Raw genomic sequence first — 141448 nt, 5'->3', positions numbered from 1 at the left:
AAAAAGAAACCTGATTACAATTTTTCCTATCGTTAAGTATTCACAAATGGAAAAAGGATTTACAACTCCAAGAGGGAGGACTGGACTCAACCAATATGAATTTTAAAGAAGAAGACACCAAAGATACAAGATCAAAAACTTAAAAGATTTTAAATCTTTTCCACCTCTGAAAGTGTCCAAGACTAGGAAATAATCTGTGAGGGAAACTAAAGAAAGGATTTCTGCACTCGTGGTTCTTTTAGCTTAAATCAAATTCTAGGAAAGGTGGATTGGGAACAGATAATGAAGGATCGTTAAAGACAATGCGTTTTATCCTGTAGTCCAGCGGTTCTCAACGGGACTGGGAGTGATTTCGACCCCCAGGGGACACTTGACAGTGTTTAGAGACAGTTTGGCTGTTCCGACGTGGGGGCAGGGGTGCTGCTACTGGCATCTAGTGGGCATTTTGTGATGCTGCTAAATATCCCACCACGCACGGGACAGTCCCTCACAACAAATAATTATACGGCCCAAAATGTGAATAGTGCAGAGGTGGAGAAACCCTGTAGCAACCTATTTGGGGGCGGAAATGCGGGAGTTGGAGACTCAGGGAAAGAACTTGCTTTATACTTTAGGGAGCGGTATCTAGCGCTGACACGTGGTCCATGAACAAGGAAGGGATGTTCAGGTCTTCTCCCACGCTTACGAGCTCGGCTGTCTGAGGGAAGCAGACACGTGCTTTAACACCATACTCATTTCACACCTCCCACATCCGTCAATATCCCTCCTATTTCCTGAGTTGGAAGTAGGACACAGCAGAAGTGGGGTTCTCTTTAAGGTTCCTTTGTCGTGGTTAGTGAGAAAGAGGCAAACCAACCCCAAACCAACCCATGGAACAACTCAGCAGGTGTGGCGCTTCCACAACTTCAAAGGCAGGTTGGGGGACGTAGCCTAAGCCCCAGCTGGGACGCCTTACTCTACACACACCGTTCCCCCGGGCCTCAGCTCGCCCACGGCGGCGCCCTCTGGGGGGCCGTCCTTCGCATTTTTAAAGGCCCCTGACCCCGGACTCCCCCGATGCCTCACCCTGTCCTCTAACCCCAGGGCCACTCAGCCACCCATTCACCTCCAGTTCTCATGCCCTTTCCGGGCCTTCTTTCCGCAAGCCTTTCGGGGTGAAGTCCTCAGCTCACCTTCTCCCTAACCAGCCCCTTGATTCTGCAATTCAAAGCCCCTTTTCCCTAACACACTCCCCTGTGTAACTCGGCCTACAGCCATCCTGCTCTCCCCGCGGCCGGGGCCTGCGCTCGGCCTCAGCTGAGCGGCAAACCCGCGCCGCCACCCCTCCTCGCCGCCACCCCCGCCCCCCCGGCCCGAGGGCTCTCCACACTGCCTGCTGGGCGTCCTGCCCCAAACCATTTAAAACGTGTTACATGAACCCACATCCTACATCAAACATAGTTCATAACTACACGGGTTCCGTTACAGTCGACAGGCTACATTTTGGTTGATTTATTAATTTCGGTTTGCAATCGTTTCTCCCTCTTCGGGGTCAAAACATTACTCCAGGCCTCCAAAACGTTCGTGGGCCGGCATCAGCGTCTAAGGGCAGGGAAGAGATCCCCCCCCCCCCCCCCCGCCCCGCCCCGGGCCTCGCTCCCCGCCCCGCGGCGCCCGCCCTCGCTCGCTCCCCGCCACCAGCGCCCCGCCGGCGGCCTCGTCCCGCCAGGCTCCGCTCCCCTGGGGCCGGCCTAGCCCGCCGCGCCGCCCCGCTCGCCTGGACCTCCGGCTAGCTCCAGGCGCGCCGACAGTCGGGCCTCGGGCTCTCCCGGCCGCCCCGCCCGGCCCGGCCTCCTCAGAGCGGCCCGGCGCGCACGGCTCTACCCTCGGCTCTTCGCTCCTCCCCGCTCGCAGGCCCCGCCCCGCCCCCCGGGCCCCACGGAGTTCCCGGGCGCGCGCACAACTCCTCTCCCGGCTCTTCGCCCACTTCACTCGCAGGCCCCGCCCCGCCCCCTCCCGGCCTCCTCAGAGTCCCGGTGTCGGCTCTTCGCCCCGCCCCGCCCCGCCCCCGTGCTCCCCTTCAGTTCGCGGGCCGAGGGGCGCAGCCCCGCCCAGGCGCCCTTCGACGGGCTAGTTCCTTAGCACGCGCTGCCTCCTCCCCCAGGCGGTCGATCCTGGGGCCTGCAAGACCCATGGGACCCGCCCTCGTGCGAGTGCGTACGCTCAGCCCCCGCTCCCGGATCCGAGCCCTCAGGTCGCCCGCCCCCGGCCCGACCCCGCCTCCAGGCCCAGCCCCGCCTCTCATGCCGGGTCCCGCGCACGCGCGTCGCTCCTGCCCAGCCTTCCCCCCGCCCCCGCCGCCCCGCGGTCCCACGGCGCCAGGTCGCCCCCAGCCCCCTCCCTCCTCCCACCCTCTCTCCGTCCCACCCTCCGCAGCTTTGTGCCCGGGGCGCCCAGCCGTTTCCCCCTCAGCCGCGCCGCGGGAGGAGGGAGCCGCCGCGGAGGAGCTGCCGCTCGCTGCCCCGGGCAGAGACACAGGTAGGTGGCGGCCGCGGGCTGAGCCGCTCGCGGAGCCCGGGGCTCGAGTGGGGGCGGGGCGGGGTGTGGGGGAGGGGACGGCCGGGAGGGACAGGCGGGGTGTGGCCGGCTGAGAGGTGCGAGGATGAGGATGTTGCGGTTTGGGAGGTGGGTGTAAGGGTGGGGGCGGGGTGCTGGGCGTGTGAGACTGGGGGTCGGGACCGGGGCGCGAGCAGGGAGCAGGCTTAGCTTGGGCGGACTTGGGGAGGGGCGTGCGTGGGAATTCAGAGGGAGACGGAGAATTGCGGTCCTGGGGCGGGGAGAAGGGATCTTGGATCGGAATAGAAGGGGTGGGGTCTTGGGGTAGGGAAGAAAGAAGTTGGGGTTGTGGATTGTGAAGTCGGGCATGGCGAGGGGTGAAGGAAGGGGGTTTTGAAGGTTGAGGACAGAAAACAAGGAAAGAGATGGAGAGACGGGGGTCCTAGGAGAGGGAATCCCGGAGAGTAGGAGGAAGGGAAGAGTACCCGGTGAAGGACGGGGAAGGGGGCGTCGGGGGTGGGGGTGGAACGGCGTGGGGAAGGAAGGGAGGCAGGTGGGGGTGCGGTTGGGTCTGGGGGACAGGCAGCCGCATTTCAGGGTCTGGAAGGGTTGGAAGGGCAGGAGGTTTGAGAGGAGGGGCCAGGGGAGCTGGAAGTGGGGGAAGGGAGGAGCGTAGGATTTTTGGAGTGGGGACTGGATTTCCTGTGAGGCTCTAGAGTTAGCAGGTAGGAAAACTAGAAGGGTGTCAAGATGTAGGAGAGAGTGGCACGTTCCTGGAGGGAAGTAGGGACTGCTAGGCGTGACCCTTTGGACCTTGGGGGAGGAAGGGGTATGGGTGGAAGGCAGGTAGGAAAGTGCAAGTTATAGGAAAAAAGCAGTACTGAGAGGAGTTGAAAATGGAGTGCTGGTGGCGGCGCAGAGCAGTGAATGGAAGATTATTAGTTGGTTATTGGTGGTTTGGAGCTAGCTTCTGTTCGGGTTTTTATGTTAGAAATTTTCTCAAGAATACTGCATTTCCGGATAAACCAGGGGTGTCTGCAGCCTTGGGGTGAAGGCCGTGGGTTGCAGATGTTTTCCTGGTGTGTGGATGTGGGTGATTTCTACCCTAGCAGAGGGGAGGGGAGAGGCCTCAGTGTAGCTCTGTCCTGGCTCTGTGCCCACCAGCTCTTTCCTCACATGTCTACTATTTTTTATCTCCTCTCTGTCTCCCCCCAGCTTGAGCCGGTGAATACCAGAGGAATCAAACAGGTGGGTGAGATTAATTTTTAACTTTTTCTTTTGTGATTAAGGCTGATGTCATATTTTTATTCTTGAGAGACCGCATCATGCAGTGGAAAGAGTTTAAGCTTTGGAGTAATACAGCCTTGAGATTGAATTCTGGCTCTGCCACTTAGTAGCTCTGTTCCTTAAGTAAGTTACTTTACTTCTCTGAGCCTCTTCACCTGTTAAATGGCAGTCCCAGCCTCATAGGATTGTTGGGGATACATGAGATCGTTTTACATGGTACCCAGCACAATGCTTGGCAACTGGTGGCTGCTTAATAAATGGTAGCTGTCACACCCGCTCTTATTAGCATCGTAATCATTGATTGCTATGATTTATTATTCTGGGATTGTTAACTTTCTTTACCCTAAAGTTTTCTTATCTTTCTTTTCAAATTAGATAGCCATAGACTCAGCTCACAATTTTAATCCTGTTCCCTCTCTCCCTCCCTCCTCCTCCTTTCCTCCTCTCCTCCCCCAGTCCACTTGACTGGGATAGTCATGCTTTTTGCTTGGTAAACTGGCTTCAAGGTCGAAAAAGCTGTTATATCTAGTTATCAATTATTTTATCCTGCCTCTTATTCAAAATGACATGCTTCATGGAAACTTTGACTCATTTGTGGTGACCAACTACTAGAACATGCACTATTCTAGTATTTTTCTGTGATGTATGAATTACAAAACTGCCTATCTTTAGGGGGCTGGGAGACTCTCAGAGTGCCCCTGTTACTCTCTTGATCTAATAGAAAATATAGCTAATGCAGAGCTACACTGCACGTTGTTATTCTTGCAGATACTAATTAGTTTTCCAGTTTGTATGGGGTTTTACCATGGTTTGGGACAGGCCTGGTCTCCTGAAGTGGCCCATTTCTAATAAACCCCACTGTACATCAGCCAGTTACAAGCAAAGCCTAGTACAGAAGCTTTGTTTGGAATTCTCTCGTCTTTATGCTTCTTAACCTTGAAAAGTTTAAACATTAATTTACTTGTTAGACCATTTTATAGTACGTCCCAAACTCTCAGGAAACTCCTTTTTGGGAGAATGTAAGATTCACAAATTTGGTAGAAATCAAAGGTCACCAGGATTCCCTGAACCACGGTCACTTCCTCAAGAACCGTAGTTGAAGAACAGAGGCTTGGGGCATCTGGACAGATGATGTGGATTTACTCTTCAGGAAAGACCTGATTTTTTTCGTCATTTAGAAAGAGAACTAGCATTCGATGAGTAATTTAAAGATAAAATACAGCCAGAACTGTGACTTTTTTGACAATGATCCATGGAAGCAGAAGCTGCCAAGATTTGGGGCAGCTTGACGTAGCATCCTTACTCTGGTCCCAGTCTGCTTGTGCCCTCTGCTGGATGGAATCAGACTTTTCTGCTTTTCACCCAAAGTGGTCGTCCATTCATCCGTTTGTCCATTTTACCCCAAAGTTTGTGGAAGGCACTATTGGGGCTGAGGGTTAGGGGTAATTCAGATGGGCAGACCATGTTTCATTGTCGGGAAGCCTGTAGTGTGTTGATCCATTATTATGTGTTATTTTCCATAGAAGTTGCCTTTCTTCTATTAAAATCAAGTCATTCCTCTTTAGGGCCCTGCCTGGTGTCTACTTTCTGCTCTACAGGTAGAGTAGGGCTCTGAACATCCAATCACAGGTCTAAAGACCGAGGAGATCTGCTTTATCTCTTCATCAGGATTAAATCTGTGAGGTTGAAGGGGCCAGATGCTTGCTTCTCCTGGAAGAATAGTTTAGAGTAAGCGAGGCATCTCCTTAGCAGCAGGCACTGAATACTGGCAAGGCTATGCTCTGGGTTATAAGAGCTGGCACTGTGACAGGAATTTTTTTTTCCAGTTTTTAGATTTTTTTTTTTCGCCTGGTAGTACCAGTAACAATATACTCCTATCATCTGCTTTGCTTCTACCACCTGCAGAAGGGTCTGGCAAGTGGGGGAGGAGCCTGCAGCTGTTGCTTGGAAGAGGAGCTGGCTCCTAGCAACAGTAGCAGCAGGCCCTGCAGCTCAGAGCACTGTCCCTTTGAGGTCTCACCCTTCCTCTCCTTCGGTTCAGCAAATGTCTGTTGAGGGCTTACTCAGTACTAGGGGCTGTGTTGGACCTGGGAAAGAGAGACGAAGCAATTAAGTGCCTTGCCTTCAAAGAGCTCCCAGCTCTGGGAACGTGAGCAAGTGAGCAGACATAGTATGCGGTGCTAAGTGCTATGTAGGAGACACTGGTTCTCTGGGAGAACCAGATAGGCATGCGCTGGTGGCTCGTGCGGGCCTTAGGGAAGGTTTCCCAGGAGAGGGATAGTGGTTGAGCTGAGTGCTGATGAGTAGGAATTAGCTAAGTCAGGGAAGCAGAGAAGGATGTTCCAGCCGAAGGGAGCAGAATGGGTGAGGGCCAAGTAGGACAAGAGAGCACAGCCAACTTACCTGGCTGGTATGGCATGGCCAGAGAGCAGGGCATAGGAGATAAGCAGGAAAGGTGAGGCTCTCAGGCTAGGCAGGGCCCTCCTTTCTGATGTGCTTTTACACACATAATTATTCTCAGGGAAAACATGGATGGTACTGATGTCGCAAACAGAATCAGGTCTGATCTCCAGAGACTCAGCATTTTTCATCACTGACTTGATTTGCTGACACTTTTAAGTGGCATCAGAGCTACATCCTAGTCCTGCATTAACGCAGAAGAAGCTGGGTTAGTTCACTCTGAAAGTCAATCAGTTTTTTAGAGAGAATAGCAGCTTTTTGACCTATGTTATCTTGAAGTTTACCTCTCTTTTCCCTTTAAATTATTGTAGAATTGATAATCAGATACTTTCATTTTATTTAATTTCATAAGTAATTTGAAATATTCATTTCAATTTCTCATATATTTTGAAATCTCACAGTTGCTCAGAAAACAAGTAGTTATTCCAGTTAGTGCGTGGGCAAAAAATGTCGCCCACACCATTGTATAAATGCCCAGCTGTTTTTGATATTTTGTCTTACCTTACAAGTGCCCTAATAGTGCTTTAATAGATGTGATGCTTCCAAGGGTTAGAATAGCTTTTATTTTGCTCTTGTGGTGGAGGTATTTATTTGTAGATCCAAAAAACCCTGTTGCTCGTGGTCTCTGTAAGGTTTAGAAAATGAATTAACTTTAATTCCACAAATAGTCAGGGACTGTTACATGCCAGAGCACTTTTTAGGGAGTCTAGATGAGTTAAACATGGTCCCTCTTCTCGAGCTCAAACCAGCAGAGCACAAGTCCAGAGATAAATCAGTAGTAGAACAGTGAGCCAGGTACAACAAAGAAGGGTGTGGAAGATGCCAAGAAAGTTGTTAATTTCTGTTCTTTGTTCTGTGCAGAAGTATGTATAAAAAACAGAAATAGTAAATTCCATGTGTACTATTTGTAACTTGTGAATCAATAAAAATTCTGCACTTTTAATGGCTGCATAATATTCCACGGCATGGGCATATCATAATTTATTTAATACACTCCTGTTGGACATTTAGGTTGTTTCCAGTTGTTTTGCAAACATCAACTGTGCGGCTGTGACTTTCCTTGTAGGTGACTCTTTGGCCGCTTCTGTGATAACTTTTTCAGGGCAAGTTTTAGAAATGAGATTTGAGCTGGATTTTGAAAGGTGAGTAGGAGTTTACCAGGTAGACAAGAGAAAAGGAAGGGTCGGCAAGGGCATTCCAGGTAGAGGCAGTAGAAGCAACCTGCAGTGCTAAAATTCACAGGCAACTTGTAAGATTTGTTTCCCCAAACTAGCCATAGGCCTGCCTGGTAGGCTCATAAAGCTCTGGGCATAGCAAGATGAAGTTACGTGTTACGAATGGCATTTTAATTGGATTTGCTTTCCTTGTGCCTTACTTTTACAGTCACACCCAAGGCAATGTCTTGCTACCTCAACTCAGAAAACCACCTGGACCCAGGGCCCATCTATGTGCGAGAAAATGGGCAGCTACACATGGTCAATCTGGCCTTGGATGGCGTCAGGAGTAGCCTGCAGAAGCCAAGGCCTTTCAGACTGTTTCCCAAAGGCTTTTCTGTGGAGCTTTGCATGAACAGGGAAGATGATACTGCCCAGAAAGAGAAGACTGATCATTTCATCTTCACATACACCCGGGAGGGGAATCTTCGGTACTCTGCCAAATCCCTCTTCAGCCTTGTCCTAGGCTTCATCTCCGACAATGTTGATCACATTGATTCCCTTATTGGCTTTCCTGAGCAGATTGCTGAAAAGCTGTTCTCTGCTGCTGAAGCCAGACAGAAATTCACAGAACCAGGTGCGGGGCTGAGGGCTTTGCAGAAATTCACTGAGGCCTATGGAAGTCTGGTGCTCTGCTCCCTGTGTTTGCGAAACAGGTGGGTGTTCAGGTTAGGATATTGAGTATTGTATTGGGTGTGTTAATACTGTCGAGCTCTGGGGCTTAGCAGCTTGGGGGTTTCCCCCATGAAATAGAACTTCCAAACACAAATTGGTGGGCCGTTTTGAGAACAATCACTGTCTTTCTAACCCCCTCACCGTCCCAGACAACACTTAGCTTTATTTTGAAAACACTTTACCAGGATTAGTTGATTGCCATAGTTCCTCCATTAGGTAGAAAGTACTCTTCTGCCAACTTTCCTGGTAAGAGAAAATAGAAGAAACAAGATGTGATCTGCCAGATCTCTCTAGGTATGCTCTTGGGGATGTGAAGATTAGTAACCAGAGTTCTGGGCCCTGTTCCAGTTTTTAGACCGCTAGATATTGAGCATTAGATAAAAAGCAACTTTAAAAGAATGAGTAATTAAAATTGTACGTGTCTTAAAGTTGGGAAATTTTCAAATAAGTTCCCCAAACCAACACCAAGGTCTGTTTGTTTTCCAAGAGAGCAGATGTTTTCTCTTAGGACTTGACTTTGCTCAGACTTTTATTGATTTAAAGTTTTTGTTCTGCCAAGATGTAAAGTGACTTTCAAAGCATCTACTAATTAAGAAAATGGACATGGAAAGAATTCAAACATAAACACAAAAAGATATAAAGTGAAACATAAGCCTTCCTCCCATCTCATCTCCTATTTCCTCTCCTCAGGGGCAACTGCTGTTATCAGTTTCTTCTATATCATTCCAGAGGTGTTCTGTGCATATACATGCGTGTATAGCTCTCCCCTTCATTACAGGAATGGAAGCACACTGCTTACATTGTTATGCACCTTGCTTGCTTCACATATTTTGAAAAGTATTTACCATGAATACCTGTCGAATTTTAAAGTAACTGTGTGGTATACCCCTATGTGAACTTTTTTGTAGTTAGAAAATGTGAAAGGTAGCTTACTATTAAGATGCATAATCACTATGACCATTAAAACAAGGCTAAACAGAGTGTGTGAGAAAAGAGGAGAAAGTCTTACCAAAAAGCATAAGCTAAGCTCTTATGCTTAAAAAAATAAAGAGGCAGTCTTTATTTAATCAGCTCATAGAATTAGTGGTTTTACCCCAGGCCAAATATTGTTCTTTATAAAGACAAGACATAAACGCATGCAGACAAGAATAGAACCGGGGACTCAGGAGCTGAGCAGGCACCTTGTGGAAGCTCTCTCTGTGCTGTGGTCTCAGGCATAGCTGGGCCTGGGGCTGCTGTCAGTGGAAAAGAAAAAAATTACCTGTCTAAATGAAAAAGCCAAGCAATATTCCATTGTAGTTCATACATTGAAAATAATTTTATGCCTTCGCTTTTTGTTCCAAGTTATTTATGTTCATTGGAGAAATATTAGAAAAATGAAAAATAGAATTATGGTATGTACCTTGTTTTAGAATTATTTTATAAATGCAGTACATACTATTTTGGAGATACATAAAACTGTAATATTAAATTCATAATCCCGCCATTCATGGTTACATTTTCAAACATCTTGTTTTTCTTTTTTTGAGGAAGATTAGCCCTGAGCTAACTACTGCCAATCCTCCTCTTTTTGCTGAGGAAAACTGGCCCTGAGCTAACATCCAGGCCCATCTTCCTCTACTTTATACATGGGACGCCTACCACAGCATGGCTTTTGCCAAGCGGTGCCATGTCCACACCCGGGATCCCAACCAGCAAACCCTGGGCTGCCGAGAAGTGGAACGTGCGAACTTAACCACTGTGCCACTGGGCCAGCCCCCTCAAATATATATCTTTATACATTTGGGAGTATACTCTATCTACGACTTGTATTCTCTTTTTTCCCCCCACCTAAGCATTATAAGTTAAGTATTTCTCATGGTAGTGAAAATCCTTTTATCCATTTGTGATGTCTCCATACTGTTCCAGTGGTCAGATTGGATGAGAATAGCACTTTCATTCATGTTTGATGAGCACATAAATTACTGTAGCATTTCTGGAAAGCTACTTGGCAGTATGCATCTGGAGCCTTAAAAACATCCGTACCAGTTGTTTGCCCTTTAATTCCATTGACTAAGAATCTATTCTAATTTCTAATGTAATAATCAGTTACAGGAACAAATATTTTTACATAAGCCTGTTCATTATAGTACCATTTGTAATAGTGAAAACTTGAAAGCTGAATATCCAACAATAGGAAATTAGTTAAGCAAATTATGGTACATTCATATGATGAAATATTATATAACTATTAACATAATATTCAAAGATCATTTAAAATCATGTGGAGAAATGTTTGTTGTATAAAAAGTGCAAGAAGAATTAAGGTTACATATACTATATGATCCTAATTTTGCTTTAAAAATGGCAGTTTTTATATGTATTGAGTATATAGAAAGAAAAAAAGAAACCCATGGAAATGTAGTCTAGATAGTGAAATTGAAATTGGTTTTAATTTTTTTAATGTCCATATTTTCTTAATTTTTTCTCCAGGGAACATGTATTACTTTTATAATCGGAAAAATATAAGGAACTTTTTAATGTACTCTTTTGGCTAATATTTTATTGCAACAGTTCCAAACTTTACTGTCTGAATTTATTCAGATACAAGAGTAAGATTTTCAATTATAATCAAAAACTTCCCTTCTCCTTTTGAATCCCCAAAGGAAAATAGGAAGGGGTAGGAGATTTGGGTTTGCATTTGCAATCCAGGCTTGAAGCTGCAGCAGCAAAGGTTTTACCAGCACAGAAGGGTTCAGGTTGGAGGGAAAGAGCTTGAGAAAATAATTGACAATAAGATAATTGGGTAGGTGCAGGCATTGATGTCTTGAGGTTGGGTCACAAAGCTTTCCGCCAGAAGCAGAAGCCAGTCTCTTTGTTGACTGGGTTCCAGCCCTACAAAACTCTTCCCTGTGTTGAAACCCCAGTGACTTTCAATCCTATTGGTGGTCTCAGGGAGGCAAGTATGTTTTCCTTAAAATATCACGCTGTGTGACTGAAGTAATTACAATAGTTACCGTTTAGTGAGGGCCTATAAAATGCCATGTGCTTTTGGAATATTGTTTCTCATTTTCTTAATCCTGAAAAGTAATCGTCAGCCCCATTTTCCAGCTGGAGAAATTGAGGCTCAGAGAAGTTAAGTAGCTTTCTCACAATCACACAAGTAATTAAGGTTGTTAGAATCCAAACTCAGGCCTGTCTGACACTAAAATATATCTCTGCTCTTTCTGTTGCTTCTCTGCTACGTGGTTCTGAACTCTACGGGGCAAATTGGAAGACTTGTGTGAGCAGGACTCTAGAGCTTTGATTATGTCCTAGAGAAGCATCTAAGAGTGTCTGTGGCTTTGTGTGTTTGTTTCTCAGTCTTCATTTTTGTAGTGTTTGTTAATCATGTTATACATTGTTATGTACTTGACAGCTAACCTTTGTTTCAGAATTACTAAAAGTCTGTTGGTTAATTGATCAAAGGATGTGTGTTTTCCTTTCTCTGATTGCCAGTAATCCCCCAAATCTCCATTAACCCACTGCAGCTCTGTGATTGGAAGATGGAAGCCGGCAGCAATTAAAATAGTCTGAGTAAATAAGGCTCGTTTGTGTACCCAGCTGAGCTTGGTCACCAGGCAGCTTAGAGGGGGTATCAGTGCCCCAGGCCATCTGTACCTAGCAGTCAGGCCAGCGATCTGCTTCAGTACATCTTATTTTGGTTGGAAGTAGGAAGAGAAGAGATTTAACTCCCCTCTTGCTCTCAGATTATTGCGTCCTGTTTTTGGTAATTATGATCCTGTTGACAGAAGAGAGATGTGAACGCTTTTAAGTGTAACCCCACTGATTCTAGCGTACTATCTTGCGGTGGAAACTTCTGGAAATCCGTGAGGAAAGTGGATGAGAAAGGCATGCTCTTGCTACAAGTCAGTTTCCCTGTTCTCTTAGGATCCTCTCCTCTTGTTTCCTGTCACACCTAATCCCTCTTCGTTTTTTCTCACTTACGTCATCTGAAATAGATGAACAACCAACTAGAAAGCAGGGCGGAGCTGGTAGCCTGGGCTGTGGAATGCCTTTTTAATCTCCTTTTCCTCTCCGGAGGCCTCCCTGATGTTTCCTGATAACAGTTTGGCGAGGTGCTCCAGTGTAATTGTGCTTGTTCACAGGTTTATCTTACCCATCTGGATTACAAGGAGTCCTTGTGGTAGGAGGGCTGCCCATACTTCGAGAGTAAAGTTAGCAGGATAACAGAGGCACAGTGGAGTGGGCAGCCACTCAAGCTTGTGTTTGAGTAGAAAAGATAAAAAGTCATCTGCTGATATCTCTTGGTATGTTCTTGGGGATGTCAAGATTAGAACCCAGAGTTCTTGGCCCTGTTGCAGTTGTTAGACCACTAGATACTGAGCATTAGGTAAAAAGCAACCTTAAAGAATAATTGAGTATCCTGAGGTTTGGAAATTCTCGAATAAGGTCCCAACACCAGCACCAAGTTCTGTCATGTAAGATGATTATTCCACCGTCAGGTAAAAAAACTTTCAAGGCATTTACTAATTAAAGAATTCAACCTGTGCCCACATGGTAATCAGTGAGTCTGCTTATTACCTAGTACCTTGTCCTGATGGAATGTTGACTGTGGCACAAAGCCACAAGTGATGATGTTATAAAAGAAGGAAGAGAAAAGCTGTTGACTGCTCTCCCCACCCCACAGATATCTGGTGATTTCAGAAAAACTTGAGGAGATTAAATCTTTCCGGGAGCTGACCTGTCTGGATCTTTCCTGTTGCAAGCTTGGAGATGAGCACGAACTTCTAGAGCATCTCACCAATGAGGCCCTGTCTAGGTACTGCCTTGCCACCACTTGTAGATGAAATGTTTTGCTATTTTTTTAAAGGATGATCCAATGGGATCATCTTGAAGAATGCTAATTACTTCCCAATCCTGTGTTTATTTGCTAATTTTTTTTTTCCTAAAACATTTTCAGTCTCCACTTACATGGTACAAACAATATAGATTGGACAACTCTTAGGAAAATAAGTCAGTTGGTTCATTTTTCTGAATAACCTTTATTTCAACATGTAGTACTGGAAGCTACCTGGGTTGAAAAATGATTTTGTCCTTTATTTGTCCAGTCCTAGTTGATGCTGACAAGAGGTGAAAAGTTGTACAATTTTCTACAATCATTATCATATTCTAACTATCAGTGAACTAAAAAGTGAACTATTAAAGGCAGTCAAGTAAGTCCGTTTCTAGAACTATAATTTAAAGAAATTGTCCAGTTCATATCATTTGCAAATAGTCTGACTGGTCTCAGGTTACTCAGTCTGGCCAGCAGAGAGGAGGTCAGATGGATTCCGTTGTGGTTTCATAAACACCCAGAAGGATAGCAGCATTACAAACCTGAGTCCAACCCACTACCTGGGGCCTGCCTTAGTGACACCTACCCACGGCTCCGTCCAAAAGTGTTTCTGTGTGAGATTAGTAAAGGTTCACATTTCTTGTTGTCTTTGGGACAGTGAAGAACATTCTACACCAATTTCAGGTTAGCTGGATGGATTGGGTTATGAAGATACCTACAAACCCAATCTAAAAATCTAGATTTATAAAGCTAGTTAAAATTAAAGGATTGGTTGCTGTGCAAAAAGAATTCTCATAGGAGTTCTTTAGCAGACTTGCCTGACATAGTTGGTGTTTTGGGTTTTCAACAGGATTCGTTAGGAATGCACCTTTTGTGTTAAGCAAAGTATATTTGTCCCCTTCCTGATGTCCCTGTTTAGCTCATTTGCCCATATGCCATTAGTGCCCTCTGCCATCTGAGATTAGTACTACATGACACTTTGATCGCTAAGTTAACCCTCGCTTAGTAACTGAAGTAGCACCGAAAGATCTTTGTCTGTTAAATGCATTGGGTGTGAAATCGCAAGAAGTCGAGGACATTTTGTATTTTTTAATGAAATTTATGAAAGCATGTTCTCATACCTAGGCTGTCTCAAACCCTCTTTAAGTAATTTATTTATGGACTTTGTTTCCCTAGCGTAACTCAACTCCACCTGAAGGATAATTGTTTATCTGATGCCGGGGTGCGGAAAATGACAGCACCAGTTCGAGTGATGAAAAGAGGCCTTGAAAATCTAACATTATTAGACTTATCTTGTAAGTTTTATTAGAAATTATAGATTATTAATGTTGGAAGAATGGCCTTAGAAATCATTTAGTTCTTCATGTTAGAGGTGATAAAATTGAGGGGACTTTCCCAGGTGTCACAGCAAGTTAACAGAGCAGGACCCTAGGCAGAGGCTCTGACTCCTGGCCAGATACCTTTCCTGGCTTGCTGCCACCTCTTTAGGGGAGGAAAAGCCCTGACTGATTCATCCATGCCTCTCACTACGTGCACGTGGGGCAGCCTTTCATCATATTCCTAGCATATATAAAGGACATGTGGCTCATCTTTTCTTTCTTCACATTGCTGATCCATAGTGTCTGTCAGCTAGGTCTTTTTTTTATCAGTATTTGCTTGATGAAAATCTGAATGAATCCACAGTTCTGATAACTTACTCAGAATTAACCAGATATTGACTCCAATGGTAGAAAGCTGATAGAAATCATTTATGATTTAACTGAGCATCCATTGAGTATGTGGCAGGATGGTATAGTGTCAAAAGAATAGAAGGAGCAGGGTTTGCGGTCAGGGTAACACTCCTTGCAGTGTTACTTTTGTTAGCAGTTGTCTGCCCTTGGGTAAGTTATTTAACCTCTCTGAACCTTGGTTCTGGTTTCTGTAAAATGAAGATAATAATGAATGTCCTCCCTCCCTCCTAGGGAAGTGTATTCGTTCAACAAATATTTTTTGAGCGTGTACAATGTGCCAGGCACTGGGCCCATGACCTTGAGGCCTCAGTGCTACATGTAGTATTCTCTGATGTGAGAAGGCAGTACACAAGAAAGGATTCTGAAAACAATGCAAGTTAGTAAGAGTAGTAATAGTCTCTGTATCTAAGTACCTTTGAAAATCTTTTTAAAATAAATCTTTTTACTTTGGAGGTGAAATGGCTGTGAACAAAGTCTAATGTACCATTTTAATACGTTTTTATATGCTGTTTTCATGTGGTTCCAGATTAAACCCTACCTGGTTCATTTATTTTTCTGCTAACCCTCAGCTCCTAGAAAGTTAGAGCTATAAAGGATCTTAAGGATTATTTAGCGTGGCTCCTACATATTACAGATAGGCTAAAGATAAGATCTGTGTATTTAGTTTACTCTAAGTTTGCTCACTCAATATTTTATACTTTATCATTGTTCAGCTTTTTTTCTGACCTTGTTGTTGGCATTTTAGCAATAGTTATACTGTAACAGAATACTACCCATGTTTTTGACATCTAGGTAACCCTGAGATCACAGATGCAGGAATTGGATACCTCTTCTCTTTTAGAAAACTAAACTGCTTAGATATCTCTGGGACGGGGATCAAGGTAAGACTTGTGCTCCCTTCTCGTATTTTTCCACACTCACAGTTTGATATTTTGCTTCTGCTAATTGGTGTTTAGAAAGGGCCAGTATTTCTAGTAGTGATCCTTTGCTACTGAAAGCAAGTCAGGATTGACCTGAGGTGTGTGTTGCTGTTCTGTTTTCCCTTCGCCAGGACATCACAGCCATCAAACACAAGCTCCAGACCCACATCGGCCTTGTTCACTCCAAAGTGCCCTTGAAGGAATTCGATCACAGTAACTGCAAGACGGAGGGCTGGGCCGACCAGGTGATGCAGATTTCTCTCCCCTACAGTTAATGTAGTTTTCATTTTAATTCCAAGTGTCTTATTCAACACTTTGAACAAACGTTAACCCTTTTGGTATTCCTTGGCTGAATTGTCATCATCATGTCAAATCAGAGACACTGATGGCCTTTAACTGACCCAGCTACTTGAGGAAAGGTGTTAGATGCCTCTCCTTAAATCTCATGCTTCTGGCACTAGATTCTGCTTCATCTTTATTGGACGTAGGAGAAAATTCCGTCTTATAAATGACTCAGAAAATAAGTGAATTCTGGCTTGCTATGCAGAAAAGCAGTATGACCCACCTTCAGAAGGACAGATTCTCTTAGCAATGTGTATATACTAGAAAGAGAATAAGCCACACTGATAAGGATTCATATCTGGCTCTTCTCCCTTTTTGGGCAAATTTCTTACCACTCAGAGCCTTAGTGAGGTAAATGTCTTTTTCGCCTTTTTCTGACTGAGCCTTCCCATTTTTAGTTTCTTAGCTGACCTTTGCTTTGCCTCTCGTCTTCTTGATGGTCTTTCCCAATGTAGTAGAGTACAGACTTAATTAGGAAGTCACAGGGTGACCAAGGAGCGTAGCAGCCATAGCTGCCAGCTTACCTGTGGCTGGTCCTTTCTCCTTCAGACACTTTAACCCAAGGTCTGTTGGCGGAAGCCTAGAGGCCCCCCGCAGACTGTTTTGTTCCGGATCCCTCCTCGACTCAAGCTATAATGCCCGATGGTGGACCTGTCCAACCGCCTGGTTGTAGCATCACCTCCCTGTAGAGAAGCAAGGAGGGGGCAAGTGAGTCTGTGTTTCAGAAGCACTTTGAAGTTGGTCCAGAAAAATGCCTCCTGGAGTAATCACCACAGTGCATTGCCAGGCACAGTTGGTAGACCTGGGTGAAGGCTAGATGTATCCAGTGGACTTGAGGCGGGTGTGGGATGGTCGTAACAAAGGCTTGATGTAGTTTGGTAGCAGGTGACGTGGTAGAAAGAGCACAGGCTATGCCGTCGGAGAGCTGGGTGTGGGATCCTGGCTTGATAACGCCATAGCTGTACAACTTGAGGCAACTTTGAGTCTCTGTTTCTTCACCTGTGAAATGCAGCAACTGAGACCGCTCTAGCAGAGCTTGGTAAGGGGGAAGGAGATACCTGGCAGCCGGGCCTGGAGGGAGCTCATTGGGCCAGGGCAGCTTCATGCCATGCGCCGCGCGTGGGCCCCTGCGGCTCGGCAGCAGAGCTTCCTCCATGTCTTGTTGCTCCCTTATTGGAGTTGTTTCAGGCTGACTCCATTCCCCTCCTGCCTCACTCTCAGCAGGTAACACAGAAAAATGAAGCCATCTGACAGGAGTCCCCTTACTGCCTTATCTCTGTCTCCAAATTTCTCTGTTTGTTCAGCCATATTCTACCTCCCGCCTCTGTAGAGGCACAGATGTGCCACCTTATTCCAGTGATAAGCCCTTTAGAGTTGTTTTTGTTTTTTGTTTTCACTTCTATTCCCTAAGATCTCCGGCTTCCTCTGTGATGTTTTACTAGTAATTGTTTCCTTCTACTGCCTCACTGCATCTGCATTCTCACCTTGGGCTGCCTGTTTGCCTTCTGTGTATAAACATACTCGAGCTACCCTTGTTCTAACATGTGCCTCGCCCCCAGCACAGCGGTGGCTCGTTGCTATTTTTGTCTCCTCCCACCTCCTTGCTGCCTTCTCAGTTCTAAGTCCCTCGTAACCTAGTTCTGGCCCCGCTGCTCTCCTGCAGGTGTTCTCTGGAAGGCGGCACGTGCTCTCCTCCCTCACCTGCCGGGCTTCTCTGCAGTGCTGATGGAAACATGCGTGCCTTGTGCTTTTTCTCTCTTGGCCTTTCCCCGGCTCTCCCCTAACTTTCTCACTCCTCCCTCTACCTCTTGCTGAGTCCTCAATTCCTCCTGTCCTCCTCTGTCTCCACGCATTCTCCTTGTGATCTTAATTGTTCTCAGAGCCTTAGCTGTCCCTGCAGAGATGACATTATCTTCTCTCACACACTAACCTCTTCCTAAGGATCGTCCATAAATCTCCACCTGTCACCTCAGATCCAGCTTTTCCAGAACCAGACTTGTTTTCTTCTTCCTCTTCCCTGAACAGCTGGTCCTGTTGATGTTCTTATTTCTGTTAGTGGAAGCACCATTTTCCCCATTGCCCACTGACTGGCCAGATTCAGCTGTTCCTCATGGTGTTCTCTTAGCTCTGTCCCCATTTTCCATAATCAGGAAAGTATCATAGAAGGGGCGACAACTAATACTGATTGAGCGGTTTGTGTGTGCCAGACATGATGCTAAGCCCCGTATGTGTGTTATCTCATTTAATCCTAACAACTGCCTGATGGGGTATGTATTGTTACTAATCCGTATTTTACAGGTGAAGAAATTGAGACTCAAAAATTAAATCACTTGCCAAGAGTCCCCTGGTTAGTAAGTAGTGGAGCTGACTCCGGGACTGTGTTCTTAAGCTGTTGGACGGCCTCTGTGCCCTGAAAATGTTTCCTTGATTCTTTATGATCATTTCATTGCATACCGTAGTGAGAAATATTAAAGTTCTTGTTACTCATGGGAAATGTGAAATAATCATTTACTTTATTTTATTTATGCATGGTTTATATTCAGCCAAATTTCCAAAAGGATTTGTGGTAGCTTATAATAAAAATACATTTGTGACAGTTTTAAAAATGGAAACTGACTGTGAAGTGTGAGAATATGGAAACAGCGTTTTACACACACACGAGTTTGAGTTACAATTGGTATATTTTAAGGCATGAAAGTGACTCTGGGAATGCGTGAAAAGTATTATGACGAAGGTTTTAAACTTTAGTATTTAGTTTAAGGATATGCAATTTATTTCTAGCTTGGAATAGAGATGAAAATAGACAGGGCATTACTATAGATTTTTCCTGAGTCATACGAACATACATATCCAACATGTGTGTTTTCTGACCAACTCCTTTATTAAAACAGAACGTCCAGAGTTGACTTAGTTCTTATTCTTATCACCACTCATCTCAAGTAGGATTGCCACAGGGGTTTGTGTCTATGGAAAGGGAGCAAGGGGAACAAGGAAGGCTTGAGATTCAAAGCTTGAGATTTTGTTCGGATTCAAATCTTTCCAAATACATTTTAGATTGTTCTGCAGTGGGAGCGTGTGACTTCAGAAGCTGTGAAGCTACAAGAAACCTCGGAGCCTCGAGCGGCAGCTCAGCGCTTCTGTGAGACTTTCCCTTTCTTTTGGAGTTTTTTGCCTTTGAGTTATTTTTCACCCTTAAAGCAGTAAGCCTGTTTTCACTCAGTGGGAAAATAAGTTATGATAGAATTGACTTCATTAGATCAGCAAGAGTTGTATTCTCTCAACATAGGTTCCAATGTAAATTTACACAGCTTTGAGCACCTGTACCAGGAAAATAGCTTATTAAGTGGTGTAGGTATTTATTTATTTATATCCCATCTTGTTCCAAAAAAGATTTGTGGTGGCACAAAAGTAGATAGAGTACAGAGATTAAAAAGGAATTAAGTGTATCCAAAAGGTGGAAGCAACCCAGTGTCCATTGGCAGGTGAATGGATAAACAAAGTGTAGTATTTACATACCGTGGAATATTATTCAGCCTTAAAAAGGAAGGAGATTTTGATACATGCTATAACATGGATGAAGCTTGAAGATAATGATGCTAAGTGAAAAGCCAGTCAAAAAGGGATAAATATTGTATGATTCTTCTTATACATATTATACATATAGGAATCTCTTATACGAGGTTCCTAGAATAGTTAAGTTCATAGAGAGACAGTGGAATGGTGGTTGCCTGCGACTCGGGGGAGGGGTAACAGAGGGTTAGTGTTCAATGGGTACAGAATTTCAGTTTTGCAAGATGAAAACGTTTTGGAGGTGGATGGTGGCAGTGTTTGCACAACAGTGTGAATGTACTTAATGCCACAGAATTGTACACTTAAAAATGGTTAAAATGGTAAATTTATGTTATAGATATTTTACAGTAATTTTTAAAAAGAGTTAAGTGATGAAATTGGAGTGAGGGAAAAATAAAGGTAACAAAGTAAGAAGAATCCAGGGCGTATCAAAAAATACAGAAAAAGGTTGTAACATTTGCTAGAGTTGTGCCACAAATTTGGCTCTTAGAAGGCAGTCCGGTCCAGATTTTGAATAGTAGTAGGTAACATTTTTTGAGCTTTTACTGCGTGCCAAGCATTGTGCTAAGCACTTTTTACACATTATTTCATTTATCTTCACATCACCCTTATGAAACAGGTTTTATATCTTTATAAAGATGAGAAAAGTGAATTTCGAGATGAGTCACTTGCCCAAGGTCACTTCCCCAGGAAGTGGCAGAGTACCTGCCTTCAGCCTGTGCTCGTGCCTGTGCCACTGTTACTTGACTGGGCACTTGGAAGGGAATAAAATTAGTCCAACGCCACTTGTTGGGGCCTTTGTTGTTTCCTTGGATCATCTTCTGGGCTTAAGCGGGCATTATCAGGCCAGTGGTAAACTCATCGCCCTTCCCTCCTGTCGCTCTTATAGATGGGAAGCGGGCTCGAACAGAAGCCCCAGGGAAGTGTCCGCTGGCAGATACCCACATGAACTCTTCTGAGAAACTCCAGTTCTATAAAGAGAAAGCTGCAGACTGCCATGGGCCATTGTTGAAATGTGAAGCTGTCTTAAGCCAGGAGTCAAAGAAGAGCAAGAAGAGAGCTTTTGAGGAGCCAGAGAAGGAACAAAGTAACTCTTCACAGTCTTCAAAGCAGAAATATGTGTGTCTTGCTGTGGAAGACTGGGACTTGTTAAATTCTTATTGATTGGCAGATAGAAATTGACCTTTCCCCCCCAGCTCTAATGTATGAGGAGAGGGGGCTGATGACATTTTCCTTTTTGTTTGAATTTACCTATGGCATTAGCATAGCAAGCAGATATTTCTACTTTTGTGGTGGGGGAGGGGAGTACTATGGAAGTATGTAATTTCTAATGTATATTTTCAATACATAGTAATTTTTCAAATAAACGTTTTGCTGTCCATAAATTCTGCTTGTGAAATATAGACTGGAGCAACTAGAGATAAGACTTTGGGGATGGAACGCCGTGTGAACTAAAAAGGCAGCTTCACGTGATTTGTTACTACCCCAATTTGACCTAGCCCATAGGATATATATACACACACACACACACGTGCTCCCATTATTGAATGCCTCCTATGTGCCATGCCCTGTCCTCTCAGTAACCATGGAAGATAGATATTAGCCCCAGTTTAAAGTTAAGAAAACTCAGCCTCCAGGTAAGTGAGTCGTTCTGGGTCACAGAGCTTGAAGTGACAGCACTAGAACTTGTCCTCCTTTTGCTCTAACTCTGAAGCCTACTCTGTTACCTCGCCTCCTTAAATGCTAGTTAGCATTTATTAAAATCCCAGCTATTCAGTCTGTGAAGTAAACTGCCAGGAATCTTCACGAGAGTCCTGCAAAGTGAGGATTGTCACCTCTATTTGATGGATGAGGAACCTGAGACCAATAACTTGCCTTGGACCAGTGTTTCTTGAGCTTTATTGTGCATGCAAATCACCTGAAGATCTTGTTGAAATGCAGATTCTAATTCAGTAGGTTTGGAGTGGGAACGGAGATTGAGCATTTTTAACAAGTTTGCAGAGCATGCCAGTGCTTTAATTTGTGGACTATACTTTGAGTAGCAAGGCTCTAGATCTTCACTGTCCAATATGGTAGCCCCTGGTCACATGTGGCCATTGAATGCTTGAAATGTGGCTGGTGCAAATTGAGATGTGCTGTAAATCACTGGATATCAGATAGACCAAAGTACGAAAATATGAATGAAAAGTATCTTCAGTTTTTAAGTATTGATTATGTGTTAAAATGGTATTTTTGATGTTAAAAATACTGATTTCATCTGTTTTTATTTTTCTCATGTGGCTACTAGAAAATGTACGTGGCTTGCATGTGATTTGTGTTATATCTCTATTGAACAGTGCTGCTCTAGACCTCACTCCATTCTTAAAAGGTGAGCTTAAAGCAAGACTTACTGGCAAATAGAAGGAAGGAACAGAAGACCTCAAGGAATTAAGAACGTTGGCTTGACATTTGGAAATGCTCTGGAGTTTAACCAGGATTTTAATAAAGGTAGATCATGCATCTGATACATGTTGTATTTGCTATTTAGAGCTAGACAAGGTGCCACTTCTGGAAAGCTGGCCTGTTGCCCAAGATCGTATCAAACACTCTGATTTTTGAAATTGATAAAATGAGAAAGGCAGATTCCTTGTAGATTGTTTTTCTTTGTAGAAGTAGAGTTGAGTTATAAAATGTCATTTGGATGGATAGTAGCACACCTTGCCGAATTCCTGGTGCAAATAAAGAGTCAGCCTTGCTTGTCAAACTTAGCATATATCATTAGTCAAACTTGAATCTAATTTGATCAGCTCCCTCCAAGAACACCCCCTTGTTGCTGTGTTGCAATGCTTTGTCAGAAAGTGGCATCTGGAATTACTTTTCAAACATCCCACCTGTTTTTATCATCTTGGAGGACAAATCCTTCAGAGCAACTTCTGATCACTTTTTTTTTTTTTTAAAGATTTTATTTTTCCTTCCCCCCCAAAGCCCCCTGGTACATAGTTGTGTATTTTTACCTGTGGGTCCTTCTAGTTGTGGCATGTGGGATGCCGCCTCAGCATGGCCTGATGAGCGGTGCCATGTCTGCACCCAGGATTCGAACTGGCAAAACCCTGGGCCACTGAAGCAGAGCGCACGAACCTAACCACTAAGCCGGCCCCTGATCACTTCTTTTTTATAAACACAGTGTACTAAATGCTAAGATTTCATTTTCTTGAATCCTTTTTTTCTTTCAAGGATCACATTTTTCTCTGCTGGTGATTCTTTTAAAGAAATATTTCTTGTTTCATCTGAACAGTTCATTGTAGTCATTCAAATGGAGTTGTGATAGTCCAGGCTTTGTTTTAATGATTGTGATGAAGGTCAGGAATTTATGACTAACATAAAGTAGATGGGGTAGTTTGTGTGTGTGTTTAACTTACATGTGAGAATTAGCTGTTTTTAGAGTTTCTTGTTTCTTAGAATTCACTTGCTGACTCATTAGGAACTTTGGACAAGTAAATCAATTCTGCTAATCCTCAATTTACCTTTTTAAAACTAGGTGTCCTACCTACATAATGCTTGCAAGAATGAATAAATCAATATTCTCCAAAGTAGGATCTGTGGACCCTTGCCCCAGAGCATCCTGGAGTATTTGTTAAAATGAAAACTCCTGGACCCTACCTATCTTTACTGAATCAGAATCTTTTGGTTTGTTAGAATTACGTAAGAATCTGACATTAGGCTAAGTTTCTTCTCATGCATTCATTAAAAAAATTCTGAGCTATTCATTTGAGAAGATTTAACATGTTCCAGGTGCTGGGGCCTCAGCAGTGAACAAGACAAAAGAGAGTGTTTACTTTTAGGGAGCTTACATCCAAGTGGGACGTTCATGTGGGGTGAGTCACACAAGAAGTGAGTAAATAAGACGGTCAGTCAACAAAGTGCACATAGTGATAAGTACTTTAAAGAAAGTAGAACAGGGTAATGGGTTATTGGGGGATGGGGATGGGGAGAATTAATTCAGATATTTAATTTATTGAGGGGTTTCCAGAAGGCCTCTCTCAGGAAGTGATGTTTGAGCTGAGAAGTATGGTAAGAAGGAGCTAATGATGCAAACATCTGGGTGCAGAGGGTCTCAGGGAAGGTTGAACAAGTGCAAAAACTTGAGCTGCAGATGCTTGGCACATTCAAGAGACAAAAGGAAAAAGCGAAGGCCAGGTGGCTAGTGCATAGTGAAGAAGGGGTGAAAGGTGAGTTTAGGGAGAGAAATGGCAGACCATCTAGGCCTTGTGGTTTATGGAATTTGAGTTTTGCTTCAGTGTAACAGGAAGCCACTGATAAGTACAAATCACATGTGATCTGATTTATATTTTGAAGAATGAACCCTTATTGCTTGATGGGCCCAATGTGTGGAGCATGGATCATAGGGCAACAGTGGAGCAGGGGGTCCAATCGGGACCATTAGAGAAGTCCAGGTGAAAGATGATGGCAGCTAGGACCAGACCATAGCAGTGACGATGGGAAGAGGTTGGATTCAGGGGCTGTTTTGGACGTAGAGCTGATAGGTCATGTTAATGCATTTGTTGTCCGGGAGTAAAGGAGCAGAGGAGTAAGGTCAAAGATGACTCCTTCATAAAGTTTTGCCTGAGCAACTGAGTGGATAATGGTGTCATTGACTACCATGGGAAAATGCAGGAGAGGAACAGGTTTGGGGCAGAAGGGAAAATCAGAATGTTCTGTTTTAGGTAAATTTGAGATGCCTAATGAGGTGCACAAGTAAGCAATTGGATATATGAGTCTGGAGCTCAAGGGAGTGGTCAGGAGTGAAGATATAAATATAGTTGGGCTTCAGCAATAGAGAGGTGATCTTTGGAGCCCTTGGCTGCATGAGATACGTAGGGAGAGTGTAGATAGGAAAAGAGTGCCTGAGACTGGGCCTGGGGCCTTGCCACTCTTCAAATCAAGCAGAAGAGGAGTGGGTGTTGAATTAGGAGATAAAGCAAGGAGGGTGTGTAATGTGAGCCTAGCAGTGAAGATGTTTTGACAAGGGGGGGTGGTGAATTGTGTTAATGTTTCTGAGAGGTCATGTTGGATGAGGACAGATAATTTGGCAAGTTGGAGATTGTGGTCTCGGTTGGGTTGTGGGGATAGGTAAATGTCAAAAACCCAACTGGAATAGATTAAGGAGAACAGGATGTGAGGAAGTGAAGACAAGAACTACAGAAAAAAATTCAAGAAGTTTCACTGTGTAAGGGAGTGTAAATTCCAAAATCTGATGGTAACTAGAGTCTTGGGGTCAAAGGAGTGTTTTCTTTCATAATTTTTATTCAAACATATTTAAAAAAAAGAGAACAAACCCCATGTACCCATTACCCAGTGTGGTAGGCTGAATAACGGCCCCCCAAAGAGGTCCAGATCAGAGCTCCTAGAACCTGTGAACACGTTACCTTACATGGTAACAGAGACTTTGCGGGTGTGATTAAATTAAAGATCTTGAGATAGAGAGATTATCCTGAATCATCCAGATGGTCCCAGTGTAATCACAAGGGTCCTTCTAAGAGGGAGGCAGGAGGATCAGTCAATAGCAGGAGACGTGACGATGGACACAAGAGGTTGGAGTGATGCCTTGAAGGGGAGATGAGCCAAGGAATACAGGTGGCCTCCAGATGCTGAAAGTGGCAAGGAAATGGATGGTCCCCTGAAGACCCCAGACAGAAGAGAAATACAGGAGAATGAGAAAGCATGGGGAGTGTTAAAGCAGTTAGCTTTCCCAGCCATGGAGGTGCTTGTGACATTTGGCTTCTTGACGAGTCTTGCAGAGTCAGCTTGCAGATTTTTTTCTGGTCTTGAGATTCTGCCTACTGCCTTTTTAAGTGTTAAATTTAACTTTGAACCTCTGGAGTCCTGTAAATAAACAAAATACCATGTCAGAGAGAACGTCTTTCCAGAAGGCCTTGCTCTGTTTCTAGTCCTTCTAGTCCTTGAAGGTCTTTTTGTATCTTTGGTCTGGGAATAACCCGAAAGCTTAGCTTTGAAGTAGATTTGTAAGAGAATATTCTGGCAACAATAAATGCTGCATGACTTCTGGCAAGTAAAGAGCAGTGACCCAGCTTTTCTGGCCACCTTTAACTATCTTTGCTATCTTTACTTTCTGGAATTTATCCTAAACGCCAAGTTCTTAATGCACCAGGTGTTGAGCCCTGGCCATACTTGGCCTCTCTCAATTGGAGAAGAGAAGTTATATTCTGAAATTCCTAGATTGGCCTGATCAGGCCGATTTGACGTCCTGCTGTCGTGGTTTTACTCTGAGTTTCTGTAGCAAAATTTTCCCTTCTGCTTCAGCCTCTCACTCCTGGCAACTTCCTCTACCAACTCTCAAGAATGGTTCTTTGGGCCCTGAAGGATCAGCTCTAAAGTAGGCGTCAGAAAAGCCAGGCTCTAGGCCAGGTCCTGTCACTTATCAGCAAATCTCTTCCTCTCTCTGGGCCTTGATATCCTCATCTGTGAAAAGAATGCTATAGTCCCCCTTTGTCTGCGGTTTCACTTTCCACAGTTTCAGAAAACATTAAATGGAAAATTCCAGAAATAAACAATTCGTAAGTTTTAAATTGTGCATCATTCTGCACATCATGTGAGTAGCATGATGAAACCTTGTGCCAGCCCGGGCCATGAATCATCCCTTTGTTCATGCTACCCCTTGGTCACTTAGCAGCCCTCTCGGTTATCAGGTCAACTGTCGAGCTATCACAGTGCTTGTGTTCAGGTAACCCTTATTTTACTGAATAATGGCCCCAAAGTGCAAGAGTAGTGACACTGGCAGTTCAGATATGCCAAAGAGAAGTTATTGTTGTTCATCTCTAACTGTGCCTAATTCATAAATTGACTTTATCATAAATATGGACGTATAGGAAAAACATAGTATGTATTGGGGTTGGTATTATCTGCAGTCTTGGGCATCCGCTGGGGGTCTTGGAATGTATCTCCCAGGAGTAAGGGGGGATTGCTGTACAGTAACAAACTTGCTTGGTAGGATTGTTGTAGGAATTAAATGATAGAATGCGAGTGAAGTTCTTTAAACTAGAGTCTAATCCAGCTGTTCTCTGATTACGGTCATTGATTTCTTTGTAGAATCCTCAAACATTATCATGGCTCTTCATTTCATAGGTGGGGAAGCTGAGCCTCAGAGAGAAAGACTTTATTCTTTATGATGGTTAATTTTGTGTGTCATGTTGGCTAGGGTGTGGTGCCCAGACGTGTGGTCAAACACCATCTGAGTGTCACTGTGAGAGTATTTTATAGGCATAACTAACATTTAAGCCAGTAGGTTTTGAATAAAACAGATTACTTTCCAGAATGTGGATAAGCCTCAGCCAATCAGTTGTAGGCCCGAGAGAAAAGACTGAGAGCCCTAGAATAAATCTCTCTCTCTCAGCACATATGTATACACACCTACTGCACATGCGCACGCACACACACTCACACGCTCCCTATTGGTTCTCTTTCTCTGGAGAACCCTTATACGTTCTTCCTTTCACTCATGTGGTAAACAATTATTGGGCAACCCCTGTGGGCTCTGCTAGAGCAGATAAGACAGGAAGCGAGTGTCATCGTTTACGCATGCGAGGCTCTCTGGAGGTCGGGGTGGCTGGAGCCAATGGGAGTTGGAGAGAGTTGAGCGCTGAAGCTAGAGCAGTCAGCAGGGACCACTTTAGGAGAAGGCCTTTACCCTGAAAATCAGGGAGCCATGCAAGGGGTTAAAGCAGGGGTGGCAGAGATCTGACACCTCTGGCTACTAGGTGGAAGCTGACTGGAGGGGAAGCCCCGTGAGGAGCCAGGGGAGGCCTGAGGTAAGGCTGATGGCTGCCGCCGAGGGGGTGGCAGTGAGATGTAATCATTCAGTATGTGTGTGTTGAGCATCCGTTATGAGCCGGGTACTCTGCTCGGTGATGGGGATCCGTATGAACAGCAGACACTGTGCTGTGGGGCTCGGTGGTGGAACTGAGAGGACTGGTGTTGACCTATGGTAGCGGGAGTGTCAAAGATAACTTTACGGTTTCTAGCCCAAAGTAAGTAACCACTGAGATGAGAGCACTAAAGAAGGAACAAGTTTGGGGTCAGATGAGTTCAGTTTGGAGTTTGTAGAGTTTGGGGTGCCTGTGGGACAACCAAATGAAAATGCCCAGGAGACTATTGATCTGTTAGTCTGAGAGGCAACAGAGCTATAGGCCTGGGAGAAAGACTGGGAAGAAGCTGGGGATGGGAATGAAATCATGCAGGAAGAACAGGCTTCAGGTTAAGGACCTGGAATTGTATACAAAATGTTGTGTTTGGATAAATGTGGGTTTTTCCCCCACTCCATGCACTGTGGAGTAGATCCGCAGCCATTGCCAATTCTCAAAGGGGAGAAGATACACCCTCCCCCCTAAATTATGAACCACTGAGGTAAAATGGAATAAGCAGATGGCTAAAACTGGAGCCCTAGGGAATGGAAACATTTAAAAGGAAGCAGAGAAGAGGCAACTGAGAAGAAATGGTCAAAGAAGGGGGAAACCAGAAGAGTGCACCACTGCTGAAACCAAGAGAGAGGAATGTTCCAGCCGTACCCCCTGGTGCAAAGAGGGCAAGGAGGACAGACAGATACAAGCAATTTGATCTGGAGTTGAGAAAGTAGCCAGAGGAGAGCCTGATGTAGAAGCAGGCGGTTTTAATTAGAATGACCTAGACACAACCCATGTTTATATGATAGAAGGAACGCACCAGCAGAGAAGGACAGGCATCTATGGCCACCATGGCTCCAGGCTGCATCAGTCCTTACCCTTCAGGAAAGAAGTGGCCATGGGCAGTTTGCCACTGTTTCACATGGACCAGGAGGAAGCGAAGTGACAGGTGAGTGGAGGCAGCCTGTGCAGCTCTGTGTGTGGGCTTGTTCAGGAGACCAGAAGCCTTCAGCCCAGGGGGAACAGCCAGTGATCTGGGGGTTGTGCAGCTTGAGAGGCCTCACAGGGAGATGCTTAACTGTTTTCAGAGGAAGAACTTTCCTGTGGTAGAGGGAACAGGTATGTTTTCTGAATCCAGAACCAATTAAAGAGAGAGAGACTTGATTCAGTAGCAGAAGGAAATTTCTAAATTCACGGCTACTAGGAGAGGTAGCAAGCTCCTCATCTTCAGAAGTGTGCAAACAGAAGCTGGGTGATTATTTGGCAAAGCTGGTACATAGACCATCCAAACATCAGGTGTGGGGTGGATTAGGTGACTTTTAAAGTCCCTTCCAGGCTTAGGAATCCCTAACATTTATCAGGTTTTTCTGGTCATCTCAAAGGATTTTGTGAAATGATCAAAAAGACTCTTTTGATTTATTTTATTAAAAAAAAGATCATGCCACATAATGCTTATGAGGTTGGGGCTAGAAAGGGATAGTATAGAGTATAGCTTAACAAGATAGCACATATAGCAAGCATTGTAGCTCTTGGGAGGGAAATCACCAGCTTAAGATTTGGATCAGTGGTTCCCAGAAGTTCCCAAGGGTCATTTGGGAGCCTGTAAGGAAAAGTGCAGATAACCTCCACTCCTTCTGATTCTGATGCTGGAGAGTTGGTTGGCCACAGGAACCTGCATTTTAATCAAATAACACCCCACCTCACCCTAGCCCCGACCTGAGAATCTGATGTGGCAGATCTCAGGACTCCTTTTTGAGAAACTGAATGAAGGTGGTGGAATGAGGATAACAAGGATCTTCCACCCGGAAATCTCAGTGTGCTTTGCAGAGTGGAAACTAGACTTGGCAGTGCAGGGGCTTGCTGGGAAAGTCAGGGTGTAATCTCAGATCGACTCTCAGGTCCAGTTTTTCCCTACAGCACTGAGCAGGCTAAATGGAAAATTTTTCAAGCCTTAATCTCATTCACTCCCACCACTCCCATTTGGGGAGAACAGGAGGCTTGAGTCGCTGCCTCAGTCTCCTAGCTTATAAAACAAAATAATGATGGTTGGACCCTGTCTTCTTGATGAATGAAGTGGAACAAATCTGCAGGTGTAGACCCCAGGCCTGGGTGGGTCTGGAAAACTCTGGCAACTCTGCCTTGCTCAAAGGAATTGGAAAGTAGCCAAGATGGAAAAATGGGACCAGCTTTGCCTTCATGCCTGGAACAATGACAAAAACAGGAGGAATAGATGAAGCAACAGTTTTAAAACACTGGACATCAGGCAGTGACGGACAGTGACCCCTGAGAGACAGGAAACAAACAAGGTGAGCCTTGCGACTGCTCCAGTGACTGCCTGGAGAGAGTTTCCAGGCTGCAGCACAGAGCAGGGGCATCCAGGCAGAGCCGAGGAGATGGAGCTTAGAGACTGGGGAAAAGAAGGCAGCTAGAGTTCACAGGACAGAGCAGTGGAGAGGAGAAAGCTGCAGATGCAGAGCACACTGAGATATGTGGAGTGCCCCTTGAATATTTTGCAGAATGCTGATCAGCATGTGCCTGTGAGGAAACTACCCCAGGCCAGGAAAGAACCATCAAAAAGGATTAGAGGAAACAGCACTTGATGGCCACACAGGGTCGGGAATAGTAGAAACCTTATCCATGGGTATTAAGTATGTCATTCAGAAAAGTCTCACCTCAGTAGCGGGGAATGATCAATCCTAGAAAATAATTAGCATAGACTAAACAAGGCTCTGGTCCTGCCCAATAAATCTTAAAACCAAGACCTTAAATGATCAAACTGTTAAAAGTAACTTAACCACATCCCAGAACAAAGCTCAAGAATATTTATAAGAAATCAAAAATATCCAGCACCCAGGAAATTAAAATTAAATGTCTAGCATCCAATAAAAAATTACCAGATATAGTCTAGAAATAAACCCTCAATGTATAGTCAATTGATTTTTGACAAGGGTGCCAAAATAATTCAATGGGGAAAGAATACTCTTTTCTGCAAATGATGCCAGGCAATTAGATATCCACAAGCAAAAGAATAAAGTTAGACCCTTTCCTCATAGCATATACAAAATTTAACTAAAAATGATCACAGACCTAAATGTAAGGGCTAAAACTATAAAACTCTTAGAAGAAACATTGGCACACATCTTCCTGACCTTGAGTTAGGCAAGGCCTTCTTGGATATGACCCTAAAAGCACAGTCAACCAAAAAAAAATATGTTAAATTTCATCAAAAATAAAATTTTTGGGCTGGCCCGGTGGCACAGCGGTTAAGTTCACATGCTCCGCTTCAGCAGCCTGGGGTTCGCTGGTTCAGATCCCGGGTGTGGACATGGCACCGTTTAGCAAGCCATGCTGTGGTAGGTGTCCCACATATAAAGTAGAGGAAGATGGGCATGGATGTTAGCTCAGGGGCAGTCTTCCTCATCAAAAAGAGGTGGATTGGTGGCAGTTGTTAGCTCAGGGATAATCTTCCTCAAAAAAATAAAGGAAAGAAAAGAAGATCTTTTATGCTTTAGTGGACACCATCAAGAAAATGGAAAGACAACCTACAGAATGGGAGAAAATATTTGCAAGTTATTTATTTGATAAGGGTCTTGTATCCAGAATATATAAAGAACCCTTACAATTCAACAATAAAAAGATAAATTACTCAAAGGGGCAAAGGGTCTGAGTAGACTTTTCTCCAAACAAGATATACAAATGGCGAGTAGGCACATGAAAAGGTGCTCAACATCATTAGCTATCAGGGAAATGTAAATCAAAACCACAATAAGATGCCACTTCATACCCACTAGGATGGCTGTAGTAGAAAAGAGACAATCAGGGCTGGCCCCGTGGCCGAGTGGTTAAGTTTGCGTGTTCTGCTGCAGGCGGCCCAGTGTTTTGTTGGTTCGAATCCTGGGCGCGGACATGGCACTGCTCATCAGACCACGCTGAGGCAGCGTCCCACATGCCACAACTAGAAGGACCCACAACGAAGAACATACAACTATGTACGGGGGTCTTTGGGGCAAAAAAGGAAAAAAATAAAATCTTTAAAAAAAAAGAAAAGAGACAATCGTAAGTGTTGAGGAAGTGGAGAAATTGGACCCTTATACATACACTACTGGTGGGAATGTAAAACAGTACAGCCACTGTGAAAAACAGTCTGGCAGTTTCTCAGAAGGTTTAATGTATGATCCAGCAGTCCCACTACTAGAGAAATTGAAATGTTCATCCACACAAAAGCATGTGCCTGAATGTTCACAGCAGCATTATCCATAATAGCCAAAAAAGTAGAAACACCCCAAACGTCCATCAGCTGAGGAACTAATAAACAAAATATGGTATTCCATACAATGGAATATTATTCAGCAACAAAAAAGAATGGAGTAGTGATATGTCCCACAATATAGATGAGCCTTGAAAACATGTATGTGAAAGAAGCCAGTCACAAAAGGCCACGCGTTGGCTAAGTCCATTTATATGAATTGTCCAGAATAGGCAAATCTATAGACAAAATAGATTAGTGGTTGCCTAGGTATGGGGGTTTGGGAGAAATGGGGACTGACTGCTAATGGGTATGAGGTTTCTCTTTGGGGTGATGAAAATGTTTTAAAATGATTATGATGGTGGTTGCAAAACCCTAAGAATATACTAAAAACTATTAAACTGTGCATTTTAAATGGGTGAATTGTATGGTATGTACGTACCTCAATAAAGCTGTTATATGAAAATAAAATTACCAAGCATGAAAAGCAAGAAATATAATTCATAATGAAGAGAAAATTCAATCTATCTAAATCTAGCCAGAACTGACAGATATTAGAATCATCAGAGAAGGACATTAAAAGTTATAATTGAGGGGCCAGCCCAGTGGCATGGTGGTTAAGTTTGCACACTCCACTTTGGTGGCCTGGGGTTTGTGGGTTCAGATCCTGGGTGCAGACTTACACACAGCTCATCAAGTCATGCTGTGGTGGCATCCCACATACAAAATAGAGGAAGATTGGCACAGATGTTAGCTCAGGGACAATCTTCTTCACCAAAAAAAAAAAGTTATAATTGAGTTCCATGTGTTGAAAGAGTTAAGTAGGGACATGGAGGATAGAAAAAAGACCCAAATCAACCTCCTAGGGGTGAAAACAACATTGTCTAAGATGAAAAATGCATTGGTGGAATTAATGGCAGATTAAATATTGCAGAAGAAAAAATTAGTGAATTTGAAGACATAGCAATAGAAACTGTCTAAAGCAAAATACAGAGAGGAAAACAACATTTTTTTTTAAATGAGGAGAGCAGCTTCAAGCGGCCTACTATGTGTGTAATTGGAGACCCAGAAGGAGAAGAGAGAGAAGGAGGGACAGAAAAAGTATTTAAAGAAATAATGGTAAACTTTTTTGCAGATTTGATGAAAAGAGATCCAAGAAGCCCGATGAACAATAAGCACAAGAAACGTGAAGAAAACCACACCAAGCAACACGTCCTAATCCAATTGTTCAAAAGCAGTGATAAAGAAAATCTTAGAAGCAGTCGGAGAAAAAAGGCACCTCACATACAGAGGAACAAAGATAAAGCCAACAGTAGATTTCTCATTGGAAACAATGCAAACAGTGGAATATCCTCTTTAAAGCACTGGCAGAATTTACCCCCAGCAGATCTACGGTGCAAGAAATGTCGAAGGAGTCCTTCAGGCAGAAGGAAGATGATACCAGGTGGAAATATGGATCTACACACAAAAAATAGCACTGGAAATAACTACATGGTGAAATATATAACATCTCTATTATTTAAATCTCTTTAAGGGTAATTGCCTGTTTAAGTGAGAATAACAGCGATGGATTATAAAATGTACAACAACAATTGCACACAAAGGTCAGGTGGGGAGAAATGCAAGTATACTATTGTTGGTTCTTACGTTCTATGTGAAATGGTATAAAATCACTTGAAGGTAGACTGTGCTGATTAAAAATGTGTACTATAAACTCTGAAGCATCACTAAAATAACAAAACAGAGAGTTTTAATTTATAAGCCGACAAAGGAGAGAAAATGGAATCATAAAAATATTTAATTAACCCAAAAGAAATCAGAAAAAAAAGAACAAAGAACAAATGGGGCAAATAGAAAACAAACAGCAAGGTAACTTAAACCATATCAACAATCACATTAAATGTAAATGGTCTAAATATCCCAATTAAAAGGCAGAGGAAATTGAGAGGTTAGATAAAAAGCAAGACTCAACTACATGCTGACTAAAAGAAACACACTTTAAATATAGACACAAATAGGCTCAAAGTCAAAGGATGGAAAAATGTACCATGCTGACTGGTACAACTGGTGTGGCTAAATTAGCATCAGACAAATAGATTTCAGAGCAAAGAATATTACCAGGGATAAAGAAGATCAATTCCTAATGATAAATGGGTAACTTCATCAAGACGATATAACAATCCTAAATGTGTATACACCTAATAAGAGAGCTTCAAAATGCATGAACCAAAAAGTAATAGACCTGCAAGGAAAAATAGACAAATCCGTGATTCTAACCAGAGATTTCAATACCCTCCTCTCAATAATTGTCAGAAAAAGTAGAGAGAAAAACCAGCAGGATATGCTAGACTTGAAGAACACTATCACCCAACTAGACCTGATTTATAAAATCCCACAGCAGCAGAAAGCACATTCTTTCAAGTGTACGCAGAAAATGGTGTCTTTCTAGGAAGACCAACAAAGAAAAAAAGAGAGAAGATGTCAGTAAAATTGACAAACCTCTAGCTAAACTGATGAGGAAAAAGGAGTGGAGGCACAAATTACTAATATCAGGAATGAGACAAATGGCATTACTACAGATTCTACAGATGTTAAAAGAGTAATAGGGAATATTGCAAACAACTTTATGCCAATAAATTTGACAAGTTTGAAGAAATGGATAAATTCCTTGAAAGACATTACCAAAGCTGACTCAAAAAGAACTAGATATTCTGATTATTCTTGTGTGTATTAAAGAAGTTGAATTTGTGGTTTAAAACCTTCCCACCAAGAAAATTCCAAGAACCAGTGGCTCCACCAGTGAATTTTATCAAACATTTAAGGAAATAACACCAAGTCTATACAAACTGTTCCAGAAAACTGAAGAGGAGGGAACACTTCCCAACCCATTCTATGAGGCCCACGTTACCCTCATACCAAAACTTGACGGACATTCCTTTGTCAAGAAAAGAAAAATATGGGCCAATATCCATCATGCATTTGAAAAGTGGTTCATGTAATTCCTTGCATCATTTACAAAAACTAACTCAAAATACATCATAGATCTAATTATAAAACCCAAAACCATAAACCTTCTAGAAGAACATATAGGATAGAATCTTTGTGACCTTGAGTTAAGCCATAATTTCTTAAATACAACGCAAAAAGCATAATCCATAACAGGAGAAATTTGATAAATTGGACTTCATCAAAATAAAAAACTTCTGTTCTTTGAAAGATGCTTAAAAGAATGAAAAGGGGCCGACCCGGTGGCACAGCAGTTGAGTTTGCACGTTCCACTTCGGCAGCCTGGAGTTTGGATCCTGGGTACGGACGTGGCACCGCTTGTCAAGCCATGCTGCGGCAGGTTTCCCACATATAAAGTAGAGGAAGATGGGCACAGATGTTAGCTCAGGGCCAATCTTCCTCAGCAAAAAAAGAGGAGGATTGGTGGCAGATATTATTTCAGGGCTAATCTTCCTCAAAAAATAAAAGAAAAAAAAAAGAGAGAAGCCACAGACTGGGAGAAATATTTGCAAATGGTACATCTGATAAAGGATGTTGTCAGAGTATATAACAACTCTCCAAACCCAATAATGAAAAAACAAGCAATCTAATAAAATGGGTAAAAGATTTAACAAACCCTTTACCAAGGAAGATATGTGAATGCAAATAAGCACATGAAAAGATGCTCAGCATCCTTAGTCATTAGGGAAATGCAAAGTGAAATCACAATGAGCTGCTATCACACACCTATTAGAAAAGCTAACACTAAGTGTTAGCTTGGTGTTGACCAAGTGTTGGTGAGGATACAGAGCAACTGAACTCTCCTACTCCGATGGTGGGAATGTGGAATGATACAGCCACTTCAGAAAACAGGCGATTTCACTTAAACATGCACTGACTATATCCAGTCATTCCACTCCTAGGTATTTCCCCAAGATAAATGAAGGCACGTGTCCATATAAAGACTTGTACATAAATCATCATAGCAGATTTGCTTGTAATAGCCCAAACTGGTAATAATCCCAAATCCATTAACAAATAAATGGATAATTGAAGGGTGTACCTCCAGCCTGGAATGCACAAACCATGTGGAATACTGCTCAACAGCAAAAAAGGATGAGCATTGGGCGTGCTGCCCCATGGAGAAGTCTCGTATTAGTCATTCAGAGTGAAGACAGCCAGACAGACAAAGAACATACACTACAGGATTCCAGTTTTATAACATTCTGGAAAAGTGCCAACTAACCTGTCCGGACAGAGAACCCATCCTCAGTTGCCTGAGTGTGGGAGTGAGGGTTGGGGAGCGTGAGGGTAAAGATTACAGACGGGCACAAGGACACTTGAGGGTGATGGATACGCTCACTATCTTAATTGAGATAGTTTGTGGGTGTATACATATGTCAAAACTTAGGAAAGTGTACATTTTAAATATGCGAAACTTATTATATTTCAATTACGCTGCAATAAAGCTGTTTAAACAAACTCATTGAACTGTATGCTTAAGATCTATGCATTTCGTTGCATGTAAATTATACCTCAATAAATATATGTATATTTTATAGGACTCAGAGAAATCGCTTCTACCTTGGCCTGGAGTTGCTGGGTGGCCCTCAGAATCCCAGCGACAGCCAGCAGTTTGGGCTGGTCCCTTCCCTCTCTGGACTTGTCACTTGTCAGCAGCCTGGCTGGGCTGAGCTCCTCACCTGCTCTGACATCTGCGGTTCCATGAGTCTAAGGATGAACAGAGAGGGCCAGCAAACAGTGACGGCAGAGGGTTAAGCAGGTCAGATTTCCAGTCCAAACCCTGGGGCGAAGCCTGAGCCACTTTAAATCCCCTTCATCTGTCCCTGTGTGTTTGCACAGTAAAGAACCTGTCATACTTAGAGTACCGACGGAGCCGGAGCCAGGGAGCTGGGAGATGCAAATATTGACGCTGGCCCCTGGGTCCTCGCTGCAGGCCGTGGCATGAAATCTCCCGCTCTGCTGATGTGAAGCGGGGGAGGGGCCCGGCTGGCCACCCGGGCTCTGCGTCTCTTTGGACCGGCTTAAGGAGTGCTGTTTGGGCGGTTGCTATGGCATCCGCTTCTTTCTGAAAGGAAGAACCCATAACCAAGACAAGAACAAACACTGTCCTCCTGCCAGCCCAGCCACCTCCTCCCGATTACAGCCTGCCGCCCCCGGGCCTGTGCTCCAGCTTTCTCTTCTGGGAGTCCTGGCTGAGAAAGAGTGAGACGTCATGGAGGGACTATGGAGGGCTCTGCATTTGGGCCTCTCAAGGATCGATCCTGGATCCGCCCTTCAAAAGCTTGATCTCAGGGAAGCAACTTCCTGTCTCTCTGTCTCTGTGAAGTGCACGTAACCAAACTGGGTAGGACTGGGCGCGAGGATTAGAGAAAATGAGATGCAAGAGACAAGACATACACCAGTTTGTGACGGTGCTTGGCATGTACCGAAGGCTCACTGAGTATTGCCTGTGAATGTTCGCCAAGGCCCTACACCATGCGTGGCACCCCCCTTTCTTCTGCTGGAAGCTTCACTGTTTCCAAATGGCGTTCTCAGTCCGGATCTCACTTTTTCCTCTCACGCCTGCAAAATAGTCTGGCCACGACGCCCTTATTCTTGATGTACAGAGGAGAGCCTTCTGTGCAGCCCCTCAGAAGGAGGAAGCCAATGTGTTCCTCCTGCTAAAACCTCTGCCAGCACCCTGCAGCGTCAGAATCCAGTTCGCTCCCTGCCACCCAGAATCCACGCTGGGGCTCACACTCCAGCCCCAGGGACGGCTCTGCGCCCCTGCAGCTCTTCAGCCTGGACGGCCCTGTCCTGCTTCCCACCTGCTCCTTCGTGGCCCTGCTCACGCGTCACCGCCGCTGGAAGCTTCCTAGATGTCCTGAAACGTTGCATAGAACAGCGAACTACCCTGGCTGAGTGCCCCCCACCAGTCACGTGCCCGTCAGCGAGCTGCCTGGCCTCTCTGAGCCTGGTGCAAAAACAACAACCCCCTCAGAGCATTGTTTTGAGAATAAGAGGGAAAGCTCTCACCTTGCGCAGTGCCTGGTTGGTAGTAAGCGCTCGACAAGTGCTGACTGTGTGCACGCAGACATCTGGCCTTTAGTCCTTGCCCAGCGCCTGACACGCTGGGGGGACTTGGACAAGTCTGTCTCAGCCTCGTTTCTCCATCCTGTAAAATGAAGCGTCTTAACCCCCAGGGGCCCGCAGACGGGCTTGTTGGGAGGGAGTGTAAAATTGTGTGCAGCCCATGGTGCTGGTGCCTGTGGGTGTTTTTCTGAGAAGAGCCGCAGGCCACGGAAGGAGTGCAGACCGGATGCCGCCGAGGTCGGCCCGCCTCTCTTGCACAGGGCCCAGCCGCAGCACCAGCTCCTGGCCGGGACTGGCCGCCCTCCTGCCCAGCTGACTGCCGGGAGCAAACACAGGCTCGTGTTCCCAGGCCTCTCCCTTGCGACACTGTTTGCAACAAGCGATGCTCAGGAAGTCAGGAACATGTTGGCAATTGAGTGCTGGAACAGCCTCTAGACCTTTTCTTTTTCCTCAGGGACCAGTTCAACCCTCTCTTCCCCTGGAGACTGGTGTCCTGTTGGAGAAGGCATGGCCCATGGCGGGAGGCCCCTTCCTCTATCTTCCTCTTCTCCTCCCCCACCCCATCCCCATAGGGCCCTGTGGCCTGTGTGTTCCATCCGTAAGTCCCCTGGATCATCTCCTCTTCTCTGCCCACCTCGTCCAAGCCCGGGCATCTCTTTCTTTTTTGGCAAAGTTTAAAATCTATTTTTTTATTGTGGTCATAATAGCTGGTCACATAGTGAGATTTCAGTTGTACATTATTATTTGTCGTACACCATATAAATGTGCTCCTTCACCTCTTGTACCCACCCTCCCTGCTCTTCCCCCAGTAACCGCTAACTTGTTTTCTTTATCCATAAGTTTGTTTATATTCCACATATGAGTGAAATCCTATGGTGTTTGTCTTTCTCTGTCTGGCTTATTTCCCTTAATGTGATGCCCTCAAGGTCCATCCATGTGGTTGCAAATGGGACGATTTCATCTTTTTTATGGCTGAGTAGTATTCCGTTGTATGTATATACCATTCCTTTATCCATTCATCAGTCGATGGGCACATGGGTCACTTCCATGTCTTGGCTATTGTGAATAATGCTGCAATGAACATAGGGGTGCATAGGTCTCTTTGAATTGTTGATTTCAGGTTCTTTGGGTAAATACCCAGTAGTGGGATAGCCGGGTCATATGGTATTTCTATTTTTAATTTTTTGAGAAATCTCCATACTGTTTTCCACAGTGGCTGCACCAGTTTGCATTCCCACCAGCAGTGCATGAGGGTTCCCTTTTCTCCACAACCTCTCCAACATTTGTTGCTTTTTGTCTTGGTGATTATAGCCATTCTAATGGGTGTAAGGTGATATCTAAGTGCAGTTTTGATTTGCATTTCCCTGATGATTAGTGATGTTGAGCATCTTTTCATGTGCCTATTGGCCACCTGTATATCTTCTTTGGAAAAATGTCTGCTCATATCTTCTGCCCACTCTTTGAGTGGGTTGTTTGTTTTTTTTTGTAGTTCATTTGTGTAAGTTCTTTATATATTGTGAAGATTAACCCCTTATCGGATATACAATTTGCAAGTATTTTCTCCCAGTTGGTAGGTTGTTTTTTCATTTTGATCTTGGTTTCCTTTGCCTCCCAGAAGCTCTTTAGTCTGATGAAGTCCTACTTGTTTATTTTTCTTTTGTTTCACTTGCCTGAGAAGACCTGGTATTCGAAAAGATCCTTTTAAGTTGGATGTCAAAGAGTGTACTGCCTATATTCTCTTCCAGAAATTTTATGGTTTCAGGACTTTCCTTCAAGTCTTTGGTCCATTTTGAATCTATTTTTGTTCATGGGGAAAGAAAATAGTCTACTTTCATTCTTCCACAGGTGGCTGTCCAGTTTTCCCAGCACCATTTATTGAAGAGCCTTTCCTTTCTCCATGATATGTTCTTGGCCCCTTTGTCAAAGATTAGCTGACCATAGATGTGTGGTTTCATTTCTGGGCTTTCAATTCCGTTCTATTCATCTGTGTCTGTTTTTGTACCAGTGCCATGCTGTTTTGCTCACTATGGCTTTGTAGTGCATTTTGAAGTCAGGGATTGTGATGCCTCCAGGTGTGTTCTTTCTCAGGATTGCTTTAGCAATTCGGGGTCTTTGGTTGCCCCATGTGAATTTTAAGATTCTTTGTTCTATTTCTGTGAAGAATGTCATTGGGATTCTGACTGGGATGGCATTGAATCTGTAGATTGCTTTAGGCAGTATGGACATTTTACCTTTGTTTATTCTTCCAATCCCTGTGCATGGAATGTCTTTCCATTTCTTTATGTCATTATCAATTTCTTTCAGTAGTGTCTTACAGTTTTCCTTGTATAGGTCTTTCACCTCCTTAGTCAAATTTATTCCTAGATATTTTATTCTTTTTGTTGTGATTGTAAATGGGATTGTATTCTTGAGTTCTTGTTGTGTTAGTTTGTTATTAGAGTATAGAAATGCCACTGATTTTTTTTTTTTTTCCTTTTCATCAGGGTGGAGTGGGGCCACTAGTTAGTTCTTTATTTATTTTTTTATTTTTTTATTTTTTATTAATGTTATGATAGATTACAACCTTGTGAGATTTCAGTTGTACATTTTTGTTAGTCATGTTGTGGGTACACCACTTCCCCCTTTGTGCCCTCCCCCGACCCCTCCTTTTCCCTGGTAACCACCGATCTGATCTCCTTATCAATATACTAACTTCCACCCGTGAGTGGAGTCATAAAGAGTTCGTCTTTCTCTGACTGGCTTATTTCGCTTTACATAATACCCTCGAGGAATGCCACTGATTTTTGTATGTTGACCTTGTATCCTGCAACTTTGCTGTAGTTGTTGATTATTTCTAATAGTTTTCCTATGGATTCTTTAGGGTTTTCTATATATAAAATCATGTCATCTGCAAACAGTGAGAGTTTCACTTCTTCACTGCCTATTTGGATTCCTTTTATTTCGTTTTCTTGCCAACTTGCTCCGGCCAAAACCTCCAGTACTATGTGAATAAGAGTGGTGAGAGTGGGCATCCTTGTTTTGTTCCTGTTCTCAGAGGGATGCCTTTCAGTTTTTCCCCATTAAGTATGATGTCGGCTGTGGGTTTGTCATATATGGCCTTTATCACATTGAGGTACTCTCCTTCTATACCCATTTTATTGAGAGTTTTTTTTTTTTATCATAAATGGATGTTGTATCTTGTCAAATGCTTTCTCTGCATCTATGGAGATTATCATGTGGTTTTTGTTCCTCATTTTGTTAATGTGGTGCATCACGTTGATTGATTTGCAGATGTTAAACTATCCCTGTGTCCCTAGTATGAACCCCACTTGATTATGGTGTATGATCCTTTTAATGTATTGCTGTATTTGGTTTGTCAAAATTTTGTTGAGGATTTTTGCATCTATGTCATCAGTGATATTGGCCTGTAGTTTTCCTTCTTTGTGTTGTCCTTGTCAGGCTTTGGTATCAGGGTGATGTTGGCCTCGTAGAATGTGTTAGGAATATTTCCGTCTTCCTCAATTTTTTGGAATAGTTTGAGAAGAATAGGTAATAAATCATCTTTGAATGTTTGGTAGAATTCTCCTGAGGAGCCGTCCGGTCCTGGACTTTTATTTTGGGGGAGGTTTTTGATTGCTGTTTCAATCTCTTTCCTTGTGATTGGTCTATTCAGATTCTCTATTTCTTCTTGATTCAGTTTTGGGAGCTTGTAAGAGTCTAAGAATTTATCCATTTCTTCTAGATTGTCCAGTTTGTTGGCATATAGTTTTTCATAATGTTCTCTTATAATCTTTTGTATTTCTGTCGTATCTGTTGTAATTTCTGCTCTTTCATTTCTAATTTTATTTATTTGAGCCTTCTCTCTTTTTTTCTTAGTGAGTCTACTAAGGGTTTGTCAATTTTGTTTATCTTCTCAAAGAACCAGCTCCTTGTTTTAGTGATCCTTTCTACAGTCTTTTTTGTTTCAATTTCATTTATTTCTGTGTTAATTTATATTATTTCCCTGCTTCAGCTGAGTTTGGGCTTTGTTTGTTCTTCTTTTTCCAATTCTGTTAGGTGTAGTTTAGGATTGTTTATTTGAGCTTTTTCTTGTTTGTTGACGTGGGCCTGTGTTGCTATAAATTGCCCTCTTGGGACTGCTTTTGCTGGATCCCATATGAGTTGCTATGGTGTGTTTTCGTTCTCATTTGTCTCCAAGTATTTTCTGATTTCTCCTTGTATTTCTTCAAGAACCTGTTGGTTGTTCATGTAGCATGTTGTTTAGTCTCCACAGTTTTGTTCCTTTCCCTGTTTTTTTCTTGTAGTTGATTTCTAGTTTCATGGCATTATGGTCAGAGAAGATAGTAAATATGATTTCAATCTTCTTAAATTTATTGAGGTTTGCCTTGTTTCCCAACATATGGTTTATCCTTGAGAATGTTCCATGTGCACTTGAGAAGAATGTATACTCTACTTTTTGAGATAGAGTACTCTCTGTATATCTATTAAGTTCATCTTGTCTAGTTTTTCATTTAATCCCACTGTATCCTGTTGACTTTTTGTCTGGATGATCTATCCATTGAAGTAAGTGGGGTGTGAGGTCCCCTACTATTATTGTGCTGTTGGTAATATCTCCTTTTAGGTTTGTTAATAGTTGCTTTATGTACTTTGGTGCTCCTGTTTTGGGTGCGTATATCTTTATGTGTTATGTCTTCTTGGTGAAGAGACCCTTTTATCATTATATACTGCCCCTATGTCTCTCTTTACCTGTTTTATCCTGAAGTCTATTTTGTCTCATATAAGTATGGCAATATCTGCTTTCTTTTGTTTGCCATTAGCTTGGAGTATTGTCTTCCATCCCTTCATTCTGAGCCTATGTTTGTCTTTAGAGCTGAGATGTGTTTCCTGCAGGCAGCATATTGTTGGGTCTTGTTCTTTAATCCATCCTGCCACTCTGTGTCTCTTGATTAGAGAATTCAGTCCATTTACATTTAGAGTGATTATTGATATATAAGCACTTAATACTGCCATCTTTTGTTTTTTTTTTTTTGAGGAAGATTAGCCCTGAGCTAACTGCTGCCAATCCTCCTCTTTTTGCTGAGGAAGACTGGCCCTTAGCTAACATCCTTGCCCATCTTCCTCTGCTTCATATGTGGGACGCCTATCATAGCATGGCTTGCCAAGTGGCGCCATGTCCGCACCCAGGATCCGAAGTGGTGAACCCTGGGCTGCCAAAGCAGAACGTGCGCACTTAACCACTGCGCCACTGGGCAGGCCCCATAATACTGCCATCTTATTGCACGTTTTCTGGTTTTTCTGCATATGCGTTGTTTCTTGTCCCATGTATATCGGGCTACTGATTTGATTAGGTAGTTTTCTATGTTGGTTTTCTTCATTTTCTCCTTGTTTATCGTATATGTCTCTGTTCTAATTGTTTGTTTAGTGGTTACCATTAGGTTCGTATAAAAAGTCTTGCAGGTGAGACAGTCCATTTTCTGATTGCCTCTTATTTCCTTAGACTATACTGATTCCATCCCTTTCCTCTTCCCCTTCTAAGTTATTTTTGTCATATCTCATTCCACCTTGTGTTGTGCATTTGTGGTTAAGGTGTTGATATAATTTTTATTTTGGAGTTATCCTTTTCTTTATCCTTGATGTAAGAGTTAAGTGTTTGCCAACTGATCTTATAGAGAGCTGCCAATTTCTGATTGGTGCAGACTTGTTCATCTCCTTGCTCAGGGCTTTGTAGCCCCTTTCCTGCTGTGTTTTTTTTTTCCTTGCAGGTATGAGGGCCTTCTTGAGGATTTCTTGTAGGGGGGTGGGTCTTTTGGCAATGAACTCCCTTAGCTTTTGTTTATCTGGGAAAGTTTTTATTTCTCTGTTGTATCTGAAGGAGATTTTCACTGGATAGAATATTCTTGGCTGAAAGTTTTTGTCTTTCAGGATTTTGAATATACCCTTCCACTCTCTCCTAGCTTGTAAGGGTTTCTACTGAGGAATCTACTGAAAGGCTGATAGGGGTTCCTTTGTAAGTTATTTTCTTCTGCCTTGCTGCCCTTAATATTTTTCCTTTGTCATTGACTTTTGTCTGCTTTACTAATATATGCCTTGCAGTGGGTCTTTTTACATTAACATAGTTGGGAGTTCTGATAGCCTGTTTCACGTGGATTTCCATCTTCTTCCACAGGTTTGAGAAATTCTCTGCTATTATTTCTTTGAACAAGCTTTCTGCTCCATTCACCTTCTCTTCCCCCTCTGTAATACCTATATGTTGCATTTCCTAATTGAGTCAGACATTTCTCTGAGAGTCTCTTCATTTCTTTTTAGTCTTAGTTCTCTCTTCTCCCTCTGAAGCATTTCTATAGTATTGTCTTCAAAATTGCTAATTCGATCTTCCATATTGTCAGTTTTGTTGTTTAGGGAGTCCAGATTTTTAAAAATCTCATCCATTGTGTTTTTTATCTCCAACAATTCTGATTGGTTCTTCTTTAAAGTTTCAATCTCTTTTGTAATGAAGCTCCTGAATTCATTAATTTGCCTTCCTGTGTTTTCTTGTAACTCATTGAGTTTTTTTATGATAGCTATTTTGAATTCTTTGTCATTTTGAATTTTGACATTTTGACAAAAGACATTTTGAATGTCTTTGTCAGGTTATAGATTTCTGTGTCGGTTTCTGGGTACTTGTCATTTTCCTTTTGGTCTGGAGATTTAATATACTTTCTCATACTCCTTGATGGTGTGGATTTTTGCCTCTGTGTGGTGTTATTATCTTGTCGCTGCTGCCACGTACCTTCAGTGGATGGGGCTCAGGCACTGTGAATTCTGGGTCCAGCACGATCAGGTGCTCCCCAGCTCTGGCCACTATCTGCTTTTCTCACTGTGCAATGCTCTGGCCAATGGCAGATTTGAAGCACTGGGCGGGGGGGGAGAGGTACTCTCCTTCCCCTAGCCTCAGCTTCTCTCTCCATGTGGTGCTCCCCATGATTGTGTGGCTGGAGCACAGGGCTGGAGCACCAGGTGGGAAGAGGTCACCTCTCCCCAACTGTGCACCCCCCCCCCCAGCTGGCCCCTCTCTCACTGTGGTGCTTTCCTGGTGAACGTGGGGCTGGAGCATGGGGCTGGAGTGCTAGGCAGGGATGGGGCACCTTTCCCCAGCTGTGCACCTCCCCCAGCTGGCGCCCCCCTCACGGCACCATGCTCCTGGTGAACATGGGGCTGGAGTGCAGGGCTGGAGTGCCAGGTGGGACTTGGGTGCCTCTCCCCAGCTGTGCACCTCCCCCAGCTGGCCATCTCTCTCGCTGTGCTGCTCTCCCACCTGGCATCTCTTTCTTGGACTGTGGTGATTAATGGTTACTGTAGCTCCAGATCATGTCCTTGCTTATCATGCCTTGATGACACGACTGTCCTTAGGATGAAGTGTGACACACCATGCCGTCCAGGACAGCATCCCTGCTCACCTCCTCACCTCCTCCTGCCTCCTGAGCCCCACTCATGCTTTGGCCACTCTGGCCTGCTGGGCATTCCCTCGCTGAGCCGTCCCCTGTCATATCCCCATGCCTTTGTTCACGTGGCCCAGGAGCTGGGCATGCCCTTCTGGAAACTCTCCTGCCCTCCAGGATGGCACCCAAATGCCCTCATCTGGGAAGGAGGCTCCTCTGATCAGTCATCAGAACTGCGGATGCCCCCAGTGCGCCTGCAGTGCCTCACTCATTGCTGCAGTTGGAGACAGGCTCAGCCAACGACGCTGGAGCCCAGAGCTGACTGTCCCTCTGTTAGGACCCCAGAGGCACCCTGTCCCAGGAGCTCGTCCTCAGGTCACCAGGGCCAGAGATGTGATCGTGTCCTGCCTCCAAAGGCCCCTCCCTGGTGCCCTCAGCACAGCATTTTCTGCAGTCCCAGCCATCCCTCCATGGTGGAGGTGCCTCCTCATGAGACCCTGTGTCCCTTGTCCACTGGGATACAGGTTCTCCACTTCCCAGTGCCCAGTGCCTGGCTTGGTCCAGAGCAGGTGTGCAGACTGCGTAGTGAGCGAATGGATGAATGCAGCAAGGAGCGAACCAGGGCGAACCGGTCCTCAGGCGCCCATTTTCAGTTCAAACCTCATGCAGACTGACACATAAAACCAATTTTATTAATTTCCAGCAAGAGTATGTCTGTCTTCCTCAACAGGAACCTTCTTTTTGGCCAGAGACCAGGGCTCTCTTTCAGAATAAAGGGAGGGCCACTCTCTGACTCTCATGCTACCTTTTTAAATACCCGACAGAGACTCTGCCCAGCCAAGTCATAACCACTCTGGTAGCAGGAAAGGCTGTGGGGCTGGGACACCGTCGGCTGTGTTTGAGTTCCTGTTCCAGCCCTGACTTTGCCGTATGATGCTGGGCAAGTCATTTCTCCCTGGGCCTCAGTTTCCTCATCTGTCTAATGGATATATCCATCCTTGCCCGACTGGGAAGGGATGCAGAGAAAGAGCTAATTCACTCGGCTCCAGGAGCAAATACATCCCTGTTTCAAGAACCCTGGGCTGTTTGGCTGGGCAGCTGGTCGTGGGTGGAGAGTGGGGGGTGGAGGGTGGGGAATGGACGGACAGAGGGATTCTCATTCTCCAACCTTCTATTCCACAGCTCAGAGCCTCTGGGGATGGCTCCCCACTGGGAGGGTGACAAATACCCATCTCAGGCACGTGTCATGTGACCACTCGGAGGGGCCTGCTAGGATCATGGAGTTGAGAAAAATCTAAGGCCGTGTCTAATGTCTGTCTTAAGGGCCAGAGGGCCAGGAAGCGGCATACACTTCACATGTGTGCCAGCCATAAGGGCTCCTTCTCAGAGTGGCGTTTGAGCCCCAGACTCATCTTTTCTCCAAGGGGTGATGAGGTCAGGATCTGCAAGCCTGTCTTGGGGCAGAGGAGCAGGTTTCCTGGGTGTGGCCCCAGAAACAGGACTGAAATCACGGAAGCAGATTCCCCTCATCTTTGTTAGGAGCTGCCTAACATTGTAGTGAGCTCCCTGTCGCTGGAAGCATTCAAGCAGAGGCTGAACAACTTGAAAGCAGGAGAGGCAATTCCTATTCAGAGATGGCGGTGCGTAGATCCCACTAGATGATCTCGAGGGCAGCTTCCAGCCCTCGTGTCCTTGGACTCGGTGGCCATGTGAAGGGTTCTCAGTGCCATTCCAACCAGCCTCCCGCTCTGGCCTGCGTGGCCCCCTCAGGGTCCAGGACAGGAGTACTCGTCGGACCAGTCAGAGCAGTGCTGCACGTGGTCCCGGCAGAGGCTCCTCGGGATGCAGCCGCAGAACCTGAAGACGGTCGAGGGGCAGCGCCACCACCCAGGGCCACAGGGCGGGCACACTGCGGGGAAAAGAGCCGGCAGAAGAACAGCTGCTGCGCCCCGGACTGCCGTGCACCAGGGCACTCCCTAGCCCTGAAGCCTGCTGTGGCTGCCCACAGCCCCACTCCATCTGACATGGGTTGACTGTATTCCTTATTTCCCTGAGGGAGAGACAATCTAGACTCCCCAACTCACAGGCTGTGTGACCTCAAGCAAGCCTCTCACCCTATCTGAGCCTCAGTTTCCTCATCTCCTCAAGGCTGTTATTAAGGAAGATAGGCCAAGTGCCAGGCACACGATCCATGGTCTAATATTAGTGGGAGCTCATCGGCTCCCCAGTCCATCCTCCCTCCCTCAGCTGGACTCAGCCGCATCAGGGTCCCAAGGGGGCCTCATGGACTTCCCTCCTTCCCCCTGTGCCCTGGGCCTCCAGTGGTCTCCCCTGCACACCTGCATGTGGGTGTGGAAACCCTGCCATTCTCTGAGGCCTGCTTGAGCACTGCCTCTTCTGCAAGTCTCCTGGATTCTTACTCCCCCTCCCAAAGAACAAAACCTCTCCAGGTCCCCAGCACTTCCTTTTGGCATCAGCATGAAGTGGGTCCTGGGGGTGGGACGCACGTTTGACTCCTGACTGTCCCCCAGCAGAACCTGGCACCAGGCCCAGCCCCTAACAGTGCTCAACATGTTTGTTGATTGAACACTCGTGAAGAGATTGAAAGGACTGTCTGGGGCAGTGAAAGAGCTCCAGATTTGGGGTCAGGAGTCCAGGGTTTACACTCAAGCTCCCTTCTGATCCCTCACGGTAGAAAGTACTTTCTCCTCTCTGGCCTCAGTTTACCTACATATGAATTGGGGCCAGTGATTCCTGCCCTGCTTCCCTCACAGGGTTGTTGGGAGGTTGGTTGGTGAGGGAAACCCAGGTTCAGATCCCAGTTAGGCCGTGTATGCACTCCTCGCATGACCACCCTCTGGGTTTCCCTATCTGTGCCATTGATGATAAGTTCCTCACCACAGAAGAATCACCCTCCAGGAGCCACTTAGTATGGTAGTGAGCACCCCACCACTGGAGGCATTCAAGTGAGGTGGAAAACTTCTTCCTAGCATGCAAGAAGGGGATGCCTGGGGAACCTCAGAGATTCCTTGGTCAACCTCTGCCTTCTGGCCACTGCCTGGCCACCTGCCCCAGCCCAGCCTGTGCCCAGACTCCCACCTGGACTCAGTTCATCTGAGCAGTCCCCGCAGTTGTTGGTCCCATCACACTTTTGGTCCGAGTAGATCCAGGAGGCCGGGTTTCCACAGTGGGCCACGAGGAAGCGGGGGAGGCTCTGGGGCACATCTCCTACAGAGGCACAGGCAGGAGGAAGTCCACATCCGGCCACAGCTGTCTCGGGGCTATCTGGAGGTGGATGGTCCTCCCACCCTGGCAGTTGCCAAAGTCGGGGCCCCGCCCAACCATCCAGGAAGGGCCCGGGAGAAGGTCTCCTGGGGAGGAGGTCGAGCCGAGGGAGAGGAGGGGTCTTCCCTGCACACCCACCAAGAAGCCCAGAGAGCCACCGCCCTCCCCCTTCCCTCCTCAGCTCTGGCACGTTTGCACTATTCCTCCCTCCAGAAACGTCCTCCTGGACACCTCTCCAAAACCATTCCACCTTCCAGTCCAGGTTCAAGTTCCTCCACTTCCAGGAAGCCTCCTCCAACCGGAACATAACGAGAGTAAACGTGAATTCTCGCCCTTGGGTCCCAGAGCTCAGGGGGTGTGGGTTCAGGGACGCTGCGAGAGGGCGTTGGAGCACCCTTCTTGAAAGTGTGTTCTGTGTTAGGCAGCAGCGTGCCAGCGCTACCAAAAATTATCACAAACTCAGGCCACCACTATAGAGTCAGCCAAACTATAGCCCAGACTAGGGAGGGGAAAGCCTTTGTTCCTTGAACTGGCCAGAGCCAGACAGAAGTGTCATGGATGCTTCTGGAGCCTTTCCAGGCAGAGGGACATGGACAGTTGGGACGTATTCTGTGGAGTAGGGAAGACCAATCACAAGGGGGACGACTGTGGAGTCCGGAGTGGGGCCTGGGAAGGAGACATTCACGGGGGCAAGAAAGCTGTCTGCAAATCCATGCAGTGCCACCGTCGCGGGACAGAGATTTGAGTGTGGTTCGTGAGGTGGGGGTCGATGAGAGGGCAGAGTTGGAACCCACCAAGGATGCACCTGCGAGGCAGCTCTAAACTCGGTAGGAGGGAGACATGGGAATGGAAAAACCAGGCAATCATGGGAGCAGCTGCCTCAAGTCGTAGTGAGCTCCCCATCCCAGGAGTATGCAAGCAGAGGCTGGGTGGCTTCTGTCGGGTTTGTTACAGAGGGGATTTGGGCGTGAGCCAGGACATGGATGAGATGACTTTTAAGATCTCTTCTAGTCTTGAGGGTCCATGATGCAACGACCCACCCCCACCCCACCCCCGCAACCCACCAGGCTCTCTCCCTCCTACACGGAAAGTGCCCCTTCCAGGGAGCCGTGGCTCCTCTCTCCTGAGAACTATCAGGTCTCTCAGGTCTGGGGCCAGATCTTCCCATTCATTCATTCACCCGCTCATTCCATCATTCAGGCAGATCATTCTGGACACCCCTCTGTGCCATGCCAGGCACTGGGGACCCAAGATCAAGCAGACCAGGCGGGCCCCCAAGGAGTGCACAGTCTGATGGGGGCAGCAAACATGCCAATCGAGAGGGACAGCCACTGTGACTAGGGCTGGGACACAGGGAAGCAGAGGGGCTGAGGGAGCTCAGAGGAGGGACCCTAACCTAGTGTAGGAGTCAGAGAAGGCTTCCTGGTGGAGGTAACACTTGAAGTCTGCCATGAAAATTGGATACAGGTTCTCTGGACATGGAGGTGCACAGAGTGAGACATTCCCTCACGTGGGCATGTGTGTGTGCCTGCGACTGGGACAGGGGTGAGGGCAGGAGTTCCCGGCTGAGGGGCACCACATAAGCAAAGTCTTGGGGACATGAAGGTACCTGGTCTGTGCAGCGATGATCAAGGTTCAGTATGTCTGCAGGGAGAGTCCAAGTTGGGGGACGAGAGGAGGGCCCATCGGGGCAGGGGCGGGACCCAGCAGGTACTCACGGCACAAGGCCTCGTCCTCGTCCTCGCCATGGGCACAGGTGCGGATGCCGTCACAGACCCCGTGGGCCGGGATGCAGCTCCTCCGGTCGTGGCACAGGAAGCCCGTCCTGTTCTTTGGTGTCACACAGGCCTGGGCCCCTGAGGGGCAGCGGGAGACCCCAGAGGGTCACAGGTGGTGCTTACATGGACATCTCCAGATTCCCGCACCTGAGCCCCACCCTGGGCTGGCCTGCCAGGCTGTGACAGCAGGGAGGATACTGGGCTCGGCGCCGGAGATGGGGTCCAAGCCTCAGCTCTAAGGCTTGCCAGCGGTGTGACCTTGGGAGGGTGACTCGACCTCTCTGAGCTTCAGCTTCCTTGTCTGCAAAGTGGAGACCACGGCACACACCCCATAGGACCATCGAGGAGCTTACATAAAAGCTTCTGTGTGAATAATCGCAGAACATGGAATGTGCAGAGTCAGCCACAGTACCCTGCTTTCCTGGGAAGCTCCTGAGGACGGGCTTGAGTCAGCAAGCAGTGGAGCTCCTGGTGCCGGGTTAGCTTGTCAGAGCAATCTATGGGGCTGGCTGGGGACCGTCAGGCCGTAACCCCTACATCGGGGCACAGCTCTACAGGGTGCAGAGCACTTCTGTGTTTTTAGTCTATTTCCCCCAAACACCCCTGTGAGGTGTCATCATTCGCCCCACTTTATAAATGGGAGGAGAGAAACACAGAGCCGGGCGCCAGCCGAGGCACGGCTGCCGCCCCAGCGTCCGGGAACGGTGGGCAGCAAGGAACACGCCCGTCCTTCTGAGAGCCTGCCTTCCGCCCAGTGCAGGGAACACCCGCCCCAGGGCCGCCCCAAAGAGCGCAAAGAGAGAAACGGGCAGACGAGCCAGCGGTCGCCCCTGCTCCACAGGCTGTATGTGTGTGTGCATGAGTGTGCAGGATGGAGATGGGAGTGGGTTTGTGCCTGTGCGTCTGTGCACGTGTGAACCACGTCTCTGCTCCCGGAACTGTCTCAGCTAGTGTGAGGGGGGATGACTCTCAGAGACACTCACGTTGTCACACACACACACAGGTGCACACACAGGCACACACGCATACACACATTGATGCACTCACACATACACAGATGTGTGCACACACATGTGCACACCCACAAACGTGTGCATGCATACATAGACACACGCACATCCAGACACCTGCATACACACTGACACACACAGACATACTCATGGACACACATGAACACAGACACGTGTGTACACACAGGAATGTGACTCCTCATGTTGTTCACATCTACCCTCAGTGCCCGTGCTAACACACACACACACACACACACACACACACACACCTGGCTATGGAGCCGCCTCTCAGACAGGTGGCTCTGGTGACCCCCTCCCCCAGCTCACCTCCTCCCAGGCACTCTGGGTGGAATCTCCGCCTCAGGGCAACCTTGAGGCCCTGGGCACTGGCCCCGCCCCTGCTCGTGCCCTCAGTGCCCACTGGGCATCTCTCAGTCTCTCCTTCTGCTCACGTTTCCTCCCTGGGGACGCTGCACTTGGTGCTCCCTCTTCCTGGGGTGCTTTTCCTGCCCCCCTCCGCTAACCAGTTCCCACTTTCCCTTCACGCCTCTCACTTCTCAAGGTGCCCACCCTGACCCTTGGCCCCGTCAGAGCCCTGTTCCAGACTCTCAAGGCCCCGTTAACCTTGCCTGATGCACTTATTTGATCAACGTTCATGTCGCTCTCTAAACTGCTGGCCCCCTGAGGGCAGGGGCCGTGCTGGGGTTTGCCGCGGCCGCAGGGATGTACTGGACAGGCCCCTGTCCTCTATGGTGGAGGCACACACACAGTTGGACGGCACCACCCTGGACAACAGGCCAGGGGAAGAAGAAGTGTGGGGACTCTGGGGACCAAGACAAGGCTTCTAACCCAGCTTGGGTCAAGGAAGGCTTCCTGGAGGAGGCAGACCATAGAGCTGGGTCCTCTCAACAGCTCACATTACAGATGTGCAAATGGAGGCTCAGAGACGTATATGTCAGTGTGTGTGCCTGCATCTGTGCACACACCCTAAGGAATTGTCCAAAAGTCACTTCATGGAGAAGTCAGGCATTCCCTCCCAGCCCCATTCCCTCCCAGCAAGTCTGACCCCACCCTCTCTTGACCACCCTGACCTGGTGTCCGTGGTGGGGGTCCACAAATGGCAACCAGGGCGATCAGGGCCGCAAGAGTGGCCAGCATGAGCAGCAGGATGGCCGAGACACAGGCCCTTCGGCGCGAGCAGCAGAGCGGGCTGCAGTCGGCTGTGTGGGGTGGGAAACTGGTGATGGAGCAGACAGTGCTGGGCCCAGGGACCCCCCCTCCTCTGTCAGACAAGTGGTCCCTCCCCGCTGGGGGTCTTGGGGCAGGAAGGGCTTCTCTGGATGTCGGGACTCCTGAGCCGCCATGACGCTCTCAGTTCTGCCTGAGGGCCCACCCGCCCAAGGCCGCCCTGGCCTGGGTCCAGTAGCTGGTGAGTGGTGGTCAGGAGAGGGTCCCTGGTCTCCGGCCCTTCCGTGAGGCTGTCTCCTCAGGAGGCAGGGAGCGTGCACCCACGCTCATGGAGCCCACCTGGGGAAGAACTGAAGCAGGTCCTTCACAGCAGGTATTTTTATTTTTCAATACAAGCTTCATTTTATAGATGAGGAAACTGGGGCTCAGAGAAGGAAAGGTCCAGGTCACCTCGTGTGGCGTTGGGATGTGAGTCCACACCTACTTGCCGCCCAAACCAGTGCCCCCTCCACGATGCCAACTGACAGTGCACTCTGCAGCCCGCCACTATGCTGGCTGGAATCTCAGCTCCACTGCCTGCCAGCTGGGCCACCCGGAGAAGTCACTTTACTTCTCTGTGCCTGTGTCCTCACATGGAAAATGGAGTCATGATAGCTGCCTTAGAGGCGTTGAGAGGCTCGAGCCAGCTGACGTATTAGAATGGCACTTGGCGCATAGTAGGTGCTAGAAGGGCTTTAGCTGTCATAGTGTTTGCTGACAGCTGTGACGTGCTGGGCTGTACCCGCCACCTGTGGGAACCATGGCAAGAGGAGACGCCGCCTCCTCCACCTCACTCCGCCCCTCTAACTTCTGATTGCTGGTGAAATAACTAAAGGAAGCTTCGTTAGGGATCTGGGAGGTGCCCCGCTCTGCAGAGGACACGGGAGCAGTCGCAGCTCTGGTTCTTCCCCCAAAAGCTCGTGGTGGCACTTGGAAGACAAGGCAGACAGGTGGAAAGGAGGGTGTGGGCACCACAGTTGCTGTGGGGCCAGGGCTGTCTCAGAGAGGGGCAGGAGCAGGGCTGACAGGCACACAGTAGGTGCTTTGTGAATTCTCTGACCCAGAGATCCAGGGGACAAGGGAAGGCCTGGCCCAGTTCAGGACAGTTTGGGTGATTTCTATCCAGTCCACTCACATATCTGAGCTGCCTGCTTTGCACTCACCGGCCAGTCAGACCTGTACCCGCACCGGCGGCGGCTTGCAGGGCCAGGTGGGGAGTGTGGGGAAGAGAGTGTGAGCAAGGTGCCAGGCTGCTAGGAGGAGGGCGCTGCCACAGATAGGGAAGGGAGGGTGCAAGGAGAGGGTGTTCCATGGCGAGCGTAGGAGGAGAAAGGCCTGGTGGATGGCAGCCGGGGGACAGCAAGTGCCTGGCGTGCCTGGAGCCCAGGGTGGGTGTGGAAGAGGAGGAGATAGCAGGAGATGCAGCATGGATTTCAAATGCATAGAATTCCCACAGCCCTGGGTAGGGGCCCCCTTGTTGGCGGCAAACACAGGGCCAAGTCAGGTCACCAGGGAGACAGCGTGAAGCGGGGCAAGGAGAGGCGTCCTGCTCAGCCAGCAGCCACTCCTCAAATATCTGTGCAGCCCAGGCCTTGGGCAAGGTGGGGTCGCAGCCGAGACTCGAGGCAGACCTGGCAGAGGCGAGGCCCACGCCCGGGTGAAGGCGCCTCATGTCAGAGCCAGGAAGCCCCTAGGTGCCGACTCCCCGGACAGACAGGAAAGGACGCCATTTGTTGCACAACCACACCCACCACGGGCCAGGACTTGGAGTAAACAAACGCCAGTGTGGAGCAACAGAGGCCCTGGGGATCTGCAGCCAGAGGGACCCCAATATGAATTTGAACCCCACCTCTCCCACTCCCCAGCTGTGCAGGAGCCCAGCTTGGCCGAGTTCCCCAGCCTCTCTCAGCCTCAGCTGCGCCATCTGTGACTGCCCCAGAGCAGGAACCCCTCTCAGAGCTGCCCTGAGGATTAGAGGAGACCCTCGAGCCTTTGTAATGAGCATCGCCCCTTGGGCTCTGTGTCGTCGCTGAGCCAATGTGGGCCGAGACAGGGCACATCGTAGACACTCCACAAATGTCTGTTCTTTCCTTCCTTTATTCCACAGAGGGAAAGAGGACCGTCCTGGCTGCACGCTGAGTCAATGGCACCAGAAGGTGCTAAATAAGTGTGTGATTGCGCCTCCCTGACGCCTCAGAGGTAAAGAGAACCGCCCTGGTCACCCACTGAGTTGGGGATTTGACATGGGAGCTCTTCCCTGGATAGGTTACAGGTGGCACTGCGTGTGTGCAGCGCCTGTGAGGTAGGCAGCATACAGCAGGTGCTCCACAACTGCTTGCGCATGGAGAGAATGAACACCCCTGTGAGCAGATGGCTGTCAGCGTGGCCGGCCAGGAAGATGGGAGTGGACAACATCAACACGGGGCAGAGGTCAGGGGACAGCGGGAGCCTTAGGAGCCCTCTTTGTGCCTCTGTAGCAATGGTCCAGGCCCAAGGGCGACCCACCAGGGCCCAGGCCCTCCAGGCCTTACCTTCCCCTCCCGGGCGGGCTTTGGTTCCAGCAGCAGAGTTGCCATTGCCTTCCCCCTGCCGAAGAGAACAGAATGAGGGGTGGGCTTGGGTAGGGGAGGTCCAGCCTCAGGGAGCCAGACAGACGAGTGTTTCAGAAGGGTCACTGAGAGCCCGAGGTGGAACCCTGGCCCCCACACCCCAGCATGCAGACGCCCCAAGCTCGTCATGCCCACTTCGCATTCCCACACCTTTGGCCACATGGTGCCCTCTGCCCGGAATGCGTTTTCCTCCACTGTCCACTTGCAAACATTCATCCTTCAAACCAGCTCAGGCGGCCCCCCATGATGCCGCTTGCTCCCTCCCCTGGCCTCCTGCCTCCCTCCCGGCACAGCCACCTGAACTGTGTAGCTGGTGCATCTGTTGGGTCCCCTACAACCTGGGGCTGAGTCACCTCAGCGGCTCCCCTCTCATGGCCCACCGCTTCCCCAGACTGGCCTCCCCAGGTGGGAGACCGCTCAGGGCAGATCTAACCTGGGGGGAGATCCTGTTCATGTCTGTGGCTCCCAGCCCCAGCTCCAGTCCCCGGCACCAGGAAACTCAGGGAGGTTTCTCTGCCTGGTCACCAGGGGCAGCCTGGAGGAGGGAGGAGGGGCCTCACCCGGCCACACCCTCCCTGCGGGCAGTCCCCTCCCAGGCTGCCTTCCCGGCAGGGGAAAGGCAGAGGGCGCCCCCCCCGCACCCCGCCCCTACCCCCCCGCCTGCACCTGCCCGGCCCTCCCCACTCTGGGTCTGGGGGCGACACTCCAAGGTTGGAATCCTCAACCCCAAGTTACAGAGGAAGGGCCTGAGGTCAGAGAGGGAGCACCTGCTCTCAGGTCACACAGAGCCAGGAGGGGTGAGGTTTGAACACACGCACTTTTTAGACATGCTTTTTCCTCCACATCAGTGCTGAGACCAGAGGATCTCAGGGCCCCAGCTGCACGAAGAGCCAGGCAGAAACACCCAGGATTAACACTCTGGTGGCTAAAGGGCAGGGGTCATTTTCTCACTGACAGTCTTCTCTTCAATTAAACAGGGAATGGAGGTGGAAAGAACATGCATTTTCCATGAAAATTATAAAACAAATATAATCTTAAATTATTTTCTTCAAAGTGGCCATGCGCGTTTTAATTGTTCCGGAGATGGTGCCTGTGATGGGGGGAGGGGGGCAGGGAGCTTACCTGACTAGCCCCTTCTGCCACCCCTGCATCCTCACCCCACTGCTGAGGAGACCAAGGCCCTGGGAGCTGAAGGGACTGGTTGGAGGCCCAGGACCAAGGGAGGGGATGTGTCCGCCTCCAGAAATGAGGGCTCCAGGGCGCGTCCCTCTGAGGCCTGCCTCTGATACCCACGGATGTCTAACCTGTCACGGGCCTTTTCCTGTGCATTGGGATATAAACTGCTGAGTCTCCGGGGTGGGGGTGGGATGGGCAGATGCAGGGGCAGCCCTCAGGAGGCAGCAGCACCGGGAAGAGCTAAACCATAGGTGAGGACAACGGCGCTCTCATGAGGGCCCTGCCACAGGCTCCGTGTGGGCAAGCGGCTCCCCTTCTCCGAGCCTCAGTTCTCTCATCCATAAAATGAAAGGATTAGACTAGATGAAGGGGGTGTCTTAGTTTGGGGATCCCCATAATCAGAGCCCAGGACCAGATCTGAAGGCAAGGAGGTTTAATTGGGAGTGACCCCAGGAAATGCCCGCCAGGGAGTGAGGGAAGCGAGACAGGCCAGACAGTGAAGGGAAGGATCCATAAGAGGCGGGTTATCAAGCACGTTCCCACTGTGGGCAAGTGGAACTTTCTCCTGCCAAGGAATTCGGGGAGCCAGAGAGAAGATGAGCCTGAGAGTCACCCCGGGAACTGGGGTATTTATTTGCCAGCTCTTGCCAGTCACTGGCTGAGGATTGCCGGAGGGTGTTGATTCCTGGCACCACTGACCTGCTTTAGGCAAAGAAGTGCCAGTGTTGGCAGCTGCAAGCTAAGCTGACGTGCCCTGAAAAGGAAAGGGCTGAGGGTTACGGGCAGGGCACCCATGGCATCTGCTAAGGAAGCTACCTGGGTTTCATCTTGCATGCCGACTGCAAGTGATTGGCAGAGGATGTCTGGAACATGCAGCTCAGAGGATTCTGAGGTCAGGACTCAGGGTTTGCGATTGACTAGTGATGCCTGCCACGGGTGTCAGAGTGGAGAGCAGAATCCTACGTGAGACCATTTTCCATTCTTGGGCCAACTCATGCCCTTCCACCTCTGGCCTTCCTTGACTCTGTGATTCTCTAGCGTTCCTTTATGAAAAGACTCTTCAGGGATGTGAGATGTCCCTTCCTCTGGACTCTGCTCCAGTCCAGGTACAGCTGCAATCGCTGTGCTGGAAGCATAGGGTCCCTCCAGCTCAGGCCAAGAACCCTTGAGCTAAGAGCAGCAGGAGGGCCCGGCAAGGAGGAGGAGGGGACCTGTGCTCACGCTGACTTCCTGGTGTCACCGCAGGTCATGCCTGGGGAGAAAGGACTTGGGCTGCATCCTCCCACCTCCACCTCCACCTTTCCGGGCTTGCTTGACCTTGGCTGGGCCTGCTCAGGCCACACAGGGGAAGCTTCTAGCAGGAGCAGGAACTTTGGCTAGTCCAAAGGGTGCCACCACTCGCTGTGTGACCTCGCTGAGCTTCAGCTTTCTCACCCAACTCTCTAAACTTTTTGCCCACTCAATCCTGAAGAAAGGTGGTGTCCCAACAAATGGACCTCTCTATCCTCCCCCCTCCCCCCACACCCCACACCCAACCCCCCACCAGGCCCATGCCCCCCTCTTGCTCCAACCTCTCCCTTCCACCCCTCTCCCCTCCCCTGGAAAAAGGTTTTAACAACTTAAGAAAAATACAAAAAAAAAAAGCAAGAATAATGTAACAAATAATCATGTATCCACCATCCAGAGTTAACACAAGTACAAATTTAGTCATTTTTGCTCTGGATTTTTTTCTATTAAGTACAGCAAAATGGAAGGGGCCCTCCCTCTCTGCCCGGAGTCAGCCGGTTTCCTCAACGCGCCGTGTTTGCTTCCAGTGACTGGTTTGCACACACTGCTGCTCTCTCCACCCACACACACGTTCACGTCTGGAACCCGCTATCGGGCCCCTCAACCTGACCAGATGTTGCCAAACTGCCCTTCCAGGTGGCTGGACCGGCGTGCACTCCCGCCGGCAGTGTGTGAGTTTCTGTCTCCCCGGGCCCCCCAGCCTCAAACTCGGCAGACCTTCTGACGCCTGCCAGTCGGCTGGGCGTGAAACAGTGCCTCACTGCGGTCCAACGTGCATTTCTCTAGCGATTCCTTCTGCTACCACCAATCGCTAACATTTACTGAACACTTACTTTTGCCACATGTTGTACCACACGCTTTAGGTATATTAATTCATTTAGTCCTCCCAACCACAGGAGATGGGGACTATTCTTGTCTCCATTTTACAGATGAGGAAACTGAGGCACAGAGACATTAAGTTACTGCCTAGGGTTCACAGAAGAGGCAGAGCCAGGATACAGGCCTGGCTGGCTGAAAAGTTTACATTATTCCCCTAGCTACACCCTCGCTTCTCAAAAGCGTGATCCTCGGACCAGCAGCATCCAGGTCATCTGGGAGCTGCTTAGAGATGAGGTCTCACCCAGACCTACCAAACCAGACCCTGCGTCTTACCAGATCCCAGGAGATCTGGAAGCACGCTCACTTTGAAAAGCCCTGCCGTCCCCACTGCTCTGCTGCCCTTTCTTGTGCATCCAACCTCCGCCTTTCCTCCCTGGAGGAGTGCTTTTTCCCATCTGTCACCCATTTTTCTGTGGGTGGCTTTTCTTTTTCGTGTTGATTGACGGATGTCTTTCTGCAGGATTTGAATCACTTGTTACATAGGTTATATATTGCTCTCCCAGTCTGTGGCTTGTCTCTTGCCCAGGGTGACTTCCGCTGGCTCTCTCTGCCTTTCTAAATCCAGTTCTTGCCCAGGACCAGGTAAAAATCTCACTTCACGAAGCCTTCCTCAGCTCTCCCAGCTGCCCTGGATTTACCTTTCTCTGGATCCCTCGTGGCCTGGGGCTCCCTCCCAGCCTGGCTGTGGCTGGGAGACCCTCTGGACACGAGGTCGGCAGACGCCAGCTGGAGCCAGACGGATCTAGGCTTTCATCCCAGTCTTGCCAAACTGAAGCCTGGCTAATTCAAGGCCTCAAGTCACAGCTTCTGTCTCAGTTTCCGCACCTGAAGAATGGGGGTGAGAATACTTGGCTCAGAGTTGTGTTAGGATGAAGTGAGTGCATATATGTGAACACGGTCTGCACCCTTTGAGGGTGCAATATTGTTTCTGGATGCCTTGCTTTCTTTACGATTACAGAGATCCGCTGGAGGGCTGGGCTGGCTTCTTAGTCCAGGGCCCACCTCGGGGTCGAATGCCAAGTGGGCCCCGCAATTCGACTGACCCAGGGAGCCGAGAGATCTGCTGCTAGACCTGCCCAGGGGTGAGGCCAGGCCCACCTCAGCGTCCATCCCACCTCCCCTCTCCACAGCCCTGGGCGCCCTGGCTGGCCGCCACTCCTCTCTGAGACTCTGCTTCCTCCACTCTAAAATGGAGGTGTGAACCCCACCCTGCTCTCCTAGAGGGGGATGAAGGACCCGCTGAAGGTGAGAGGGAGAGTCCTACAACCGGCTTTGCAACAGTCACAGAAATCAACAGACAAACTCCCTTGTGAAACATCCAAGTAGATGATGTCACAAGACAGCATTATAATATTGTTTAATGCACATGATCCAAATTTTACTGATGTTGACACACTCAAGCAGTATTATTAGCAGACGCGGGGCTCCAATACGGACTGCATCACGGCGTAGCTGAGGGAACAATCTCAAGAGCTTTTGTGGAAAGCTCTCATTTCTAATCAGTCACTGATTTCTTTCTACCCAAGCCTTCAATTATTGCTGTTCCAACGCTGCAAGACAATTCAAGCATAGAAAGCCCCAAGAGCAGGAACATAGCCCAAATACTTTAGAATTGAACAAACATCAATACTTTACTCAAAATGACAAAGTAAAATCAGACAACCTCTAAATCAGGGGTTCAGTGAACTTGTATGGGAAAAGAATTAAATCTTTATTTTCACTAACTTCTAACTGAAACACATTATTTCCTTCAATTATGAACGTAGGAACCACCGACAGTAGTATTGGCATTACCTGCGACTTCATCACCAATAGAGATCACATTTAGATATCACGTGACAGTGGTTGCATATATTTCAAAGTAATCTGAAATTATTCTGAAATCACAGTTTTAGAACCACCACTAGACCTTGTTATTTTATGTGTTAATAAAGTACATATATAACTGTATCACAAAATTTTGAAAATATTTTAATAACTGTATTTTAATATAATTAGTTTCTTTTGCAAGCCTTCATATTTAGTCTTATGAGTTTGAAAACATTATTCTGAGAAGGGGTCCATAGGCTTCACCAAATCACCAAAAAGGTCCATGGCATGAAAAAGGTTAAGAACACCTGCTCCAAACAATAAGTCATTAACATCACAGGAAGAGAATATTTAATAGTGAAATATATGAAGCCGACTTCAACAATTACACATTTCAGAAAAGGTATATAAACTGTGCTTCAGAATTTAATTCTGCAAGCATTGGAAAATCCACACTAATGGTGCAATCTAGCTTCCCACAGAAGACTGCATCTTGTACTCTCAATCTTTTGTCTCTATCACTGTACCTATCTCCACCCCCAGGCTCTAGTCCAGAACAAGTGGTCAAGGAAAGAAAGATAATAAGGCACTCAAATTTGATGATATTCAAATGCACACGACATGTTTAGCAGCTGGAAACCTGGTGGGAGGGGCTCAAGAGCACACTGAGCTGGGTTGGCACACCTAGCATTTGAGGATGGTGGAAGGTGACCTAGCATCATACTTTAAAAATTTAGCCCAGGGCTCAGCCCTATGGCTAAGTGGTCAGAGTTCCACACACTCCGCTTCAGCAGCCTGGGTACACGGGTTCAGATCCCAGGTGTGGACCTAGTCCATTCACTAGCTATGCTGTGGAGGTGCCCCACGTGCAAAGTGGAGGAAGGTTGGCATGGATGTTGGTTCAGGGCTGGTCTTCCTTAGCAAAAGAATAAATAAGTTTAGCCCAACATGAAGTCTGGTAAGAAGCTTGGAATCCATGGAACAGCCTTCCCAGTTTGCTTGGCAACACTCAGATTGTGACCAGGTCCCACAGCCCAGTCCTAGGCCTACTGTCCAAACAAAATGTGGAGAAACAGAGAGCCTTATAGATAAGAGCTCAAAAATATACATGAAGTAAAATGAAAGGAAACAGGACTATTGGGCATTAAAAGCAACAACTCTGGGAAGGAAATGGCATTTCGCATTTCGATGTGGCTGGAGAAGTATGTAATTTAATAGATCTTAGAGGTTACCATAGAGCTAAGATATTGATGGCCTCTGGACTTGCCCCTCTGGTCTGTCCTCCACATTGTTGTCAAGTGAGTCATTCTAAAACACCATAACTCCCCTGCTTCAAACCTTTCCATGGCTTTCCACCGTGCTCCAGATCAAGTCCAAGTTTAACAAGGTCCTTTACTATCTGGTCCGTCCAGCCCCTCCTATTGCTAAGCTCCTGTCTGCTCCGACTCAGCCTGCCGAACAACCTGCGGCTCCTGGCCCTCTTGCCTCTAGGTCTGTGAGCACACTGTCCCCACTGCCTGGAACACTGCTCCCTTACGTTTGGCTTTCCCTTTTCCTCAGGTTCAAGCTTGGATATCACTTCTTCCCACAAGTTAGGGCCTTCTTTGTACTCCCATAGTACTCTGCGCTCAGCTGGTTACAGCAATGATCGCATTAATAATCGTCTGTCTCCTTCTTTAGAGTTCGAGCAACTGGACTGGGTCTTGTTTATTGCTGCAGGCCCATCACCTAGCATAGGGCCTGGCCCTCAGGCTCTCCAGTGGCTACTGAATGGGTGAACTGTGGGCCTACGTTAGGATATCTAGGCAAAACCACTGCCATGGGGGGGGGGGGCACTCAGCCAAGAATACTTTTAGATTGCTCCCAAGGTGAGGGGGTTTGATTAATTTTACCACGAAAGGTCTAGAAATCTCTAGACCAATGATGCCCAATATGTGGTTCTAAGATACTTAAGAGGCCACAAAAATTACAATGGAGCTATTTTATATAAAATCATCACGGAAATGGCACATTTATCTAAGATAAAGCCAGACAGACTAATAATAAGAAAGTCGTTTGCATTCGGCTAGAATATCGGCTCAGAGTAACAACACTAGGTTTCACATGCTCGCCAGTAGCTCAGATTGGCTGATGGTGCTACATAGGAATTTCCGAGACAAGATTACTAGATAAGATAATCTGGTGATTTCTGATTTACCAAAAAAAAAAAAAAAATCATAAAGAAAAGGTCTTCACGAAGTTTTGTGAAAAGATGGGGAATCTTGGGCCTAGATCATTCATCATGGTGATCACTACTGTCTTTGTGATTGCCTGAATTAGTATGTCTCTTAGGTCACCGACCTGAACCAAGAAAGACCTTAGGAGTGTAGGGGGTTTGAACCAGTGAATCGAGGGTCTTGAGACTTGCTTAGGATCAAGACAAGCTTCTCCAGAAGATACTTTTTGTGTGGTGGTAAAGAAGGCGATACCTGTCTCGTGGAAACTAGTGAAGTTGGGCCCATCCAAGACAGGCTACACTGCCACTTTAGAAGAGGGGCCTAGAGGCTCAGTTTTGTTGCTTTTGTTGGAATTTTCAAGTCAAATATTTTTATGCTGTATACATTTTTTTGGAGGAGTTGTCTTTTTTTAAAGCAAAATTCTTTTTGAAAGTGTCAGTCTGGTTTAATTATGCTACAAATAAAAAGAAGGCTGGACATAAATATTTGAGTGTCTATTAAATACCGAATGATTAGGTATTTCCACATATAAGGAATTGTCTCTTATAAACAGGAGGAGAAAGTTTGCCTAAACTTGGATCAAATCTTTCAAGGGGAGGGAGGGTACCTCATGGGTAACCCCTTTAGGGAAGCAGAGAACCAACCAAGGAAAGGTGGAGGGATACAGGACAACTCTGCTGTGGCTCCTTCTTACCCAGATACTCCTTCGTGTCGTTGTTCGGATGAGGGCCGCCTTTCCTGACGGCGGGCTCTCTGACTACACACCTGCAGCATTCTGCATCCTGCCTCAGTCTGCTTCACTGGGGGCGAACAGTTCAACGTGTAGGTGGTTAAGGGACGTTATGGACCACGGGTGGGAAATAGGACAACTGGGCCTTTTTTTAAGGTAACTCCAATCCATTCCTCATGTTTTGTAACTTTTCTCACAAAAAATAAGAACGAGACAACGACCGCTTGACCACAGCTGCTGAGTAATGGCCCCTCCCTTCCCCATCTGGACGTGTGCACATCCTTTCTCACCGGCTGTCCTCCAAACCCAGACAGACTCTTTTAAAAACTGAAACCTATATTTGGTGACCAAAGTCTTACTTGATTAGTTAACAACTGTACTTTCTTTTGATTCAGAGAAAGCTGACAAACAGGCTGTAAGGTAAGTGCGTGGCTCTTCAGTCAAGAAGCGCTACCGCAGCGGCCAGCGCGCCCCTTGAGTAAGGAAAGCAGGGGCTTGCAAAGCCACTTAACACTTCATGGTACGACGACACCGAGTCATGCTAAGATTCTGGGATACTATGCTACCTGGTATTGCGGTTATTTTAAAATCTGTATTATTGTGGGTAAAGGAATGGCAGTAACAATAGTTTTGCCAAACAAAATCTATACTGAATTCTGCATCAGAGTCTAATTCTTACAGTCAAAATGAAAAGTTTTCTCTGAAAATATCTTTAACTTATACTTGATATGCTTTTTAACAGAAAAATAGTGCTTTGGAAAGATGCATCCACCAAAAAAATCCATAGCCTGTGTAAAATAACATAAAATGCACTTCTGAGAGGATCATTTTTGCTTCAGTTTGTTCCTTGATTATCATATTATACAGCAATAAACAGACATAGAACAATTCATCCTTCTTTTCTAGGTTGCGTAGGGGTGAGAGGGACGATCTGGAAAATCAGGAGTATATTAACTCAAATTTCAGCACATAATTATTCAAATAAAATTTTAATGATTTCAGTTCAATACAACTGAAAATGTAGTGTCATTAAAGGGCATTTCTTGCTAAATTTCAAATTACAGGTTGTGGGCCATTTCTGAGCAGAAGCATCAAATCCTACTGAGTACTCAGCTTGCTAACTAAGGTGACTGACGGCATCACGGTAGGAGGTGGGGAAAAGCAAGGATCAGCTCACAGAATTTGGCTAAGAAAGCAAACAAACAAAAACAATGCAAACAATAATTAAAGTAGTTACAGATATTAGTAAAATAAAAATACAATCCCAAATATCCATCTCTTAAATTACTAGAAAAAAATTACAGATAAAGTTACAGCAAATACAGTCTTCACAGATTTGGGTAACTTTATTTGCACTTTATAGTGATTTTTAAGCCCTATATCCAATGAAACCATTTTAAAAAGCACTATGAGGAATGGAAATTTAGATGTCTATTACGCTTTTCTTTAAAAAAAAAAAGAAAGCTTAAATTTCTGAATGAGCAAGATTGACTTTTGTAGGTAGAGGCCCTGCTTCTTCATGATCTTCAGCTTTAGATCTGACAACCACAAGAGAAGCAGCTGGATATCTGTTTAGCTTTTGTTCATTCATAAATTCCAAGTCACCATAGATACTCAGCTTCTGCAAAAGAAAATCAACGCATATTAGCAATTTGGATAATTAGGAACCTCTCCGAGTAAATCTACAAATAATAATTTAATCTATGAATATTTGGTAACAAAAAATTCTATAAACATCCTCAAGAATGAAGAATGCCTACACTCAAAGTTTCATAGACATGTGATTCAGCTCCCGGTGGAGGGCCAAAGAAAACTCTTCCATATGTACCAACTCAAAATACTTAGAAGTACAACTGAGTATCAAGAATAATTGCTCGGGTTTAAATGGAGTTAGTGTGGTCATACCAAGAACACTGATTCTGGATGTCTGATGCCTTAAGTGATCAATTCCTTTAAGACCTTAGCGCTGTGACCAAGTGGTCAAGTGATCTGTGGAAAGTTTCTCTGTTACTAAATGTTTTAACTTAGTTAGAAAATATGTGCTATTTTATAAGGCTGTGAGTAGAAGAAAGAAGAAACACTTTAACAGTGAAAGAAAGGTCTTCACAAACATACAAAAGCTCCTCAAATTACTACTATGATATCCAAGAAGATACTAAAACAAAAGAATGAAAGCATAAAACAGAATCCACACAAATGTCATAAAACTCACTGGAGCATAATGGCAATTCTAATATCTTTTTTTTTTGAAGATTGGCACCTGAGCTAACAACTGTTGCCAATCTTATTTTTTTTTTCTTTTTTCTGCTTTTTCTCCCCACATCTTTCCAGTACATAGTTGTATATTTTAGTTGTGGGTCCTTCTAGTTGTGGCATGTGGGATGCTGCCTCAGAATGGCCTGATGAGTGGTGCCATGTCCGCGCCCAGGATCCGAACCGGCGAAACCCTGTGCTGCCGAAGCAGAGCGCGCGACCTTAACCACTCGGCCACAGGGCTGGCCCCTCTAATTTAATCTTTTGAAAGTAGGTCTGTTTAGATGTGGGTCTATCTCCTAAAGGCAGAAAAGCAAAGTGAAAAGTTTTTACTAAGAAATGGGATAGATTTTGCTGTTAACTCACATGGCAACAAATCTCTGAATTCATTAGCTAAAAACTGAAGTGCTGACATTACTGACAGGACAACTGACTAGATTATAAAGCAAGAACCACACAGAAGTACTTGATATTGGAAAGGCGCTTTTAAAAGATGTTGAATAAAGAGCAGCTTCCGGAGTTTAAGCACCTATCAGTACTGACTCCTGCTGCAACATGGACGAACCTTGAAAACTATGCCAAGTGAAAGAGGCCAGACACGAGGGTCATGCACTGGTTGTCTATGGCAGGCAGGGTGGTGGTGGTGCTTGGAAGGGAGGAGGGAGTGACTACTCATGAGTACATGTTTTCTTTTTGGGGTGAAGAAAACCTTCTAAAAGTGACTGTTGCGATGGCTGCTTCCTTGAACATGTTTCAGATGTGGTCTGCTGCCCACTGTTTCAAGGCAACAACTATCCTGCAACAGGGAGGCGGCTCTGTTACTCTGGAGAGGGGTCAGAAATAACTTATGTTCCAATAACAAAATCAATGAAAAGGCTTCACGAAAGCAAAGTTTTAAAGTGGCTTTTGGCCAAGAAAATCTGAATAATTATTGTAATGCTAAGTTCTCAGTTATTTTTATAGTAAACAAAGGAGAAAATAGCAGGGAAGGAGTATTTATACTGCAATATTTTTAAAAAAGAAACAAAACATTAATATGTATTAAAAATTGTTTATACTGAAAAGAAATCCACTAAAACGGCAATACAATAGTTCTGGATGACAGGATGAGTGACTTTTTCTGCTTCTGTATATGTACTTAACAAATTTCTACACTAAGTTTATAGTACTTTTATAATAAAAAATATAGTTGAAACACCATTACCTAGCCAAAGTGTGGTTTCACATACAAAGTAAAGCCTAAAAGCAGCGAATCCACATGGTTGTTTTCCACACATTTTTCTAGAAAATAAATGTCCTTAGAAAAGTATAGGCTCTTTGAGGGTGTGGCCATAATTTTAATTAAGAATAGGAAAAAGAGCTCTAGAGAGAGGCAAGAAAGTAACATCCACATGGCAGATATCTGGAGGGAACGTAACAGCAGCCAACAGGACTCCTCGTGGGGTCTCGACGCCTTGGGCTTTATGATCACAGGGGTCTGGGGAGCACATGTGGGGACAGTGAGGTGATCCTTACTTGCAAATAAGGGGAGAAAATTTCTCACAGAACTAAAACTATACAATCAAAACAAAATTTATCACAGCAGAGATAACATCTAAAAGGAAGAGAGAGATCAGGAGTCATCTGAAAGGGAGGGAAAGGTCCCCAGGTCTGTAGGATGTAATCAAAACCACAATGAGGCACTGACGTGTCTCAACACCCAAAGAAGAGGCTGCTTCCATAAGTCTAGCAAGGACTAAGAGAGAAAACACTACGAAATAGCCATCTGAGAACTATTTGGATCAGAGAGAGTTTGAACGTCCTGGCTCAAAAACATGAACCGTGCGGTCCTGGTGGTGTCTATCTTCCTAGTGTCCAACAGGGTACATGGGGACAAGCTCCTAAGATGAATCACACAATCAGCTCCCCTGTTTATGATTCCAGGATAATTAAAGAAACTTAAGGGTACTGGTTTTGGAATCAGACTATCTGGATTCAAATTATAGTTCTACCACTTACTGGTACATGACCCTGGGGCAATTATACTCTCTTGCTGTTTTCATAGGTAGAAAATGGGGATAATAACAGCAGCCATCTCACAGCGTTAGTGAAAGGACTAAATGAGCTAATTCATATAAAACACCTAAAAGAGTGCCTAGTAGGAAGTGCTCAACATTTGTCAGTAGGCCTGGGAACCAGAATCCAGGTTGTGGTGGATTTATCATGGTAAATTCCACCTGAGGCTAGCCACTCGGTCTTTCCTGGCAACAACCAGGCCAATCTCTATGTGTGTCTTTCTTTTACAAGGGGCATCCTAAGAGTAAGGAGAAGGAATTGGGCTAATGATACAAAAAGGAAGGAATGCAAAGTGCCACAGAGTGGGGGGTCAACAACGATTTATTACTATAGGTTTGTAGCTTAGGTGCCATGAGGATTTAGAGTGCGTGAGGTAGCTCAAAAGGAAGTAACAGGCAAAGGCAATCCTATGTAAGATGGGTAATTTCAGATTTATCAGGAACAATAAAATGATTAAAATATGGACATCGGAACTAAACAAGAACACAAGTAGCAAGAGGATGTCATCAGTACATTCTATGAGTTTCATAGAAATTTACCCATCCTTTAATACCTCCAGAATTCAAGATTCTTCTTAATCCAGTCCAGCTTTATCCATTTATCCATTTGGTTTAATTTCCTAACTGAAGTTCTTTTAATCAAGTCAGTTCCTTACGGTCCTTTCCTGATAGCTTATTCTTGTCTGTCTCCGGAAAAGCTGCTCACCCTCCTCTCTCTGCTAACCCATTCTTCAAAGTTTAGGTCAAGACCCTCATTATCTAAAAAGCCTCAGCTGACATCCCAGCACATAGTCTCCGCTCTCCTTAACACTTTATACATTTATTATTTGTGCCACTTAAACACCCTATCAACCACAGGAAAGATGGTATACAGGAAAAAACACAGGAGTTTTGAGTCAAAAGACATGAGCTTAAGCCCAACCTCAATACTTTCATAACTGTGCAGTCCTGGGAAGGCCACCCGGACTTTGTAAGCCTGTTCACTCATCTATAAAATGGATAATGAAAGCTGCTTTTGAGTACTGCCGGACATGTAAGATAAATGAAAATACTTCTTAAATTTTAAAGAACTATGTAACTGTTAGTTATTAACATTATCCTGTCCCAGTTTCCAGCTGCCTGTATCACGTACCATCTTAATAAAAAATATGAAATATAACATTATCTTAATCATTATTCATGTGTAAATCTTATATTAAAACATACCCTTATAGTCTATTAAGATAAAACTGCTGTTCAAATACCATGCTGGACACATACCAACTACTTATTGTTAGATTCTATTTTAATTTCTCTCTTCTTTTCTCTCTTTTAATATTGCACTTTGGAGGCACAAGAGGACTAAAGTTTATTTCAGTTGGATTTGATGTCAACAGACATTATTACTGTATATTTAGATATATAAATAACTTTCTTTCCTTGAAAGCCAGTTGGATCATCAAATTACAGCCTTGTCCCCAAATAAAATTCCTTTACTTTAACAGTTGAGTTTCTTGGGCCAGTTAAATTTTCATTACCAAGGAAGTCACAATAGTTTTCCATCTCACTCAGGGTTAGATACCAGAACACGGTAACTCAAAATCAAACACTCCCGCCTTGCTGCTTCTAAAGCAGCAATTACACCTTAACATTTGTGGCAATTAATTTACAATTTTAAGTGGTTCTACAAGTCTTCTTTCATATATATCACTTAGAAACTGATGTCAACAGGTTCTTTTCAGTCGCAAAGAACCTGGGAGAGAGAGACACTACTCAAACCAGCCAACATATATGTCACCATGGTAGGTAGCATCACAGAAAACTGGGAACAGCGATTCTTGTGCTGCAAAACTCTAATTTTCATGTGTGTGATTACCATCACCAAATCTTCTCTCACTCTATTAGTAGAGGGGCCTTGTTTTTCTAGTTAAACAAATAAGGCATTTAAAAGGTAAATCATGTGGCTCGGTCTTCAAATGGCCTGAGGGTTAGAATTCAACCTACCTCAGAGGGAACATACTGCTCCACAGCTGTAGCGACAGTTGCACAACAAATCCAGAGCAGTACCATCACCGAGAGGACAAGGGTCATGGTCAAAATCCACCCAGAGTTACTGAAAAAAATCAATAATTAGCCATGTTAAAATTTCATAATATAAGGAGATTCTTAATAACTAAAGGCCATCAACGTTATGTACTCATAACATATTGTAACAATACAATTAAAACTTCATGTGTGCTACCTTTAAAACTGTTTTTAAAAACATGCTTATAGAAGGAAATACTATAATAGCTATTATATTAGGGTGGCATGATGCTCCTTCCTCCACTTCTCATGTTTCTGTAATACGGCTATATCACCTTTATAATTAAAAAAATCAGACATACTGGCTTTCTGCTAAATGTAAAAAATTACAGCAAATTACTGCCAAGGGTATTTCTAAATTACCAAATGAGATAAGGCAAATGAAAGCATCCCATAAATTGCATACTGCAATACAAATGTCATATATTATTTTGCAAGGAATTATGATGATACTTGCTTTAAGAAAACCCAATATCTCAAAGAGTTATGGTATAGATGGGTAAATTATAAAATGATCATTTGTTTTATAAAAGAATTCACAATAGGCTTCCAGAAGTTCAACTTATGCAGAACATTTCAAATATTTAATTTGCCACAATTTACTTATATTTCAATTTACAAGAGCACATCTATTATGAGGTACTCTGTACCCACTATAGCATTTCTTAGTAAAGAGAGATTTTAATCATAAGAAAAATATAAGTATCTTAAGGTAGAAGGCCAGGTACAAGAATCAGCAACCGAGTTTTTCCATAATTGATCTATCATTTGCCAAACTATACATTAAGATTCCAAGAACAGGAAAAATCAACCTATTTTTAAATATTAAGAATCTAATTCTGAAAAACTCTGTAATTAATACAGGTAGTCCAATTTTCACATCTGTACTCATCCAACACTGCCTAATAAAAGATCTGTACTTACCACCATAACACATTCACTTGATGGTCTGCCAACACTTGAACATGCTAAGGAAAACCTATGCACAGTCCTTGTTTGTCTCCCAGCAAAAGAGGTGGACTTTGGAAAAAGCACTGCATCTAAAGGCAGGGAATGCCTATATGATGCTTTAAGTATTCTAATTTTTAAATTTTTTTTTCTTGTGCAATTTTTTTTTTTTTGAGGAAGATTAGCCCTGAGCTAACGTCTGCCACCAATCCTCCTCTTTTTGCTGAGGAAGACTGGCTCTGAGCTAACATCCGTGCCCATCTTCCTCCACTTTATATCTGGGACACCTGCTACAGCGTGGCTTGCTGAGTGGTGCCATGTCCGCATCCGGGATCCAAACCAGTGAACCCCAGGCTGCCGAAGTGGAACGTGTGAACTTAACCGCTGTGCCACCAGGCCAGCCCCATTAAGTATTCTAATTTAGAAAGATAATAGAGTACAAAATATTTTTAATGGAAAAACACCCCATTTACATATTCTAGCCCTAACCTGGGTACTAAGAAATTTCCTTCCATGAAATGTGAAGGATGTATTTGATATCTGGATTCTGGTAACAACTAGTTAGAGTCAATCTGCTGCTTCAACCTTCACAACAAAAGAATCCTACAGGTTCTCAACTATCTCCATTATTTTCTGTTCTGCTTGTCCACTGCCCTAGTTCAGGCCTCATAATTTCTTGCCTGGTTTACCGGAGCTCTCCAACCTGGTCCTCTACCCTTCACACAGAGGCTTCTTCCTGATACTTACATTTGATTACTTTCCTGCTCCTATTTAGTTCCTGTCTACCTGGTTTGGTCAAATCTCTGACTCTCCATACATATTAATGTACCTTACATATTCATTAGGAATGCAGCACAGCTAAAAAAAAATAAGCAAGTGTGATACAACTAGCAAAAATCTCTTCTCATGATTTAAGACTTATTTCTATCTCCTCTGTAAACCCTCCCTTTGAAACTTCTGACAGACTTAGGTATACTCCTTGTCTTCCTCATGAGAGGGGGGTGTGTGTGCGTGCACATGATATATAGCAATCACTATTGTGCTGTTCATTGTTTGCATGTCTGTCTCTACCACACAGACAGAACTCTATACAGGCAGAGATTGAACATCTTTTCTTAGGTCTCAAGTCCCTAAAACAGTGCCTGGTACCTAACAGACGCTCCAAAAAGAAATGGCAAGTGAAAGAAATGAGTGTGGCCTCAATTTCCATTGTAGAGGCCAAGAGTACCTCCATAACGCTATGTGGTATAACAACAAGGAGCACCGCAGTGAGAGTCAGAAGACCAGACTCCACTGACGAGCTGGGTGACCTGACAGTGGATGGATAACCTTGGGGACAGCTGATTCACCTCTCTGATCCACCTACTTATCACTGGGTACTCTTCTAAGAGTCGAATGAGATCACTGAAGGAAAAAAACATTTAAACAGGAATACTTTTTATTAAAATGTAGGATACTATTATAATAATTCATGTTTGTGCACAGAAACTTCTAAGGATTAAATCTCTAGTTATAAGGTTAGTTGTTCCCTAAATTAAACATTTACAAACTTACTTTTAAAATGTTAGAATTTAAACAACAACATAAAATACAACAAAATGTTAAAAGTCAGTAAGTCACCAAGAAGATGCTAGGTAGTGCAGTATTGACAATAAACTGTAACCTAAGATTAGGTGATTTCTTAGCTCTCATAAGACTATCAAACTGCAACAAAAATACTAAATACTGGAAAGAGAAAAATTGCCCCTTTTTTGCACAGGGTCAAAAGCAGATTTAGAAATGAAAGAAAGGGAAAGTCTAAAGTTAAATCCTCATTTTCTCACCCAGTCTTTAAAGACTTTGTTCAGTAAAATGTATTAATTTTTAGGTTTCAATATAACTGCTGATACCTGATAAAACCTGTTGAGAAATGATTTCTATCACAAGATGCTTCAGGAAGCGTGTAGTTGGACCACCGCGGTGTTACACTTGACACAGAACAGCCACTAGAGTAGACACACCGTGAGGGCTAGCACTTGTTTACCGTCGCTCTACTCAAGAGCTCAGCCTGGTATCTGACACAGAGTACAGAACTATTAATAAATGCAGTCGCCCACTGCCTTTCTCTTTGTTTTCTCTTCTTTTGGTGGAGGGGTTACAGGGTGAGGGCTCACCTCAGAACTTTTTGGAGGAGAAGCAAGCATACTTTGATAAAACCCTCATCACTCTCAGAAGACTCGATATGCCTTCCTAGGAGGGCAGAAGGTACCCATTAACTCTGCCTGCCCACTTTCCCCTGCCATCCTTAAGAATCTTTGGTTTGGAGTTGACACTCCTTAGCAGAGAACACAAAGCCCCCCTAATCTATAGCTCTTATCTACCTCCCCTAGACTCGTGTGTGGCCATACAGATAAAAACAAATATCTGACTCCCAAACCACTCAGACGTACTTTAAAGCTTAATTTAAATGTCTGGAGAAGCATATTTCTTAACATAAATCAAGGAATCCTAACAAGAACAAGAATGCTTTTATAATGTGAAAAAAAATACCCACTTCAGTTTTATTAAAGTACTATGTATATTACCTTTTAAACAAACTAAAATATCTGAAAGTAGAAGTTTGGTAGGAAAAAGGTAAAAATGTTTACTTTTGAGTAGCTAATATAATTTTAAAATAATAAAAAGGAATGCATCTCTGATACAAGCCAGATTTTATCTCCTAGACACATAAATAAAGAGGAATACATACAGAGAGAGGCATCTTAAAAAGCCATCACTTTCTCCATCTTCAAGATAGTCCCTGTGTGCTTGTGAACTTCTCATTTGCAGATCTGCTGAAATAACAAGGTACAAGTTTATGATATCCTATATTTCAAAAGCTAGTCTCAAATAACTACTTCTAGATACATACACTGTACAGATATCTGGTTGTTTTTATAAGTGTAATCTGATACACTTTATAATGAATGCAAGTTCCTCTGGCACATCCAAAACCAAATGGATTTCTACCATGTTATAGATTTCCTATTTTATTTTCAAATTCTTATTGACATTGATGCTTCTGTTTAATTACATGTGGGCCTGAATAATAGAATTTGTTTTATTCTATTCTAAAGTTAAAGGTGGTCTTATGTTACATGCTGTCATTATCCACCCACCAAAATAATTAGAAAGTTAATTAAATCAGTATCCAAAATAAGATATGAGCTAATATATTTTACAAGGTAAGCTCAGCTTTAGCTTGATGTTTTACATTCCTGTAAGTTAAAATTCACTTCTAGCATGGAAATAAAAATAGAATAGGAACTCACACTTTTGGGGTAGTTTGACTGTTTGGTTAGTTTACGGGGAAATATCAGAATATTTCATTAGTTCATACTGAAAACATCTCTCAAAGCCACCTAAATGTTCTTAGAATAGTGGTTCTCAAAGTGTGGCCCCCAGACCAGCAGCACCAACACAACCTGGGAACTTGTTAGAAATGAAAATTCTCAGGTCCTACCCCAGATCTAGTAAGTTGAAAACTTTGAAAGTGGGGCTCAGAAATCTGTTTTAACAAGCTTTCCAGATCCTAATGCATGTTAAAGTTTGAGAATCACTGTTCTCAAATTATTTGTTCACCTTCCATTAGTGTAAAAACAATCACACAACCAATTCTACCACAACCAGATTTGACTGCTAAGGTTTTTATCCCAAGCTACTTAAAATAAAACTTACAGGACATTTTGCTTAGTGACGAGTCTTTCAAATTTGTAGGCTCCTGCTCCAACTGTGGAGCATACTGGATTTCTGGCTTAGACTAAAACGATAAGGAAAGCAATTAAGTCATTTGTACTTCTTAAGCTTTTCTCAGTAGCGAGTTCTGTAACACATCATCTCTATAAAAATTCAAACTGAGAAAAAGCAACAAAAGTATGGTGTAAAAAATAAAACACATTAACCACAATATATTTTAATTGTACTTCCTAAACATCAGATCCAGTGCCTTGCAAAGAAACAGACAGATTTCTGGCATCATCAAATATTTAGCCAGTTTAACTTCCTGACAACATTAAAAAAGAAAAAAAGGACAAATTGTAATATACTGCATTAAATATCATACCCTGAAAAAATGAACTCTAATTCATTTTTGAATTAGATGAAAATTGATCAGGAATACTTTAGCAGACTGCCAACATTTTTGGCTAAACACATATTATCTCTATTTTTTCTCATCTGAAATATCCCATTCTTCTCTAAGTTTGAGCAATTCATAAATTACAGCTAAGCACTCCATACTTTACAGCTATAAAGCACTAGAGGAGGGTTTCTCCATCCTAGTTACACTCAAGCTGACACAGAGAGAGCAGCAGACCTAATCTCACTTCTAACCAGGAATGAGGGCTCCACTCTTGGGGTCAACTTAAGCTTTAACTTAAGTAGCTTTAGGACACAGAATTTATTCATGAATTTAAAGCAAGAAAATTCCTCCTGTATTTTACTTTTTATCAAATTAAGTACAGGGGACCCAAAGCTCAGGATAGTGCTAAAAATCACATACTTATTTGTCTTACAGTAAGCCATTCAATTAGCAATAATTGAAATGTTTAATTAAATTACTACCAGAGAGAAGACACTGCCACGATATAATTTGTTGGCTGGTGAATTTGAGGAATTCACCAAATTAAAAGGAAGACAGATGGTAGGGTGGTGTGTGAGCCCTGGAGCTCAGGGAGCCTGCATGTGAGGCCTAATTCTGCTAACTGGCAGGGTGACCTTAAACAAGTTAGGCTCTCAGTTTCCTCACCAATAAAATAGGGATAATATTGTAACCTCATGAAGGTGTTTGAACATTTGAGACAATGTATATAAACTCCTAGTACACAAAACCTTCAGGAAACAGCAGCTATTATTATCACATCGCATGGTAAATAATGAGGTAGGAGAAAGTTACCTCTCCAGGAGTCAGTATGCTTTTCGGCAAACTCTCTTACAAGATATATGAGGAAAAGCACTATGAACAACTAAAAAATTACATCATATTGCTTTTCTCTAATATCTATATGTGATATATTTACATACCACTATTTATATTCAAATTACGTATGTTAATTATCCTTCTCTCTCACATCTAGAGGTTTCATTTTATCAATTTAACCACTACAAAATGTAGAAGACTCAGAGTTCTTGTTAGATAAGGACCAATGGGCTTTAGACAGGCTTCTAACGGGCAGAAGGAAAGGTAAGTCACAGTGTCCTGACACCCAATGTTTTCATGTAGGCCAAATAAATAATTATTACTTGATGATAAATATTTCTAAGTGACTGAGTACATGGCTCTATGCCATTTAAGACATATACATTCATGGGGCAGGGCCGGTGGCTGAGTGGTTAAGTTCGTGTGCTCCGCTTCGGTGACTCAGGGTTTTGCCAGTTCCGATCCTGAGCGCAGACATAGCACCGCTCACCACACCATGTTGAGGTGGTGTCCCACATGCCACAAGTAGAGGGACCCACAAATAGAATATACAACTATGTAGTGGGGGGATTTGGGGAGAAAAAGCAGGAAAAACAAAAAGAAGACTGGCAACAGTTGTTAGCTCAGGTGCCAATCTTTAAAAAAGAAAGAAAGAAAGAAAAAAAGAAAGAAAAAAAGACATATACATTTAGAGTCAGCTCTGATGGCCTAGTGGTTAAAATTTGGTGCTCTCACTGCATCGGTGGTCTGGGTTCATTTCCCAGTCACAGAACCACACCACCCATGTGTCAGTTGTCATGCTGTGGTGGCGGCTCACATAGAAGACCTAGAACGACTTATAACCAGGATATACAACCATGCACTGGAGCTTTGGGAAGAAAAAAAAGACATATATTTATTGCTATTGGTATTTAGGTGAAACAATGAAGCACAGTCATTACCTGGAATATAACTATTTTTCCATCATCAGCTTGAAGATAAAAAGTCCATGAAGAGGTTATAAAGCTCTGTGCAGAGTCCATCATGTCACTCCAGAATGACCTTACCAGAGTTAGAGGGAAGAGGAGATGCATTTTTGGCATCAGGGACATGAGCTTAAAAAAAAATTAAATCAGAATAAATTATTTTTTATATATGTATATTCAAGAGAGCAACATAATCAAGATTCCCCAAATCCTTATTGGGACAGGATATAAACAATTAAGTGATCCAACTATAATCATGAACATTAGAGTAAACTCCTAGTTACCTATGCAAACTATGGTTAAAATCCCAGGGTACTTTAATTTGCCCCCAACACACTTATAAGCTACCTATCACCTCTATCAGAATAACAGGCTTCTGAATCAGGTCTAAAAATGTGGAAAATCAAGATTTGATTAAATAAGGATTAGCAAGGCCTCAAGAGGTAGGAGGCGGAAAGGACAAATCATACCATTCTCGTCTTTAACGCTTTCATGTAAAATAAACCATGCTGTACTGAACATCAATGAAAAAAGGAAGGGAAAAAAAACCAAAGGAATATATGCATAAAATGTGAGACATGTGACAACAGGGAAGGGTGAGGGGAATGTTTATGGGCTGAATATACATGGTAAGCTACTGATAAGATTTTAACATTACTTGGTATCATCTCCCCTGCAGTTCTGACTTGTTGATGTTTTTAGCAGCAATAGGCCCCTCCAGAGCACAAGTGTGGGAGACCATTTGCTGAACTCTAGAGATGGCTTTAGCTCTGCTATGTTTCAAAAGAGAGGTGTTATGGGGTAGTGAGAGCAGTTTTTAGAATCAAAAATCTGTACTCATGATCCAATTTTCCCACTCAATAGCTGTGAAATCCTTCATTGATTGATTCACTGAATAAGCCTTCACTGAGATTATAAATTTTAAGAGATCAGGGACCATGTGTGTTTTATTTGTCAATGTAGACTTGTATTTAATCTGTATAATCTACATATGACAGACGGGGAGAAGCAGCTAAACCAAACTGGGCTGAGAGGTGGTTAAGAAGGTGTCACAAAGGAAACAATACCTGCCCTGAGTCAAGAGGATTCACCAGGCAGATGGGGAGTATAAAGAACAGAGGCATGAAACAACACATTATATTATAAAAATTAAGAACTGTTCAGTATGTATACAATTAAGAGAGAAAAATGGCTCTTAAAAATTAGAAAATATGTTTAACATTACTCATAATAAGAGAAACACAAGTCAAAACTATAATAAAAGTGGTACATTGCCAGGGGCTCGAGGGAGGAGGAAAGGAGAATCACTGCTAATGGGTGTGGGATTTCTTTTGGGGTGATGAAGATGTTCTGGAATTAGGTACTGACAGCAGTTGCACAACTTTGTGAATATACCAGAAACTAGTGAACTGAATATTTTAGAAGGGTGAATTTTATAGCATGTGAATTATATCTCAATTTTAAAAATGGGTACAGATTCCATGGAGGGCAGTTTTGTTCTATTTCTCAAAATTAAAAATGTACATACCTCTTGACTCAGCAATTCTACTCCTACGATTTTATTCTATAATATAAATGTGCAAAATATGCAACATCATTTACAAATGAAAAAGATTAGAAACAACCTACATGCCCACAAATAAGGAACTGCTTAAATAATGATATATTCATACAATGGAATATTATGCCATGAAAAAAATAAGTAGATATTCTTTATGTATATTTACATTTTAAAAAAGAAAGAAAACATGTATCCCCGTGTATACATAAAATACCTCTGTACTGGTAACCCTGGCTACATTAACGGAGGAACTCTGAGAGGCTCAGAGATATAGGGGTAGGACTTTGCACTATATACCCTTTCACCTTTTGAGTTTTATACCATGTATTTCTTATGCAAAAGTTAATAAAATTGAGAAAGCTCCCAGTATGCCTGGAGTGCAGAGTCTGAGTGGTGGGGAATTCTAAGGGATGAGCTAGGAAAGTCAGGAGCCGGGCTGTGACTTACATCTGTGTGGAATGGGGAGCTGCTGAAGCACACAAGGTGGGGTGGCATGATGAGATCTCCACTTAGAAAATAAACACCTGGACACAACTAAAGCATGGACTAGAGGGGCTTAAAGTGGGAAAATACTTTGGAAGTTAGTTTAGCAATACAGATGAGAAATGATGATGATCTGAGTTAAGGCAATGGCACTGGGATGGGAAAAAAGGACTCTGAACCATCAATTTCTCTGAGCCTCAGGTTTTTCATATGCAAAACGGGGATAATACCATCACTGGACCGTGAGAAAATACAAAATAAGATTATGGATGTGCGCATGCCTTTTAACAGTGAAGCACTATATGAAAATAATTATTCAACTGACTTTTCTACTTGCAAACATATAATTTGTTTGCTGAAAACTAATTATAAAATACAACACTAAAATAGGATCCAGTGGGCGATAAACATTTCAACGTAAGTCAGTGCAATCTAAGCAGGCAATTTTGAAAGGCAGTATTATTTCGTACTTGTTCTTGTCTCAGTTCAGCAAACGGCAGCTGATTCTGGCAACCAAGGTGGCAAGCATATTGCTCATCAGATTGGGAATAAGCTTCTGTACACGCTGTAAGAGAAAAACAGTCAAATTAGAAGCGGGGATAAAGAGAGAAAGAAAAAGGGGGAGGATAGAAAAGAAGGGATTCGCATTTTATAAAGAAATTTCTTATACTTAAAAAGTGCTTCATTAATATGAATTTCCAAATTTGGTAATTGTAGCAAATATATTATTGTAATAAAACCCCATATCTTCTACTTCCCACAAGTCAAACGTTTCAGGTATAAATCTTTTGATTACACATTCAGGCTCTGGCTACATGATGACCTTCACATGAGGGGATCCTCAGAGTTAAGGCTTACATGGTGGAAAACACAATGGACTGGCATCCTTAAGGTTTGGCTCCATCATTTGCTGGCTGTGTATGTGACTGGTGCTGAGCTGTTTAACCTCTGTTGACTACTGATTTTTATATGTCTAAAATGGAGATGCTGCCCCCTACATCACGGGGTTGAACGAAATAATATATTTTAGTGATTTACATAAATGATATTACTGTTAACTGGATCACTGAGTTGAGGAGCAAGGGTATTCACATGCAAGGAAAAATAAAGCAATCAGTATGACACCCTAGATCTCTGAGAAAACTGAACTTAAAAAACGTTCTACAGCAAGATTCTGAAGTTGAAACGGGTTTCTACCAGATATAGTTTCTCCAGTTAGTCCACTAGAGCCGTTTCTCTCTTGTGATACAATACTTCATCACTATAACAATTTTGTTTTTCTTTCCAACCCAGTCATGCATTTGTAGTATACTTCCAGAAGGTGCTAGATAATAAACTGAACAGAATTATATACATATGAAGATGGCCAGTTAGGAGACTGAGCCACAAAAAAATAAGGTTATATCATAGAGGCTGGATGTGAGTCACGGCATAGTGACAGAAAGGCACCTCCGGCTACACTGAATAAACAGTGTAATGTAATGAATAGAGAAAATTCCTTCATAGTTCTTTAGAAAGTTAAATGTCAATTTTGTCCTGATTACAGATTTCTTTTATTAAACACATCTCTTTCAGCAAAAGGTAAGAACAGTGCTTTAAGGGATGACAAAGACTCTGGTTATGTCTTTTACTGGCATGACCCACAAAGAATACACTATTACATTCTGAGTCAAAGGCCTGATTCAGTACAAACTCGGAGCCACGTCAACTGGCCTATGATTGAAAGGCTTAGGAAAATTCTACTATCCATCGAAAAGGTAGTGATGAATTATGAGAAGGGTAATTACCAGTGCATTTGTCTAAATCAAATGCTTGGTTAAACAAAGGTGTCCTATCCATAGCACAAAATAAATATTGTCTCAACAAACAGATGAAATTTAAAGCCCACGAAATTTCTAGCAGCAGCCCTAAAACTCTAACTTCATAATAATTAAAATATGCCGGATGACTAAACAGTATGCTTGTCATTTTCTGAGGAAAATACGTAAAAAGCATAACACAATTCAAAGAAAACACCAATGTTATATACTGCTGACATCATTAGCATAGCACCTTACCAGATTCACATTCCGATTTGGTCCGATTTAAGTCAGTTCCATCATCCACAAACTGACAAATTGAAAACAGTCTGCAACCTCTCTGACATGCGTACAATTCCTCTTCCTAGGGAGTCCAAGAACAGGGAGGATTACCAAAAAATAACATTTTTCCCTCATGGGAATAAAAAGTCAAAAAGAAAGCAAAGTTAGTAGGGTTTATTATAAGCTGTCCAATAAAAGTTTTATAAGTGACAGAAAGAAAAATGATAGGAGCCACGTAATACCCAAGATCTTTGCCACATAAAGAGGTTTCAGCTTCTTATTTTAAAAGTGATACTTAAGAAAGACGCCTAATGAATAAAAACATCACCCTTTCCCCATATTCCAGGCTCATATTTTGTGGGGAAAAAATTTAAAATAAAAATACATAATCAGAACTTTAAAAGAGGTAGAAATGAGTAAGCAAGTACCTCAGGACCAAGAGCACACTTTTGCCACATGAATATTTATACAAATCATCAGGCTTATCAGGAAAAGTATCATGACTTGCTTTACATGGCAAATATTGCCATAAAGACCCCCACAAAGTGAGGTACACATCTATAAAAACGCTCACATGAAAGGATTTTTAAAACTTGGCTTACGTAAGCTGTAAACACAAATAAGAGCAACAGTGTGATGTATGGGAAAGGCCACTGGAATCAGCCAGACCTGGATTAGGACCTTTTAGGTGAGAGATCCTGAACAAATTACTTTATCTATCTAAATTTCCATTTTCTCATCATAAAAGGAGATAATAGTTACAATAAATTATCTCCAAACTCCAAATGCTGGAAGACAGCTACTCCTAGCACAGTGCCTGGGACATAGAAGGTGCTCAACAAATAGTAGTAGTGTTAATCACAATAATAGATTTTTAAAACAGAAAACAACTGTTATAGGCATCATCGTACATGTAAAGGAGCTCAAGATAGAACAGATTCTTCATTCCCGGGAAATGTGAACTCCTTAGTAAGACTAATGACAATGTCTTCCACAGGCTTTTCTTCCACGAAATATGTGTAAGTAGTTGAAACAAACCAGTACATGTGGGAAAGCCCCCTCAACTTACTGTGTGATCCACTGTGTACAAACTGGCAGGCACCTAATAAGGACGGAAACAGCATGTGCACACACCAGTTAGCAACCAACGGAACACAAAGGTACTCACTGCTTTCCAGCAGAAGGATTACCAAAATTTATGCAGCAGCAACAATCCACTAAGAAGAGGTGGCTGCAGTCTAATATTAAACAGGCTTTATTATACAACTTAAAGTAGCACATTTTTGGACCTCAGTTCGTTGCAGTTATTGTTAAGGTGAAATTGAAAGAATTTCAACAATCATGATAAATTTCATACCCAAATAGCTTTTGCAGGCTTTGTAAAACAGGGGAAGAATTCTCTTGTGTCTTTGGAGCACCACATATTTCCTTATATTGCACAGAGGAAGCATCAGCTCATTAGTATGAGGTACCTGCATGCCATTTCATTTCCAGACATGTTTTCTTTGTTAAGCCTGCTCAATAAGCCCTCCTGTACCACTTTCAGAAGAGAGTATGGCATGAAGAGCCTAGGTTCAGGAATCAGTCCTGGTTTGAAGCTGAGCCTCACTACTTATTCTTCACAACCTTGGGCAAGTGACTTAATCTCTCTTTGCCTCAGTTTCCTTAGTTGTAAAACAGGGATAAGACTCTTACATCAATTTTGAATATGATGAGGATTATACATTTTATATCCACAATATCATTAATATTATGCTATACTATCTAATAAATAGACATAGATTAATAACACACTTAATGAGCACCCACAATGTGCCAGGTATCCTGCTAACACTTACTGTATTATACAACACTGGGCACAGAGTAGGCACTCAACTGGTAGCTATTAAGAATCATATCCTGGGGCCGGCCCCATGGCCGAGCGGTTGAGTTTGCGCACTCCGCTTCGGTGGCCCAGAGCTTCACCAGTTTGGATCCTGGGTGTGGGCATGGCACCACTCATCTGGCCATGCTGGGGCAGCATCCCACATGCCACAGCTGGAGGGACCCACAACTAAAAATACACAACTATGTACTGGGGGTTTTGGGGAGAAAAAGGAAAAATAAAATCATCTTAAAAAAAAAAAGAACCATATCCTTACTCCAAGTGTTTCATGTTCTAGATAATATTATTATTCCAAGAAAAATTTCAAGACCTATGGGTATCCCAAATGACTGGCAAGCTTACATAAAATTATCTCCTCTGATTTAGAGCACAAGGAGGTAGAGCTCCCCACCAAACTGAATACCAGCTAAATAATTAGAAAGAACTTCAATGACACTATCTATAGATTTTATATGCATTTTCTTATCCTGAGCTAAGCTAAGCTAACTGTTCTCTCAATATTTAGCATTACTACACTATACATATCAAACTGGCTTTATGACATGTAGTATAAAAATAACTTTCCGGGGGCTGGCCCCGTGGCCAAGTGGTTAAGTCTGTGTGCTCCGCTGCAGGCGGCCCAGTGTTTCGTTGGTTCGAATCCTGGGCACGGACATGGCACTGCTCATCAAACCACGCTGAGGCAGCGTCCCACATGCTACAACTAGAAGGACCCACAACGAGGAATATACAACTATGTACTGGGGGGCTTTGGGGAGAAAAAGGAAAAAATAAAATCTTTAAAAAAAAAATAAATAACTTTCTGTTGCCATGTGTTGGGTGCTGTGTTAAGAGCGCCACATATATTATCTTTAATCTTCACACTAGCTCCGCAAGATGTGAGGAGTTTTTGTTTTTGTTTTTTTACAGCTGACAAAAGGAAGTTACAAGAAGTTAAGTGATCAGCAAGGATACACAGATAGTAAAAGTGGAGCTGGGAACGGAACCCAGGTTTGCATGGTGCCAGAGCCCACATTCTGTTAAAAAATGACCAGGCTGGCTCTAACTAGCTTTATTATTAGAATTACCTATGTGTCTTGTATTTGTATTTGGACCTAGACAAATTATGCAATTGCACTTTTGAGGAATGTTAAAGGGTAAAATATAATAATTTTTAAATAACTACTTACAACAAGGTAAAGTATTCTACTTTCTTGCAACAAATAATTAATTCTGAAAAAGTCATTAAAACGAGATTTCTATCTCCCAGTTACAAATATCAGACCAAGAGAAGCTGAGTTTGTAAATTCATCTAATTTCTTACAACACACACTGCTTTTTCCTAAACTGTAAAGCACAATAATTTGGAGGAGGGCCACCAGAAAACACTAAATTAATTTTTTTTTTGAGGAAGATTAGCCCTGAGCTAACTGCTACCAATCCTCCTATTTTCGCTGAGGAAGACTGGCTCTGAGCTAACATCTGTGCCCATCTTCCTCTACTTTATACATGGGACACCTACCACAGCATGGCTGCCAAGTGGTGCCAGGTCCACACCCAGGATCTGAACAGGTGAACCCTGGGGTGCTGAAGCGGAACGTGCGCGCTTAACCACGGCACCTTAACCACTGTGCCACCGGGTCAGCCCCTAAAGTAAATACTTTTAATCAACTTTATTTCTGTCAACAGAAAGTAGACAGTTAATAAATTTTAAGTCCAGGACATACAGGGAGTCAGATGATTTAGGTTCCTGGTGAGAAAAGCTTTAATGAATAAAAAGACTTACAGATATCACATCAATTGTTAGAAAATAGTGGATATTATCAAAGTATCTAAAGTTTCCAGAAGTGTTTATCCTTTAGAATTGTTTATTCTCCCAGCATTCTGGTTCATACTACAAGTTTGCTAGAAAATCTCAAAAAAGTAAAAACAACAACAACAACAGCAACAAAGACCCACAACCAAACACTAGAAACGATACAAAATAAATCTCTGTCCAATTCCAGGCCAAATCAATATTAATGAGTTTCCTCATGCAATCCTCTTAATGATGAAAGTTTATAAGAAAACAAGAAAATAATGTATTTAGGGACAGTATACACTGATTTAAGTCTGGAAGCCGTAATTTCTCATTTCTCTCTCTTGATTGCTACATTATTTGAAAACTCCACACTTCCTCTTGAAAATTGGTAATCCTCAGGCAACGGAAAATCCAGCAGTAAACAGACACACGGGAAGTGACAGCATTTAGAACTTTTCATTTCAAAGACCTGAAAGTACTTGCCAATAAGGAACACCTTAAACTTCACTGGACCTGCCCTCGGAGTCACTTTGTAGTTTGAGGGAACAAAGAGCGCTAGCCACACAGTTAAGCAAACAGCATAGAGGAGACGAAGAAAAAACAAGGAGAAGACGACCAGCAACATCAGCAAAAGCTCTTAGAAAGGAAGGCAGCGGGGGAGGGAGGGGTATACCCAAATTATATATGGGCAAGGGCGGAGGAGTGACCAGCAATTTAGAATGTTGAGTAAACAGAGTTCTGGAGAAGCTGAAAAACAACTTGAGACGTGGAATGGAATTAAAGGAAAAGCAGCGCCAGGGGGCCGGGGGTCGGGGTGACCGGGCAGAGTGAAAGTGTCACTCCTCTCCATAAACTGCGGGACCCCCCCCATCCGCGGGGCAATCTCATTTTTTCACCCACTCCACGAATTCCCTGTCTTCTGCACTGAACGGTACGTTCTCTGAACGCTGAAACCTACTGCTGCTTCTGTAAGCCACCGCAGTCCCAGCGGCAGCGCCCTGCCCACACTAACAACACGGGCGGAGAGCCCTCCCCGGCCGTCTCACAACTCCTGGGGCTGCCGCCACCCATCTCAGACCGCAGTGGGGCTGTCTGCTCGTCTGACACCCAACACACTGCTCCCGGCCCAGAGAGGCGCTCAGGAACCAGGCCTTATGAACTACCCTTTCGAGAGCTGGCGTTTCTGCCCCTGCCCCTCGCCGTCCCTTAGGTTCCCTGAAGGTGAGGACTCCGCATTAAACATCCGTATTCTCCTCCCCCTCGGAGTTCTCGTCTCCCCTGCAACCCCGCAAGCTCCCGAAGGAAAGGGGTCGTGTCTTCCTTCTCTTGTGTCTCCCAGCCTATTACGGGGTAGGTGCCGCACAAACTTCCGGTAATGACAGCTGGAGCGGGGGGCCGGTAGGACGAGGGAAGAAAACAGGCGCTCCGCAGGTGGGAGACAGCGGCTGAAAGGTGGGTTCCACGGCCGGGTGCCCGGGGTCGACAGAGGCGCTAGCGGAGAGGCGGGAGGCCAGGGAGGGGTGGCAGCCCGTTTCGGATGGACCCTACCTTGGGGTAGGTGTGCAAGGGGTAGGTCAACTGACAGGCCCGGTGGCAGGACGCCGTATCTCCCAAGACCGAGTCAAACGCTTCGGCCGATGCGGTTCCCGAGCCTCTGGCCAGGGCCATGGTCAGCAGCAGCAGCGGCGGGAGCCCCAGTTGGGCCCTGACCCAGAGGCTCCCCTTCGGCGCCGCCATTTTGTTTCCCTCTGTCACAACAGCTCAGCTTGTTGCCGTTTTTTCAGGGTTTCCTCCTCCTTCCAGAGCCAGCCCCCTTTCCGACCCACGGGCCGCAGCTTCCGCCTCCGCCGTCTCCTCAGCTCCGCCCTGACCCGCCCCAAACTGCGGCCTCCCACCCGCCGGTCTGGGTCTACGAACTTCTCCCAGGTTAGCGAGAGGAGGTGGATCCAGCCATCGCGAGTATTAGCGCGAACCAGCGCCCCTGACGCCTTCCCTCCGCGAGGCACGCTGGGGCATGTAGTTCTCTGCGGGTGGGAGGCGCACGGTGCAGTTGGGAAAGTGGTTCTCGGAGAACTACGGCCGCCCTGGGCGCGCCAGCACCCGCTCTCTTCGCAGTGCACTGTGGGGAATGTGGTTTGCTGTTTCCCTGAGGCGCGCCGCCAGCGGGCGGAGCCACTTCGGAGCCCTGGAAGGAGTGTTCGTTTACTTCTGACCCCCGCGGTTTGGGCTTGGGGCTTCCGAGGCTGCGCTCTGGAGGGGCCCAGCTGCTGCCTGGGCTGCTTTTCCTGGTGGGTCTCACATCAGACCGTTAAGTTCCCCTTCCTGGGCTCCTGAGTGCCGAGGGCAGGGGAGGATAGTGTTTCCTTTTGCTCGGGGATCCAGAGCACGACAGTCGTGGTTAGGGTCCTCTCACCGCCGAGCAGTTGTTTCCGGAGGTGGCTGCTTGTTGTGAGGACCTGCTGGGATCTGGAGGTGGTGGTTGGTTGCGAGTTCCCAGGGGAACCCGTGGGATCGTGTCAATGGCAGGGTAGTTGTTAAGAGAGCTTGATGGAACCCAGTGGAACCCTAACCCTGCCAGAACCCAGCCTAAGCTGGAAGAGATCTCACTCGTCACCAGGCTCAGTGCCTGCCCCTTATGGAACCCCCTCCACGGCGTGCGCTTGTGGAAGCCGGGTACTTGTACTTCCTGACACAGGAAGACGGCCGATCATTGTACACTGTTTCGGTTCTTAGGTGTTTCTTTTTCAGCACGTAATCTTCCTGTAAATTCCACCCAAGAGTCCTGATAATTCAAGCATGCTTCCAGAGTGTGTAGAACCCGGTTGCATCACTGTAGGGAACACACATCACAGCAGGTTTGATGGAGTTTTAGAATCTGCCCTCTTTCTTGAGCAGAACACGCGGCAAGCCCGTGAAGGTAGTTGGAGCCCCCTAGAAATGGATAAATTCGTCATTCGAACGCCTAGAATCCAGAATAGTCCTCAGAAGAAAGATCCTGGAGGAAAGATTTACAAGCAGGCCACGATTGAATCTCTGAAGGTGAGAGGGGATCTGGGACCAAAGAAAATGTGTAAAGGACCGTGGGAGCAAGGTGGTGCGGAGGAGTTCTACTGTGGAAGGCCTGTGAATTATCTCCTGCTGTGCGTCCTCCCCAGTGTTCCTGACCACTCTGATTCGTTTCCCTCATACCCTGTACAGACTTGTATTTATCAATTCCCACACCTCCTCTATGCTCTTCTAGTTACTTCGGCTTTATGGTATGATTTGCTAGCTGGTAGGGCAAGCCCCTTTCATCATCCCTTAACAGAATTTTCTTGTCTGTTAGGAATGTTCGAGAACCGAAAACGATTCTGTGTACCCTGTACATCCTCAGTAAGTCTGGGGGATCCTGTCCTCTCTTATCTTCCTGGCCAGAACCAGTATCACATGGCCTCCACTGCCACAACTGAGCCTGCGAAAGAGGCTGTTTTGATGGACCCTTTGCAGCCTGCCACTCAGTCTGGTTTTGATTTCCATTAGCAGGGAAGAGGCAAGGAATAGGTACAGGGTAGACGACAATGATGAAGCAGTGACCATAGGTACCCAATTAACGGTGAAGTAATTATTACTTCACTAAAAACAAAGAACTGCTTATAGTCAATTCCCTTTGTTTTCTTGAACCTCTCCTTCTCCATTTCTGGCTTTTTCTTTTTGGTTTTCTTTATTTGTTCCTCTTCCTCCACTAGACTCCTAATGTTTTGTTCCGCAGAGTTTTGTCACATTTTATGTATTTGGCCAGGGTGACGGTATTCTTCCTAAGGCTTGCCATGCTGATGACTGCCCAACTCACACCTCCAGACTGGATGTCTGGGGTGAGAGTGGGATCTGGGGATAGAGAAAATGTGCAAAGGCTGTGATAGCAAGCGGCCTTCTGAGTACTCTCCTTCTGTGCTCGGTTGGACTCCTCTCCTACATGTGCCACAGGCGACCCGACCCAGATAAGAACGCGGCGAAGGAGAGCGTGGACAGAAGTCCTGGGTTCTAGGCCCTGCCGCGCTATTGGGTGATCTTTACCAAGTCACTTCCTTCTCTGGGACCTCAGTTTGTCCTCATCTGTAAAATGTGGGGGTTGGACAATGTGTATCAGTGTTTTTTCAAAGGAGCACTATTGTCATTTGGGGCAAGTTAATTCTTCATCATTTGGAGCTGTCCTGTGAGTTCAAGAAGTTTAGCGCCCCTGCCCCTCAGATACTAGATGCCAGTAGCATCTCCCATCGTGATAACTGAAAATGCCTTCACGTATTTTCAAGTAGCCCTTGGTTGAGACCTAGTGAACTCTAGGCGATCTTTAAAATCTCTCCTAATTTTGCAGTTCTGTGACTTCGTGGGACGCATTCAAGTTTTTCAGCTGTCTCTGTTTTGGCAGAGTATGGGTGGGTAGTTGTAGAGAGCAGTGATTCTCAGTGAGGAAGGGCAGTGGGCAGCACCGTGATGTCAAACTGTCTGGAAGAAAGAGAGGAGAGTGGTAGTTGAGCTACTCATACACTCCCATACAGACACCCAGATCTAATATCCGTCCACCTGCCCCTTCTCCACTCTGCATCCCCACTTGTGCCCCAGTTGAGAATCACTGTCTGTGATGATGAGAATAAGTAATGGGAAGACTGTGGAATCAGAATAAACAACAGGTGTATGGAATAGCATTTCCATTAAATACATTAGCTTTTCTTCCAAACCTGTGCTTTATTCTTCTGTATTTACTCTTATATTCACTTACCAAGTAATTGGGACTAGAAACTCAGAAACCATCCTTAACCAACTGTCTCTCTTATATTCAGTTTTCAATTCTGCCTTCTAAAAATCCTTGCCATCACATCTCCCACTTTAAATTCAAAATCTTGTTATTTCTCACCTAGAGCAGTGCATGGTCTGTTAATTTGTCTCCCTGCCCTTGGCATCCCCTATCATTCTCCCCTCCACACTTAAGCCGGAGAAATATATCTTTGAAAAATAGAAAATCTACTCAGGTCACCTTTGTGTCTAATCCTTCAGTGGTTTCTCATTACCTATCAATAAAGACATTTCTTTTTTTTTTTTTTAAAGATTTTTTAATTTTTTTCCTTTTTCTCCCCAAAGCCCCCAGGTACATAGTTGTACATTTTTAGTTGTGGGTCCTTCTAGTTGTGGCATGTGGGATGCTGCCTCAGCGTGGCTCAATGAGCTGTGCCATGTCGGCACCCAGGATTCGAACCGACGAAACACCGGGCCGCCTGCAGCGGAGCACGCGAACTTAACCACTCAGCCATGGGACTGGCCCCAAGACATTTCTTTACAGGGCACCCAAGGCCCTCTGTGACCTGGCACCTGCTTGCTTCATCCCCTGCTGCTCTAATTATTTATATTCCATCCAGTGTCAACCACTCACAGTTTCCCAGAGATGATGTGCTCTTTCATAGCTCTGTATCTTTGTGCGTGCTGTCCTGTTTGCTGTTTGTCCTGGAGGCAATATAGTGTAGTAATTAAGAACACAGACTCTGCAACCAAACTGCCTGTGTTAAAACCCCAGCTCTGCTGCTACTGCCTGTGTGACCTTGGGCAAGTTATTTAACCTCTCTGTGTCTTTCCTCATCTATAAAATGGGATTCATAATAATATCTGGTTTATAAAGTAGTTATGAAGTTTGAGTGAGTCAATATATGTAAAGTGCTTGGAACAGAGTGTGGCACATACTAAGTCCTATGCAAGTTCTGCTATTATCATCTACTGTATGAAATCCTCTTTGTCCCCCATGACCTAGTTCAAGAGTCTCCTCTACCAGGGGCCTTTCCTGACCACCCTGCTCTGTGCCCCAGATACAGAGTCAGTCTAATCACTCCCTTCTCTCACCCATCTCTGTATCTTAAACATGCGCCATCATTGCTCTTACTTGCACTGTGTTGTAAGTGTCCCTTTACATGCCTTTTTTCTGCTACACTTGGAGCTTCTTGAAAGACTATGTCGTACTGATTTGTGTCCCCAGTACCTGGCATAGGGCTTGGCATATAGAAGGCTGCAATACATTTTTCTGAAGACCAAGTGAACTAAAACTCCAGAAGCCTTGGCATGGTGTGGGAGAGCCTTCCTGTCCTGCCCCAGTGAGCCTTCTCATCTCCTCCCTTGTAGCTCCCCATTCACAGGAGTGCGTTCCAGCCACACCCCGTTTCTTGCTGTTCTCTGTAGAAGCTCTTCTGTTTCATGTCTCTGGGGCTTTGACTTGATGCTGCTCCCTTTTTCTGGAAATCCCTTCTCTTCCATTTTCAGAGTGAATTCCTACTCATTTGTCAACCCACTCAAGTGTGACTTTCCCTGTGAATCCTAGATTATAAGGTTCATGAGTATAGGAACCTCGGGTATTTTGTTTACCTCTGTATCCTTGGGCTTATCACAGTGCTTGGCACATATTAAGTGGTCAATAGATATTTATTAAATAAGTGAATGTTGAAATGCTTTCTGGGTCCTTGGAGGGAGTTAACCCTTTCCTCTTCAGAACTCTCAGCACTTGGTTCAAATATCCATTGTGGCACTTACCCTACTGGATTGTAATTATCTGATTACCCGTAGTTTCCCCCAGTCTGTTACGAACCCCTGAGGACTGGACTGCCACATCTTACTATGATGTGATTCTGCTCCTAGACCTAACACAGTGCCTGCTACATTATAGGTGAAAAGTTATTGAATAAGCAATAATCATCCCTATTTGGGATGCCCTTGCAGGGTCTGGACAGTAAACTGTTCTACAAGTCTGGTTGTGAAACAGGTTTATGCCCAGCGCTATACTAGATACTCCAGGGAACATAAGAGAAATGTAAGGGCAAAATATGAGCCTTCATGGGCCTTCCTAGTAGAGGATCATATTGTAAGAAACTAATAAGTAACGATACAAAATCGTATGTGATCCATTACAAAATTGTTGTTTGGACAGTGTGGGTTAAGAGTTAAGAGAGGAGAGAGCTCAGCCTCTGTTTTAGTGGGCAGAGCACCTTAAAAGGATGGAAAGATTTGGCTAAGTAGAAGGAAGTAGTGACATGACCATTCAATAAGTGGTACTCGCTGTTCTTTTTCCTTATGTATGCACACATGCTTGCTTTCATGTGTACACAGTGACAAATTAAAAACGAGTTAAGTGTGAATCCTAGAGTTAGCTAGGTCCACTCTCTGCCAAGTGACGTATTCCCACAAACCAGCATCACATTTTAATGCCATGAATCCGCTGAATGTTCAAGGCTCCCTGTCCTCATGAGTAACATCAAAAATAACAATATCTAACCTCCAGGGTTGTTATGAGGACTAAATAAATAAATGCATGTTGAAAGGACTGAGCAGTGTGCTTGGCATGTAGTAAAAACTGATAAATAGTTCCCTCTTTTCATATGTGGAAAAGGAGAGGCTTCTGTAGTAAAACTAGAGCTGAGAATCATGATGGTGATGCTGCTGCTAATAATAACGATTGTTACTAACATTTACTGAACCCATTTCTATGGGGCAGGAATTGTGCTAATGGCTATATGTATATTAACTCTTTAAATTCTAATAACAGCTCTCTGAAATGGATGCTTCTATCATTTATATTTTACAAATGGAGAATCTGAGGCACAGAGAGTTTAACTACCTTGCCCAAGGTCATGCAGCTGTGAACGGCAGAGCTGGGATTTGAGCTAGACAGTCTAGTTCCACAGTCTGCCCCCTACAGGGTGAACTAAGAAAGTGGGGGTTTCTGAATGTCAAGCAGAGGAGGTATGAAAATCTTGGAATATTAGGACCATTGTACTTCTGTTATCAGTATATTACAAGTAATTTTGCCATGGCCTTATCACATTCAGTAGAAGTGATACTCAATAGAGCTCATATAGTGTACATTTGAATGGCAAAGGTTAATTTGGTTAATCTCTTCTAATTCCCTTGAGGGAAACTGATATCTTGGGTTGGTTGCAATGGGAGATTTTTTTTTTTATTAAAAGATTCTGTACTATGCTAATTCTTTTAGTTTCAGCACTTTAGAATGCTCCATAAACCTTTTCTCCCTTGGTAGGATTGACTAGCCAATGTCTTATCCCTTGCCCTCACCAGTGGAATGGTGCCCACATGATTGCTTATGAGCGAATCATTTTCCCTAATTGGTTTTGTCAAGCCTGGTGTTTCAGCCATCCACAACTGTAACACCAGATGGTAGACTGGAGAGCACATCCTCTTTGTGGAGATTACTGTTCCACTACTCATTTTTGCTTTCCCATTGATATTTCATATCCACTTCCCTTGGTCCTCTAAATAACTCAGATAAGAACTTGAAATACCTGTTTTGGGGCCCATATTTGGACAGAAATAAGGAAACATTCTTTGATGTACATGGAATTCTTCTGCTCTGGAACTGATTGCTATATTTTTCTATTTCTGCTCTAAAATTTCAGATCTGAAAACTGAACTGTACTTAGTTCTTGAGGGTAGAAATGGCTTTGTTCAATTACACCTACTGTGCACTGAGGATAGAGAGACAAATGGGAAATTGTTCCTGCCCTCAAGTTGCTCATAGTCTAGTGGGAAGACAGCCTTGAGATAAGTATACACAGAAAGTGCAGATGCAGTAGTAGAAGTCTATACAGATTACAGGGGGACCCAAAAGGGAGTGTGGTCAAATATGGTAGGAGAGAGGCAAGAAAGGCTTTGTAGAGGAGGTGATGCTGGAAGAGAGTCTTAAAAAATAAGTAGGTGTTTATCTTGTGGTTGGGGCAAAGAAAGAGCATATCAGGCAGAGATCGTGAAGGACTGTGATGCATTTAGGCAGCTTCAAGTAGTTTGGGGTATCTGGAGCAAATGATGAGACTGAAAAGGGTGTCAGGAGCCAAGTCGTGTAAGGCCTTTTATGCCATGCTGCAGAGTTTGGGCTTCTGTAGTTCCAGATGCTGGAATGATCTGATTTGGAACCCCTAACCTCATTCCAACTAGGTAGAAATGCTGGATAAAAAGTCTCCAATACAGAGCTGAGCTTGAAAGCAAGAAAGAGAAATCCTCAGGTGCCATAATAAGAGGGGAAATCCAAACCCAGAGCTATAAGTAGGAGCTGAAGCTGAATGGTTCTATGGGAACCAGATACAGTGCTTAGGGTTTGGGATTTTAGGGCCAGTGTGGGCACTGAAGATAAGGCCTCAGGCTAATAACCCCCGTATGAAGCTGGGAGCCCAAACAGGAATACTGTGCTTGTGAAAAAGGAGCTAGAAAAATACCATCAACTAGTCCAAGGAAACAGCATGAAGATTGTAATCTTCTCAGGGTTTTGCATGGAAAATGAGTTGACTCTAATAAATTAGAAGTCCACATTTATTACTATGCATAGAGGTACATATATATATATATATATATTTTTTTTTCTTTTTAAATTCACAGTATTGGCAAAGCTGAAAAAATTGACATAAAAACTGGGTCGGGACTAGAGAAATCTGGAGACTTTGGCAAAGGCAAATGTGACATTTCCCTGTTAAGACACCTCACAACCTAGGGCACACAGGATTCTCGTGGAAGACAGTCTCCATTAAAGATGAGCTCATGGTCAAAAATTACAAGCTCTACAAGAAGATGAATTACCAGGAGGGAGAATGAGCAGATAGATATAAGTAATAGGATTTCTACCCCAAACAGTAGAGATAAGAGAACAATCTGAAAGAGACCTTAAATGTGTTCAAAATGTTCACAGAGATAAAGCAGGAATAGAAACTATAAGAAAAGAACAGGATGGTATGAAGAGAAAACAGGACAGCTTTAGAGGAAAAAACAAAAACAGAACTTGTCCAATGAGAAAATGTATTTGTTGATGCAGAAACACATTGAACGGGTTAAAAGTAGACAAACCATAGCTACAGAGAGAAGTAGTGAAGTGGAAGCTGGATGTGAGGAAATCACTTAGAATGCATCACAGAGAAAAAGAGAAACATGAAAGAGTAGTTAAGAGACATTAAGGATGGACAAAGAAGCCATGTGTATTTCTAATACGGGTTTCTGAGTAGAGGCTCTAGAGGAGAATAGTGGTATAGATTTCATTGCGCATACATCTTAAAAATTGTTATGGTGAACACTAAAGTGATAGAACTTGAATGTATGACTTCCAAACCATAAATAAAAAACAAAGCTAAAGAAAACTCAGGCTGTTAAACAGAAAGTAAGAAAGGAGAATAAAAAGAAGCAAAAAAAAAAGTATTTCCAGTTATATTAGTAATCATAAAAAATGCAAATTGATTAAACATGCCTTTTAAAAGATAGAAATTCTCAGATTGAATGGGAGAGGGAGTGCAAAATAAAGCAGCCATAGGCTATTTAAAGCATAATGACCCAGAATAGTTGGAAGTAAAGGGATGGAAGACAATATATGAATATGTCATAGGCAGGAGTTCATTGAAGCAATGTTTATAACTGAAAAAATATTGAGGTAGGGGAACCCTAAATATCCATTAGGGGAATTGATTTAAAAATTCTAAGACTTCTGTATATAAAAATAATGGAATACTATCCAATACTATTGTAGTGGATGAACTGGGTTTGTACATATCAGTATGAATAAATTAAGAAAACATATTGAGTGTAAAAAGCAAGTTGCAAATGATATGATATTTATAATTTACACCCTCTTCCAATTGAAAATATCCCCTTACCTGGGTTCATTTATTTATTTTTCATACCATTTAACATTAATAATACTGTTTGGTATTGTAACAGATCATAAAAAAACACTTTGTCTCAATTTTGGCTAAGGCCGCTAAAGGCTGGGAACAAAGCAATAGGTATCAAATGCTCCTAACTGAGATTCTCGATGATCTGTCAGAACTTGTGAGGGCAGTGCATGAAAGACCCATTGAGGAATCCCGAACCTATTACCTACCTTAGGCTATAAAGAAGGGTGAAGTTAAAGGAAGAAAGGAGAGAGAATTCCTTTGGATAAGGTGGGAGGGCTAGTATTTTCACTTGGAGAATGTGACCTCAGTTCCTGGAGTTGGTGGACAGAGAGACCAGACCTGTGCCTGGAAAAGTCTAAAAACAGAAAGAGTGGCCGACGGATGCCAGGAGGAGAAGTAGCTGCATGAGGAAGACAGTTACCCTCAGAATTTTTCAGGGCAGAGATGTGGGCATATCAGAGAAAATGCTGGCTGGTCTGGAGTTGAGTTAAAGGGGCTAGATTCACTAGGATCCTTGGAAGGGTAACGGGACCCCTGCAGAGAGAGTCTGTGTGAAATGGGTTGCCGAAAACCTTAGGGTGGACTTGTAAGCAGCTGGCTGGAAGAGGCATTGCCCACGTTCTGGGAATTGCAGGTGAGATCTCAACAGTGGGAGCTCTCCAAGGAACAGAAAAGCAACTCATGAGAGAAAAGGAGTCGACTTTACATATCTGCCAAGTCTAGAGAGCACTCAAACCCGATTTGTATAGTATCGCAACAGAAGGTGAGGCTTTTCCTGTCCCTTACCTTGCCGTCTTTTCCCAGCTTCCAACCTGGCAGGGTCAGGGACCAAAGCAAACAAGCAGATGGGGGAGGATGAGAAGCAAAGATGAGGAAATGGAGGAATCAGACATCTACCCCCTTCTCGTACCAGGGGCTGCTAGGCTGGAAGCAGACCCCAGCGAGGGGAGGGGGTTGAGACTTTTTTTTGGTTACTTTTTATTGAACTATCCCATGCATATAGAAAAGTGGACAAATCACGAGTGTACATCTTGACAGATTTTCACAGAGTGAACGTACCTGTGTCACCAGTATCCATATCAAGAAATAGAACATTACCAGAATCCCAGAAGCCCCCTGTGCCCCATTCCAGTCCCTAACCGGGCCCTCCTCCCCAGGGTAATAATCATCCAAGACAAGAGTTTGTAATTATAAAAGCAAGTTTATTATTTTGTTTCCAAGTTTACTTTTTAAAAAAATTGTTAATTGAAGTAATTTCAAAACTACAAAAAAAGTTACAACACAGTACAAAGAGCTTCTCCATCCGCTTCACCCAGATTCCTTAATCATTAACATTTTACCCTTAATGGAAAGATGCGTATCAACTTTAAGATGGTCATTTCTTCTAGGAATGGGAGAGGGAGAGTTTGGTGAAGGGTGTAAGGCAACTTAAACTTTACAGTGTTTTGTTATTTTATGTGAAATGGCAAAATGTTAACTTCTTCTTGTTTTAAATAGTGAGTTACTCTGTACCTTTTGACGTGTTTGAATTTTTAAAAAATTCTTCAAACAGAAAAGAGTTTGAGTTTTATCATCTAGGAATTGGGGAGCTGTCGAAGTGTGCCTTTTATTGTGAACATAAATGTCTTTATGACTTCCCTCCTCTCTGTCCTCGCCCATGCATTAAGACACTTAAGTGAGCTATAGGGTTGATGCACCTCGGTATCATTTTTCTTCTCTTCTTATCCTTGTTGCCTCTCACTGCTAAGTGCCCAGTGGTGTCTGACATGGTAAGATTAAAACTTGCACTTTTCCTAATAGACGTAACTCTCTTCTGATTTGCAGTAAGCAGGATCTGCTTTTAAGCAATTACCCATCATTTGGGGCTATCACACACACTGTGCTTTGGTTCAGGTCATAATCAATAATTCATATGTCAATAGGAGCCCCATTAGCTCAGGTGGAGGCAGAGGTCTTTCTAATGAAAATGTTCCATTTTCCAAATGACTTTTGTTTTTCCCAGAGAGTTGTGGTTATCGAAGACATAAAAAGATGGAAAACTATGTTGGAGCTTCCTGATCAAAGCAAAGAAAATCTAGTTGAAGCCTTACGAGAATTAAAGAAGAAAATACCCTCCAGGGAAGTGTTAAAATCAACCAGGATAGGTATGTTGCTTCTGAATTTTATACAAAGTGCTTATGTTTTTGTCTCCTTCCTTCTTCCATCTTTCCCTCCCTCAAACATTAAGTTGTCTGTCATGTCAGTGATCTCAAAGTACCTGTGGTGGAGGACCATTGTTTAAAAAATTCTCCATTGGTTGCTGCCCAGTACTTTCATAATATGTAATAAAAATTACCAGAAAAATGAAATTAAAATATATGAAATACAAGCCCCACTTTTTTTTTATTAGATTTGACAGATATAGAATTACTCTGTCAAATTGCTATAAAAGTTTCCAGATGCTTACTTCAGTTTCTGTACTTACCTCATGAACTAGTAACCAGCAGTGATCTAGGGGTAACATTTTGAGTGTGCTTGATGCTGGGTGTGCAGAAATGAATAAGATTTGGGTTGTGACCTCAAGGAACTTAGGGTTTGGTGAAGACACAAACATGTAGGCAATTGAGAGCAGTTAAAATTTTATAGGTTATAAATAAAAACATATAAATAATGTTCTGGGTATCATTTTGATCTGTACAAGGAATATGCCAGCACAAAGGACAGAGCAGGCACTTACATCTGGGAAATTCAGAAAAGGCTTTATAGGAGAGGACGTTTCAGTTAAATCTTGAAAGAGACTTGGCTTTTCTGTCCTGAGTGGAAATAACTTGCTAAGTGTGGTTTATAAAAACAACATGATAGCAGCGTTTGCCACTCCATCATTTATTATGGCATTGGAGATATTTAAAAGGTAAGTCAGGGACTACGTTGAATTGCCATTTTAGTGCAGTACAACTGTGAATAGTATGCAAGGAAGGGCCAACATGTGTTCCTCATGCTGCTCCCCAGCTCCCCAGGGAGTCCAGGGTAGTCATTCACAGCTGGTGTTCTTGCCCTCGCTAGGGCAGCCATTGCCTTCTCTGCCTCCCCTTGACCTCTCGTTCATGAGAAGCAGGAGAGAGAGCAGCTTCAGACTGGCGCTAACAGCTGGCAAGAGCTGTGTGAAATCCCCAGAGGGCCCCCCAAGAGTTTTGAGAGTTGCACCCCTGTAATATAAACCAGAATCTGAGAAAATTAGATGCTTAAAGAACATAAAACCCTATCATTATAGCCAAGGAGATTCTCCCATCTGCTGCTGGATTTTTCTTTTTATAGGCTGTGGTCACTAGAGGGCAATAAGACCATTCATATGAGCCCATAAGGTATTTCCACCAGTAGAGGGTACTAGTGATTAATATTTTATGACGTGTATATCTGTACATATGTGTATGTATATGTTCCTATTTAGGCACACACTACAAATACTATTTATGATCAGATCTTAAATATCAACATAATGGGTTGGACTTGTCCTACAAATAGAAAACAGATGATAATTAAAAAAAAAATCATTTCTATTTCTCCTTTGGGTACAACTGTAAGTATGCTTTTAAAAATGGGTGTATCTGATGTCCATAGATTTCAATTCAAGGATCATAATGAAACCAGAACAATGGGGCTTGACTTAGGAGAAGCTGGAAACCTTCCAACTTTTGAGTCTTGACCCTACCCCAGCCTTCCCTAAACCTGAATTTGTGTGGAATATAGGGGTTTCGTGGTTCCTTTGTACTTCTGTCACTTGCTAGACTGAAGATTCATTTGGATCATTGCCTGAGAATGTTTACATTCTTCCACTTTTAGCCTCCTGCCTGTGCCTATCCTGTGGGCTGTAAGGGACAAATATTTACTGAGTACCTTCTTTGTGCCAGGAACTGTGCTGGCACAATAATGAAGGAGACAGATATTGTCCCCGCCTTTTTGGAGCCTGCTGTCTAATGGAAGGACATACAGTTTAACAAGACTTTGTCATACAATGTGATGAGTGCTCTGATGATGGGGAGAAGTTAGCCAAAGGACTATATGCATTGGGAGGAGAAGGGAAGGGAAGGTATTGAATTATCAGGCAGGAGGTGCATCATGTGAGCCATACAGAGGGCTGGAGGTGGGAGAGAACATGATGCATTCCAGAAACTAAAAGTTTGGTGTGTTTGAAATGTAATCAGCTGGAGAGAGTGTAGCAAGAAGTGAAGCTGGAGAAGCCGTCTGGACAAGATGGAGAAGGCTTTTTGTGAGCCATTCATAATGGTTTTGTCTTAGCTTGTGTATTAGTTATCTATCCCTGTGTAAAAATTACCCTAATATTTAGCAGCTTAAGTATTTGGTGTCTCACACAGTGTTTCCGAGAGTCAGGACTCTGGGATCTGCTTATCTGGGTGGTTCTGGCTCACAGTCTCTTAAGAGGTTGCAGTCAAACTGTTGGCTGGGGTTTCAATCATCTGAAAGCTTGACCAGGGCTCAAAATGGCTCACTCATGGGATTGCCTCAGTTTCTCATCATGAGGGCCTCTCCTTAAGGCTGCTCATGACACGACAGCTTACTTTCCCCAGAACAAGTGACCCAAGAGAGAACAACCAAGATGGAAGTCATAGTGTCTTTTATAACCTAATCTTGGAAGTGATGTGCTGTCACTTCTCTCATATTCTGGTGATCACACAGACAAATCCTGGTACAGTTTGGGAGGCAGCCACACAGGGTTATGAATACCAAGAGGTGAGGATCACTGGGGGCTATCTTGTAGACTGGCTGCCATAGTATGTGTTTCTTTTGATTTAATCTAGATATATTATGCTTCCTGGATCTGCAGATTGATGTTCATTTGTAGAAATTATACAGCTATTATCTCTTAAAAAATGCCTCTCTTTCATCTCTCTTTTCCTTTGTTTTGGGATTCTACAATTAGAAGTATGTTAGACATGTTATTTTCCATACCTCTTAGCTTGTCTGTCATAATTTTGCCTGTTTGTCTCTTGCAGAATTCTGGACAATTTCTTCAGATACATATCTTCCAAGTGACTAATTCTCTCTTTGTCTGACTCTAATCTGCTTTTTAACCTGTTCTTTGAGTTCTTTATTTCAAAAACTGTTTTACGTTTTTTACATTTCCTTTTTTCCCCTAAATCTGTCTCTTAAATATTTTTTGTATATTCTTGTGATGATACCTTCTATTTCCTTAAACGTTTAGTGTTTAGTTCTTCTGTATTCTTTATCTGGCTGTTCTAATGGTTGTAGTCTTTGGGGATTTAACTCTGTTGTTTATTGTTTCTGCTGACTCTCATGGTGCTTGCCTTCCCGTGTGCTTGTTGACTTTTGGTTGTGAGCTCATTATTTTATTTCAATTTGTGGGAATTCTGTGGGGCTAAATTGGAGAAGCTTCCCTCTAGAGGCGATTAGCTTATTTTTTTGTTTCTGCCAATAGTGAAGGGCCACTTCTGACCTGGAATACCTTAGCACCCCTCTCAGGGATCCCAGCTCAGGATCAGAGTCCCAGGATTAACTCTGCCACATCACCACTGGCCAAAGCTAAGTCTTTCAGCAGTGCAGCTCTCAACATCGCCTCTTAGGATAACCCCACCCCTTCAGCCTCTGCTTACTTTTTTGGAGGAGGAAACGAGGTGACTTTTGTCCAGAATCTAGTTATATTGCAGAGAAAAGGTGACTTTAGTCTACCATAAAGCCTGAGATCCTGAAGATAGTAAGTGGTTGTTATTGAAGACTTTTGAAGAGAGGAGTGACACATTCAGATTTGCATTTTAGAAAAATCTGTCCTTTTGCCATGTGGGAACAGTGTTGGAGAGAAGCAAACCTACAGGTAGGAAGCCCAGTTAGGAATCTATTAAAACATCTGGATGAGAAATAAAGGTGGCCTGGATGGGATAGTCATCATGGGGATGGAGAAATGTGGTTGGAATCAAGAGGCATAAAAGGAGTAAAATCCAACCTAGACATTGATTGGATGTTGGAAATGAAGATAAAGGAGTAAAGGCTGAGGCACAGGTTTCTGATATGCCCAAGTAGATGGATGGCAGTACTTCTCATTAAGATAGGGACCAGCAGGTTTGGAGGTAGAGGGAAGACTAACTTCAGTTTTAGACTTACTGTGTTTGACATACTCTGGAACATGCAAGAGGAAATGTCCAAAGGATGTTGGATGTACAAGGCTGAAGCTAAGGAGAGACCAAATAGATACTTGAGAGTCATTGTTAGCATATAGTTAGAAGTTGAGGCAATGGAAATAGATAAGCTTACCCAGGGAGAGTATATAAAAAAAGCAAAAAGCCGAGTCCCAAATCCTGAAGCACACCAATATTTAAGAGACTTGTAGAAGGAGACTGAGAAGGTGTGACCAGAGAAACAGAAAGGAAACAGGAGAGAATGCTGCCATGGAATGGGAAGGACGTTTCCAAGGGGGAACTGGTCAGCAGTGTCCGTTGTTGTCAAAGGGCCAAAAAAGCCAATTCTGAAAATTCCACATTGGATTTTGCAAAGTAAGGCCATTAATGATTTTGGTAAGGACAGTTTCAAAGGCAAGGTTAGGGACAGAAGTTTGAGGAGTGAGGAGGAGGTAAGGAAATGAAACTGAAAATAGATAACTCTTTCAACAAGTTTGGTGTTGAAAGAAAAGAGAGAGGTGGCAACATCAGAGAGGGAATGTGTGGTTGAAGAAAGTTCTGATTTTTAAAACAGGAGAAAACTAACCTGTTGAGTGACAGGTTTGTGGAGAGACCTTATCAGGAAGAATGGACCAGACCAAGCAAGGATTGACGATGGAGGTGAGGGCGCCAAGATGCCTCTCACTTTGTTCACCTTTCCCTCTCCGTCTGCTCTTTCTGCCTTCAGACACACTCAGACCTTCTGCTTTACTTGTCTGCCATCTCTCCCAGACACCTTGTCTCTCTTCCTCTTTTTATAGCCAGATTCCTTTAAAAACGATTGATAATCACATCTCCCCTTTCTGCCCCCCTACTCCTTCATTAAACCCTTTCCATGCTGGCTTTTCCCATACCTACTGTGCTCTCTCAGGACATGAGTGATTTCATTCTATCCAAATCCAATAGTCTTGTCTCAGTTCTCATCTTCCCAGAACCATGAATTTGAGACCATTGGTTTACTCTCTTTTCTGTCAAAATAAATGACACTGAACTTGTTGCCAATTCTTTATCTAGATGTTTGTTTCCTCCATAACCCTTATCTGAGTTTGTAATTACTTATTATTTACTTCTTTATTTTTTATTTACTAAACAGTAACTCTTTGCCAGCAGGACCAAGCAATATATTTTATTCACCAGTGCACTTCAAGCATTAGTGTGGCACATAGCAGGAGCTCTGGATATATTCATCAAATGAATGAAAATGACAGACTCAAACATGATTTTTCCATCACTCTTTCTAACTTTCTGCATTGCTGTTTCTTGCCTTCTTCTGTTTCTTCAGTCTTTGTCTCCTGTCCCCTAACAGGGGATGCCTTTCCATAAAGCTCAGAGCTCAGTCTTTGGCTGCTGCTTTAGAGCACTTAGCTAGAGAGCTTGTCCACTTCTCCAACCTGAGGCCTTAATTGACACAGCCCTTGGGTACGCATCTCCTGTCTTGATCCATTTTTGAATCTTAGATTTTTAGAAATGTTGTTCTAATTTACATCCCTACCATTTTTAAAAAATCTTACTGATTTAATAGGTAAAAATAGCATCTTGTTTTCATTTGCTCCATAGAATGAATTGTTTTCTATGTGTTTATTGGTCCTTTGTCCTTTTTGTGTGAATTGTTTGTGTTCTTTGTCCACTGCTTTTGAGATCTTATAACTTTTGTTATCTGTTTCTGAGTTTTATAAATGTCAATGTCATAATGCTTTTAAATCCACTTAGCTACCTCAATTTATAAACGAGGAAACTCAGACCTAGAGAGATGAAGTGACTTACCCAGGGCCACATAGTGACGTAGCACCGGAGATCTAATGGGGACCCGGGTCTCCTGGGGCAGTGTTCTTTCTCGGTTAGCAGACTGCCATTGTGCCCTGGACCCCAGCCATATGTGTCTTTCTGTTATTGGACCATCTCTGTGGGTTCTGCCATCTGCTCAAGCTCACTCTTTCAAATGAGAATTTAGTGCCTTTTCTTGTGTACCTGAAATGTGAGTTTTCTCCTAATATTCTCATTTTTGTTAACATCCCTATTGTTTTACTCTGACATAAACTCTTTGCGTGGAAATGTCCAGCAGGCAGTTAGAGATGTAGGATTGAAGCTCAAGTGAGAGATTTAGACTAAAAATACATATTTGGAAGTTATTTGCCTGGAAGCCTTCACGTAAAATCACTTAAGTGGATGAATTCTCTGAGTGAAAGAAAAGATTAAGAGCTGAAGGATTGAACTTGGGAGAATATCCATGGTGGGGAAGTGGGAGGAGGAAGAGGAGCCAGTGACGAGGCAGAGGGAGTGTAATGAGAGAGAGGAAGAGAGCCAGCGCAGCACAGTGACATGCGGGCCAAGGAGGAGACTGCTTTAAGAAGCAGGGCAAATGAGTGGCCTCACTGTTCCCAGTGGCCTGGGAAGTTGAGGGCCAGCTGGGCAAAAGCCTTCAGACCTGGCACTTAATGGAACCCCTGTGACTGGATACCTTCATTGTAAAGGAAACCAGTGGCCAAGGACCAGGGAGTGAAGGACTGATGAGGCAGTGGAGTGAGGCCTTGCCCTCTCGCGCTGGTAAGCAAGCGTCCTCCACTTCTGCAATACTGTAGATGTGAATTTTCCGGGGACAGTTTTATGTCAGTCATATTGATCTGGTTTCAGAGATGTGTTTTCATTTATGATTCATTAACAACTACAAAAAACCATATACTTACAAAGTGTTTTCACATCTATGAATTCATTTGATCCATATGACAATTCTGTAAGGTAAATGTTATTAACTTCTCCATTTTACAACTGTGAAACTGAGGCTTAGAGAGGGGTTTTTTTGGAGATTTTATTTTATTTTCTTATTTTTTATTTATATATGTATTTTTTGAGGAAGATTAGCCCTGAGCTAACATCCGCTGCCAATCCTCTTCTTTTTGTTGAGGAAGACTGGCTCTGAGCTGACATCAGTGCCCATCTTCCTCTACTTTATATGGGGAGTGCCTCCATAGCATGGCTTGATGAGTGGTGCTAGGTCTGTGCCCGGGATCCGAATCAGCTAACTCCAGGCCACCAGTGCAGGGTGTGCAAACTTAACTGCTACACCACCAAGCTGACCCCTAGAGAGTTTGAAGTAACTTGCCCCAGGTCAGAAAACTAGATAATAAACAGCAAAGCTAAGATGTTCTTATACCTTGTCGTGCCACCTCCTGAAACCTAAAGATGCACCTTTGTCCATGGCAAGCTCTTGCTTGTCCTTCCAAACCCGGATAAAACATAATCTTCTATGTGAAGCTAAAAATGTTTGTTGAATGAATGCATGAGTTAGTGAGTGAGTGAATGAATGGCTTGCCCAAGGTCATGGAATAAGTTAGTGGCAAAGACCTTTCAAGTGGCCTTCTGTTCTCAGGTTGTCCCACAGCTTCCCATTGCTTCAGTAATCCTGGACTACTTATAAGCTCCTGTATTATTTTCTAGGAATAAGGCCGTAACAAATTGCTGCAAAATTAGTGGTTTAAAACAACACAGATTTATTATCTTTTGGTTTGGTAGGTCAGAAGTTTGGTATGGGTCTCAAGGAACTAAAATCAAGGTGTTGGGGGCCAGCTCCGTGGCCGAGTGATTCAGTTCTCGCGCTCTGCTGCGGCGGCCCAGGGTTCGGATCCTGGACGTGAACATGGCACCACTCGTCAGGCCACGTTGAGGTGGCGTCCCACATCCCACAACTAGAAGGACCTGCAACTAAGATATACAACAGTGTACAGGGGGGGTTTGGGGAGATAAAGCAGAAAAAATAAAATAAAATAAAATAAAATCAAGGTGTTGGCAGGGCTACATTCCTTTCTGGATACTTAGGGGAGAATCTGTTCCCTTGCCTTTTTCAGTTTCCAGAAGCCACCTACATTCCATGGCTTGTGGTTCCTTCCTCCATCTTCAGAACTAGCACTGGTGGGTCAAATTCTTCTCACACCTCATCTCTCGGACCCACGCTTCTGTCTCTGCTACCTTTAAGAACTCATGTGATTAGATTGGGTTCACCCAGATAATCCAGGCTGATCTCCCCGTCTCGGGATCCTTAAGCTTGATCACATCTGCAAAGTTCCTTTTCCACATGAGGTAACATATTCACAGGCTCTGAGGATTAGGGCATGGGTATCTTTGGGGACCATTATTTTGTCAACCACAGCCCTCGAATTATGCCAGGCTTTTTCAGGTTCTATGCTGTCGTCCACTCTGCTTGTGTGAGTCTTGTCTCCTTGAGTCATTGTGAAGACTCAGGACAAGAATTGCCAGCCGAGTTGACTCCTCTGTCCTTTGGGTCCTCCCTGGTGTTCCGCCTTCAGTACTGTCCCGGACCTGTAACACTTTCGTGCGTTTGTTTTTGTTTAGCTGCCTTCTCCTGTACCTAGACCTCCCTGCAGCTCCTCGAGTGCAGAGCTGTGGCCTGCTCAACATTCTGTCCCAATGTCTAGCACAGGGCCTGGTGCACACAGCGCCTGGTACATACCTAGTATTTGGTAATGTTTGTTAAAGGAGCAAAAACCTGCTTCCTGCAGGGAATTTATCTTAACAGTGTGCTGGGATGCAGAAACCCCTACCCTTAAACCCAGGGGCTTGACCTAGATCATGAGACCAGCCAGTGGCACTGCTTGCTGCAAAACATAAACTTCATGGAGCAAATAATGACTTTTTGCAGATCATTAACTTCCTTGATGTAGCTACTGACCAACTTGTGACCTTGGGGAAAGGTCATGGAGCCTCATTTTTTTCATCTGAGTCAGGAGGAGGTCGAACTGTATGATCACCAGAGACAGTGGTATAGGGTTAACACCTAAGCTCTAGAGCCAGCTTGCCTCTGTTTGAAGCCTGGCCCTGCCTCTTACTTGCCATGTCCTGCACAAGGTACTTAGCCTCTTAGTTCCTCAGGTTCTTTACCTGTAAAACAGAGAATCATAATAGCGCCTACCTCAGACAGCTGTCCTGAGGACTCAATGAGTTAAGGTATATAGGGCATTCAGCACAGTGGCTAACTAATTATTGTTATCATGAAATTCCCTTTGTGATCTAAACTTTATGATTTTGACTTGTTTTTTCTAGAAGATTCCCTAGACCCCTCTCTTCTCTTTTCCTGCCTCAGACCAACTGTCTTTCCTGCTGTCAGTCTTCCTGCTTTCACCCTCTTGCTGACAAATCTTGCATCCCCTGGGCTCCCTTATAGCCCTGCCATTCCTGGGATGGTTTTGCTGATGTTGGCAGAGCCTGCTGACCAGTCTGGGTGGGGCTCCTCTGGGAGAATCTGCAGGATGTACTGCACCCGCAGGCCAACAACAGTGATTCCACTGCCCTGGCCTGAGAGTCAGAGCCTTCTGCCCTTTGGCTACCTCTCAGGACCTGTGCTCTTCGGACTTGGGAATGTGAAGGTTAACCACGTTCTCTCAACAGAGCTTGATTGAACACTCCCTGTGTGCAGTCCCGAATAACAGAGAAATACAGGGCATTAGGGGTTAAGTGTACAGGCTCTGGGGTCAGGCTGCTTGTGTTCAAATCCTGGCTTCCACACTTAACTCCCTGTGAGATCTTGGGCAAGTTACTTTGCTGAGATTCAGTTTGTCATTTGTAAAAAGAGATATAATAATTGTATTTAATTCACTGTTTAGTTGTAAAAGTTAAATGAGATAATTCATATGAAATCTGGAGTATCAGCAGGAAGAACTTTTAGCAATAGGTAAGAATTAAAAACTTTTCATTTCCCCAGCGCCTTTGGATTCAGTTCTTTACGGTATAGTTCCGTTATTTTGTTTGTAATTGTGTGATTTTCGCAGTCAACTGCATCTATATTCAAATGTCAGTACTAACCCAATTTGAAAGGCAAATGTAAATGGTTTTTTATTTAACTGTTTAATTCAGGTCAGCGAACATTTATTGATTGTTCTGTGCTGGGCACTAGGCTGGGAGCTGGGAATATAACTTGGAGTGAGGTATGGGGTTCTGCCCACAAGATGTTTACAGTTCAGTGGGGAAAGTAGGCATTTAAATCTCCTAGACAGAGGGAACAGTGTGAGCTAAGGCACAGAAATGTAAGATGGCCAGACAGCCTGACCCAAAACAAGGTTGTGCAAGCCTCTCTCTATGGCTAGAACTTAGCACAGGGAGGCATGGGGTAGGAGAGCTGGAGGTGAAGGAAGGGAGGGAGGAGGGTGCCATGGTGAGAGGTAAGGCAAAGGCTCCAGCTCATTGACAACTTGAATACTGTACTTAGGAATTAATTTGACGGCAATGGAGGGAGCCATCGGAGGGCTTTTGGTAAGGGAATGATGCAATCAAATTGTGTTTTAAAAAGGTTATTTTGACTTTAGTATAGAGGATGAATTGGAGAAGGCCAGACCGGGGACAAAGATTGGTTGTAAATCATTGCAGTAGGCCTGTGGAGAGGCGATGGGGACCTGAATCAGGGCAGCAGTGGGGATGGAGAAGGAGGTGAAGAGGAAAGGAAAAGGTGTAAGAAATACTAAGGAGGCTAAAATGATGAGTGAATGGTGGTGCCATTGGGTGACAAGAAATACAGGAGGAGGGACTGAGGGGGATAATAACAAGTTCCATTTTTCCATTTTTAGAAATGTTGAGTTAGAGGTACTTGCAAAATAAGCAGGTGGAGGTGTCCAGTAGGGGACTGGATACTTGGGTCTTGTGCTCAGTGAGAGCTTTTGGGCTGGAGATGCATGTTTGAGAGTCAGCTGCTTGTAGATGTAAGTTGCACCACAGGAGTGGGTAAGATTACTCAGGGAAAGCAGGCGGAGAAAGAAGACAAGAGGCCAAGGACAGTGCCCCAGCTGGGGTTCACAGGTAATTAAAGGTTGGGCAAGACGTATGCAGCCAGTAGAAGAGAGAGAGAAGGATGAGGAGAACCAGTAACAGGTGGTATTTCAAAAAGCAGTGGAAGAGAGTATTTCAGAAGGAAGAAGGCAGCTGTGTCAGATGCCACAGAGGGATCAAGTAACGTCAGGATGGAGAAGTTCCATGGGATTCGACAAGTAGAAGGACTTTCTGTTTGAGGGACTTTTGTGTCTTCATTTCTCATATATAAAGCTGGATCAACAGTGCCTTTCTTTGAGAAAGAAAAGGATAAGATGGAGAACACATGAAGGGAGGGTTCTCTATTCCAAAGAATCTGAGTGCCCCTCTGCTAGAGCACAGCCTGCATGTTCAGCAGGTTCACATGGCTCCCAGGCTGAACCGATCCTCAAGATGGTGAGCTGAACTGTGGAGATAGACACAGTCCTGCTGCAGAGGAGACCCCTGTTAATAATTTCATTAAAATTCCTGTAGACTTTTTTTCTCTGCATATAAACAAATATATGTGTTTATGTCTTTGCACAAATGTAATTTTAAAAGCAAATATTGGCTCGTCCTGTGCTTGCTTTTCTGAGAACCTGGATAAAGTAATCTTTCCATGTTGCTACATGTAAAGCTATTCCAATCTTTAATGGCTGCAGAGTACTCATTGTTTGAATGGACTATAATTTATTTAACCAATTGGACCTTTAATGATGAGCTTATAGGTTGTTTCTAGTTTTTCACTACCACAAACACTCTTGCAATGAGTATTTTTGTACACATATCTTCTTTGCACACTTTGGCAGTGAGAAGTGGGTTAAATTCCAGGGACTGTGTCTCATTCATCTCTGTACCCTCAGCACCAGGCATAAAGTAGGTGCTCAGTAAAAGTATTAAAGTGCCTTGAATTTAGGTCTTTGAGGTCCTGCAGTGTCTCATTTATCTTTCTATTTTTAGCATCTACAACAGTGACCAACAGCACAAAAAATTGTTTTCTAAATGAATAATCTCAAGGATATTCCACCCAGAAAAGGAAAGTATCAAGTAGTGACTTCAACTGTTAAGTGCTGTGTGCCTCAGAAGCATTGCCAGTGAGGAAGCACCCTGAGACGTTTCTAACGAGTGCTCTGCATTCCTCCCCCCTCCCTCTCCTCCTTGTGATGAGTGGTGATGTCCTCCTTCTCCTGGGCAGTAGAAAGGCTAGAGAAAAATTCTCCATAGATAATTGGTTAGAGTGAGAAGTTAAAGACTCTTGTCTTCCCTTGAAAATTGTTTCTTTTGGGGCCAGCCCGGTGGCACAGCAGTTAAGTTCGCACATTCTGCTTCAGCAGCCTGGGGTTCACTAGTTCGGATCCCACATGCAGACCTACGCACCACTAGTCAAGCCATGCTGTGGTAGGCATCCCACATATAAAGTAGAGGAAGATGGGCACGGATGTGAGCTCAGGGCCAGTCTTCCTCAGCAAAAAGAGGATTGGCAGCAGATGTTAGCTTAGGGCTAATCTTCCTCAAAAAAACAGTGGAAAAAATTACGTTTCTTTTTTACCTCCAGGATGCTCTTCACAGAACCTTTCAAGCAGGACAGTTTCTTGTTCAGCCTTGCATGACTAGAACCGAGTGAGATGCCTCGAGAGTAGGCCTTCAGTAAATGAGTGGAGAGTAGATGAATCGAGCAGGCATTGAGCTATGCAGCTGGCGTAATCTGAGAAAGTTTCTAAAGGTTTTGCCCATTTTCCCAAGTTTAAATCCTATTCCAGTTCTTTGTGTTCAGTGATGCCTCTTGTATTGTATATTAAACTTTACTTATAATAGGGTCTATTTCTGAGCTTCATTTTCTATTCCGTTAATCTATCCATCTATTTTTTTGGTCCCAGTCCATATAGTTTTAATTCTTCTTGTTTTAGAATGTCCTAATAACTTATAAGATAAGGCTAGTTATACCTCATAATTCCTCTTTCCCAAAACAGTATGTTTTACTCTTGCTCATTTATATTTCTAAAATGCCCAAAAATATTTGGATGTTTTCTAATAAAAACAGCGTATTGAGATTTTTGATTGAGATTACATTAAATCTACAAATTAATTTCTTTATTGGCATCTTTGTACTAATCTTTCTATCATATAACATGGTACATGGTATATTTTCCCCTTTCATTTGGACTTTCTGTTATATGTTTTAGTAAAAATGTGTGTTATTCTATGGGTCTCTCATTCCACCAACGGTTACTGAACACCCACTATCCCAACCCCACCTCCTGCCTCTATGGTCTCTGCTGGAGATACAGAGATGAATGTGTCACAGCTCTTGCCTTCAGGGAGCTCTCTTTGGTGGACAAGAGAGAGACCTGATCACATAATTACAATTATAATAATTATTGTTATGAGCAGAAGCACAAGGTGCAAAGGAAGTACAGAAGAGGGCTACCAACCAAGACTGAGGGTGTTAAGGAAGACTTCCTGGAGGAGGGGACTCCTGAACTGAGTCTTAAAAGCAGAAGGGAAGTTAACCAGATGAGGAGGGAAGAAAGAGTATTCCAGGCAGACAGAATGTTCATTGAAGTATATGTTCAAAAGTAAAGAGATGAGAAAAAATATTGAATTGTTGTAAGAGCTGCAAATAACTGGAGTATAGGATGACAGTGGGATGGTAACTGGAAACGAGGCTAGAAAGCAGGTGGGAGGGTGGCAGATTGTGAAGGGTGTGTGACAAGATAAGAGTTTGAATATAGGATTGAAAGATTTAAGTAGAGGAGTGAAATGGTCAGATTTATGTTTTAGAAAAAGGTCTCTAAAAGAGAAAATAATAAAGTTAAACAAAGGCTGCTTTGGCTGCAGTGTGGCAGATGGCATGAAGGTGTTCCAGACTGAGGCAGAGCAGCTAGGCAGGGGGCTGTCGGAGTCATCTGGAGGTGACATGCCCTAAGGCAAGGGCAATGGGCATAGAGGTGGAGAAGGAGGCGTTCCAGAGCTACGAAGGACATGGGCACACACACAAACAGCACGTGGGCACACTCGCACGCCCCCTCTTGTTAAGGTATTGCTGAGTGGTTTATGGTTTTTACTTGTTTAAGCAGGAGTTTTCCCCTCTTGTATTCTGACTGATTATTGCTAACATAAGAAAGCTATTGTTTTAAAAAAATATATCTATCTTAAAAATATATCTATCTTCTACTTTTGGAACTTTTAATTTTAAGTGTTTAGTCAATTTCTTTGGCTTTTCTATGTATTTATTTTTATCTAAGTACTTCTGCTTATTGATATTTTTTGACCCTTCTCTTTTTTCCATTTTTATTATGAAAATCTCAAACTTAGACAAAAATAGAATAATAAGACAAACCCCCATATGCCCTTCACTCAGATTCAATAGCTATTAGGATTTGGTCCCGCTTACTTCATCTTTCCCTTTTTTGTGTTTTTATGCTGTTAGTGAAGTATTTTAAAGCAGAATCTCTTGTCATTTCAGCTCTACATACTTCAGTATGCATCTCTAAAAAATATGGATATTTTCTTATATAACCACAATGCCATTATCAGTCTTAGCAAAATCAATAATAATTCCTTGGTATACTTTAATATCTAGTGTATATTGATATTCCTTGTTTATCACAAAATATCTTTTAATAGTTGATTTGTTCCAATCAGGATTTGAATCACACATCACATTTGGTAGTTTGGTCTCAAAAGACTGTTTTAATCTGTTAGCAGTCCATAACCTTACTCCCTTTTTAAGAAGATGCCATTGGCTGTTGAAGAAACCAGGTCTGTTGTCCTGTACAATGTCCTACCTTCTGGATTTGTCTTTTCCTTGCACTGTAATTTAACTCGCCCCTCTGACTCTCATATTTTCTATGAACTGGAGGTTAACTTTAATGACTAGTTAGATTCTTGTTCATCTTTTCTGTGGGAGGAGGGTGCAAGACAGCTTCAGAGTTGGGCTGTGAAGTGCCACTTCTGTCTGATTGTCCCACTCCTAGGATGCTAAGATTGATCAGTGGTTCAGGTGATGACAGCTCATCCCTCCACTATAAATTTCCCCATCAACCTTTCATCAAATGAGTTCATCCCCTGATGACTGTCACCTGAATGAATTATTTCATCATGGGCTACAAAACTTTCTAAATTCTGTCCATCGTTTCACATTTATTAGCTGAATAAAGAACATTCATTCAATAATTGGGCTATTTGCTTGTCCTGAAATAGAATATGTACTGAAAAGACAAGATAAATGTTTAATTCATTTTGTTTTGTTCCAGTTTTTGGATTAAGGAGTGGTACCTTCATTGTCCCGTTTTAAGTGTCTGTCGATCTTGCTTCTATTTTATCGCTCGTTGCATCGGCTAGTCCACTGATTCCCCCCAGTGACTGCTTGTTATCTCAGCCTCTGAGATGTGAGTCTTCATTTGCACAAGAGCCTTTATATCCTTAGGTATGTGAGTGACTTTCTAAGTGCCGCACATCAGTCCATCTAGTCCTGTACTTTTCAGGAGAGGAACAGTTTTTCCTTTGGTTTCTCTTCTCTTGTTCCAGGTCACACTGTGAACAAGATGCGTCGACACTCAGATTCAGAAGTGGCTTGTCTTGCCAGAGAAGTTTACACTGAGTGGAGAACTTTCATTGAAAAACATTTGGATAGACCTTCTATTGAAGTCCGAAGTGATCCCAAAACCGAGACATTCCGGAAAAAAGCCCAGAAATTACTCTCAGAAGCCTTGGAATTAGAGGTAATGTCCTGGTCGGAATGTGAGTATTATGTGCTCTTGGTTCAATGAGCCTCATGTTTTCATAATGAACTTTCATAGTCTTAGTGCTGTGGCTTTATTCTGTTTTTTCAAGTATTCTGGATTTGTAAGCGTTCTGGGAGCCAGTGTGACAGAGAGTGCAGGCTTGGAACCAGCAAGACCTGGATTCAAACCCTGGCTCTAGTGTGTACTGGTTGTGATACCTTAGGCAAATCCCGTAACATTTCTGAGGCTTGATTTTTTTTATGTGTAAAATGAGGATTATAACTCCTACCACCCAAGATTATTGGAAAGATTAAATGAACCATTTATACAGAGGAATAGTGTAGTGCCTGGTGATTAGAAGTCAGTTAATGGGGGCCAGCCGGCCCCGTGGCCGAGTGGTTAAATTCGCGCGCTCTTCTTTGGTGGCCCAGAGTTTCGCCTTTTCAGATCCTGGGTGCGGACATGGCACTGCTCCTCAAGCCATGCTGAGGCAGCATCCCACATGCCACAACTAGAAGGACCCACAACTGAAAAATATGCAACTATGTACCAGGGGGCTTGGGGAGAAAAAGGAAAAATAAAATCTTTAAAAAAAACCAGTCAGTTAATGAATGCTGGTTCCTTCCCATTTAAAATTCTTTCCCTTCCCACTGAAGCAAAAATTCTGAGATAGACTCTGTTATGGAATATCACTGGCAAATACATAGCTATCTATTGAAAAGACTGTACTTCCCCATTTTTTGTCAACACTCATACCTTTAGTTTTAGGGCATGTAATCAATTGGCTAGACACAATCCCTATCATCTTCATAACTAAAAGTTCAGATGATGGTAGTGGTTTGAGGTACACATGCTAGAAGAAGGATTTTTGCTTATTAACGATAATAATCATCATCATCGAACAACTCTTATAAGTCAATATTCTGGAAAAATCGGGCATATAACATGCATATTTTTTCTTATTCTCAGGGTAGCCCTATTAAAGTATCCTTTAAGAATACATATTTATATTTATTAACAAAAGAAGCAATTCAGAAGTCTGGTGTAAATGCTAGGTCTGTTACTGCATTCTCTGAAAAAATATTTTAACCTTTCTATCTCAATTATGCATCCACAAAAGAAAGGCAAATGGACTTGTGGTGTATTATTTACCTTTTAAAAGTGAAGTTTTGGGTTTTTTAATATAAAGTTATGACAGAAAATAAGAAAAATATAGAAAGGAAACATAAGATCACCATTGAACTTACCACCTAGACATAATCTTAACGTTTTGGTACATTTCCTGTTTGGTAAATTATTATAGCTCTTTAAATGAATGCTGGGCAAGTTATGGTTATCCCAGATTTTTTAAGAGCCAATTATATGCCAAATGTTCCATAAGATATTTTTATTGATTATTTAAATAACATTGCAGAAAATTGACAATTATTTATGTTTGTGCTGTATTTTTAATCTTGATCAATATCACTGTCATTTTGTATATCCTTTTGTATATATCTTTATTTTTTTATGTTTATCATTTTTAATGTCTATTGATAGTTCAGTGAATTAATATGCTATAAGTTTGCTTAACTTTTCCTAAAGGAAGCTTTAATATGAATGTTAAGCCCTTGGAAGAGAGAAAAAAATATGAAAGTTGTAAGTCTAATTTTCCAGAGTATTGATTAGCCAACAAAACTTGCTATTTGATATTTTAAATAAAGTTTATTTTTTAAATAAACCAGAATTATTGCAGAAACATAGTGTATGGGTATATAATGTGTAGTTAATGTGGTGGTAAATACCAGTTCCCTGTGGTATCTTTTTAAGTAAATGATAATAACGAAGCTATGCTTGTAAGGATTAATGAGCAGTTTGCCGGCTATATTAAACTCCATAGTAATTATCCTTTTAGTTTATCCATTAATTATCCTTTAAATGGCACATCAAGTGGTAAGCACTCAAGTGTTACAAAGCAAAGTTAAAAAAGTGATACATTCGTTAGTGCCTTCCAATGTAATTGGAAAAAATATCAGATTAAGCATAGTTGAATGGTTTTATTCCCAAAGAGTAAATTTTAAAAATTAAAAGTATGCATCTTACCATCTTCCTTGGCCAAAAAAATCAATCTCTTTTCCTTGCATAAACGGCATTTGATAGTATTTTTATTAGTTTGGCATGTCAGAGAATATGAACACTTTTACAGAGTTAACTCTTAGCACCTATTGTCATCTGAAACATGTCCATATTCGGGTAGATCGATGAACCATCTGATCCAGGGTCTGGTCTTTGACAGTAACAAATGTTGAGTGCATTCAGATCAGACGTCAGATCGCCACAAATGTACCTTATCAGTCAGTAGTAAACCAGTGGGTAAGTTATTGGCCCAGAGACTAAAAAAAAGCCTTTACAATTTGATCTTAGCATGTGTTTCTGCAAATCCACTCATTACGTTTTTGTAGAAGAAATGTTTCCATGTTGCTTGTTTTGGTCATATCCTTTAGTAGTAAAAGCCACAGATGAAGAACGAACACATAGCCAAAAGGTGCATCTCTTTATTACTCTACAGATCTTGCTTTCCAGATTCATGGACTATTTCCTTGTTCTTGGAATAATGGAATGGATGAATAAAAACTCCATTGTTGAGACCCACGCTCCCTTCCCCTTTACTTTCTCCCTTCCGGATCTTTTGTGTTCTTCCTTGCCTCTTAGATCTCTCCTCATATGAACATCTCCTGTGGTGCCATTCTCTTACTTCCCCTACCTCATTATCCACTCTCCTTCCTACCTCACGGCCTGTGATCATTTTCCTATTATGTCATTAAAAAAATGAGCCTGATTCTCAAAGTGAGCCTGTATCATTAAGAGTTATGAAACACTGGTTGGTTGGCCCAGTTGGTTGTCAGATGGTGCTAATGAGATCCAGGTCAGGGGTACGTCCCCATATGGGACTGTTAGGTTTTTCTTTGTTTAATGGCCTCAGACTACACCTCTGGCTTTGACCAGCTCTCTCATAAATGTATTCAAGTGGTCAAAAAGGATTGTGGGTAGATATGTACAAATCCAGTCATGCTACTGGAAAACTCATACAAAGTTTGCTTCCAGTGGATAGTTAATTCAACAAATGTTTAGTAGTGCTACTACTAGTGCCAGGGGAGAATACTAACATAAATGAGATGCATTCCTGATCCTAAGAAAGCTTACTGTCTCCGGGCTGACAGCCTGTGAATGACTATCTGAATATAAGGCAGGATGAAATATGTCTGAAATAGTGGTACTAGCAAGTGGTTTAGACACATAAAAGATGGAACAGTGAAATCTGATGGGAGAATCCGGAAAGGTTTCATGGAAGAGATGGCAGGTGAACTAGCCTTTGTAAGAGGGGTGGGATTTTCCTAAAGACATTAGATTTCATATTTTATCTGCTATGTATAGGATGTTACTGAAAGAGCAGGAAAGGAGGGAGGTGTACATAAGGGAAAAGGACATTCATTTAACACATGTTTACTGAGCACTTACTCTGTGCCAGTACCTATGCTAGGCATGGGGAATTTAGAAATGGATCCAGCATGGTGTCAGCCCTGGAGGGGCTCACAAGTCTTCTGAGGGCAATAGGCAAATACGTAGTTAATACAATGTGGGAAGTTCTGCACTTCAGGTAAACACATGAGGAAGGCCATCTTCCCTTGCTTTTTAAGAGCTTACAGAGGTGGCAGACGTCACTAATTGATTATGGCACCATTTCCCACTGGGTCCAGAATTCTTGATGAAAGACAGCTCTAGATGGTTGTGTTTAAATCTTCTCCCAACTGTAGCCTGTTCGTCCAGGATTGGACAACTGAGTAACACACACTCAACTCACAGGTACGAACAGACAAGGAAGGCAAATCAGATTCTTTGTCTCTGAGAAATGTGACCTAGGAAAAACTAAGGAAACAGCAGTGGGAGTGTTAACAGAAGGGATGCTGGAGGAGTTAGACGAAGCAGAAGCTGTAGGTAGAGATGTGTAGAATAGAGGGAGAGAGTGAGGCAGTTGGAATTGGTAGTGAGTAAGGTGGATGGATAGGAGCTAAAGCCTATGAGAAGGAAGCCAGGCAGATGGTGAGAGACAGACAGAAAGGACGTGGTTCCTAAATACAGCCTCGTTTCTTACAGCATTCCTGTTCCCATCCCCATTCAGACAAATCCATCGCACAGCAAAACCCCTGTTTCTCAAGGTCTCAGTGAGACACTCCTTTCCCCCAAAAGGTCTTACCCCAAGCACCGGGTTAGGACCAACTGGAAAGGACACAACAACTTGGGTAGATTTGGGTTATCCAAAGGCAATTATAAGATAGACATTCTTCACTTTGTGCAGTGAACTTGTTATACACAAGGGTGCAACGTGAATCATTTTCCCTTACGTAAATAAATAAAGTGATTTCCACTGGAATACACTGATGTTTTTCTTCATTTCTTCCTTCTCATTGCCTTCATTTAACAGAAGGCACACGTGAGAATTGTGAGATGCTCGCTTCCTGTTCCCATCACATTGCTGGTATGGCCCCTGTCCCACTGCCCCACGGCCCTCTGTGCACTGTCTCCTTTCTAGGCTGTGAGTTCCTGGAGGACAGGAGTCAGGTCTTTTCTGCTTGATGCCTCCGGTACTCAGCTTAGGCTGGACTCAGAGTAATGACTCAGTAAGTGTTTGCTGGATGAAGTGTGTATGAGTATTCAGGTATGTGAATTCCAAGGCACTCTCAGAGTTCTTTATTTTTTTTGGTATTACAGTTTGACAGAATGGCCATGTCCTGTTTGTAGATGCATGTACACCCTTCTTCCTCTAACAACCACTCCCCTCAAAAAAAAAGAGACTTTTTTCTGGCCTGTTACACTGTTATACTAAGTAAATCTCTAAACAGTCAGTGACTGTCATCACACTGGAATGCGGAGCCCCACGCTGGCATAAGGAGCCTCTCTGGCAGATGTTGCTGGACCAGTGCTGGGCAGACAGACAGCCACCCTTCCAGCCTCCTAAAGTAGTCTGGTTCCAAGGCTCTCTCAGGCCCAGGGCTAGTTCAGCGCCACCCAGGAGGCCGTGAAAAGCTCGAGGAGTCTGGGTTCTGGAGAGCCATGGCCCCAAGTCCACTCACTACAGCACAGCTCTGGGGATAATCAGTCAGTCATCAGGACCACAGACCTCCCTGGGCACCTCTTGTCTGCTGCCCTCAGGCAGGTGTCTGGACCTGGGTGTTCATTCTCTCTGTCTCTCTCTCTCAGTCCTGTTCTGCTCCCTGCTTGGTCCTTATGTCTTTCAAGTCTCTTTTTTCTATTTGTTTTGTTCTGCCGGTCTCTCTTTTATGTTAGGACATTTTATCAAATGTCAGGTGATCCTTCTTTAATTTGGGTGCATTTTTTCCTTTATCTTCTCTGTTTAAATAGAAAGATAGTATATATATAGCAAAGCACACAAAAGATGCATGTGCAGCTCAGTGAATTTGTCACAAAGCCAATGCCACTTCACCTGGCCCGATCCTACTCAATCTCCAGGTGTCAGGTCACACGTCATTTCCTGCTCAAGCCGGGCTCTCCCTTCTGGGGTTGGGTCCCTTGGTGTTTACTGGTGTGGTGCTCTGCACCCCAGCCCTCACTGCTATCCCCTGTCCTAGCACTCAGGTCACTTACAATCCCTATTGCCGGCTGTCTCCAGCTGGGCTGTGCTCTCCGTGGAGTCAGGGACTGTGCTGGCCCCTTCACTGCCTTTTCCTCGGCCCAAGCACAGAGCCTGGCACATAGTAGGTGCTGAATAAGTATTTGAATGAGCGGTGGCGTAGTAGGGGAGGAGTGAAGGGAAAAAAGGAAGTGAGAGAGAGGAATTTGTTTCCTGTTTTCAAGGAGCTCACTGTCAGGGAAGACAAACTCAAAAAATAGATCATTATAATGCATGATGAAAATGACTCAGGGAGGCTCAGGACAGTGTGGCAGCCCGAAGAAGAGCCTTCAGTCCTTGAGCTGAGGTTTGCTTTTTTGCTTCCTGCTTTTAGCTAGGCTTTGACATGCCCCTAGGAAAGTGTTTCCTCGGGGAAGGGTGCCTTGCTGGGGAACAGGGCCCCGTGTGGAGACCTGTGAATGCAGCATAGCTTGCTCAGGCTAGGCCCTGGTCAGGACTAGGAGGCGAATAGCGGCAGGTGGGTCTGGAAAGGAAGGTGGTGAGGGGGTCCCTGACCAACAGTCCAGTCTGCCCTGGATCCAGATGGTGTGGACAAAGTCCCAGACCTGTCCTGCTGTGATTAGGTCTGTGACTTCAGGAGGGCCTGGGCTCCGGATCACCCCAGCATTGCTCCAGGTCCCGTCCCCTGGACCTCCTCTGCTCGGCTGACCCTGCAGAGGTCTCTCCAAATTCAGCTGGTCTCTCAGAAGGTGGAGGGGGCAGCCAGGATGGTGAAAGGGGAGGAGCATGCACTGTGGAGTCGGGGCTCTGCTCAGAGGCCCAGCTCTGCTTCCTAGCAGTTGTAAGACCTTGAACCTTTCTTTACCTTTGAACCTGTTTCCTCATCTGTAAAATGAGATAATAGGAGTCGTGAGCATTAAATGTGAAAAGTGATTTATGGACTGCTCTACACACATATTAGGATCCAGACCCAGTGTTTCTAAAATGCTGTATGGGTTAAAAGGCACTTGAAAACAAAAAAAAGTATAAACTGTTATACTGATTTATTATCCTTGGTCTTCGTTTCCTGGTTGGTCAAGTATGGGGCCCAGTACCCGTTGCTTAGTTCAGGCCGGTTTCCTGTCATAATGGCATATATTACCACCCGGCAGGGGTTGTGAATGAGGTCCCTGTCACAAAGCACATGGCCTTGTTCCTTAATTGCCAGGGTGGAATTAATTTGCTCTTCCTGTTTCTCTTGTGACAGGAAGTAGATGTCCTTGAATTTCAGTTGATTAATGGAGGCCTCTGAGCAGAGTGCTCCAGCCTCTCTTGCTTTTAATCCTTATGCAATGCAAGGCCCTAATTTGATAATTTTGCTGTTTTTTAGATGGATCACCTACTGGTTGAAAATATTGAGCGGGAAACGTTTCATCTCTGCTCCCGCCTCATTAATGGGCCTTACCGGCAGACGGTGAGAGCCCTGGTCTTCACATTAAAGCACCGAGCCGAAATCCGGGCTCAGGTGAAGGACGGCTCACTGCCGGTCGGCACGTTTGTACAGACCCACAAAAAATGACCTGAGGATGGTTCCGGCCCTGGGCTGGGCACAAAGGGGAACGCGCCTCTCTCTGCCATTCAAAGACTCTTTTGAGTTTGGGTGACGGCTGGTGCTGGCTGTGCTCCATTTTCCCCTAGTGCCATTCCTTCAGACAGACCGAGGACACACAGAGCCTGGGAGACGGGCCTGCAGGAGACGCTTCATTAGCTGGAGTGTGCTGGTGCTGCCTAACGGGACGTGAGCTGGCTGTCACTGGGAAGCGCCGTACAGTTGCCGTCACCCAACACAGGGAAAGGGTGACGGATTTCACTGTGAGTGTGCCAAGGACACCTCTAAACTTCCCTGTGTCAGACAGATGAAGTTACTACTTTATTTCGCCACCCTCCAGGTAACTGAAACTCAATTACAGCTGCCACCGCTCAGTTCCGTCCCCCGAGTTTAGATAACTCCGGTGCCTCTCAGAACTCCCCGTCTGTTCTCTTTGCTCTACCCCAGGGGTGAGCCTGCTGGAGCCAGCCACCTCCCCCTTCTTTCCAGAACTCACTTATCTGAAGGTTTCAGCTCTCCCTGGAAGACCTTCCGCACTTGTCTCGGGAGCCCCCATGCTGAGGCTTCTAATGAGGGACTGGCCTGAAGCATCCCCAGGCCTTGGGGCTTATTTGAATACATTGGCGCTCTCGGTTTAGGGCTTGGTAGAAGATATGTAATGAAATTTCCCTTGAAATGAATTACTGTTGTAGAAAAATGACATACATGTACATTTAAAAATGAAATACCTCTCTATGGACCTGCTTGAGCAATTATGTACGTGATATTTGCTTTTTTAAAATAATAATAAACTGGGAATTTTTTTCCCCAAAACAAAAGGTATGGCTTGTTCATTGAAAAGTGTTTTGGATTGAGAAAGAGTATAATTGGCCAAAATAATGATTGGACAGGAAGTTGAGGGAGATAGCAGTACCCAAGGAAGGTTTTTAGGGGGGGGGGGGGGGGGGGGGGGCGGGACTAGACCATATTTGTAATCTGGAAAGAGGAGCAGATAGAAAGGGAGAGATTTAAAATACAAAAAAAGAGAGGATGGGTTACAAGCAAGGACAGGGAAAAAGAAGAGAAGGGACTAATATTGTCTACCTGCTTTTTTTTTAAATGCTAACTTTACAGATCTTTTTTTTTTTTTTTTTTGGTGAGGGAGGTTGGCCCTGAGCTAACATGTGTTGCTAATCTTCCTCTTTTTTTTTTTCTCCCCAAAGCCCCAGTACATAGTTGTATATCCTAGTTGTAGGTCTTTCTAGTTCTATGTGGAGCGCCGCCACCACATGGCCTGATGAGCAGTGCCAGGTCCACGCCCAGGATCCAAACCCGCGAACCCTGAGCCGCCCAAGGGGAGCGCGCAAACTTAACCACTCGGCCAGGGGGCCGGCTGCTAACATTGTCTACCTTCTAAGTCTAGGTACACTTCCTAAGATAATTGATGAGCATTTCCATTGCTCTTTATATACTTTAAAAACTGTTGTTGAATTCTTCCACCTGTTTTATTAGTAGGTATTGTTTCCGTCTTTTAGATGTCTTTATTCAGTAGCCGTTCACTGAGTGCCCATTCCATGGGTCACTGTGGGTACCGAGCAGGAGCTGCAGGTGAGACCCTGCGCTCAGCAAGCAGGAGTGTCTTGTTCAGTCTCCCACTGCTGGCAGCTGTTGGAGCAGAATAATAATTGAGCAGTTAACCATGTGCTCAGCACTATGGTAGACATTTAAAATAATAATGACAGTACCCAATTAAAGATGAGAAAAGTGAGGCTCAGAATGGTGTAGTAGGGGCCAGTGTGGTGACATAGTGGTTAAGTTCACACACTCTGCTTCAGCAGTCTGGAGTTCACAGGTTCGAATCCTGGGTGCAGACCTACACACCACTCATGAAGCCATGTTGTGGAGTCATCCCACATACAAAGTGGAGGAAGATTGGCACAGGTGTTAGCTTAGTGACAGTCTTCCTCAAGCAAAAAGAGGAAGATTGGCAACAGATGTTAACTCAAGGCCAATCTTCCTCACCAAAAAAATAAAATAAAATGGTGTAGTAACTTCCTCAAGGTCGTACAATTAGTGAATGGCAGATCTAAGATCAAAGCCCAGGGCTCTCTGACTATATACAATCTCCCTGGTTGATTTCATCTACTCTCATGATTCAAACATCATTTACATGCCAATGACACTCCAGTTTGTATCTTCAACCCATACCCGTCCCCTGAGTTTCAGACAATGTCTTCTAGATGTCCCGTGGGCATCTCAGGTGTAACGTCTTCTCTTACTTGGCAATACTGGCAGTGCAGGCACTCCAGCTAGGAACTCAGGGCTCAGCCTAGACCCCTCCTCTCCCACCCTCACCCAACCAAGGCCTGATGGTTAAAAGCTCATGCGTATTTAGAATCTCTTGCCTCTCCTCTATCTCTAGTACGACTTCAGGACTGCATCCTCTCACGCCCAGACTGACTATATGGCTTCCTAAGTGGTCCCTCTGCTTCCAGTCTTAACCTCTTCAAATTCACCTTTCTATGCTAGAAACAAAGTGACTTTCAAAACTGGAAACCCCAGCGTGCCACTCCCCCTCTGAGCATCTTCATGTGCCGTTTCTGTCTCTGGAATGCTGCTCTCCTCCTGATTTCCCCTCCTGCCCCAGCGTGATGTCCTGTGTGCTGTTCTATCCATGTCTTCGTCTTCTGTGCTGCTGCTTTCGAATCTGTCTCCCCACTAAACTGTAACCTCCTGATGTCAGGAATCCTGTCTTACTCACTGGGTGTCTTCAGTGCCTAAAACAGTGCTTGTCCAGGAGTACCCAATAAATATTTGTGGAATTGATAGGTATCCAGGTGTTGTTTGTGCTCTTCCTGCTTCCACCCTTGTTTCCCTTGTAGTCTGTAATCCACAGAGTAGCCAGAATGAACCTTTTAAAATGTAAAACAAATCATCTGTCTTCTTTATCCCTTCTAGTGGCTTCCATCTCACTCAGAGCAAAATCCTAAGCCCTTACTGTGTCCTGCAAGGCCCAGTGTGAACTGGCTCCTGGCTGCCTCTTTGACTTCATTTCCTAACATTCTCTCCCTTTCTCACACCCCTGTGGTCCCACTGGCTCCCTTGCTAAACACACATACCAAGCATGCTGCTGCCTCAGGGCCTTTGCACTCACACTTCCCTGATCGCAGTGCTCTTTCTGTGGATCTCTGCGTGTTCCTGTCCTGATTTGATTCAGTTCTCTGTTTGCTTTATCAGAAAGGCCTTTGTTGACTACTCTAAATAGAACAGCACTCCCTCCTAACCATTTTCTAATACTCTACCCTGCTTCATTTTTTTTCAGAGTATTTATCACCCCTTGATACAGTTATTTATTTCTTTATTGTCTGTCACCACCCCCCCTTCAAGAATTTAAGCTTCTTGAAAGCAGAGTCTTTGTTTTGTTCCCTTCTGTATCTCCACACACAAGCTAGGTCTCCATAACCATTTTATTGAATAGTTGAATGACTAGTTACGAGTGTACAGGAAAGGCATCTAATCCAGTCAGGGAATGCTTCCTGGAGGAGGTGATACCCGTGTGCAGTCTTAAAGGGCAGAAGTAGGTAATTGGCTGGTTGAGGTGTATGCCTGGCAGAGAAAGCAGAGTAAGGAAAGACTCAGAACTGTGAGATATCTGGAAGGTGCTTGGTATGGCTGGAGTGGAGCACACATGCAGGAGAATAGCTGGAGATGAGGCAGGAGAGGAACACAAGGACCAGAACCAAATCTGAAGGGTCCTGAGCATCAGGTGAAGGTGTTTGGATTAGCAGGAATTGGTTGGTCTTCTGTTAACAGGCTGTGGAAGGCAAGCTGGAGCTGGGGAAGAGACTGGAGGTAGGAAGCTTCATTTATAAACACCCAGAAAGTTCTGCCAACTTAGGAACGCAGGGTAAGTCGAAAACCAATTGCTCTCTGGCTGAAAGGCTTAGGTGGTGATAGTTGGAAAGTAACGTGATTGCAGAGATGTGCCCTGCAGATTGGGAGAGCAGGCTGGGTTATTCGTGGCTGTTTCCTTCTTGATGCATGTGCAGAATTCCTGTGAACACTCATCGAGCTATTCCGGGTGCCTGCTGAGGGGCACAAGGCTCGCAGACCCCGTCTAAGCTGGCCCGCTGCTAAGGGCCCGCTGAGCTCCAGCCTACCGGAGTGAAAGGGTCACTCCTGAAATGGGGCAGGAGAAGTTCCAAGGACCACGGAGTTACCCGTGGGTCTCGGCATGAATATGTCTTCCAAATGTGTTTGGTTGCTAGAGGAAATTTGGGAAATTAAATACTATTAGAATCTGCTCCAATAGCTGATTGATCCTTTTCTTGTGGTGGTTAGATTGGAGCTCCTGATCCTTTGGGTAGGGATTGAGTCTGTATTTTCATTCATTCACTCAACAAACAAATGTTACCCATCTGCTGTGTGCCAAGGACGAGACAGTCACTGGGGAAACTGCAGTAAATGAGATCTAATTTCCACCCTTGGGGGAGTCTTAGTCTGGTGGGGAGATAGACACAGGGGTAGATAATGATAGTATAGCACATTTGGTGTTTACCGTAGATATTCCTTTTAAATGTTGAGAAAGTGGAAAAACGGGTCATTGACACCATTCTAAGGGAAGCAGAGTCTCCACAGAGGGTTGACATTTGAACCCAGCCTTGAAGGATAGGTAGGAGTTCTCAGCAGAGGGAGGGGGTGCGCAAAGCACAGAGGTGTGACGCGCATGCCTCGTTTCAGGAGCGGCAAACAGTATGGACAGTGGAGGCACAAGCTTCTTAGGCATGATGATGGAGAGAAATGAGGTGAAAAAGGAGACAGGGCTGGGAGGCCTTGTAGAGGAGCGTGGCCTGTGGCCTTCAGATGGTGGGAGGCCTGAGGAGTTTTTGAGGATGCATTTTGGAAAGGTAAAAACGTTCTTACATAAACAGGTATGTAAGAAAAGTTTTAAAAATTTAAAAACCCCAACAATTTAAGGCAAAGGAAAGAAACACTGTGAGACTCAGTAAATTAGATTTTTTTTTTTGACAAATGAAGTTTAGAGTTGACCAAACAAATATCATTAGAGTCCCAGGTTTAAAAAACGGCAGGACGCTCAGATAACACACTTTCTGCATTCAGTGGTGAAGAAACAGGCATCTGGCCTTTTTTCATTTAGAGAATATCAGGTTCTTAAACTTGTGCCTGTCAACCTTGGTTTTCTTTTGCTGCAGCCTCAGGCCTCAGAGCCTCACTCTGAGATTTGTAGTGTGTTCTGGATGCGTTTATCACAGGCAGCTGGGGTGAGGGCTTAGTTTGTTACTGCCCATTATTGCTGTCGAAGGGAGTCCTTCCAGAAAACAAGGCCTTGGGAGCTTCGATTAGTACGGTGACACTGCCTTGGTTTCAAAAGAGAGATGGTTTGATTGGATGACATTGTATTTTCTTTTAAATCCACTAAAATGATATAGTTGCTGTCAGGGGTAGCTTACCCATAAGCCAAGGAGGCTGGTTTCAGGATCCAGGACCAGGATGTCCAATCAAATGCTGCTGCTTCATCTTGTTAAAATCGTTCGTTCAGTGCGTATTTAGCGAGTTCTTATGTGCCAGGTCCGAGGGTCACAGGGATGAAGAAGACATAGTCTCTGGCCCCAAGAAGCTCACAGTCTAGTGAAGGAGAAAGATAAACTTTAAAACAAGGCAAATGATTATGAATTATGGGAATTCAAAGAAAAGGAAATAAGCCAATAAACATGTTAGAAGATGCTCAACCTCACTAGTAATCAGGGAATAGCAAAGATTAGTGCCATCCTTAAAGACCTAGATGATACAGGAATAGCGATCCCCATTATCTCTCTGTTTAATTCACCAGTCTGGCCCCTACAAAAACCAGAGGGATCCTGGAAGATGACAGTGGACTACAGCAAAATCAATCGAGTAGTAATTCTAATTGCAACTGCTCTGCCAGATGTGGCATCTTTCCTAGAGCGCATTAACATGTTCTCAGGAACATGGTGTGTAGCCATTTATCTGGTGGAGGTTTTTCTTTCCTTCCTATCAGAAAGGAAGATCAGAGTTCATCTTCACTTGGAACAGACAAAAGTTTGCATTTACAGTCTTGCCCCAGGGCTGTGAACTCTCCTACCCTCTCACCACCTAGTCTGAAAAGGCCTGTACTGCCTAGATACCTTGCAGAACATCACACTGGTCCACTATATTAAAGACAGCAGTTAGCTGGGCCAGATGAGCAAGACACAGCAAGTATATTGGAAGCCTCAGTGAGACACATGCATTGCAGAGAGTGGGAGGAAACACTGTGAAGATTCAGGGGCCTGACGTATCAGTGAAATTTTTAGGAGCCGATGGTCTGGGATATGCCAGGGCTATTCCCTTCAAAGTAAAAGACCAATTATTGCCTTTCCCATTCCTCCACTAAGAAAGAAGCACGATGCCTGGTGGCCCTCTTTGGGTTTTGGAGGCAGGATATTCCACACGTGGGAATACTTCTCCATCCCATATACTGGATGACACAGAAGGCTGCCAGTTTAGATGGGGGCCCAGAGCGCGGGAGAGGGCTATAGTACAAGTAGCCATGCTGTGCAGACCATATGATCTGGCAGAACCCATGGTATTTGAGGTATCTGTGGTGGGAAAAGATCCCCGTGGAGTTTATGACAAGACCTAGTGGGAGAATCACAATGTAGATCCCTGTGGTTCTGGAGCAGGGCCATGCCATCTGCAGCCAGGAATGACACGCTTTTCAAAAGCAGCTCCTGATTTGCTACAGGATTCTGGAAGAGACAGATCGTCTGAGCCTGGATCATCAAGTTGACCATGCAGCCACAGCTGCTCATCATGAGCTAGATTCTGTCAGACCCATCAAGTCAAAAGGTCAGAAAGCCCAGCAGCAATTCATCATAGGATAGACGTGGTACTACTGGCATCGGGCACAGCAGGGCCAAAGGGCAGAAGGTAGCTGCATGAGCAGGTGGCCCAGACGTCTCTGTCACTCACCACCTTTGCGTCAGTGCCTCTCCCTCAGCTCACCTATGGCTGCCTGGGGAGCTCCTTGTATCCAGCTGGAGGAGAAAAAAGCCATGCTTTGTTCCTGGGTGGATCGGCTCAGGAACAGTATGTGTGAGCAAGCCAAAAATAGACTGGCTGCACTGCAGCCCCACACAGGCGTGTCCTTGAAAGACAGCCGAGGGAAAATCCTTCCAAGGGGCAGAGCTTTGGATAGTGCACCTAGTCATCTACTTTTTGTGGAAAGAGAAGGGCCCAAGGTTAGAATATACATGGATCTCATGGGCAGTGGTGAATAGCTTGTCTGGTTGATTAGGGGTCTGGAGAGAATAAGATTGGAAAATCGGGGACAAGGAGATCTGGGATAGAGGCATGTGGTGGGACTTCTGAGAGTGGGCACCATATGTGAAGATCATTGTATTCCATGTTAACACCCACCAGAGGTTGTACACCACGGAAGAAGCACTCAACAACCATATATATGCAGTTGACATCAGCCAGCCTCTATCGAAGGCCACCCCAGAGCTGGGTGCATCAGCAGAGTAAGCATGCTGGTGTGGAGAAAGTGCATGTATGGGCCCAATAGCATGGGCTCACACTCATCAACACTCATCTGGATATTGCTGATGCTGAGTGTTCAACCTGCCAGTTACAAGACCAACTCTGAGTCTCAGCTACGTCTCCATTCCTTGAGAAGAACAACCAGCCACTTCATGAGTTGAGTATATTAAACCCCTTCCACCCTGGAAAGAGCTGTGATCCATTGACTGGAATAGACATATATTCCAGATATGGCTCTGCTTGCAGGGCTCCATCCAGCAGAACTCTCCAAGAGTTTACAGTGTGTTTAATCTACTGGTTTGGATCCCATATGACTCTACAGCAAGGGGGGGGCAGCACTGGGCACATGGCTGTGGAGTCCACTCGTCCTTTCACACACTGCGCTAGCCTTAAGCTGCCAGTTTGGAACTCTCTGTTGAAGACACAGCTGAGCACCAGCTCAGAAACAATACTCTGTGAGAATAGGGTGCCATCGTCTGGGATGCAGCGTACATTCTAAATCAAAGACTAGTACCCAGTGCTTTGTCTCTGTAGGTGGCATACATGGGCCCGGGACACAGGGGTGGATGCAGGAGTGGTCTCACTCTTACCATCATTCCAGGAAGCATTTGTGCTTCCTGTCCCCACAACTCCGGGTTCTGCATCCTCTCTGGGTTAGAGGTCCTGATTCACAAAGAGGCCACGAGGGGAAACGTTGAGGTGACTATTGAACTTTTAGCTGTGACTGCCACCCAGGCACTTTGAGCTCCTTGTGTCAAGGGGCTAGCAGGCAAGAAGTGGAGTCACCATTCTTCCAGGGGTAATTAGCCCTCCTCGTCAGGAGGAGGTAAGGCTGCTGTTGAGCAGTAGCAGGCAGGGCGGTTTATCTTTGGTATCCAGTTGACCCATTTGGAGACCTCTTGGTGCTCCCTTGCCAAATATTTATGGTGAATCGGCAAATGTAGGGGCCATGGCCTGAGAAGGATATGGTGACTACAGGCTCAGACCCCTCAGGACACAGGGTCTAGATCATGCCGCCATGTAAGTCACTGAGACCAGGAGAGGTGCTAGCTGAGGGTAGGGGGAATCTAGAATGGACAGAAGAGGGAGATGATGAGTATCAGTTATGGCCTCAAGACCAGTCAGTGTTGGGGCTGTAGTTTGTCCCACTAACTTTTCTCTGTAAGTTTCCCCCAGGAAAAGAGGCCCACCAGAATCCTGGAAGGGCTGCTCCCAGAGCTTAAACGAAGGAGTGGAGCTGAGCCCACAAGGTGTGGGCTGTAGTCGACGCTATCCTGCACTGCCCACACCAACCCCCCCCCCCCCCCCCCCACCTCCAGGGCTGATGGGCCTGTTCCCTCTCAGCCAGCAGCCCTCACTGGGAATTTCCCTCAGCTGAAGACAGTTACCTCATCCAAGGTCATACCCTTTGCCCAGGGTGGGTAGATCCAGAGTTATAAAAGTCTGGCCCCATTTGCCCCAACTCAGGACAACTCTGAAGGGCCATCAGAGCTTCAGAGCTCCCCGTGGGACTGGCTGAGGTCCTAATACTGCATCGCCCAATTCACCTCTCTGTCTACTCTTGCTTCTTGCCCCACCTCCACCCAAGAGCAATCCCTAATTAACTTCCTGTATGCTAATCTCCATCTTAGAGTCTGCTTTCCAGGGAACCGGACCTGCAACATAGCTCTTCTAGTTGTTGGTAACAACTCTTGGGCAAAGGTCCCTTTAAAAAAGGGACAGATAGTAAAGATTTAGGCTTTGTGGGCCATATGGTCTCTGTCACAACTGCTCAGCTCTGCTGTAGTAGTGCAAAAGCAGCCATAGACAATATGTGAATGAGTGAGCGTGGCTGTGTTCCACTAACACTCTATTTACAAAAGCAGGCAGTGGGCTGCACTTGGTCTGTGGGTCTTAGTGGCCAACCCCTGCTCTAGGAGAAAATTTTTTACAGGTACACAAGGTAGGTTTGTACAAAGATTTTAATTGCAACGTGGTTTGTAAGAATAAAATTTTAGAAACAATCTAAATGTACACTCGAAAAAGAATGGTTAAATTGTGGAACTTGCAGGTTTTGGAATACTATGCAGCAGATAAAAAGAATAAGTTTAGAGCTATGTAACAGCACTGTCCAATAGAAATATAATGCGAGCCACATGTGTAATTTTTAATTTTTCAGTAGCCACACCAAAAAATGTAACAAACAGATGAAATTAATGAAATATTTTGAGCTCTCTACACCTAAAATGTTATCACTTCAACATGTAATCAACAGAAAAATTATTTATGAGATATTTTACTTTTTTTTTGTACTAAGCCTTTGAAATCTGGTGTGTATTTTAACTTACAGCACATCTCAAGTCGGGCTAACTACGTTTTCAAGTGCTTGATGGCCACCTATGGCTGGTGGCTACTGTATTGGACAGTGCAGACCTGGAAGTACTGACATGGAAACGCCACTGAGACATATCGTTAAGAGAAAAGGGGAAGTTGCAGAACAATATGCACAGTATGAACCATGGTGTAAGAAAAAAAACTATTTCTGTAAGAACATATTGAAACAAAGAGAAAAAAGAAAAAGCTGTGTACAGATACCCAATTTAGAGAGAGGCTCTGGGTGCAGTGGGGGGGCTCGGGAAGGACTCGCTCTCTCCTTACCTGATGTTTTTAAATAAGCCTTTTTTTTTGCAGTCATTTTAGATTCACAAGAAGTTGCAAAGATGACACACAGTTCCTATCTGTCCCTCACCTGGTTTCCTCTCTTGTTAACATCTTCCATTAATGTGGGACATCTGTCGAAATTAAAAACCCACCGTGGGTGCGTTGCTGTGAACTAACTCCAGGCTTCCTTCGGACTTCACTGGCGTTTCCACTCACGTCCTTTTCTGTTCCAGGACACAGTCCAAGTTCCCGCATCGCCTTCGGTCCTGCCTCTCCAGCCTCCTCTGCTCTGTGACAGTGGCTCAGTCTCTCCTCGTCTCCCATGACCGTGACAGTCTTGAGCAGTGCTGGCCACGGATTTTGTAGACTGGTCCTCAGTCTGGATTTGGTGATGATTTCCTCGTGACCAAACTGGGGTTATGGGTTTTGGGGAAGAGGACAGAGGCGGAGTGCCCCTCTCGTCACATCACATTAGGCGCACGTGACATCCGCATAATGTGTCACCAGTGATGCTAACAACGTTGACTGCTTGCTGAAGGTGGTGTTTGCCAGGTGTCTCCACAGTAAAGTTAATATTTTTCCCTTTCCATACCCTGTTCTTTGGAGGCAAGACACTAAGTCCAGACCCTACTCAGAGCAGGGATTAAGCCCACCTCCTGGGGGACGGTGGGAGAGCCACTTGAATTATCTGGAATTCTTCCCTAAGGAAGATTTGCCCATTCTCCCCTATTTGTTTGCTTATTTAATATCAGTATGGACTCACATATATTTATTTTATACTTTCAATCTGTTTTTTCACGGTGACTGTAAATTCACGTATTTTTTTTTAATGCAGAAAACATACAAACAGCTGTGCTGTGTGAGAAACAAATTCTATGATGGCAAGATTCTCCCTCTACAGCTCTTCACGACTGCCTTTGAGTAGGGTCATCTTTGGCTTATTGCTATTCACCTGGCAACCTCACACAAGCTGTTTCAACTCTGCAGGCCTCAGTTTCCCCATCTGAATGAGAGAGTCTTCATGGAGTGGTCTCAGAGGGGAAGAGGGGATGATGTTTGTATGTTTATAGGTATACAGCTGTTCTGTTGCCTATTAACAGAACTAAAGTCCTTAAGGGCAAGGGGTATCTTCTCTTATTTATGTTGGAAAATGAACCCAGAGCTAATAGTCCTTGAGAACATCACGTAAACGTAATCTTTATATCCCCTCCCACAACCCCAGATGGTTCTCCTGCCCTGCTGTGCTGCCTCTCTGCATGGGATTTGGTTCTGCTTTTCTCGAGTGTCTGACACCCACCCCAAGGCCCGGCATTCAAGGCCTTGTCCTCCTTGGCCTCATTTTTGTGCCTCTCATCTACCTGTACTACGGCCACACAGACGTCCTTGTCACCCCCATGAATTTCAGTGCTTACGGTATCGCCCTCCTCTGTGCCAGGCCCTGGGCTGGGCACCAGGCCACAGAGATGAACCAGAGAGGGGCTCTGAGTCAGAGCTCACAGTCCAATGTGGGCGCCAAGTCCTCGATCCATAGCAATCTGACATACAGAGGGATGAGTGGAGCACTGTGGGAGCATAGTGGAGGGAGGGCCTGGCCTGGAGAGAATCAGAAAGGCTTGGCAAAGATGCTAACTTCTGAGCTGGGCTTTGACAGGTGTATGGGAGTTTACGGGGTAGTGAATGGGAGAAGGCGTATTCCAGGCACAAAGAAAGGTATGTGTGTGTGAACCAGAGAAATGGCAGAGACCAGGGAACAGTCATAAGTGTCATGTGTCTGGAGCCGAAGTTCAGGAAGAAAGAAGGGCCCGAAGTGAGACAGGAGAGTGAGGTGGGGACCTCTGTGAGGAGCCTCAATTCTGGGCTGGCAGTTTCTACTTGCGGAATTTCAAAGGTGTTTTTCTTTTGTTTTTTTTGTTTTTGTGAGGAAGATTGGTCCTGAGCTAACATCTGTTGCCAATCTCTTCCTCTTCTTGCTTGAGGAAGATTGTTGCTGAGCTAACATCTGTGCCAGTCTTCCTCTATTTTACGTGGGATGCTATCACAGTGTGGCTTGACAAGTGGTGCTAGGTCTGTGCCCAGAATCCGAACCCGCGAACCCCGGGGTGCTGAAGCAGAGTGTAGGAACTTAACTACTGTGCCACCAGACCGGCCCCTAAAGGTTTTGAGGTAAGGAAATACCTAAGTAAAATTGTAGGTGCAGGATCAGGGGCTTGCTGTGTGGGTTACTGTTCACCAGCAAATATTGAGCGGGTATAGCACATCAGTATTTATGTGTTTCCCTCTCTACCTTGGCACGAGCTCCAGGCGGGGACGGTGTCTGACTCATTCCTGTGTCCCCAGCACAGAGTCTGCACAGAGCGGGAACTCAGCGCCCGGCACTGGAGGAGTGGATTAGAAGGCAGGTGAGACCCGGTGCCTGTCCCCGCTGAGGACCTCCCCGTGCAGGACTGGGGCCAGCCCGCCCTTGGCGGCGGGTTTCTCGTGGCTCTCAGCTTGGCGCTGGGTCAGGCCAGCTCCCTGAGAAGGCGCTGGGGCCGGATCGCCTCAGAGCCAGGAAGCACGTGGCCCACGGGGCTTCACTTCAGAGGGAAGCAGCCCACAGCTGTGGGGCATGATCTGAGGCCAGCCCACCGGGGAAAATGTGTCTAGCATCGCTACGGGGACCTCTGGGCCAGTACTGAAGCTGATCAAATATTAGCATTTTTAAAAGGTGTTATTTTGGAGAGACTGTGTGGCGGAGCAGAGTCAAAATAATCAAACCCCGGCCACCACGTCGTGAGCCCCTGCTTGGTGCCGCAGACCGTGCTAGGGACTCTCCGCTTTTTGTCTTATTCTTCTTGTCACCTCCCAAATGTCACCCATCCTTCCCTTCTCCCCCTGCCCAATGCCAGAGCCACTTACCTCGTCTCCTTGGGGCCCTCCCGTCCCTCCTGTAGTCGATTCTCCACCCAGCAACCAAAGCGAACGTCTCAACACACTGCAGGGCGCGCCACTCCCCTGCTCAGAGCCCTCCAGTGGCTCCCACAGTGCTCAAGGTCCCACGTGTCCTCACCTCTGGCACCACCTCATCTTGCCTCCTGCCCCAAGCTCCAGCCGCTCTGGCCTTCCGTCCCTCAAACTCGCTGACTGTGGCCCTTCCTTGGGCGTTTGCTGGTGCCTCTGCCTGGCGCACTGTGACCGCCCCGTGGTGACTCCTTGTCATTCAGGTCCCACCTCCTCAGACGGGCCTTCCCTGGCCACCCTCTAATTAGGTGCTCACCCGCAAGCCTCTCTGACGCGTCAGTGCTGTTTGTCTTCATAGGACTCAACCCCGTCTGCACTCACCGTGTTCACTTCTTCATTTACTTCTTTGCTTTTTGCCTCTCCCACCAGAGCACATGCTTCATGGGAGTGGCCACCTTGTCTGTCTTCTCTGCTGCGTCTCCACTGCCCGGCACAGCGCTTGGCCCCCAGCAGGGCCGCATCTATAGGTGCCAAACAATCGGCTGCCCCTCGGCGCCTCCGGGCTGGCCGCTGAGAGCCTGGCAGCCACGCGCAGGCCCGCGCGGCAGGAGAGGCTACCCCACGCAGCCGACAGATGTGTGGGACCAGAGCTGAGGCGCAGCTCGTATTAGTCAGTGTTGCTTTTGTCGGAATAGGATTAGCGTAAATACCGTCCCGGGCAAGTGGATAAGGTAAAGCTCTGTTAGTTACATTCAGATGTTGATTCCCTGCCACAATCCAGAAGCATCCTTTTGCTGGGTTAGTCCAGTCGTGGCTAAGGGTGCTGCTCAGAGAGGTCAGATGGGGTGGGCATGGGGAGGCTCACACAGAGTCCTTCTCCGTCCCTGCCTTGCTCTTCCCCTCCAGGCCGCTCTCCACATTGACCTGCAGAGTGACCTCTCTGACCCCTAGGATCCAACCTTACCACAGCAGGCAGAAAGCCTTTTACTGGCTCCCAGTGTCCCGGATGAAGCCCACACGCCGTAAATGATGATGAAGATGAAGGTGGTAGCTACCACATACCTCTCTCACAACCCCCACAACAGTCCTGCAAGGCAGGCGAGGATCATTGTCCTCATTTGTCAAATGAAAATCTGATGGCTCAGAGAGGTTCAGTGACTTACCCGAGGTTACTCAGCCAGCGAGCTGCAGACACAGGCACCAAGCCCAGGGCTGTGGGCTGATTGTTTGACGGGCATTCGAGGCCTGTCAGCCTCCCTCGCCAGAGAAGTTGCCAGGCTCGTCCAGGTGCCCAGGCATCAGCCTCGTCCGACTCAGCAAGGAGCAAGTCGGAGGCGGCTGCTTGCCCGTCAGACTGCTGTTTTCTGCCTGAGAAGCATCACTTGCCTCTTTCTCTTCTGCTCCTCAAGGATCATTCCGCATCTGGGGGGAGTCATTTTCCACAGAGTCAAGAGTTCTGAAAACTCGCTTTATTGTTGTACACTGAAAACGGATACCATGTTATGTGTGAGTTATATCTCAATTAAAAGTCAGGTTATATTAGTGTACACAGCAACAGTAGAAGCTAACATTTATGCGGCATTGAACGTCAAGACCGTGCTAAGTGCTTCACATACATTGTCTCACTTTGTAAGGTCCATTAATTTATTTATTTGAATAAGGACCCTCTACACGTGATTAAAAGAAAGAGAGAGAGGGATTACAAAAAAAGCGTTTGGTGAAAAGTCAGTCTCTTTCCTCCTCTGCACTCCTGTCTCCCACGTCCCCTCCCAGAGACCAGTGTGACCAGCTCCTCGGGTGTCCTGCAGAGTCCCGAGTTACTACTATCTCATTTAATCCTCTCATCAGCCCTTTGAAGTAGGTATTATTATCCTTGTATTACATATCAGGACACTGAGGTTCAGAGACAGGAAGCCACATACTCAAGGTCACACAGCTTCCACTTACTCAAGTGGCTGAGCTGGGATTTCTCCCCAGATGAACTGCCTCTCACCCTGTAGGCCACCCTGCCTCCCACAAGGAGGAGAAAACCAGAAAGTTGAGCTGAGAAGCGTGTGCTGGGCAATCGGCTGGACACCCTCGTTGACAGGCTTTTGCTCCACATACCAGTCTTGCAGCAAAGAATTCAAACTTGGGCCTCAGTAAAATGACAAATTCTGACCCGTCATAGGCCTTCGAGGTTATTGACCGATAGTCAAGACCTCAGATTTTCCAACCCTGAATAGTCTTCCGTTCCTGCTGTTTCCTGCCTTCTTGCTCCTTCGCGCCCTTGGTTTGCCCTTCAGTGACGTCGGCTCCGACCAGCTGCTCAGTGTGACTAAGGGTTCGCGGGGCAGGATAGGAGGCGCACAGCCATGCAGCTCTAAAACCTGGGTTCTGCCTCAGCTCCGCCCCGCTGGCCCGCCTGGCTGGGCGGGTCCTGTCACTTCTCTGCCTCCATGTCTTCACTCGCAAGATAGGAAGAATTACATCTAACTTAAAAGGTTTGAGGATCCTCAAGTGAGGTGATAGGCCAGTGGCAAGTAGCAAAGCCTCATGCAAATATCGTTATGTTTAGTAACAATAAAAGTTGGAGTAAATCTGGTCGCTCTACGGTGAAAAAGAGCTGGCTAAATTCGCAGCTACTGTGTTCCCTTCTTTCCATCCCCCCCACCAACCTGGTTTTGTAAAATCTTCTACACTTTACAAATGCCTTTTTGTCTATTGTCTTATGAATTCTTGCCCAAGGCCTGGGAGGCAGAACGGGGCAGGAATTATCACCCCAAATGTTCCCAGAGGGGAAGTGCCTTGCCGAGGTCACAGGGCTGGTGGGAGGTGGGTGGTCCTCAGACCTGGCCCCGAGGGACAGAGCCTGTGCTCCTCAGCCTGGCGCTCGAGGCTCAGCGGGATCGGCCCTGCCTCCCTCCCAAGGCTCATCTCTCCGCCGCCCTCTGTGCGTCAGTCTTTCCAAGTGTGTCATCACTCCTCGAGCGTGCAGTGATCTTCCTCAGCCCCTTGTCTGGGCAGCCGACGTTCCCTCCGCCAGGCTGCCTCGTGGACTCCTGCCCATCCTTCGTCAGGCCCTCCCACAGTTCCCGTGACAGGTGCCTGACACAGTAAGTTTTCGTTGTTATCATCACTACTATATTGATCATTTTGCAGAGTGATTCAGGGCCCAGGCTCTGGAGCCCAGTGACCTGAGTTTAAATCCTGGCTCAGCCACTTACTAGCTGAGTGATCCTGGGCAAGTCACTTAACACCTGTATGCCATGGAGATGTGTGCTCACTACGTCCTGAGGGTACCCTCTGGGATTGCTGCGAGGAGTAAATAATCCATGCAGACAGGAGACACAGGCCTCCCGCAGATAAGCACTCAGTGTTAGCTGTCGTTAGGATTTTCTTCTCACTGTGTTCAGGGATGCTGCCCTCTCCCAGGCCCTGTGCTGGGCACACCGAGCTGACTCACGTGCAGTGTCTGGCCTCAGAATCCGGGGAAAGGGGGCCATGGAGACTCTCCACGACAGTGCCTTCCTTCTGCCCAAGTCACTGTTTTGCTTCAATCACCCTGTGTCCGTGTTTATGGGCTCTCAGGAACCAAGGCCATTCTGCAACCCCTCCTTCCCCACCAGGGCTGGCCTAGGTCCGTGTCCCCCACCACGCCGAGTGTCTCATCCCCGGGGAATGGCTGTCAGCCCCCCTCTCTCCGGGTTAACCCCAGGGACAGGCTGCTCCCTGGGCACAGGGAGAGCGAGCTGCATGAGTCCGTCTCCCTGGGCTGCTTCCCCGGCTGAGATTTACGAGCGGTGCCTGTCGCAGTGACCCTGCCGGCTCAGTTACAGATCTGCTTCCAGACTAGACTGGGGCAGGAGCCTGCCGAGATTTGCCAGGTGGCCCCAAGGGAGAGCCAGGGGCCCCGTCAAACGTGGGACCTCAGACAGCATGGGACCCGTCCAGCTGCCTCGCTGTCGCACGTGAGGAAACTGAGGCCAGAGACGGGGGTTGGGGGGGGGTCCCTTCAGAGTTCCCACCAGGGGAAGCGGGCCCAGGGTGAAGTCTAACTCGGGCCCCTGAGCACCATCAAGGGAGCTAATTTTACTGCACATGAGTGTCTGACCTCATTATTACCCAAACAGCTTTCTTTTTATATAACAAAAATATTTACTATGGAAACGTGCTTTGAAACTTAAAATAAAGCAAAACATTGCACTTCCGTACACAAAGACCATGGTCTGTCCACACGAGCACACTAGGCCTGTGTTAGGGGCAGCCTAACGCGCCCAGCCCCACCAGCCTGGGATTACAAAATGGAGTCCCATTTTGTCCAAAAGACGATGACCCTGAGCCCCTTTCTACATAAGCTGGAACTTATCCTTCTCAAAGGGTCCCCCAGTTGTTCCCAGGGATCCCCAAGAGTCATTGCAAACCGGCCTGTCGACTGCAGTCACTGGGAGGTGTCTGCCTGTCTTCCCTCTCCAGCTCTGGCTCCTTCTTCATCAATGTCCTCAACCAGGGAGGCCCTGGGAAGGAGTCCCACTGCTGCCACTGTTAACGCTGCCTGCTGTGGGGGCAGTGTCAGGGCTCACAGGTGCCCCGCGCTGCCTTTCCTCTGCGTGACCACCCTGTGGGCTGGCCCGGGAGGGAGCAGGCCTGCAAGGTGCAGGGGTGAGTCCTCTTCGAGGAGGAAAAGCTCGCCAACTGAGTCCTCGGTCAGGCCACCTCCTCTCTGAACCTGAGCGACCTCAACAGTGACACAGAGGTGATAATGCCCACTTGGAAGGGGGGGCGTGAGGATCACATGAGGTCACATGTACGTGATGCCTGGCACAGAGTAGGTGTTCCATAAATGCAGTTGCCATCATCATACTGCCTGAGACTGGGTTCCCCAGGAACAGACCCTGAAACAAGGACCTGAGACAAGTGGTTTATTTGAAGGGTGATCAGAGGAGCACCTGCAAAGGTGTTGGAAGGACAGAAGGTAAAGAGTGAAACTCAGCCAGGGCTCAGTTCCACCAAGGAGTTCCTGAGCACGGTGTGGAATGTGCCTCAAAGGTGTCTCAGTCGAGGGGGCGAAGGCTGGGTGTGTATCTACCAGTCTTGGCCGGGGTCTGCTGTGTGGAGAGGCGGTCAAGTCTCTGGCAACTTTCCTTCCTGCAGGCAGGCCAGGCAGAGCAGGCTCTGAGGCCGGAGAAAGTCCTCAGGCAGCGTCACGGGGGCTGGCACTTGGAAGCTGTCAGGTCAGCGTCCACAGAAATGGTGAACGCCAACAGACGCAGGCATCTTCAACTGGACTGTGACCTTGGTCTGAGCAGTCTCTGGGCCTCATTTCCTCTCCTGTCGAGTGAGGAGTTCAAAGCAGATAGATCCTGAGGTCCCAGTCAGCTCCCAGAAGTTCCATAATCTCCCACTTTTGTAGGGAGCCTCAGCGCCCCTTGGGAGGAGGTGGGCGGGGCTGGGGGGAGCCTCCCTGTCGACGAGACGGCTGAGGAGTTCAGACTCAGAGAGGGAAGTGGTTGGGCCAGTGGGTCTCGCTGTGTGGGCCCTCCACCTGCAGCATGAGTGTCCCCTGCATGCTTGTTAGAAATGCACACTCGTGGGACCCACCCTAGACCTACTAAATCAGAAACTCTGGGCTGGGGCCCAGCAATCTGTGCCCCCTCCTGGTGATTCTGATCCTGGGCCTGCTCAAATTTGAGGCCAGGTCATACAGTGAGTTAAAGGCAAAGCTGGAACTGGCATCTGAGTTCCCGCCTCCCAGGCTGTACATCTCTTGTCAGCCCAGGGCCTTGTGCTTGGTAGACCCTAAGTAGATAGCAGGGGTGTCTTTAAGCCCCACGCCCATTTCTAACTGCCCCGTCTCCAGGGGACCTTGTGAGCTGTGTCTGCTAATGGTCTCTGTATGGCAGTTTGCAGCCCTACAGTGTTAGGGCCTTTGGCAGTCAAGTGACTCCGCAGTAGAGAGGAAAGAGTCCAGATGGAGGAGCCCCTGGCCCCACCGTCACTCGGCGAGGAAGTGAGGAAGCCAGATCTGAAGGCCTGGTGTCCCTCCTCTTACCTCAGCGCTCCCCTCCGCTGATGCGGGTGTCACCTCTGGACTAGCAGTGGGGGGGGGGGGGGTGGTGGTGTCCTTTGAGCCATCTGGATGCAAGGCCAAGCCTCCCTCTGACTTCAGATGGCCCTGGGGTGTCTCAGCTTCTCCCAGATGCCTTCCCCCTTCCCATCTGATGTGCCTGGGTCTTGGGAAAACCCCCAGCTTTGTGGAGGGAAAGAGAACTATCTCGGAGTCCTGGAAGCCCTGGCAGAGCAGCTGCAAGCTTCTGGTTATGCCTTCTCCGCCTACCTACTGCCCAGGGCCACTTAAAAACAGAGGCACCCATCAGTGTTCCCCGAGGTAGGGGGCCCTTCCCTCGGCAGAGCCAAAGGGCCTGGGTCCCAGCACCCAGGAGGGCTGGTCCTGGGAGGTCATCAGGGGTGCAGCTAGTGAAGGAGGCAGTGAGTCACTCAGAGCCTCCAAGGGCAGCCATTAAAACTCCTGCTAGGAGAGGGGACTCAACCAAGGTCACTCAGTCGGATCCTGGCGTCCTGACCAAGGCCCAGACTGACCAGACGAGCCTCTCTGCTCACTCTCTCCACTCCCTGTAGCTCTCCCGCGAGGGCTCTCGGGATGACCCTGACTTTGCACCACGCTGCACGTCTGCTCCACACTCACTGGGCACCGAGCCCGGCTTCCACCTTCACCACATCACTTGCCTGGGTCACCAGTGCTCTCCTTATTCCCAAATATAAATCAGGACTGTCGGTTCTTGCCCAGACTGACAGCTGCCGCTTCAGCGCCGCCCACCACTTCATCCTTAAAACCCACTCCTCGGTTTCTCCAGCATCTTCTGGTTTCTCCTCCTCGGGCTCAGACTCCTTCATTCATCCAACTAGGATTTAAGTGGCTATTTTTATGTGTTGGGTCTGGTGACTCGTGGTGAGCAAGATGGTCAGGACCTGCCTTCCAGAGCACACAGCATCACATGACCCTCAGGGTCCTGTTCTGAGCCCCTCCAATCTCCCTCCTCCCCACTCTCTCCTGATGATCCCAGCTACGTGCTGATGACTGTCAAGCCCCAATCTTCTGCCTCAACCTCTCGCTCGAGCTCCAGACCCATCCTGCTAACTGCTTCCATGACACTTCCACCTGGATGGTCCACAAGCAACTCAGATTCGCCAGGTCCAAACCAAACTTGCGACCTTCTGCTGCCCTATTAGAAGAACGAGGCCTCCACCCATGCAACGTGGGCTGTAGACTCAGAGAGGTTTTCTGTCCTCCCTCCAGCACCTTCCAACCGTCTGCCCTCTGAAGAGATGCAGCCCTCCGTGCTCCCTACAAGGCCGGTGCCCTGGGCCCGCATCGCTGACACAGCCCCCCTCTCATCTCCCTCATCTAGTCGTGTCCCCTCCAAACCACTGCATGGACATAGCTGGAGGGACCGAAAGCAAAGCTGAACAGCCCAAATATCCATGAAGGGATAAATGGATGAACAGTTGGTGGTATGCACACACAGCGGAATGTATTCGTCCATAAAAAGGAACAAAGTACTGATCCATACGACGACACTGATGACCCTCAAAGATGTTAAGTGAAAGACGCCAGACACAAAAGGTCACATATCGTATGGTTCCGTTGACAGGAAATGTCCAGAACAGGCAAACCCCCAGAGACAGTGCAGACTGACGCGGCCTGGGGGCCGGGGAGGGCGCGGGACAAACTGATTTCACTTTGGAGTCGTGAAAATGCTTTGCAATTAGATGGAGATGTTGGTTGCACAACACTGTGAATGTACTAAATGCCATTGAGTTATTCACTTTACAGTGGTTAATTTTATGTTACGTGAATTTAATTTCACCTCAATAAATTATTTTTAAAAAACACCTCCTCACACCCATGAGGATGGCCACTATCAAAAAAACAGAAAACAAGTACTGGTGAGGATGTGGAGAAATTGAAACCCTTATGCACTGTTGGTGGGAATGTAAAATGGTGCAGCTGCTGTGGCAAACAACATGATGGTTCTTCGAAAATTTGAACACAGAATTACCGTATGATCCAGCAATCTCACTTCTGGGTCTATACCGAAAAGAACTGAAAGCAGGTTGAAAAGATATTTGTACACCCTTGTTTATAACAGCATTATTCACAATAGCTGAAAGGTGGAAGCAGTCCAGGTGTCCACAGACAGAGGACTGGATAAGCCAAATGTGGTACAGACATACAGTGGATATGAGTCGTCTCAAAAAGGAAGGAAATTCTGCAACAACATGGATGAACCTTGAGGACGCTATGTGAAATGAAATCAGCTAGTCACAAAAAGACAAATACTGTGTGATTCCACTTCTGTGAGCTACTTGGAGTTGTCAAAATCAGAGACAGAACATAGACTGGGGTTTGCCGGGGGCTGGGGGAGGAAGAACGGGAGTTACTGTCAATGGGTTCAGGGTTTCAGTTTTACAAGACGAAAATATTTATGGGGATGGACGATGATGACAGTGCCTTTACAATGTGTGTGTATTTAACGGGACCGAAGTGTGCACTTAAAAGCAGTTA

The 141448-nt window shown here is 45.0% G+C and overlaps 4 protein-coding genes and 3 long non-coding RNA genes across 20 annotated transcripts in view; 2 read left to right on the top strand and 5 right to left on the bottom strand.

Moving 5' to 3' along the window:
• The window catches only part of LOC124240329 (uncharacterized), a 6946-nt gene extending 5057 nt beyond the window's left edge, over positions 1-1889 (bottom strand). The window contains exon 1 of the long non-coding RNA XR_006888838.1: positions 1763-1889. This is a non-coding gene — a long non-coding RNA (uncharacterized LOC124240329). The remainder of the gene's footprint in view (positions 1-1762) is intronic.
• Positions 1890-2385: 496 nt separating this feature from the next.
• On the top strand, positions 2386-20946 carry LRRC42 (leucine rich repeat containing 42). Of its 4 annotated transcripts, none has more exons than XM_046662803.1 (9): positions 2386-2517; positions 3751-3783; positions 7666-8152; positions 12841-12972; positions 14164-14282; positions 15510-15598; positions 15769-15882; positions 19034-19179; positions 20439-20656. In XM_046662803.1, the coding sequence occupies exons 3-9, from the start codon at positions 7680-7682 to the stop codon at positions 20506-20508; spliced, it is 1143 nt and encodes a 380-aa protein (XP_046518759.1). In that variant the 5' UTR covers positions 2386-2517; positions 3751-3783; positions 7666-7679; the 3' UTR covers positions 20509-20656. The 4 variants fall into 4 exon arrangements, with proteins under 4 accessions (XP_046518759.1, XP_046518756.1, XP_046518758.1 ...); XM_046662800.1 differs by having other exon boundaries at positions 2390-2517; positions 19034-19118; positions 20439-20946; XM_046662802.1 differs by lacking the exon at positions 2386-2517 and adding an exon at positions 2640-2664 and having other exon boundaries at positions 19034-19118; positions 20439-20946.
• Positions 20947-24869: 3923 nt separating this feature from the next.
• Positions 24870-38164, bottom strand: LOC124239098 (uncharacterized). The gene is made up of 3 exons (XR_006888533.1): positions 37715-38164; positions 36379-36764; positions 24870-25411 (listed from the first exon to the last, which is right to left on the bottom strand). It is a non-coding gene; the product is annotated as an uncharacterized LOC124239098 (long non-coding RNA).
• A 7681-nt stretch (positions 38165-45845) lies between these two features.
• LDLRAD1 (low density lipoprotein receptor class A domain containing 1) lies at positions 45846-55584 on the bottom strand. 4 transcript variants are annotated; one of them, XM_046662489.1, is made up of 6 exons: positions 55511-55584; positions 55000-55054; positions 52333-52461; positions 50172-50309; positions 48268-48396; positions 45846-47077 (listed from the first exon to the last, which is right to left on the bottom strand). In XM_046662489.1, exons 1-6 carry the CDS (start codon positions 55529-55531, stop codon positions 46935-46937), a joined length of 615 nt encoding a protein of 204 aa, XP_046518445.1. In that variant the 5' UTR covers positions 55532-55584; the 3' UTR covers positions 45846-46934. The 4 variants fall into 4 exon arrangements, with proteins under 4 accessions (XP_046518445.1, XP_046518444.1, XP_046518447.1 ...); XM_046662488.1 differs by lacking the exon at positions 55511-55584 and adding an exon at positions 55228-55491; XM_046662491.1 differs by lacking the exon at positions 52333-52461 and having other exon boundaries at positions 55511-55557.
• Positions 55585-64147: 8563 nt separating this feature from the next.
• On the bottom strand, positions 64148-86059 carry TMEM59 (transmembrane protein 59). 2 transcript variants are annotated; one of them, XM_046660483.1, is made up of 8 exons: positions 85733-86059; positions 80496-80601; positions 78909-79003; positions 76371-76523; positions 74190-74271; positions 73222-73306; positions 69465-69573; positions 64148-64795 (listed from the first exon to the last, which is right to left on the bottom strand). In XM_046660483.1, the coding sequence occupies exons 1-8, from the start codon at positions 85919-85921 to the stop codon at positions 64640-64642; spliced, it is 975 nt and encodes a 324-aa protein (XP_046516439.1). In that variant the 5' UTR covers positions 85922-86059; the 3' UTR covers positions 64148-64639. The 2 variants fall into 2 exon arrangements, with proteins under 2 accessions (XP_046516439.1, XP_046516440.1); XM_046660484.1 differs by having other exon boundaries at positions 73222-73303.
• TCEANC2 (transcription elongation factor A N-terminal and central domain containing 2) lies at positions 84032-130863 on the top strand. Of its 6 annotated transcripts, none has more exons than XM_046660488.1 (5): positions 84032-85115; positions 87080-87223; positions 96863-97004; positions 112347-112540; positions 119542-119886. In XM_046660488.1, exons 2-5 carry the CDS (start codon positions 87122-87124, stop codon positions 119728-119730), a joined length of 627 nt encoding a protein of 208 aa, XP_046516444.1. In that variant the 5' UTR covers positions 84032-85115; positions 87080-87121; the 3' UTR covers positions 119731-119886. The 6 variants fall into 6 exon arrangements, with proteins under 6 accessions (XP_046516444.1, XP_046516445.1, XP_046516443.1 ...); XM_046660489.1 differs by lacking the exon at positions 84032-85115 and adding an exon at positions 85122-85405; XM_046660487.1 differs by lacking the exon at positions 84032-85115 and adding an exon at positions 85557-85636.
• On the bottom strand, positions 123206-133793 carry LOC124239101 (uncharacterized). Of its 2 annotated transcripts, none has more exons than XR_006888535.1 (3): positions 132227-133793; positions 125211-125385; positions 123206-125117 (listed from the first exon to the last, which is right to left on the bottom strand). It is a non-coding gene; the product is annotated as an uncharacterized LOC124239101 (long non-coding RNA). The 2 variants fall into 2 exon arrangements; XR_006888536.1 differs by having other exon boundaries at positions 132992-133793.
• Positions 133794-141448: the final 7655 nt, after the last annotated feature.

Source organism: Equus quagga, chromosome 5, assembly GCF_021613505.1.
Source record: "Equus quagga isolate Etosha38 chromosome 5, UCLA_HA_Equagga_1.0, whole genome shotgun sequence".
Classification (NCBI taxonomy): Eukaryota; Metazoa; Chordata; class Mammalia; order Perissodactyla; family Equidae; genus Equus; species Equus quagga.
This window is presented reverse-complemented; position numbering and strand designations above follow the sequence as displayed.

What these genes read in the sequence shown, in the direction of transcription:
- LRRC42 (XM_046662800.1), top strand. Translation starts at nt 7,680, where the DNA reads ATGTCTTGCTACCTCAACTCAGAAAACCACCTGGACCCAGGGCCCATC. An exon ending in TCCCTGTGTTTGCGAAACAG is followed by an intron (nt 8,153 to 12,840) that starts GTGGGTGTTCAG and finishes CCCACCCCACAG; the next exon opens with ATATCTGGTGATTTCAGAAA. An exon ending in ACCAATGAGGCCCTGTCTAG is followed by an intron (nt 12,973 to 14,163) that starts GTACTGCCTTGC and finishes TTGTTTCCCTAG; the next exon opens with CGTAACTCAACTCCACCTGA.
- LDLRAD1 (XM_046662488.1), bottom strand. Translation starts at nt 55,293, where the DNA reads ATGAATGTTTGCAAGTGGACAGTGGAGGAAAACGCATTCCGGGCAGAG. An exon ending in ACCCCCACCACGGACACCAG is followed by an intron (nt 50,310 to 52,332) that starts GTCAGGGTGGTC and finishes GCTGCCCCTCAG; the next exon opens with GGGCCCAGGCCTGTGTGACA. An exon ending in CTCAGATGAACTGAGTCCAG is followed by an intron (nt 47,078 to 48,267) that starts GTGGGAGTCTGG and finishes TTTTCCCCGCAG; the next exon opens with TGTGCCCGCCCTGTGGCCCT.
- TMEM59 (XM_046660483.1), bottom strand. Translation starts at nt 85,921, where the DNA reads ATGGCGGCGCCGAAGGGGAGCCTCTGGGTCAGGGCCCAACTGGGGCTC. An exon ending in CCTTGCACACCTACCCCAAG is followed by an intron (nt 80,602 to 85,732) that starts GTAGGGTCCATC and finishes TGGACTCCCTAG; the next exon opens with GAAGAGGAATTGTACGCATG. An exon ending in AGCAGTATGTTCCCTCTGAG is followed by an intron (nt 64,796 to 69,464) that starts GTAGGTTGAATT and finishes TTTCTTTTGCAG; the next exon opens with AAGCTGAGTATCTATGGTGA.
- TCEANC2 (XM_046660488.1), top strand. Translation starts at nt 87,122, where the DNA reads ATGGATAAATTCGTCATTCGAACGCCTAGAATCCAGAATAGTCCTCAG. An exon ending in GTTAAAATCAACCAGGATAG is followed by an intron (nt 97,005 to 112,346) that starts GTATGTTGCTTC and finishes CTCTTGTTCCAG; the next exon opens with GTCACACTGTGAACAAGATG. An exon ending in CAGAAGCCTTGGAATTAGAG is followed by an intron (nt 112,541 to 119,541) that starts GTAATGTCCTGG and finishes GCTGTTTTTTAG; the next exon opens with ATGGATCACCTACTGGTTGA.